This window comes from Pimephales promelas, chromosome 9 (assembly GCF_988280905.1).
Source record: "Pimephales promelas chromosome 9, fPimPro1.hap1.1, whole genome shotgun sequence".
Lineage (NCBI taxonomy): Eukaryota > Metazoa > Chordata > Actinopteri > Cypriniformes > Leuciscidae > Pimephales > Pimephales promelas.
Genome location: NC_142777.1, coordinates 15,370,648 through 15,514,826, shown reverse-complemented (window position 1 = coordinate 15,514,826; position 144,179 = coordinate 15,370,648). Strand labels below are relative to the sequence as shown.

Here is a 144,179-nt window from a genome sequence, read left to right as displayed (position 1 = left end):
AGCCGAGACTCTTCTTTATGTGTACAGATGTGACGTAATGACTCAATATAGCCTACTAGCCGAGACTCTTCTTTATGTGTACAGATGTGACGTAATGACTCAATATAGCCCACAAGCCGAGACTCCTTTTTATGTGTACAGATGTGACGTAATGACTCAAAATAGCCCACAAGCCGAGACTCTTCTTTATGTGTACAGATGTGACGTAATGACTCAATATAGCCTACTAGCCGAGACTCTTCTTTATGTGTACAGATGTGACGTAATGACTCAATATAGCCTACTAGCCGAGACTCTTCTTTATGTGTACAGATGTGACGTAATGACTCAATATAGCCTACTAGCCGAGACTCTTCTTTATGTGTACAGATGTGACGTAATGACTCAATATAGCCTACTAGCCGAGACTTTTCTTTACGTGTACAGATGTGACGTAATGACTCAATATAGCCTACTAGCCGAGACTCTTCTTTATTTGTACAGATGTGACGTAATGACTCAATATAGCCTACTAGCCGAAACTATTCTTTATGTGTACAGATGTGACGTAATTACTCAATATAGCCTCCTAGCCGAGACTCTTCTTTATGTGTACAGATGTGACGTAATGACTCAATATAGCCTACTAGCCGAAACTATTCTTTACGTGTACAGATGTGACGTAATGACTCAATATAGCCTACTAGCCGAGACTCTTCTTTATGTGTACAGATGTGACGTAATGACTCAATATAGCCTACTAGCCGAGACTCTTCTTTATGTGTACAGATGTGACGTAATGACTCAATATAGCCTACTAGCCGAGACTCTTCTTTATGTGTACAGATGTGACGTAATGACTCAATATAGCCTACTAGCCGAGACTCTTCTTTACGTGTACAGATGTGACGTAATGACTCAATATAGCCTACTAGCCGAGACTCTTCTTTATTTGTACAGATGTGACGTAATGACTCAATATAGCCTACTAGCCGAAACTATTCTTTATGTGTACAGATGTGACGTAATTACTCAATTTAGCCTCCTAGCCGAGACTCTTCTTTATGTGTACAGATGTGACGTAATGACTCAATATAGCCTACTAGCCGAAACTATTCTTTACGTGTACAGATGTGACGTAATGACTCAATATAGCCTACTAGCCGAGACTCTTCTTTATGTGTACAGATGTGACGTAATGACTCAATATAGCCTACTAGCCGAGACTCTTCTTTATGTGTACAGATGTGACGTAATGACTCAATATAGCCTACTAGCCGAGACTCTTCTTTATGTGTACAGATGTGACGTAATGACTCAATATAGCCTACTAGCCGAGACTCTTCTTTATGTGTACAGATGTGACGTAATGACTCAATATAGCCTACTAGCCGAGACTCTTCTTTATGTGTACAGATGTGACGTAATGACTCAATATAGCCCACAAGCCGAGACTCCTTTTTATGTGTACAGATGTGACGTAATGACTCAATATAGCCCACAAGCCGAGACTCTTCTTTATGTGTACAGATGTGACGTAATGACTCAATATAGCCTACTAGCCAAGACTCTTCTTTATGTGTACAGATGTGACGTAATGACTCAATATAGCCTACTAGCCGAGACTCTTCTTTATGTGTACAGATGTGACGTAATGACTCAATATAGCCTACTAGCCGAGACTCTTCTTTATGTGTACAGATGTGACGTAATGACTCAATATAGCCTACTAGCCGAGACTTTTCTTTACGTGTACAGATGTGACGTAATGACTCAATATAGCCTACTAGCCGAGACTCTTCTTTATTTGTACAGATGTGACGTAATGACTCAATATAGCCTACTAGCCGAAACTATTCTTTATGTGTACAGATGTGACGTAATTACTCAATATAGCCTCCTAGCCGAGACTCTTCTTTATGTGTACAGATGTGACGTAATGACTCAATATAGCCTACTAGCCGAAACTATTCTTTACGTGTACAGATGTGACGTAATGACTCAATATAGCCTACTAGCCGAGACTCTTCTTTATGTGTACAGATGTGACGTAATGACTCAATATAGCCTACTAGCCGAGACTCTTCTTTATGTGTACAGATGTGACGTAATGACTCAATATAGCCTACTAGCCGAGACTCTTCTTTATGTGTACAGATGTGACGTAATGACTCAATATAGCCTACTAGCCGAGACTCTTCTTTATGTGTACAGATGTGACGTAATGACTCAATATAGCCTACTAGCCGAGACTCCTCCTTTGAGTACAGATGTGACGTAATGACTCAATATAGCCTACTAGCTGAAACTATTCTTTACGTGTACAGATGTGACGTAATGACTCAATATAGTCTACTAGCCGAGACTCCTCCTTTGAGTACAGATGTGACGTAATGACTCAATATAGCCTACTAGCCGAGACTCTTCTTTACGTGTACAGATGTGACGTAATGACTCAATATAGCCTACTAGCCGAGACTCTTCTTTATGTGTACAGATGTGACGTAATGACTCAATATAGCCTACTAGCCGAGACTCTTCTTTATGTGTACAGATGTGACGTAATGACTCAATATAGCCTACTAGCCGAGACTCTTCTTTACGTGTACAGATGTGACGTAATGACTCAATATAGCCTACTAGCCGAGACTCTTCTTTATGTGTACAGATGTGACGTAATGACTCAATATAGCCTACTAGCCGAAACTATTCTTTATGTGTACAGATGTGACATAATTACTCAATATAGCCTCCTAGCCGAGACTCTTCTTTATGTGTACAGATGTGACGTAATGACTCAATATAGCCCACAAGCCGAGACTCCTTTTTATGTCTCAGATGTGACGTAATGACTCAATATAGCCTACTAGCCGAGACTCTTCTTCATGTATACAGATGTGACGTAATGACTCAATATAGCCTACTAGCCGAGACTCTTCTTTATGTGTACAGATGTGACGTAATGACTCAATATAGCCTACTAGCCGAGACTCTTCTTTACGTGTACAGATGTGACGTAATGACTCAATATAGCCTACTAGCCGAGACTCTTCTTTATGTGTACAGATGTGACGTAATGACTCAATATAGCCTACTAGCCGAAACTATTCTTTATGTGTACAGATGTGACATAATTACTCAATATAGCCTCCTAGCCGAGACTCTTCTTTATGTGTACAGATGTGACGTAATGACTCAATATAGCCTACTAGCCGAAACTATTCTTTACGTGTACAGATGTGACGTAATGACTCAATATAGCCTACTTGCCGAAACTATTCTTTACGTGTACAGATGTGACGTAATGACTCAATATAGCCTACTAGCCGAGACTCTTCTTTATGTGTACAGATGTGACGTAATGACTCAATATAGCCTACTAGCCGAGACTCTTCTTTATGTGTACAGATGTGACGTAATGACTCAATATAGCCTACTAGCCGAGACTCTTCTTTATGTGTACAGATGTGACGTAATGACTCAATATAGCCCACAAGCCGAGACTCCTTTTTATGTGTACAGATGTGACGTAATGACTCAATATAGCCTACTAGCCGAGACTCTTCTTTATGTGTACAGATGTGACGTAATGACTCAATATAGCCTACTAGCCGAGACTCTTCTTTATGTGTACAGATGTGACATAATGACTCAATATAGCCTACTAGCCGAGACTCTTCTTTATGTGTACAGATGTGACGTAATGACTCAATATAGCCTACTAGCCGAGACTCTTCTTTACGTGTACAGATGTGACGTAATGACTCAATATAGCCTACTAGCCGAGACTCTTCTTTATTTGTACAGATGTGACGTAATGACTCAATATAGCCTACTAGCCAAAACTATTCTTTATGTGTACAGATGTGACATAATTACTCAATATAGCCTCCTAGCCGAGACTCTTCTTTATGTGTACAGATGTGACGTAATGACTCAATATAGCCTACTAGCCGAAACTATTCTTTACGTGTACAGATGTGACGTAATGACTCAATATAGCCTACTAGCCGAGACTCTTCTTTATGTGTACAGATGTGACGTAATGACTCAATATAGCCTACTAGCCGAGACTCTTCTTTATGTGTACAGATGTGACGTAATGACTCAATATAGCCTACTAGCCGAGACTCTTCTTTATGTGTACAGATGTGACGTAATGACTCAATATAGCCTACTAGCCGAGACTCTTCTTTATGTGTACAGATGTGACGTAATGACTCAATATAGCCTACTAGCCGAGACTCTTCTTTATGTGTACAGATGTGACGTAATGACTCAATATAGCCTACTAGCCGAGACTCCTCCTTTGAGTACAGATGTGACGTAATGACTCAATATAGCCTACTAGCTGAAACTATTCTTTACGTGTACAGATGTGACGTAATGACTCAATATAGTCTACTAGCCGAGACTCCTCCTTTGAGTACAGATGTGACGTAATGACTCAATATAGCCTACTAGCTGAAACTATTCTTTACATGTACAGATGTGACGTAATGACTCAATATAGTCTACTAGCCGAGACTCCTCCTTTGAGTACAGATGTGACGTAATGACTCAATATAGCCTACTAGCCGAGACTCTTCTTTACGTGTACAGATGTGACGTAATGACTCAATATAGCCTACTAGCCGAGACTCTTCTTTATGTGTACAGATGTGACGTAATGACTCAATATAGCCTACTAGCCGAAACTATTCTTTATGTGTACAGATGTGACATAATTACTCAATATAGCCTCCTAGCCGAGACTCTTCTTTATGTGTACAGATGTGACGTAATGACTCAATATAGCCTACTAGCCGAAACTATTCTTTACGTGTACAGATGTGACGTAATGACTCAATATAGCCTACTTGCCGAAACTATTCTTTACGTGTACAGATGTGACGTAATGACTCAATATAGCCTACTAGCCGAGACTCTTCTTTATGTGTACAGATGTGACGTAATGACTCAATATAGCCTACTAGCCGAGACTCTTCTTTATGTGTTCAGATGTGACGTAATGACTCAATATAGCCCACAAGCCGAGACTCCTTTTTATGTGTACAGATGTGACGTAATGACTCAATATAGCCCACAAGCCGAGACTCTTCTTTATGTGTACAGATGTGACGTAATGACTCAATATAGCCTACTAGCCGAGACTCTTCTTTATGTGTACAGATGTGACGTAATGACTCAATATAGCCTACTAGCCGAAACTATTCTTTATGTGTACAGATGTGACATAATTACTCAATATAGCCTCCTAGCCGAGACTCTTCTTTATGTGTACAGATGTGACGTAATGACTCAATATAGCCTACTAGCCGAAACTATTCTTTACGTGTACAGATGTGACGTAATGACTCAATATAGCCTACTAGCCGAGACTCTTCTTTATGTGTACAGATGTGACGTAATGACTCAATATAGCCTACTAGCCGAGACTCTTCTTTATGTGTACAGATGTGACGTAATGACTCAATATAGCCTACTAGCCGAGACTCTTCTTTATGTGTACAGATGTGACGTAATGACTCAATATAGCCCACAAGCCGAGACTCCTTTTTATGTCTCAGATGTGACGTAATGACTCAATATAGCCTACTAGCCGAGACTCTTCTTCATGTATACAGATGTGACGTAATGACTCAATATAGCCTACTAGCCGAGACTCTTCTTTATGTGTACAGATGTGACGTAATGACTCAATATAGCCTACTAGCCGAGACTCTTCTTTACGTGTACAGATGTGACGTAATGACTCAATATAGTCGACTAGCCGAGACTCTTCTTCATGTACATACAATATGCTAAATGAGCGTGGCTCCTCTCAAAGTTTTTCTCTTCACTACCTAAACATTTTTATTTATTTTAAACAACACAGGGAGATAAAGAACATTTATGTAAAGCTGTTTTAAGACATTATATGTTGACAATAAAGATTGTAGAGGACACCAATGACACCCACACTCAAGAGCTTCTTATTGCATTTAACTACTCTAATTACTGCCGTAGCCTCATGTACATTTACAGAAAAGCCATTTCAAGGTGTTGATCTAATCTTTACAAACATAAGATTGTAAAAGGAAAAAAAAAAGTTTTTTCTTTTGTAAGAAAGAGTGAAAAAAAGACCAAGTAGTGTGTATTTAAATTTTGTCTGACTTAGTCACTTTAAAGTATAACATGAAGCTGGTCACCATCCACTTTATCTGATGACTTTACAGTTTTTCTTAGATGTGATTAAATGGAAAAACCACATTCTTTTGGATGGTCATCATATAACCCATAAGTGCTGATCATTATTCATGCGTGGTCACAGTTTCATGTGTGTGTGTGTCTACTTGTGTATTAAACATTTCCAAAAACTAAATCAGTTTACCCAATTAAATTTAAATCCTGCACATGAAACCAGTGTCTTGAGTGACTTATTAAACATAATAAATCTTGCATTATATGAGACATTTAATGGTAGAAATCAAGACAAAAAAGCACATGATAAAAATACTGCGCTTATATTTTTGCATAGGCTTTGATTCAGGTTACAGCTGTACTGCTACTGTGAGTGTGATGTTGGTTTCTCAACTGCTGTAGATATTATGCCCTGTGGAGGGTTTCGGGATCACATGGATTTAGGTCCACAAACAAACAAGTGAAGTGGTTCGGGTGGGTCGAGAAACCTGAGTGAAAATCACACATCTGTCATTTCATCCTCCAAATCGTCGCCCTCCGTTTCGCATTCTCCTTCCACTTCCTCCTCATCCTCTGATGTCATATCTGCATCATCCATCTGGGACATGCATTTCTGACAGGAACAGATGAATAAATAATTCTCCCTGAAAATGAGAGGGGAAAATGGTGTAAAAGGCTAAATTAAGACACTAATCACAATTCAGTCACTATTTACTCACACTCTTGTCCTTCCAAACCTGTATAGAGTGCAACCGGCCCTTTTTCATTGGCACTGGTTTCATTTCGGAAGTATTTTTTCCATTCATTTTTCCCATAGGGATTTTATAAGTCTTCGTTAAAGAGTTATTAGCCGTGAACCAAGCCAATCAGCAACAAGGTGAATCCCAACACTACAAACTTTTAATTAAAGCAAAAAAGGTGTTTAAACTTGGACAAAAGGGACAACATTAACTTAGCGGCTTTTGTGAGTGAAAGAACTACAATCCCATGGTGAACACTGAATAGTTTTATTTTTGTTCTGTTTTTAATTTGATCATGCTGTTATTTACATTTACAAATGTTGATTTTAAATATACTGTTTATAATATACTAATATAGAAAGAGTCTCGTTCCACTTCTAAGGGAACCATGATTACATTCGTAACCGGAGACTATTTTCACCAGGAATTCCATTGTTAAACAAGATTATTTGAAAAATAAACTGAAAAAAAAAAATGCGGGCAAACGGCTTAAATAGAAGCAAATACTATGGATTAACTACCTTGTAGCTCACAGTAAGGTTGTCTTTAAAGGTTTATACCATTAAAAAAATAATTTCCCTATGGAGAAATTTAAAGGGATAGTTCACTTTGAAATTAATTTTTGATATGTTTTAGCTTACCTCAAGGGCATCCAAGATGAAGGTGTCTTTGTTTCCTCAGTAGTTTCAATTTTGATATTTTTAGGTCAAACCGTTCTTGTCTGTCTGTCATATAATACACGTTTATGGTCACCTCACCACCTCAAAGAGCATGCAAAGAGAAGTCCAAATTAAACATGATTTAATGACTCGTAAATGTAAGTACACAAGAGGTAAAAAAGATATAAATACTGTTTGTTTTCTCACACAAACCACTCGTTTCATGTCTTAGGCCATCAATGTGTACTTATATTTATAATTAAATCATGTTTAATTTAGACTTCTCTGTGCATGCTCTTGGAGGTCGACCCCATAGACCTCCATTATATGACTGACAGACAAGAACAGTTTGACCTAAAAATATCAAAATTGAAAATACTGCGGAAACAAAGACACCTACATCTTGGATGCCCTTGAGGTAAGCTAAAACATACCAAAAATGAATTTCAAAAGGGTGACTGAAAATATAAGAATTGTTATTCAGATTTTATATCTGAAATCATACAACATTTTTTCGAGAGGACAAGTAGCTAAGTAGTAAAGGCCCGATATACTTCAAGCGAAATCGAGGAAAGAACTGGTGACACTTCGAACAAAATGAGGCCAAAAATAAGTTGCTTTGCAAGTGAAACAGTTTGCCAAAGGAACCTTCCGGAAAAGTTTGCTCCGGCTGGTCAATTTGGCTAAAAGCCACTATTAGCGTGGAAGGCGTTGGGATATTTACTAGATGCCACTAAAACTTTGTTGTTTTTTTTAACCCCTAAGCGAAAAATAAAAAAGAAAAGTCTAAATGATACTTTAATGGTTGTTCTTTTGCCCTTTTATGAACATGTGTAAAAATTCTTCAGAAATCTATTTTGTCTTGCAACCAATCAAACAATCCCAATATAAAGGTATGGAATGCTGGAAATGTACATTGTATTTATCTTTCAAACTCAAGTGTTTAGACCTTATATATTCCTTAATTCCAATGCACCAGAATACATTGAAGATCTGCCCCATTAGGGCTTTCATTCTACCCTTATTCCATAATAAATGAAGATCCATCAGATCCAAGGGAGATCCAAGTCTCTAATCTTGACTTCACCTTGAAAAGAACTGCTGAACAACTTTGCTGTGAGTGTGAAGTCAGGCTTTTTTCACATGTAAAAAGTGAATATAGATTAAGTGGGATGTCCAAACAAACCCTCATTGGTCATCCAGGCGGTATAGCTGCTGCAATTGACAGGTAAATGATCAATAGGAGAGCAAGGGCCCAGAAACAAGTCAACAGCCCCTGTGGTTATCCAGGCCGAGAGCTGCTGCCAGAGACCAAGGCCATTGATCCTCTCTGGAGGTAGACTCAGCTGGGCAGTTTCACAGAGAATGCTTAAACAAGGGATTGCATTCGTTTACCTCAATATCTTGTGCCGGCTATGACGACTCCTGTCTCTTTGGCAGCAGTCCAGGTAGCTGATACAGATTTCCTACAGAAAGAACGAGAGAAATTCATGAGATGATCAACAACTCAGCAAGTCTTATTTGTTTTAATTATTTGTTATGTTATGAATCAAGTTGTACAGAAGAATGGTTTTCTTTTTTATAAATTGGCCAAAGCCATGAAATTACTCTGTGGGTGTAATCACTCTCGAAAAACGTTTCATTGCATTCATTTTTTCTATTTTGTCCGTTTTGGAGGCTGGCAGAGACCATCAATATGGAAATACACTCCTGTTCAAAGGTTTAAAATAACGGTTTTCAACTTTATTAAATAATGTCAGTTTTGATCAAGTTAATGCTTCCTTGTTGAATAACTAATCACTCCTGTCAACTTCTGAACGGTAGTAAATCTTCATGCGTGTTCCCCAAAAGAAAAGAAAAAAACAATTAAATAAAATCAAAGGTTTGGAATGACATGACAACATTTTTTTCCCCCCATTTAATTCTACTTCCAAGGAAATCCACATCCTGTTAACTACCTCAAATCAAATTCGGGAACTTAAAGGAGTAGTTCACTTTTGAAAAAGCTTTTGCTGATAATTTACTCACCCCCATGACATCCTTTCTTCAGTCGAAAAGAAATTAAAGTTTTTGATGAAAACATTCCAGGATTTTTCTCCATATAATGGACTTCAATGGGAACCAAACGGTTCAATGTCCAAAAGACAGTTTCAGTGCAAACTACAAACTGTTCAAAGGGCTTTAAACTATATTTTGTTAAAATAAAGAAATAGCAAAGTTAAAGTTTTATAAGCTCAAATGGTCACCTTGCTCTGTTCTGTGATGCACGTTCATGACTCTCCTGTTCGAACTCGTTCATCAAAATGAACAAATCTTTTACCGAGTCATTTGGTTCATTCAACAAACGAAACGAACAAATTGACTCTGAAAAAGTTCTGTTCATTTTGATGAACGAGTTTGAACAGGAGAGTCATGAACGTGCATCGCAGTACAGAGCAAGGCGAGCATTTGAGCTTATAAAACTTAAACTTTTTTATTTTTTTCGCTTGATAAGACCTTTATTCATCGTCTGGAATCGTTTAAAGCCATTTGAACAGTTTGCACTGAAACTGTCTTTTGGACCTTGAACCGTTTGGTTCCCATTGAAGTCCATTATGTGGAGAAAAATGCTGGAATGTTTTCATCAAAAACCTTAATTTCTTTTCAACTGAAGAAAGAAAGACATGGACATCTTGGATGACATGGGGGTGAGTAAATTATCAGCAAACGTTTTTTTTTTTTCAAAAGTGAACTACTCCTTTAATGAACATTCTCAATTTAATTCTGATCGGTTCACAGATTTTGCTATAAGGCAAAACATGATAAGAAAAAAACGGTCACTGTGTCAGAAAACCAAGTTAAAACAAATTTGGCATTAGGTAACCTTGTAAAAATTCATAAAGCTCTACAATGTGAATTCAACAATAAAAGCTATAAAAAATGCACGACGAGCTGTCATCCACTGGCTAATATGCTTCAGATAAACAAAGCTATGAAATAAATCTGTGCGATGTTCTACCTCTCCAGCACGAGGGCAGGCAGATGTAGGCCTTTTCAATCTAACTGACAAGCTGCCAAAACTGCTCCAATCTTCAGAGTCTAGACTGTAATTCCTACCGACAATGAAACACTCAAGGCTTTAGAATATTACGACCCTCCCTCCGAGCATCAGCTTAGCATCTATTATCCAACATCCTCCTCTGACCTCTCCGGGGCTGATGTCACCGAGGGCGGCGAGGTGAAGGAGGAAGTTGTTGTCAGGGAAAGACGCCTCCGCATTGGGAACGCAGCTGTGATTACCTGTACAACAACGGAAACGGTAATAAATCTTCACTTCTTTCACCAGAGCAAGAAGACAGGCCTCATTTGTTAAGCTGACCTGATTTCTGCTACTACTGTATGTGAAATGCTCACAGCTGTACAAACTGAAAGACATGCCAGTATGAATAAAGACAATTCTCACAAGAGCTTTGCAGCAGGAAAAGTCCAGAGCCTTCGCAGTTGAGGAAATCACCGGTTTCTGTAGCAGAAGAAAAAAAAAAGATCTATGAAAGATTCATGTCACACTTTTGCTCAAAACAATAATGTGTTACACAGATCGATGGCCGTCTAAGTGGTAAAATGTGTGTCTGCCTCCGCTTGATGTCAAACGCAGAGATGGGTTCAATCTTTGCCGGTATACAGATCAATGTGTGAGGATCTAAGCACTAGAAACAGGTGTGAGACTTAAGAGAAAAATTACCTTTGTCGATGTCCTTGTACAACTGATCGATAAAAGCATCCAGTTGCTCCCTCTGCTGGCTGGGAAGCTCCAGTGCGTCGCACGCATGAACCCACTGACTCAGAGAGCTACAGACACACATCAGATCAGAATCGCTTTAGGAACATTATTCTACTGGATATATCTCTCAAGGGTAAAACATTGATTGTTTGTATTGAGTGGTTTACCTGGTGCCAATACCCTGACCGTTGGTCCCAACGAGCGAAAACAGAGAGCGAAATCCTTCTGGAGAGAACCACTGTATATACACAAAATAAGTTACTTTATAAACATCTGCCCTATCCTTAATTCAGTACATTCAGTGGGTCTGTTATACTCTTAACAGGAATGAAGTAATGACACAGATACTCGCATACGTTTGGCGACTACATAACATCTATCATTAGACATTGGCTTTTAAATGAAAAAATTGAGATTTCACTCGCTAGTGTTTGAGATGTGTAAAATTGGTATACTGTGCAACCCTAGTGGTTATTGTTAGTAGTAGTCTGTTAAAGTTCTGCCAAGTTCTGTTAAAATGACAAATATGTACTTTCATTCATATTTGGTCAAATTCTCATTTTATAAAAATTTTCGTTCATATATGGTCTTGTTCTAAATCTAATTAAGTTTGGCCAATGTTAAAAGTGTAGTTGTTTTGCTCTCGGATCATATTACATGTGAATAAAGTAAAACTTTATATATATATATACACACTACCGGTCAAAAGTTTTATATCAGTAAGATTTTTATGTTTTTAAATGTCTCTTCTGCTCACCAAGGCTGCTTTATTTGATGAAAAAAAAAAAATGACAAATAGTAATATTGTGAAATATTATGACAATTTAAAATGACTGTTTTCTATTTTAATATATTTTAAAATGTAATTTGAAAGTTGAATTTTTTTAACATCATTACTGTTGCTGATTACACATTAGTTTTCAGTGTCACATGATCCTTCAGAAATCATTCTAATATGCTGATTTTATGCTCAAAAAACAAATTATTATTTTCAATGTTGAAAACAGTCGTGGACCATTTTTCCCCCAAAATTCTATGATGAATAGAAAGTTCAAAAGAACAGCATTTATTTAAAATATAAAACTTTTCTAACATTCTAAATGTCTTTACTGTAACTTTTGATCAATTTAACTCATCCTTGATGAATAAAAGTATTTTCTAATTTCTTTCCCCAAAAAATAAAAAAATCTTACTGACCCCAAACTTTTGAATGGTAGTGATTAATGTTATAAAAGCTTTCCATTTCAGATCAATTCTGTTCTTTTGAACTTTCTATTCATCAAAGAATCCTGAAATAAAAATGTAAAAAACTGTTTTCAACATGGATAATAATCATAAATGTTTCTTGAGCATCATATTATAATAATTTCTGTAGGATCATGTGACACTGAGGAAAGGAGTAATGATGCTGTAAATTCAGCTTTGATCACAGGAATAAATTTCACTTTACTATATATTCACAAAGAAACCTGCTGTTTTAAATTGTAATAATATTTCACAATATTACTGTTTTTTTATCGAATAATTGCAGCATTGGTGAGCAGAAGAGACTTCTTTTAAAAACATAAAAAATCTTACCAATCTAAAACTTTTGACCGGTAGTATATGTCTGGTAGTGTTGTAGTGTTCAAGAACGGTCTTGGTCTCGAGATCGGTCTTAAGACTATTTTTGAAGGTCTTGGTCTCGAACGCATTTGTACTCGATCTTGTCTTGGTCTCAGACTAAAAAGACTCAGTCAAAGTCAAAGACTTGCCAATGCATTGTCCGATCCATTTGTAAAGATCATTAATGTGATTTGATGCCAAACTTACTGCTTAAAAAGCAATCAATAACTTCTTTCTAATTTGATTTCTTTTGTTACTGTACTGCCAGGTTCAAAATCAATGCAGGGTTTTGTCTAATAAATTCTATAGAATATAATTAAGCAATATCACAAGAGGAATTGAGCTTTTTTCATGAATATAACAACGATTGCAAATGTGATATTGATTTTATACAGACGTTCAATAAAAACATCAGTTAATATTGAGTGAAAGTTTTTGTTAATTTGGCAACGGGTTTCATTATTAAATTAATCAGCTGCTTTGAACAAATCAGTTGAATAAATGATTCCGTCAAATAATGTTAAAATGTTAATCTAAACATTATTTATGCAGGTGTAATTGTACAAATTCAGATGCAACCTCAAAGATGAATTTTATTGTTAGTGATTTAATTGGAAACAGCTATATAGTCTTAATATTCTTATTGTATTTATTGATTAAATATAAGATTTTTCTCAGACAGTACAATAGATATAGATCTTTTAGATGAATTTGAGGAGTGCTAGTCTTGTCTTGGTCTCGGTTGTATTGACAACAACACTAACGTCTGCCGCATAAACTAAGAAATGTACTATTTTTATTAAAAGATAGATAGATAGATAGATAGATAGATAGATAGATAGATAGATAGATAGATAGATAGATAGATAGATAGATAGATAGATAGATAGATAGATAGATAGATAGATAGATAGATAGATAGATAGATAGATAGATAGATAGATGGATGGATAGACGATGGCTGACCTGACTGAGACGATCTTCGTACAGTGCTGTGGAAAACAAATTACGCAGCAAGGCCAGCTGTCCCTAATAAAAGGAACAACACTGTATTTAGGGACATTTTTACTGGTAACACTTTATTTTAAGGTGACTCTACATGTTATTACACGCACTAACTATAGTAATAATAGTAAATGGTGCATAAGTACAAGTAGGGATGGGCAACGATTAATCGCAATTAATCGCGTACAAAATAAAAGTTTGTGTTTATGTAATACGTGTGTGTGGTGTGTATAATTATTTTGCATATATAAATACACACACATGCATGTATATATTTAAGAAATATTTGCATGTATATACTTTATATATATTTATACGTAATTAATATTATGTATAAATATAAATATTTTATATATTAAGAACACATTTTTCTTAAATATATACATGCATGTGTTAGTATTTATATATACAAAATAATTATACACACCACACACACATATATCATGTAAACACAAACTTTTATTTTGGATGCGATTAATTGCGATTAATTGTTGCCCATCCCTAATTACAAGTAACCAACCCTAAACCAAATCCTAACCCAAAACCGTAACTCTATAGTAAGTACATGTAGTTTATTAATATTATTACTCAGCGCTTATTTGAGTAAGTACAGTGTAAATACATAAAAACTCAAACTTCTTGATGATGCAGCATGAAGCATGAGAGGCTTTAATAATGTACAAAAGATTAAGGACTTTCCATTTACCTGAAACTTCTCACCCAACAATTTATGAACTATTTCCTCCTCTTCATTTGCTGTACGACTACAAAAATGATTGAACAACCTCTGCCAGCGTCCCTTATCTTGAGCCTGAAACAGCAACAAAAGCAGTTTTTGCTTGACAGAAGTTATTTCATACTTACTAACATTTCATTTAGGCAAACCAATAGAAAATGGTAACCTGCTTGATGGTGGCCACCATCCTTGCCATGATCATGATACTGGAGGTTTCAGGAGGGTAGTGCACGCTCCTGGATTAAATGGAAAAACAATTTAATGCAAGAGCAGAGTCATAAACTTCAAGGTTAGCATGCTAAAGAACGCCTATGCACCAACAGCATTCAAACCAAAAGCAATCAATTACTGACAAAGCAAGGACTCTAATGTTCTGCATAATACTTTCAGCATAGACCTCGTGGACAAAGAAACAAAGAAACAAGCGCGCAGCCATCTATTGAATCTTGTGTTTGAACTTCCATTTTGTGGTCGCTCTGTATATTTCTATGGCATCACTGATGGAGAGTAATTAGCCGGAGTAGTGGATTTACTTATTGTAGAGCCAAGTTATCATGAGCATTGCAATGTTTAAAGCAGATGTCAAAACAAATGTCAGTAGCCCGGGAAGATATATTTATAAAAAAAAAATTAATGAGTAAGATCTTCATGTTGTGGAAATTCGAACCAGAAGAGAGAACACAACGAGCGCAGCGCTGAAAAGAGACGTGGCTACATAAGGTCTATATGAGTGAGTATTTACTTCCATGCGTCCTTCAGCTTGTTGATTGGGTGATCCGGATCATCATGTGAAGGGCCAAGACACAAGACCTTGTGGTATTGCTCCCACGCAGCCTGTCGGCACTCAGTACCGCAGTACATCACCTGAAGGGAACGCATATGAAGACCATTCAAGGATAAGTCACAAACCAACCCTTCTTCAAAAAAACACATTGGTAGGATCGGTTCAAAAATACTTGTGTTTAATTGCTAAATTATTTTTTGAGGGATTTGTACTTTCCTCAAGTACTTGAAAATGAACACTCGTTCTTCCAATGGGGGGGAAAACGTACTTTTAAAGCACAAAGTACGTGTTTTGCAGGTCATCATGACTTAAAAATGTCCTTGTGCTCACTAATGTTTAATAAAAAAACAGCGAGCCAATCAAATCTTTGTCAATAATTGGTCAATTATGGTCGGCCTGACTCGAGGATCTCATCTCGAGGATCTTAAAGATACAGAATCCCTTGTTAATCATTTTAATGACCATTGCCAGTCTGTCCTGGACATAGTGGCCCCTGTAAAGCATAAATTGACTTCCCCTAAAAATACTTGTCCCTGGTTAAGTGAGGAGATTGCTTCCACCAGAAGAAGTAGAGCGCTTGTGGAAATCCACTAACATGACCTATTCATTATATGATGTCATGGTCTTACTTAAAAAGATGAGGCCATCATCATGCCCATTGGATATATATATATTAGGGGTGGCACGGTTCACAAAACCCACGGTTCGGTTTGTATCACGGTTTTAGGGTCACGGTTTTCGGTTCTGTACGGTTCTTGTTATTTTTTCTTTTAATCTTAACACTCAAGAAATGTACTTCAACATGTGATATATCGCTTAATTATCCACACTTTAGGATACAGTATTAAAAAAATATATATTATATTCATGCAATCATGCACAAACTGAATTTGACTCTTTGACTTTAAGCACATTTTGGGACTATCTCAGAGGAAAGCTAGGTGAGATTTGGATACAGCAAGAGAGAAGACATTGACATGCTTTTTGTTTATTTGGCAAAAAAAGGAGAATGTGTATCACTATCTCTACAAGAACTTGTGCATTTTTATCACATAAATCTTATTTACACAAAGAAATTAACTTTCATGTATCAACTGCTAACTTTTGTAGCTCTTACCAAAATTCTATCTTTTAAAAGAAAAAGAGAGGAACTCTTAAAACATTGTCTTTTAAATGTCAATATACATGAAACCTCATTGCCTATAGATAATTAAGCTATAGCAATAGCAAAGGCCATAAACATAAAGTGAAATTTAAGTTCAGCCTCAACACAAAAACAGTATCAACAATGCTTCTATTCCCAAAATGTGAGGGTACCTTTTTTCCACTTAAAATTAAAGTGCAGGATTTGGAAACGTATGACTGAAGCTCTTATCTATACATAAAGTGCCACTGTAGCGTTATATTAAAATATCATAACATGAAATCCAAAATGTTCCCACACACCGGACTTATACCATAGACTCATACGACGCTGGCGCATCCTCCAACTCCCTCATCTCTCCCACTTGCCATTTCTCCGCGTGCCGTGACCTGCAGCGCTCCATACTCCACTTTTACTGTTTACTAACTTGAACCGGCGCTGCACAGAGCGATCGGTAATGACATCAAATACCGCGAAAGTGATGAATGCATACGGAGCCGACTCACGCTAGTTTGATATTCACCGATCGCTCTGTGCAGCGCCGGTCCAAGTCGAACACGTTTATGTCGCGCGAAAAGAAAACACACGTCACATACGGGCACGAGGTTACATTGCGCATGCGTCGAACCGTGAGACGCACACACGCTCCGAACCGAGACAAGCGAACCGAACGGTTCGGGTGTTTTTTCATGTACCGTGCCACCCCTAATATATATATATAATGATTGATCTTGTTGCTCCTATTGTCGTCAAAATTATTAACACTTCACTTTCCACTGGGATGGTCCCAAACTTTTATAAACAGGCAGTGATAAGCGCCATTTTAAAAAAAGCCCAATTTGGACCCTGCGGAGCCTTGTAACTACAGGCCAATATCAAAGCTGTCTTTTATCTCAAAAGTCATGGAGAAGGTAGTAGCTGAGCAGTTGACAGCTAAAATCAATCTGACAGATAAAAATCAATCTGGTTTCAGAAAGATGCACTCTACTTAAACTGCTCTACTCAAAGTGTCTAATGGAGTACACATGGCTGCTGATTCTGGAAGGTACTCAGTATTGGTTCTATTGGATTTATCATCAGCGTTTGATACAGTGGACCACAAAATGCTGTTGAATAGATTAGAAAAAGAGTTTGGTATCGCTGGGTCTGTTTTAAAGTGGTTTTCCTCTTAACTTTTTCTATATATGTAAATAATATATTGTCTGAAGCCACTCCATTCATGAATGGAGTTCCACAGGGCTCTGTCCTAGGGCCGCTTTTGTTTATACTGTACATTACCCCTTTGGGAAAATTTTTGAGCCATTTTAACAATGTGTCATAACATTTTTATGCAGATGACATACAGTTGTATTGCTCGTTCAATGACTCCGAGTTCCACAAACTAACAGATTTATTGGAATGTTTTTCTTCAGTTAAATCGTGGCTTGCTAGTAACTGTCTTCAATTAAATTCGGAAAAGACTGAAACCCTAATTGTTGCCCCAGACAATAAAATACCTTCCGTTCTTCAAAACCTTGGCTCTCTGAGCTCCTCTGTCCAGTCGAGCATCAGAAACCTTTTATTTCTTCACTGTAAAGTCTTTTTACTTTTTGTAACAAATCTACTTTAAATCGCCTTCAAATGGTTCAAAATGCTGCGGCAAGGATCCTAACAAGATCTGGCATGAGGACAAACATTACACCCATTTTGTCCTCCTTGCACTGGCTACCCATCAAATTGCGTATTGATTTTAAAATATTAGTTTTAACTTTTAGAGCTTTACATGGTCAGGCCCCTCAATACATTGCTGATTTGTTATGCTCATACTCCCCAGGCCGTGCACTCCGATCCTCAGGCCAGAGTCTGTTAATGGTCCCAAAGACTCACTATAATATTTGGGGAGACCTGTCGTTTCAGGTTGTAGCCCCCAGACTGTGGAATGCCTTGCCTTTGTTCCTCCGTGTGACCGACTTGGACGATTATTTTAAAAGGCATCTTATTTAGACAGGCATTTAGTTAACTGGGTTTTATTTTGGGCTCTTTAAATGTTGTAATTTTACTGATGGTATACCGTTTTATTTTGTGGTTGCACTTAGCAAAGCACTTTGTGATTATTATCTGTGAAAAGTGCTCTATAAATAAACTTTACTTACTTACTTACTCATCAGCCATCACAGTCTTTCCTCTAAAGCTAAATATTTTAACCCTATAACGCCAACAGTATCATGTTTGATGCATGACATTCTCTAAATTATCAGTGCGTACACAATCAAAAAGACTAATAGTTTATACTTTTTATGAGCAAGTAAAAGCCCTTTATTTTCCATATTCAGGTTGTGGTACATGTGTCTTTTTACTGTGAAATCTTTACTGAATAAACCTAATTAGAACTTTTATATTGTTAGTAATATTTCAAGATGAACATTTACCGGAATGAAGAAATATGGGTTTACTTGATTATCCATACACACACTTAAAAAAAAAAGAGAGAGAGAGAGAGAATCATGTTAAGCTGTGTTATCAAATATGATTTTGAGCAGTGTTGGCTAAGATAATCTAAAACGTAATTAATTCTTAGCCAGTAATTACATCTTACAGTGTAATTAGGTTACTGTAAAAAGTATTGGATTACTTACACTAATCACTTTCTGAATACCATATCCACTTCGACCAGTTGAACAATGCCAGGGCATGAAAGTACTCTTTTAATTCTTTCAAATAAATAATATATTATATTATTCATAAACGGTTCAAAGTATTTAAAGTGAGACGGTTTCCTTTAACATTCATTTTAACATTGGATGTTACATGTTACTGTCAAATCCACTATTGTTTTATATAGAATTGTTCAATAATCAATACAATATTTAATTAAATTACATCCGGAGTAACGGTAAATTATGGTAAATGAAGAGTAATCCCTTACTTTAAGGGAAGAGTAATTCAATTACAGTAACGCATCACACCCAACACTGCTGTTGGGAACATTTATTTGTTAATCTCTCAATGATCAATGAACTCATTTATTATATGTTTTGCACCCACATTAAAACTACAGAGCTTCGATATAAAATAAAGCATTTAAATACAATTTGGTGAGGACATATTATTGGAAGTTGTAAATATTGATAGATACTGATATTTACATGATTTTAGTAGTCTACTCTAATGTTATAAAAACCTCATCTCATTGATATATCTCTTTATATATATATATATATATATATATATATATACACACACACACATGGCTTTACAAGGTAAATAATATCACATAGTCTGTTTGTTATCAAGAATAAACAATGTAATCGGTTTATTCCAGATTATTAACACCTGGGTCAAACACAACAGATGACATCAAGAATACATGGGAACACATTAACATCAAGTGTACCTGACACTGTGGGCAGGCCTGGTGTCGGTCAGGTCGCACCTTACACAGCTCAGGGTGAGGCAGACTCAGAGCGGGAAGACCACTCAACCTCCTGGCATTCTCCTCCGCTGTCTCCAGAGCACGCAGACAGTGCTCACATGCTGAATACGGGGAGAAGAAGTCATATAGTCACCAGATCTATATATTATTGAGAAACATGGGGTGTTTTGGAGAAACAAGTCAGAAAACATTTTCCTCCAGCATCACGACCACTGTTCTGGAAGAGGAACGGCTCAAAAGTCCTCTAGCCACTGTAAAGGTTTTGCATTTTGTATCTGTCATTGCCAAATAGATGCTGTATTGGCCGCAAAAAGGTCCCACACTATACTTCTAAATTAAAACTAGGCATTTCAGTGTCCAACCACTGTCTATCCTTAATAGTAATATCCCATAAAGCTGAATAAAAGCTTGATAAGATCATTCACCATCAGTATATGATCAAGAATATCTGGATAATAATTTATAGGGCACTTACCCCTGTATTTGTACAAGGCATTCCACAAGAACTGAGATGAGACTAGAGGCTTCTCAATGAAAATAGTGTCACCCTTTTTGAACGATCTTTTGGCGAACAATCCTTTGCCCTGTAGAAATATAATTGGATCATTACAATATACACATATTTAACTGCTGCTGACTGGAACATGCAATAGTTGAAACCCATTCAAAAGTGCATGTTCACATATATGTCACCGCTTTAGAGAACATGAATAGGATTGATTTATCAGAGTTTGCATGTTTTGGGGTTTGTATGAGGTTCTGGCATAATAAGCCGGGTGACGTGGGAAGGGTGCGAGAGCCATAATCAAAGCTAAACCTCTAAATAAAACATGACTGAACTCTATTATTAGATGAGGATGCATTTTTATCATGGCACTACTGTAGCATACCTTGACATTATCGATAAATCGGACCTCCACGCAATTACTAGCTTTGGCAGGATCCACGCAGCGAGAAAACATGTCATCTATGTGGGCCGCCATGTTGGATATTTACATATCAACCTCTGACCCCTCAGATTGACCAATAGTGTGTATGTGGTACATCTCCATTCACTGTCAACTCTCGACTGTAGATAGATTTATTCTGGAAGAAAATATCGCTGCTGCTTGTTATAAACATAAATGCTACGCTAAGGAGGAAGTTCTGTTTTGGTGCTTCTTGATAAAAATGTATAAATGTGCCGTCGGAAGGCGGGGCGAGTCAACTGGTAACTGGTGACGTCAAATTCGTGAATGAATTGTTCTTCTGAGTCGGATCCCGGGAATATGTTTGATTTGCAAATTGAACGATATAGTTAAACAAACATTCGAGCTGGTTTTAATGAATTGTGTTTTATCAAAACGTGCAAAATTCCTTTCAGAGTCATCTAAAATGAATAATGTAAATCTAAATTAGTCACCAAGGCTCAATCACTTGACATTTTTATGCCGGAGCTGATCATGCCTGAAACAAATTGAACTGGAACACTTAAATTACAATAAACACCCTTGTTAATTCATCCTAATGCAACCTAAACATCATTATATAAAGGGACGGATTTATGCATAGACATTAAGCACGTTGAAATAATGATACTTTATTATTATTATTATTATTATTGTTGTTGTTAAATTATTTCAGTCTAATGATAAAACTCTTATAAATTAATTACATATTTCCTGAAATCTCGTATCCATATTTCACCATTTTTATTTTTTCATAAATCATTACTATTGGTCTCCCGTGTCTGTCTGTGGTTACTCCATTGGATCCTAAAACTGTTAGTATAATGTAGTTTCCGCCTCTATCGTGAAAGCAGTTTGGACGTATCTGCTAGTTTACAATGCAAATGTAAATGAATGATTATTTGTTTGAATAAGTAGTGTTTACTCAACAAACACTATAAAGGCAAATATTTTATGAGGAGAAGAGTGAACTAGCATATGTCGTCTAGTCATAGCCAATACTGTTTTAGAAAGTGTTAAATACAGTGTTTTTTATTTCAATTTATCGGAAAGTATCTGTTTTGGTCATACTGTCCAAAAACGTTTTTTTTTTGTTTTTTTTTTGTGGGCGATTTAAAACGTTTTTAAGTGGTTCTTTAAAACGCCTTGTTCTAAAGAACCGATTCGCGTAAAAGAGTCAAACTGCGTCATTGCTGGTAACCAATCAACGGTCATCTCCCTCGCGGTAGCCAATCAGCGCCCGTCTCACTCCCTTGAATCCTCTACAGCGGGTCGTGTGTTTTGGTAGTAAGTAGGGTCAGAAAATTCCCAAAAAGTTAAGAGAGTGCGGACTAACTGACTTTTATTTAGCTTTAGCTTTTTCGTTTTAATGTGGACTTGACAGGTCTTGTTCAAAATGTTGCTGGCGGAAGTCAAAAAGCTGAAAGTGGCCGAGTTGCGGGCCATGTTATCGGAGCGAGGACTCGACCCGAAGGGCCTGAAGGCCGAGCTGGTGGTGCGGCTCATTTCTGCGATTGAAGCCGGTGTTGAACCTATCATCAAAAGTGGAGGAGATGAAGGGGGAAATGTTTGTGAAGCGACGAGTACAGAGCCTGCAGAACAGCCTCACTCTCTGGAGCGCGAGCCGTGTGTTAGGACGCAGTCTCCAGTATGCACTAGTACAAGCAAGAGCATGAATGCTTATGTTGATCAAAGTACACAGACTGACCCACATCAGCTCTGCTCATGCTCTGCCCCAAGAGCCATCGCAGAGCCGCTGTCTGTTAGGACACCAGAGGCCGTTACTTTCAGAGACGACAGACATCAGAGGGATCCACAGTCTGTACATCCTGTCGCCTTGGCAACCGCTGCTCCAGAAGAAGAGGATGCAGTGTCAGGATGCACATCATCATCAGTCTTGGCCATTTCACCACAGCCAGAAACAGCACAGGAGCACGACCAGTGTAAGTCGCCCTTAGAGCACAATTAAACAAGTGTTTTCTTTTCTTTTAGCTGATCAGATAATAGAATGATATTTTTGTGATTGTCAGGTGGAGCTGAGACAGTGGACTACAGAATAGAGAAAAACACGGAGCTGAGGAGAGGAAGAGATTATTATGAGTTTAAAGAGGACGTTCATTACAACAGGTATTGATAACAATAGCATTAACTGATACTCTGAGGTACTTCAAAGAACATGGTGCATGTCATGTGATGCATATAGCAAGTGTTCAGTATTTCCATGAATTAAATGTACATTTGAAACATCTTTGCTTTCATTAAAGGGACAGTTCACCCCAAAATAAAGTAAAAAATCAGTCATTAATTATGCATTCTCATCCTTCCAAACCCTTAAGGGTGTATTCACACTTGTATTTTGGTTTGGTTCGTTTGGTCTGGACCCCCCCAAAAAAGCGTTTACTCCTGGTCCGCTTAGCATTCTCATTGGCATTCTAACACCGAACATAAAGGTATAGGGATTCGTTCACAACCTGATTGGTTGTGTTTGAGATAGAACTTACTGCACGTTCAAAACAGTGGTATGCGCTGGGCTAAATGTCCTCGTTGTATGTGTGTAACCTACATATGATAGTGTTTTGATCAGCTGAGAACTCGATCAGCTTTTATAAGATGTGTAAAGGAGTCAAAACAGCAGCAGGAATCCCTCTATCACACACATAGGCTAAACGAAGATCTGCTGTGAGGAGACAAGGTTATGATGCCTGAACTGAATTATATGGAGGTCAACATCTCGTCACTATGACAAGAAAAAAAACTGGCATGCTTGAGTATTCTGTCCAAATTGAGTAATTCTATCTAAATGTTCAGGATTAAATTTGAAATAAAATAGTTTATCATTTTATCTTAATGGCACTTTAAAAAAAAAGATCTAAATACTATTAAGAATTCTATCAGAAATCATTAATACATTCTGTAAAATTTATCCAGTGGGTTTCTTACCCCAGTAAAGAGCCATCTTACCCCTCTTTATGTATTATTCATCAGATTTTTACAAAACTCTTCTGACTTTTTTTCCCCCTGACTTGTTTGTCTTCAGAGCTAAGACTCCAGAACTGCTGCCGGAGCCTGAGGAAGAAGCTAAATTTGATTTTGAGGATGTTCGACTGGATTCCGGTAAATTCATCAAGATCCAATCCATGCTCAGATGTAAAAAGTCATTTGATTCAAGATGAAAGCTTAATAATAAAAGTCTGTCCTCAAGAACAGTGCGTCTGTTTCACAGATAACTGTGACCTGCATTTCGAGGTGGGTTCTGATGGAAGCAGCGGTCAGCCACTCTTCTGGGAGAGATTCCCCCTTCTTTGGTCAGGGTGCAGGATGACCCATGGATTTTGTCATGGGAAGGTCGGATTCGAAGCCAAGGTGTGAACTTGTGAATCATGTAAATGTTACGTTGTCGTTTACCAACAAAAGTATTTCATATTGGTGAATAATTCGTCTTTTGCGCCTCCAGTTTGTGAAGCGACTGTCATCACCTGCAATAGACACGAGCGACGACCCTGATCCACATGTGCTCAGAGTGGGCTGGTCTGTGGACAACTCAAGCCTTCAGTTAGGTAAAAAATAACATTGTAGTAATTACAGTCCTGAAAGGCTTTGACAATTATGAAGATTATGGACATTTTGGTGGGGAAGTATACATATGTGCAGCGCTAAGAGCTATAAAAATGAATCCTAGTAAATGATTTTATATCTGACTGTCCTTGTTCTCTCAGGAGAGGTGGAGCTGTCGTATGGTTTCGATGGACGGGGGAGGATATTAACTGGAGGAAAGGAAGAGGCATTTGGTGAGCCCTTCACAGAAGGAGATGTCATCGGTTGCTATGCAGTAAGTTTCAAAGTTAATTGTTCAGAAGTAGGTTATAGTGTTGCATCCTTGGAAGTCTATGAAGGTCGAAGCGAGCGTTCTTAAATGGGACGGTCTAGTCTACGGAGGATTGTTCTTGTCATCTAGAAACGGTGACTTCTACTGTTGATGAATGACAGTAACGTTTGTAGTTCAAAGCCGGTCTAAATGTTCACCACATCTTAGTAAGATATCAGTCAACATTTGAATTGCTTTAATGTGTTTTTTTGTGTGTTTGTTTTTTACATTTGTGTAATTAGATATTTGAAGTTGAAATAATACTTGCATTTAAAATAATCTGGCATTTGAGCGCAATGAATCTTGGGGTAGGCTAGGCTGTGAAGGATCCACTCGTTCACGGCCCAGGACGCATTCGAAGTCGCTGTGACGAATGCAGCCTAGCTTAGCTTATCAACATCACATTGCTCTTGGGTTGATTAAGTTCTGTTTTATTATCGATTTGTATCTATCCCTCATCTAGTTCATCAGTGAGACTGGAGAAGCGACACTTTCATTTCACAAAAATGGGCATTCTCTTGGAGTGGCGTTTCGCCTGACGTCTTCTGCTCTTAGAGGAAAAGCTCTCTATCCCCACGTGCTTTGCAAAAACTGTTTGGTTTTGGTGAATCTTGATCCAGATACTCCCTGGCATCCTTTTCCTGCTGGTTTCTGCACACTAGTCATACTTCCTCCCGGTCAAAGGACTCGTGAGACTTTGCCGACAGCATCTAAAAGTGATTGTGAGGTAGGAAAGTTTGTAAAAGTACGTTAAACCCCTTACAAAAATAAACTAAATAAGCATGTTATTATGAGGTCAGATTCTGTCACGTTGACCCCCTTTCTCTATCTGTCAGGTGCTGATGATGGTTGGTATGCCAGGTTCTGGTAAGACCCACTGGGCTCAGGCTCATATGCTCCAGAACGCAAGGAAACGTTACAATCTTCTGAGTACAAACTCCATTTTGAACTGCATGAGGGTAAGTGACGTACAGTGTTTTGGTGCGTGTCAGAAACAAGACTTGCTCACACCAAGACTGCCATTCTTCACGGATATTGGTTCAATTTGTCTGTTCAGATCATTCTGAATGTGCCGAATAAAAAGCTAATGCCGTTGTCATTCATCAAAAGGCTGTTTGTACTTAGACGCCAAACACAGCAGCAACTTTCATCTCCAGTGCGGGATTTTTCTTCTGTGTGACCACTTTCATCTAGAACAACAGTTTTGTTCGGACACACCACAAAGTTGTAGTTTTATATAACCGCAGCGGCTCTGAGCATGTTTCCAAAAGTGCAAATCTTATTGGTTTGGACCCTTTTCATCACAGTGTGATGGAAAAGAGATTAAAACACCTTCATAAATAAATAAAAAAAACGTATGTAGCTTGCAAAATAAAATGTTTATAGCACAGAATTTTCATGAAGAATATTGATGCCATAAATGGGCCTTTATCATTAAAATGAGCTCTAGACTAGTTATTTTTGTACATTTACTATTATTATTGTATATTTTTATGTATTACTATAGTTATTAAAACATTAGTGTCACGTTGTTTAAAATGAATATACCTTTGTTTTCTTTGTTATTCAAGGTCTGAAAACATTTAGATTTTTTTTCCAGTTGTCCTTTTCTGCAAATAAATGAGAATATTCTACATGACAATATTTGTATTTGAAATTTTGAAGAAATATTGTCAGTAGAAGTTAATTGAATAAATCCAAAAAATATATATATTTCACACACACACACACAGACACGTTGGAATCATCGGCCATCAGGGCCAGGCAAAGTCTGCGTTCAACTCAACACGCATGTGTCGTGGTGCTCTAGTTAACGTGCATTAGAGATTAATATTTTGTAAAGTGGTAAAAAAAAAATAATAATTCGAGCAAACATCACTTGCATCATTTCATACTTGCATCATTTCATACAACTGTGATTCAACCAATGGAGTCACATGGTTTAGTTTGTTTTTACTAGCATTCTAGTGGTCGTATCATAGGCTGTCAATGAAGGAACAGAATTCACTCAGATTTCATTTAAAAAATATGTTAAAATATGTTCATTTGTGTTTCCGCACCAGCTACTTCAGTAAATGTGGCCTATTCAAACGATCTTGATGTAGTTCTTTTACAGTTAGGCCATGTGTCCACCAAAGCGCTTTTCCACGCACCTGGCGTTTGTTTTCAATGGGAGCGCCGCGTTTTTTTAAACGGCATGGTCGTACCGAGGCGCTGAGCTTTTTTTTCGCGCTGAAGCGCCGAGCGGCCGGCGTTTTTTACTGGTCACTGGGAGTTGAAAAATGTTCAACTTTGGATAAAACGCAACGCTCATCACTGTCACTTTTTACCCAGCCGTCCAATCACAGTGGAGGAGGGGCGGGACTGATACCACACCGACCAACTGTCACAACATTCAACTGCTGCGGATATTCTGTATCATAGCAACGAAACGTCTCAACGGAAAAAACGCTCCGCTCTCAAGCGCCCAAAGCACGGCGTCTTCAGCAGAGCGTCTAGCGTTTTCAGCTGACTAAAAAAAAACGCTTTGGTGGACACACGGCCTTACCCAGTTAAAATGCATATTGCCTGCAGTGGTGGCACGGCTGGCGCCAGGGCTCAGGCCCATCATCGCTGCTTGCAGCTATATATCTAAAGTGTTACATTTTTATAGAATATTTATGTTATTTTATTTCAGTTAAACAATTTTTTTTATAGTTTTAGTTAATAGTAATGATCGTACTGACGTAAAACGTTAAAATAACGTAATTCTTAACATAGCATTTCCTCTAGTGTTCGTCAGTATATTTCCATTCACATTCTCCTTTCCTCTAGGAGCCTCCTGGAGCCAATCACAGAGACCTGATGCTGCAACAGGCCACTCAGTGTGTCAGTCAGCTGATCAAAATAGCTGCCACCAAGCGGAGGAACTACATCCTTGATCAGGTAATCAGGAATATGTGTTGTACGATGGGCCAAAGCTTCTGCTTGTCCTCTCATTCATGCGTTCTCTCTTTTCCACTTTAATTTCCTAGGCCAACATTTATCCATCTGCCCAGCGCCACAAAATGCTCTGTTTCCGTGGTTACCAGCGAAGAGCGGTGGTGGTTTTTCCACCTGACGAGGTGTGGAGGAGACGTCTCATACAGCGCCAACAGGACGAGGGCATGGCAGTTCAGGAAATGTCTCTTCACAAAGCCAAAGGTCAGACTTTAACTTGGGTTACTTGATGACAGGCATCAAGACACATTTCCATGTTACAGCTTGGTCTTGAACTTTCGGCACACTTATGAAAATTTGTTTTCATCTCTTCCAGTGAGCTTCACATTGCCAGAGCAGGGAGAGCATCTGGATGAGGTGACGTTTGTGGAGCTCGGTCCTGACGAGGCCCTAAAGCTTTTAACACACTATAAAGAGGAAGCACGCCGCCTCTTACCCACACCTCCCAAACGCAGGAAACACAGACAAGGAAGTCAAAAACGCCTCGTACATCATTGTGGTAAGAAGAGATGCTAAGAGATGATTTCTCTTAGAGCGTGTCCTTCATGGCGATAATAGAAATATTTGAATTAAAACACCGTTATGAAGATCGTTGACAAGTAAAATGGCAATGTCCATCAAAATCTAGATTATCAATAATGCATTAAATAAAAATTGCATCAATTACATTGTTTCACCAGTAGGTGGCGACAAGTGACTTTTAAAAAAAAATCTATTTGTCATTGAATCGTTCATTCAAGAGATTTGTTCACGCGATTCATCCTGTAATGAAAAAAGTGAAGTCTATATGAGTGAATCATTAAATTGTTCAAACCTTTTTATTTTATTTTTAAATGGACTGCATCTATTAACAGTGTTATTTTGTTCAGTTCAGAATCATGGGAGAATCGTGATCTCTATTTTAAATGATTGCGCAGCTCTAAATGTGTGCGATTGTTATTTTTTTTATTTTTTTTCCCAAGGCTGGAGGGGAGGTCCGTTCGGCTGTCACTGTGCATCTCAGAAAGCACATGTAAGTATGATGCACTGTTAGATATTCAAAACAACATCTGCAAACGTTTATGATGACCGATTATTGTGGATTATTCTCTTAGAGTCGCCGTCCATCTGCCTTCGGATGTAGCAGTGACCCTCAGAGATACAGGAAGTATTACAGGCCATACACTGGGCAGGTAAGAAAACAACCAAGTTTGACTAACTGTTTTTTTTTTTTTTTTGTTTTTTAAATTACATTAAAATTGTGCATATACTTAATAATACATCTTTGTTTTTCTTGCAGTGGAGCTTTACTGAGCAAAACCAGAGTTATGGTAGCATTTATTATGGATGTTCAAGTCATTTCTGATAAATCCCTAACTTTTGTGTAGCAGGAAAAACACTCCAAATCAGCATTTTTTTTTGATTAGCAGTGCTTCACCTTTACAACAGTTAGTAAGTGGCTCTGTCTGACTGTAATTTCATTAAGAAAGGTCATTGCTTAATGAGGCGCTAGCTTATGTACAGGAATGCATTTGGGTTTTTAAAGGGTGGCTAATCAAAAAATGAAAAACCCTGTCTTCAGTCATGTCTTTGGAAACCTGCGTGACTTCTGTGGAACGTGATCGTAAAGTCCAAGCTGCTCAAATGTAGCCTACAAGGGATTTTAATCTACAACATTTATTTTCAGGGGGTCCAACTTTTATATTGTTTTTAATCTATTTTCTAATGACTGAAAAAACATCATGAGATGAATCATGTTTAATTTTTTTGTCATTGATCTTAACGGTAACTGTATTGTTAAAAGAAAATACATTTATTTCTTGACATCCATCTTTACTTATTTGCACTGAACATCCATTCAAAAACATTTTGTAAATGTGTGTAAATCTACAGAGCTTCTCCTTCCCATTGTCACAATTAGCTCATTGTGGCTTGTAAGGGAATATTCTTTGTAAAACTGTTACGGGAATATATTTATTGTGAAAACTGTTCTCGATAGGTTCATACATATAACATTTATAGTAGGACGAGATTGTAATAATTTGTTTTTGCCTTGCCAGTGTTTTAATAAATACATGCGTGCAATTTCTGTTCCCTTGAGCTTCTTTGAAAAGACTTTCACCATGAATCCCAAACGGTTATAACAAACTTGCTCCAAGTTAAAAGGTCTTAGTCATCTGTTTTTATACTCGTATTAATTTAATATGAAAAGTTGCGTATTCAATACAAAGAATACATTTCATAGGTAACTCTGCAAAATATACTTTATATGTGTTCAGTACAAGAACTTTATGTATAAATATAATGAAAATGACTACACCTTTATCATCCACCAGCATACAAAATGTATTTGTATGGTATGTTTTTTGCAATTTTCCAAACAAGTCTCTTATACAATACATTACTGTATGCAACAACTCAACGTTATCCCTGATATACCTTTTAAAGTTTAAGTGATGTATGAAGCGCCTGCTGTTTGTCCATCTGATGAGATCAGTAATCCGGCATCACCCTCTGATACAGAAGCACTGCACCTTTAGCTGAAGGACACATCTCTGACCACAGGGGGGAGCGCTCGTTTAATTGGAGCATTTTCTGTAGAATAGGGAAAATATACAATTGTAAAATTTCATATTTATACACAGAATGTCTCATGCTGTTATTAATGACTGTCTTGTAGACATTGTGCATATGTAATGAGATGTGAATATGAAAAAAAGGGTATAGCTCAAATTGTCTGCATCTGAAATCACATACTTCCCTACTATACAGTAGGTGACCCCAAATCGTATTATGTTGAAATGAGTGATACTACAAAGATACTACTATTTCCGTGCAGATCGATACGAACGGCTAATATTACCCTTATATTACATTAATATTATAACGGCTAATATTATTAATAAGTGTTACTTAAAAAAAATACATAAAAAATAAAGTACAAACATGGAGGTGCTAGAGAAGGTTTTTGATGAATACATTCCAGGATTTTTCTTCATATAATGGACTTCAATGGGAACCAAAACGGTTCAAGGTCCAAAAGACAGTTTCAGCGCAAACTGTTCAAAGGGCTTTAAACAATGGGCTTTGATGGCCGTTTGTGACTCTCCTGTTCAAACTCGTTTATCAAAATGAACGAATCTTTTCCCGAATCGACTTGTTCGTTGAATGAACAAAATGACACGAAAAAAGATTTGTTCAATTTGATAAACGAGTTCGAACAGGAGAGTCGCAAACGTGCGTCACAGAACAGAGCAAGGCGAGCATTTGAGCTTATAAAACTTGGTTAATTTTTTTTTAATGAGCGATCGTTTCACTTGATAAGACCCTTATTCATCGTCTGGACTGAATACTGAATCGTCTGAATACTTTAAAGCCCTTTGAACAGTTTGCAATTTGCACTGAAACTGTCTTTTGGATCTTGAACTGTTTGGTTCCCACTGAAGTCCATTATATGGAGAAAAATCCTGGAATGTTTTCATCCAAAAACCTTAATTTCTTTTCGACTGAAGAAAGAATGACATGGGGGTGAGTAAATAAGCTAAAGTTTTTTTTAAAAGTGAACTACTTCTTTAACGATGATGAGATAATATGCTTAACATAAGCAATGCTTGCCTACTCTTTTGCTACACACTCCTCATCACAGAAAGAGTACATACTTTTAAGGCGTAGTATAAGTAGGCAAATTGGGACGACATCAGCCACCATCTTGATGTGGATTTGTCTGCATTTATTTAAATGCTTACCGCTCGACTCAGAAACAGTATGTCAGTGGACTCATGGGCCTCAGGACCTCCACGTCTATAGAAGTCTCTCACCTCCTCCGTCGTCAGAGTGCACCTTCACAGAGTAAAAAAAAGACAGATATTTAGTTCTGTAAGATAACAGCTCATCATGTACAGATTAAAATGATCTTTACCTAACGTAAAACTCTGCACTGGGTCGGCCTGCACTGGTGTGGTTCAGCGCGATTCCCATGAACAACGGTTTGCTTAGAGAACTGACAGGAACATTCACCTGTAATGAGTAAGAACAACAACAGCAAAGAAAGATGATCAGACCAGCGTAGTGGCATCAACGGCCACGATTTCCCAATATGCGTTTAAAGAAGTGTGCATCCGATGTGAAGTCCGCAGATACACACCTCATCACTGATCTCTGCACACACAGAGGAGAAGATCTCAGAAACAACGGCTCTCTCCTTACCCTGCAGAAGCTCGACACATATGGCCTCCTCACTGACCTCCGGACACACCATCTGCACGCACACCGACAGATTTAAGATATTCTTAATAATATATATATACACCGTAGGGGCCAAAAGTGATGTCATGTTGTTTTTAATGACCCTACAAGTTTGATTAAACCATAAAAATATGAGGATACATATACATACACATATATATATATATATATATATATATACACACATATATACGTATATATATATATATACACACATATATACGTATATATATATATATATATATATATATATATATATACTAACTTTGGTTAAGGTATTTATGTGAAAATAATTTGTAGGGAAAAAGACAAACTACAGCTACAGGTAGGGCTGGGCGATATATCGAATATGTACGATGTATCGTTATATTTTTTGAAACGATATGGAATGAGGCAATACCGTTTATATCGATACAGTAATTTGATATGAGCACATCTGAAAAATAGCGGAGGTTGCAGTGTGAGCTGCTGCAGTGAAAGTAGCTAGGCTACGTAGTACAATTTGTCCTAAACATGACACAAGCTTATATTAATTGCGTCAAAATCACTTTGATATAGTTAACAAGTTTAAGGCAGCTTGCCGCCCTGTCAAATGCTCTGACAGACACTGTTGCTGACTGACAGATATACTTGCGCTGTTTAATGCGTTTGAGATGTGGTGCTTTCCTCAGTGCTCAACTTACATTTCACATATTCTCCATCTGTAAATGTTAGAAAGTAAAGCAAATATGTCCATTTCACAACAAATATGTCCATGTCAGAAGAGGACGAGCTTCTGCAAGTGAATCTCCGCTAAAATTCATGCTTCCTTGAACGAGCGCCGGCGCGCGCATGCGCGTGAATAGTACTACGTAGTACGCAATAATTCTGACTAAAATAAACATATTGCTAAAATATTTGTTGTTGGAGAAAATAAATGTGCCATATGTGGAATTTTAAACCTACAAGTATATATTTTTAATGAAAGTGAAAGTGATTATAATGGGGTAATCAAATGCAGGCTAATATAATTAGTTTGTGCTTTTGTTTTTGTTTTTATTTTCATTTTTAGTTTAGCTTTTAGTCAATATAAAAACAAAAGCTTTTTGCACATAATATATTGCATAGCCTATATTATATTTGTTTCCATATCCTTCAATATCAACATTGTTTGTAGGATATCATTGGGCCGAATGTGAATATACTGTATATATATATATATATATATATATATATTATTATTTTTTTTAATATAAAGATTTTCTTTATCTAAATAGAAAACGTAGAAAGTACCGAGATATATATCGCATATCGCCATTTGACCAAAAAATATCGAGATATGATTTTTTGGCCATATCGCCCAGCCCTAGCTACAGGTTATATTTTACTATGCAAAAAAGCAGAGAAAAACAAAAGCTCATCGGGAAAAACCTACACTGACTACAAATAATCCGCTATTAATATTTAAGTGGTTCTCTCTAGCTTTTGCGTGCGTTTATCATTTCTTTTGTGTGACAGCCAGCCAGCCAAAAAATTTATAATTTCTCACAATTTGGCATGTTTCATAGCGTTATCACAAATATAACACTGAACTCACTTGCACAACATATTCTTACAAAATATATAAACATTTTTAAAGTTGTAACTTTTCCAAGGCCTGACATCACTTTTGAGATGGTCCTCACTGCAGAACATGAAATCGATGGGGAGGAGTCGGATCCAGATCCAACTCCTCCCACCATACATGTAGCCAACCTAAACCTACCCAGCTCCACCCCTTGATCCCTAACCCCTCCCCTAAACCTGCCCAACTCCACCCCTCAGATCAGGATCTGACTCCGCCCCCTGGATCTCGTGTACTGCAATGAGGTGCTACTGTCACTTTTAGCCATTATTTATTTGAAAAAGTCTCATATGTTGAACAAGACTTTTCAACGTTTTACTGCATTTCTGATCAAATAAATGCACTCAAAGAATACACTCTTCTCTATTTTAATATACACTGCCTGGCCAAAAAACTAAAAGAAACAAAAAACATGATCATTTATTTCCAAGACAGCTGATGATATAATGTACGAAAGCCCTGATTATGTGTCTGACCTTTGGTTCAGGGTGACCTCCAGGTATGTCTAACAGTCCTGCAGCCTCTGCCACTTTCTGACTCCTCCTCAGCAGGACCACGTCTCCATCAGCGGTTGCCATGACAGCGCCCACGCCGAGCGGCTGCGCGAGGAAGGCCTGCGAATCTGCGCGTTCATTCCGTCCGTGACTCTGCAGGTTCGCCGCCTCGCGCGACCAGTTAGTCCCAAGATAGTCTTTGTAACAGGTCAGGCCAAGCTGTAGATTTAGGACACATGAGTGCTCATCTTTTGCTAAACTGTCCGAAGATGTATTGCCACTTTCTAACTGGTCTCCTTTGTTTGGGACAGCCTGTTCTCCCATTGGTCCGTTTTCCATGACGGAGAGCATCGCTGAATGCAATCTGAATTTAGCCCCGTTGAAGAGCCACGGTTCCTGGGTCACTCTGTCACTCCAAACGGCTTCAATGTGCTGCTCGATCTCAGGAAAACTCTGCCGATTAAATCTAATATGAGAGTAAAAACAGAATTTAGGATAAAATGTATAAATTGTATTTTTAAATCTCTCATTCATTGATCTTTAAACATGGCGGACATTTTATCAGTTAATTTATTGATAGTAAAACTACAATATAGAATGTTATTTTGTTTATTTTTTTTAAATGCAACAATGTTTAAATAACCTGGTAAATATGACAACCTTAAGTGTAACACTTTAAGATTTAAAATGACTTTGCTTCCTCCTCATTCAGAAAACTACTACACGGCACTACTGTGTGTGTGTGTGGATCCTGTAACATTACCTGTCTGAAATTTCTATGCGTGTTTGGTGTTCTCCGATAGCCTGTAATGGATCACAGTGCAGCATGAGGGACACCTCTGGATCCATGGCAAAACCTTTCAGACTGCTCCTAAATGGACTTTCAGCATTGGTGTCTTCTTAGTGAGTTGCCAACCTGGGCATGTTTTTTGAGCAGTGTACATCCAGATAGCCTGTATGTTTTGAGACAGAGCTGTGAATCAGCTGATGCCTCGTGTCGAAGTCTGTCTGTTCCACCGCTTTCCTGTTACGTTACTATCTCAAAGATAAAAACAGTTGGATTAGCCTCACAAGCGTTTAAAACCAGTAAACACAGTTCACAGAAATATCCAGTTTAATGCCTACGAAACGAAAAACTTACTTCCTTACCCAAAAAACTTGCTTCCTTGACTAAAAGACTCTTAACTGAACAACTTCCGGAAGCGATGTACTTCAAAATAAAAGCCTGGATCAACAATTTAACAAAACGTAAATTACCGTATGCAACCTAAACAAAGTACGTCGTATTTTTCTGTGAATAAATGATCAGAAAAATAATGCTATAGCTATATAAGTAGCCTATTTACATACTTTTCTAGGTATCTACACCACACTTATATCTCAAGTGATGAGTAAAAGCCCCTTTAACTACCTGACTTTATATTTACATGTTTTTTTTAACATATTTATATTGTCACGCTTTAATTATAGTCACGCTTTAATTATAGTCACGCTTTATATTTACATTACCATTTATTTCCCCACACTGTAACTCCAGAGCTTCAATCATCATTTAGAATTTTGAAAACACAAAAATAAATCACATTTGTTAAGAGAGACTGTTAGTTCGGTCAAATATATATATAAACTTTGCAATAAAGACTTTCCTCCAAACTACAAAATACTTTCAGTGACAATCCGAGATTTGATTTAAGGAAGAAAAAGGATTCAAGTTTGTTTGCTGAATTTTTTCATTTATTTTACATGGGATTTTTTTCCCTACTTTTTTTTTTTTTTTTTTTTTTTTTTTTTTTGTGAAACCAGAGCCAGCCTTACCGAATTACACAGACATAAATTGTATAAATACGTACGTGACACATTCTCCTCTATTACTTTCTTTAAAGCATTTAATACACGTATCAAGTTGCCCACAATTAAGGCAACTTATTTTCTGGACATCAAGAAGAGAGAGGTTGCCCATGAGACAACCTCCTGCAATTCCCAGGTTTTAAAAAAATAATGTAAAAGTGTTCTGATAAGACAATAGAACTACACTTTTCATATTCTGTCCAGAACTAGAAATATAAAAATTTTGCCATTCACGATTAAGGAATAGAAAGTGCAAGACAAGACCATGAACCTAAGGAAAAGAACTTAAAACAACATAACTGGTTATCAAAGAAAAAAAAAATCTATTAAACAAATTAAATACCCCCATATATAACTATTACAAAGAAAACGTGTTTAAGAAAACACCAAAACAACTCAATTGCATAATTCATTCAAATTATTGAATCAGATAAAAAGTAATGTTAAACTAAACAAATTGTATGATACATGTGGTCAAGTCATTTCATCATCTTCATAATTAGAATGGCCAATGCAACAAAAAAAAGACACTGTTTTACAAAGCAATGTTTCACAAAAAAAAAAAAAAAAAAAAGATTCAACAGCCAATTTAATCTTATCGACAAGTGCATTTGGTAGCAATCATCTCCTCGTACTCCTTGTAGGCAATGGAGCCGTCGTTCTCAATGGTCAAAACACTTAAAGGGTTGTACTCTGACGGGACACATGAAGGTCTGGGCACAGAGGAGTCTAGCTTTTCGTAAATGATGTTCTGAACCATGGTGTGCACTGGTGACCCATAGATATATCCCACAGCCCTTGGACAAAATCCCTTACAGTACCTCGGATTGTACTTCTGAGGCGCTATGATCCAGTGGTCCAGTTTGAGCTGACTGAAGCTCACTCTGAAATCATACAGGTCACAGTCATCTGTTGGAAAGTCATACATGGGGATGAGTTTGGGCATGGTTTCCGGCAAATTGGTGCTCTTTGGGGTTCCTCGTCGCTTTCGTGAGGCAGCCTCCCACGCTGTGGACTTTCCATCCCAGTGGTTGGATGTCAGATCGACCATCCTACCTTGCGTGGCTCTTCTCTGGTATGCGACCTCACTGGTGTCATTTAAGTACAAAAGAAGGGACGGGGACCTGTGAGTTAGCTCGACCGGACTCTTGTGAACCTGGCCTCCAGGTCTGGGGACCATATCCGCAACGCAGGTCAAGTTGATCAGGAGATGGATGTCCTTCTTATGGGCCTGAATGAGAGGATGGAGGAAGGAGGTCACGTCGACCTCCACCCAGCGGCGACGGACTCTTCTCTCGGTGTGGACGCGGAAGCTGAGTAGCGGGACCGACTGCTGGGTGCTGCTGAGATGGTGAGAGCACATCTGATCCCTCGAGGGTTTCTGCTCCTTTACATCCAGGTAACAGAGCGACGTAAACGGGGTGACGTGGTTGTGGTCGAAGGAGTACAAAAGGACTGACTTCAGCAACTGCTCCTGAGACCTCACTCGATTCAGACTGTAGGAAATATCCTGCATGAAGAATTCTGACAAGATAACACATACCGTTGAGGAACACATCCTTCTCTTGACAACAATTTTGAGTGTGAGAATTCTACTAGTAACTAGTAAACTGCATTCTGTGTGGTGTTCACTATATGCAAAGCAGTACACGGCGGGAAATTTCCTGAACATGAGCTAAGCATTGCCAATCACAACACACTGGGCCAGCTAACCAATCACATTTCGTGCTTCGAAATGAGGAGATTGATTTATTTAGAACAGGAACTAAACGACGCGTTCCGGCCAGACTGTGGAAAGAGGTGCTTTAATAATGTGCTGTAATATGAAAAAATAATGTTTGGGTTTTTTTAACAATCAAGCATGAAAGCATAGTCTGGTACACCCGAAAAACAAAAATTCGTAAAATGGCATTATAGGACCCGTTTAAAGAATGTTGGTAATAAAACAGTTGACGGCACCCATTGACTTACATTGTATTTTTTTCCTATGGAACTCAATGACTATAGTATCATATATAGCTGTATATCGTCAAATGTGTGGTTACCAACATTCTTTAGAATATCTTCTTTTTGTGTTCAACATGTGAAACTCATACAGGTTTGGAACAACTTGAGGGTGAGTAATAGATGACAATATTAGAATTTTTGGGTAACCTATCCCTTTAAGACTTACGTTCATCTTCAAAAGACCAATGGCATTTTTAATGAAACCTAAAAGATGTATGTTCCACCACCAAATAGACACTTAAAATTAACATTAAGGAGATCATAAAAAAAAATCATGGCGTCATCATTTTAATTTTTAGGTGAAATATCTCTTTTAGCAGACAGGACTTTGGGTCCACCAATCAGAGAAGGCATTGACACCATAGAAAGAAGTCGAATCAGTTTCGCCATTATATTTGTATACATTTTGCAATAAACATTAAATATCTATAGCCTAAATCAATAATCATTTCATTTTTTGTTGATCATTTGCAGTGCTTTATGGGATGCATACTATAGTTAAATGTACCAGAAAGAAGTACACAGTCATGTTTACCACAGATAATAATTTTGTAGGTTGCGGTTGTTTTGGTTTTTTATACTTAGTTTATTTTTAGCTTCTTTGAATAAATTTGGCATAAAACGTAAATTACTCATTATTTGACCAGTATAAAAGCAATAGCACAGTTGCAATCATGCTGTAGCTTAATATCATACATTAAACTTATGTGATACTGCATGCAGTAGGCTATGTAAAATATTTTATGAATTAGGTAGCCTATAGATCTGGAATACTGTACACACAGTAGGGCAGGCAATATTTCAGAAAGGATATGGCAATGTATTCCGTAAACATTAAGTTCATGATTGATAAAGCAACCGCTTTTGATGTTATTCAACTATGAGATCCACAAGTAGGCTATTACCTCGGTTTTGCTCGAGACACTCCTCTCGGGGTGTGATCAATCGCGCTGTGTTGTACAGGTGAGAGGCCTCGGGACTTTTGTCGGGTTTGGAGGATAGTTTATACAGTCTCTTCATGTAACGGACAAATCTGGAGTCAGGCTTGGCTCGTGGTGTGAATTCTCCCCAAGGGTTCTGCTCTGACAACGCCTTCAGCAAAGGGCTCAGGATATTACCATGGTGAAGGGAGACGTCGGGTTCAACAGACTCGTTTTCAAAGTTGTAGCATGATGTAAATGACAGGCCGATAACCGCGACAAGCATAAAGTATCTGGACAGGGAACAACGCGTACCATATTTCAAAAGCGGCTTCGCCATAATAAATAAAGTGCGTTTATTTAAGAACAGTCCTGGATAGACTTCGGAGTCTTCGGCCAAACCTCACTTGCCACTTCCGGCGCCCTTCCCTGGGAGACAGGTGTGCGCAATCAGGAGGTTTTGGCACAAAAGACGGTGTAGTTTGATTGTAAACGTTTCAAACAACGCCACATTGCAATTGCTTGAAGTTCAATGGTTTATTTAGGCTAATGCCGAAAAGAGCGAGTCTAACAGAAAAGTATGGCTGTTTGGCAACCTGTCGTTAGCTAAATAGCATCGCGAGGACAAAATTCTCCCCAACATAGGCAAAATTAAACATAAAACAAAACTGGAGCATCAATGCGCTGTGATTCTGCAGTCACTTTTATATGACAATGTCCTGGAAACCCCCCATAGGACATATGACAATGTCCTAACCCACACCTCCCTTGTTTTCCATAATTATTACCCTAATGGCATCATAATGCAGGAAGTGGCATCCTAGTGGGAAAACAACAGTGCCAAATATGCAAATTAATATTTCAGGCAACAGACATGCATCACCTCAAATGGCCACCAGGCCTATTGAAAATGATAAGTCTTTTCAAAATGCCGTCAAAAAAGTTTTAAAAATAATTTCACTGCTAAAGACTTGTTTACGAGTTACAAAGATGGTTGTTGTGTTTTATTGTGGCAGTGTGTTCAACCTGAGCAATGTTACAATAACATCACTTTTCTACACGATGGAAGGACAAGCAATTAAAAAATATGTGAATTTTAACATGCAAGAAATTGACAATGTGTTGTGAAAAATGAATGAATGCGTCCAGTGTAGAAACCTCAAGCTGATATGAGAAGAATAATATGAGAAATACTATGCATCCCCCACCAACACATAATGTTGTTTATTTACCTCTTTGTTTATGGGTCACACATGACTTCTTCCCGGTCTAAAGTGACCGAAGCCTTAAAATGTAACTTTTTTTTAGGAAAACAAATGTAATATATTTTTGTTCAATAATATTTTTTGATTATTATTTATAATTTTTAAAGGTTTCTGTTATTATTTAATAATTATAAAAAAAGCAATGTATATATATATATATATATATATATATATATATATATATATATATATACATATATATATATATATATATATATAGTATTTATTTTTTTTTTTCATAAATGCAACATTTAACATTCAAATAGAGTGGAGGCCATAGACAGGCTTTTAAAAAAAAATTAAGTGAGAAAAGCGCCATCCAGTGGCGTTAAACATTATAATTGTGTGTAATGTCCGGTAACCGCCTGTAGGCTCTACTAATATCAAAACTGGACCCATTCCCATAGTTTTTTAAGACATAATTTCTCCATTTTATTAATTGTTTTTATTTAAATATATATTTAGACATTCTAAGACTACTTTTTGATATTTTTAGATACTTTTTGTTAGATAATCAGGTTTTGCATTATGATTACAATCAAACAACATTTGATTAGAAAGGGAACACAATGCAAGCATTTTTGTTACTCAGTATTTGATCATTAAAAAAATCTAATAACATAAGGGATGGATAGTGATGATTAAAAACACTTTATACAGATATTTTGCAACTAATTGGTATTTTATTCAGTTTAATTCTGTAAATGGTAATACAACTTTAGAAGGGAACAGCAATTATGATCTAACAGCAAAAACAATAAAATAACAACAGCAAACTATCAAACTGTAGGTTAAAAAAAAGAGGAATACAAATGTATTAATAATAATAATAATACATATTATTTGACTATATACAGTACAATACAACAGATATCAGGAACAGGCTAAAAAAGAGCAAACAATAATTATTTTGTGTGTGAGTGTGCACATTTGAGCAAGAGAATCTCTTTGTCTTTTGTATTTTTTTTTTTTAGTAAATTGATTTTATTTAGCATTTTCTCAAAATTTGCTGTTGCAGACTTACCAGTTATTTTCTCTCTCTCTCTGTGTGTGTGTGTGTGGGGGGGGGGGGTGTCTTATTTGCACTGTTGATATTTTAGAGTGTCATTCCTTCATTGCTGTACACTTTATTTCTGCACAGTGGCTGTACCACCAAAAGTTTCTCAGAGTTTTCGTTTTTTTTTTTTTTTTTTTTTTTTTGGATTTCCCATTCATTTCCTATGCCGGTCATTTTTGACTGCGAAGGATGAAAGTGTGACTATTTTTATTTTATTTTTTTTACGAACCTTTAACATATCCGAATCATGTCCATGACTTTTTTGTGTGTTCATATGCTCATACAACAAAAGTCACCAAGTATCATCCACTTTGGATAAACCAAAAAATTTTAATCATTCAAAACGTAGAAGTTTTCGGTCATTTAAGACCGAAGAGGACCAGAGGTTTATCGAGCTGCCATTATGGCGTCTGTCACTTTGCTCAAGCTCTTTAAAGAAGAATTTGTGTTATTCATGAGTTTGAGAAAGTGATTCCAATGATATCATTCTTCTGTCGTTATCATTTCAGCTGTAAATATGGACTTATCCATGGATATTCACACAAAAATGAAAACACTGACATCATTTCACACTCCCTAATGTTCCAACCTAGTATGACTTATTCTAAAAAAAAAAAAATAAAAAAGTTAATTTTTTTGTCCATACAATGGTCAAAGCCATCCGAAACTTTTTAGTTCAACATTCTTCAATATATCTTCTTTTGTGTGTTACTGAAAAGAATGTTTTACAGGTTTGGAACGACATGAAGTTGAAAAAATGATGAAATGAATGAATTTAAATGGCCAATTCACTCTGCACCGACAGGGTGACATTTCATAAGCAGACAGCAGCCGTTGATCTCCATTGTAGAAAAAAAGTCAACTGTGCGTCCGGTGTAAGGGTGAGTAAATGATGAAACAATTTTCATTTTCAAGTAAACTAACCCTTTAACCGTTAAGTTTACATTCTAAATCCGCCTGCATTCATCTGAAACTTTAGAATATCAGAATTGAAGCATCACAAACATTACATTTTCCTCATTTATTGGAAACGGATGCTGTGGAACTGTATACTTCCTCAGCCAAATAAGTTTTGACATTTGTATTTTTAGCAACCTATAAGTTAATGTCCAGGCAGAGTGACTGTGGGATTCTGCACAATGAAAAAGAAAAACATCCTGGAGGTCGAACAATGACCCTATAAATTAGGCAGCAAAACACAAAGAACTATGTTGCTTTCACATAGAGATAACTCTGCCTACAACTGTGACAGACTGATAAAGCTGAGAAAACTAAATTAAGAATGACATTTATTCACATAAACTTGAATTAAATATTAATATCAATAATCAAAGAAAGTTTTTCCTTTTATGCTTAAGATACTGTGCAGTTTAAGTGCTGAAATTTGGCTTCGTGTTGAAGAGTGAACTGCTCTGTACTTCCTGAAACGACCTTCACCTCGCGGGAGCAGCTCTAACTGAGAGGCGAGGGCATTTGCATCATTACAGATCACTGCACACCAGTAAAAGCCTCTGAATGAAGTTATGCTAAGCTCCAGCGCCCATGAAATCATGCCTGAATCACTGCCTGACTGTGACAAAGGCCTCATTATATTTTCCAGACTGGTTCTAACATTCATAAATTCCTGGGGTAAAACTGTGCTTTTATTCTCACACATTATATCAGTAATGTGGTCATTTGCATAAAGTTTGACCTAATTTTGCCAAGGCCTATCCAACTATTAAAGAATTAGTTTATCTCTTTAGTATTACACAGACATCGCATAAAGCATAAAATGAGTTCAAGGAGAACATGCCTTCATCCCACACAGAGGCCTCTCCCCATTCATTTAATGGCACGAGTGTTTATGTGGGCACAACTATCAGATAAGAAAGATGACAGAGTTACTGTTTTATTTGAAGCAAACCACACTGTAAAAAAGTATTGTTGGTTTAACTTAAGATTTTAAGGCAACCTAGGTTACTTACTTTTTTAAGTTCATTGAACTGGAAAAAGTGAGTTAATACAATGAAGGAGATTCATTTAATCATCAGAAACTCAAAATGATATGTTATCTGAACTAAATAAATTATTTAAGTTGATTTGACAAAAGAAAAAAATGTTGTGATTACTACACTGTAAAAAACATTGTTGGTTTAGCTTAAAAAAGTTAGTAACCTGGGTTGCCTTAAAATTTTAAGTTGATTGAACTGGAAAAAGTGAGTTAATACAATGAAGGAGATTAATTTAAATCATCAGAAACTCAAAATAATAAGTTATCTCAACTAAATAAATTATTATAAAGTTGATTTGACAAAAGAAAATATGTTGTGATAACAAATCTTGAAAATATTTTTAAATGCTCTAACAAGTCACACGGTGACATTATTAGACAATTAAGCATTTTTTCTCCAAAATTTGCATCACAAAGACATTTTATGAGTTTTTTGCACTGTAAAAAGTGATCAGTTGACTTAAAATGCTTTAAAATCGGTTGACTTGTTACCCTAAAATTATTACACTGTAAAAAAAAAAAAATCTTTTCATGATTAGTAATCACAACATTTATTCTTTTGTCAAATCAACTTAAATAATTTATTTAGTTCAGATAACATATAATTTTGAGTTTCTGATGATTAAATCATTCTCCTTCATTGTATTAACTCGCTTTTTCCAGTTCAATCAACTTAAAATTTTAAGGCAACCAGGTTACTTACTTTTTTTTAAAGTGTAAGTAAATAATCTTCACATCATTGAAAAAATAAAGTTATATGAACGTGATTTTTTTTTAATTACGCATTATGTTTATTTACGTAATAATTTAAGGCAATGGGTTTTCTCACTTTTTAAAGTTTTTTCTTAAGTCAACTGATCACTTTTTACTAGAGCCAGGCCGATATTTGTAACTATCGTGTCCAGTTTTGCTGCTGTTAAATAAGTCAAGAGTGAAGCGGAATTAGCTAATAATTACGTTACGTTGTTACAGTGTAGTTGACTGACTGTCCTTTTAACTTTTGACAATGTGACTGAAGTATTTATTTAATAGCACGTGACAGTTATAGCAATGAGACGTATCATCTCTCATTGGCCTGTTATATTGAAAATGTATGTTTTACAATTTGCACTATGACGTTATCCATCTAAATCTAAATTATGGCTCATCATAGACTAGCTAACCACAAAGCTAGCTAATGCCACTGTCATCAGTCTGTTCTGTTGTGACAATAAAAGAAACAAGTTTATTTTAAAAAGGCATTATCATATTATTTTAGTTAAAACTCATAAATAACTACAAATAACTAATATCAGGGAAATCTGTTAATGTTTTGTTGCGTGTTTCTGAAAAAAAAAAAATATATATATATATATATATATATATATATATATATATATATATATCAGCCGATATATCGGAATATCGGATTTTAAAACCAACAAATATTTGTATCGTATCGGCCTTCAAAATCCTTTATCGGTCGGGCTCTACTTTTTACATTGTAATAGTCAATAATAATTCACAATAGATTTAAAAATATTGTAATAATAACAGTTTTTTCCCTTCTTTTCAGCATTAATAAAGGGAAGTACAGTTAGTACCATGACATTGGCCTACTTCACAATTTAATAATCATGTTCACACTAAAGTCATTTTGAATTAACTTTAAAGGTTTGCTTTTGTTTTTTGTCAGTAATAGTAATGATAATTTTTGAGGAATTATATATATTTTTTATCATGAAATTATATTTTGAGTTGGGCTATATATTTTTTGGTTACACTTTATTTTAATGGTCCCCTTAGACATTCTGTTGACTATAAGTAGCGTTGCTCATACATGTCTGCTATATTAGTTGAGGATTACTAGAATGGGGTTAGGGCTAAAGTAAGTTGATATGAACTTGCAAAGTTACTTATAATCAGTAGAATGTTTGTTGGAGGAGCATCACAATAAAGAGTAAGCAGATATTAACTAATAAGCGGACAGTCTACTAATACTCTAATGAGAGTTTCTTGACATGTATGTGCAACATTACTACATTAGTAACCATCAAAATAAATTGTCTTTCAAATATGGGGTAAAAAGACCTGAACATGTTCTTCACCCTTTCAGCTGTGTTAGTATCTAGTAATTTTCTTACTAACCTCATTAACAAACACAATTATCAGTAGAGTGCACAGCTGCCACTGTATAATAATTACCAATTAAATTAACAACACGTATTAAACACACTAAAGTTACACAAGTCTAATTTTTGTGAGGTGTTTCCATTGTAACAACTAAGTGCAATTAGGTTAAAAACAATTAAGTGCAATGTTCTTTCTCTCTAACGAAATGAAAGCTCGGCCGACGTCTGGATTTCTCTTTATGTCCGGCGACGTGGGGTTGAAATAGTTTACTCAGAGTGTTGAATCCTTTATGGAGGTCTGACGGGTTTTGATGTTCCTTTAAATCGCTTCGAGCATCCTGCCGCAGACAGCGAGGGTCTCCGAGCATCTTTCTGATTTCAGTAGACACATCTTGACTTAGATAATGGTAGGGTTTCTTCCCACTGTTATCCCGTATGCTAGTGCTGGCACCATATTCACACACCAGCAGTGAACACACACGTTCACGGCTGTGAATGGCGGCAATGTGGAGAGGTGTATACCCGTCATAAGACTTGGCATTAACATCGATCCCTGCACCACTCTGTCTTGAAAGATCAATGACTTTACACACCATTTCACCGTTTCCGCTTTTAGCAGCCCAATGCAGGATTGTGAATCCAGACATGAAATTCCTCTTCTCTGCCAGCTGAGGGTCTTGCAGTAGGAGGCTGTGGATCTGACGCCAGCCTCCTGTTGCTGATTTCACAAGCCACTGATGCTTCACTGACCCCAAAGGAATTCCATCTGAGTCTTTAGCCTCATTACCACCCGGTTTGGTGATTTTGCTACTCCCTCGCAGTTGTGGCAAACCCTGTGCCTCCAGCTCCTTTCGTTTGACTCTCAGAGACCTGTATGGAAAACCTTCTCCAGCCACAATACAGCTCTGATACGCATTTGCCTTGACTTTCATGGTCCTCTCAGCTGTAGAAGATGGTCGTTTGGCATCAGATGTTTGCGTTTTGAGGCATGGTTTTCCCCTTTCATCATTTTGCAACTCACATCGTGGATTTGGTGGAGATTTTATGGCCACAAGAGCGAAAACGGATCCTGTTTGGCCACTTCCAGCATCACTTGTCACACTGAGCACTCTTGCTGTCAAAGACTCGATTGAATCACAGTCAGGTATCTCAGCATCATTTCCACTTGACCGGCTATTACTCAAAGTTTGGATGGAGCAATGACAGTAATTGTTATTAATAATATCCACATTCACTATTTCACTGGAATCAAGCGCGGGTTTACTTCTACTACTACATGGCGATATTAATTCAAATAAACTGTTATTCAGTGTATTTTTTTCACCTGTGAGTCCTTGGTACTTTTTCTTCACAGCCACGTACTTTACATCATCGACTTGTTTAACCACGGCGACGTTGTTGACCAGTCGTTTGAAAAGGTCTCTGTTTTGTTTCTTTTCCGCGGGGTCGCTGGAGTTTATAAGTCCTTTAAACTTGCTCACAAGCTCCGAGTTTTTCACTTTTCCCCCGTGCTCCATTAAAAAGTTTAAGATCATATCTTGAGTCAAAGCCATTTCCCTGCCGCTGTATTTTTATTTTTTTTTTAGTATTATTATGTGAGATGTTTCTTCAACAACAACAACAACCTGCTGTTTCCGGTTATCCTTCTCTTCTCCAAGACCACACGAGCGCGCGATGAGTGAAGGATGCGGCGCGTGCACGGCGGAGGGTAGCAGTGTTCACGCGCATCTGCGTCTTGCATGCGCAGGGAGGGAGAATATCGTTGTTTGTAGGTCATCTTATGTTTAGTTAATTTTAATTACTCTGGTACTATTTTAGGTAGGTTTTAGTGCTAAATGTTATGTTTATGTTTAATGCTAAATTGGTTGGAAAATAAAATTCGAGAAATTAGGTTTTATTCTGTTTGTTTATTTATCTAGCCTATTCATTTTAAGGCCTCTACATAATCAACATTAAATTGCTTCTAATTTAAAATGTAAAAGAAAGAAAAAGCACAATTAATACCTTTGTAAAATACTGGAATCAAAAGCAGCACAAATTTCGAGGTTGATTTTCATGATGGGACACTGGTTTTACAAAAATTTTACAAAAAAAATGCTGGTAGGTTGGTTGATCTCCATAACAGCCAGGCCAACCAAAGATATGTTGAAAAGGTTAGCATAACACATTTAAAATGTAAAAATAAAACTTTTTAAAAAACAATAATTTTTTACTATTCTTTTTTAAAAAGTAGGAAAATGTTAAAGACAATGCTGCTGTGAAAAAACTTTCATATTGAGGATTGGAGAGAGGCGGACTTACCGTGTGATTTTCTCATTCAAACCACTACTGTAACACAGTGCTGCTTCTGTTTCGATTGCTTTTGGGAAAAGCTGCACATGACTGGTGGTCTGTTTCCTTTGTAAAAAAAATAAATAAATAAATAAATATATTATTCTGAAATATTTGTAAAAAAAATAAATAAATCTAAAGGTGCGGTACCATTAGCGACACTTTAAATTTAGTTTTGGTCTCCTCAAATGTGTAGATGTATGAAGCAGAGCTCACACAAGTCATTTTTTTTAAAGTGAACATGAGCAATTTAGAAATACAAAATCAAAGTCAGTCAAAATCATATCAGTCAGAAATGGCATGCAGCTTCTCTCCAGTTTCTTTAGACAAATTTCAGTCCTTGAATTCTTTGTTACATTCATCAGAATAAAGATGCTGATACGTGAACAAGTACATTTTTGTAGCTCATCCATCTTCACTAATTAAAAAAATGATGTTTGTTTTTTAATTCAACAAGTATACATTATTCAGACCTAGACCAGTTGTACAAATTTTGTCTTCATGTGTTTGTAAAGCAAAAGTTCAAAGACCAAATAGTCTAAAATAGGGTTTGAAAAAGAAAGTCAACATTTAACTTTGTAGAAAACTATTGATGAAAAAGGAGCTTCAAGTAGTTTATCATAATTTGTTTTCAAACATAAACGTTTATGCAAGTAAAATGAACACAAAATTACCATCTGGTTGACAAAAAGCTTATCTTCCGTGGGAAAGTGCACATCTGTATCTAAATCAACAATCTTCTCACGCACTGGAAAGGGGATTTGGATGAATGCTACCTAATTGAAAAGTGGCTGTTTATTTGAAGAATATGATGCAAAACTACAATAAGAACTGTCCAGGACAACAATCAACAGCATAAATTTCAGGATGTTTACACCGTCACTCCAACTTGGACACATTTTGCCAAAACAAGCAACAACTAATCATTACTTACTAATGAGTGCACTTGTTTCGTTTGAACACTGCATCACTTAAATTGACCTCAAATAAGACAGTAACAAAACTTCCACTGGATAACTTTTTCTATATTTTGGATAATTTTCCAAATATTTCAAACAGTCAGCAATCTATTTCAGTAACCTGATTCAGGTTGTGCAGAGACGTTTCATGTGTATGTATCCATCAAGGGCTACGGCTGCATACAAACGTGCTCCGCTCGTTAAATGTCAGTCTCGGTTCACACGGACCACTGGGTTTTAAAATAAAGTGAAACCAGTAAAAAAAACAATACATTTATAAGCTAAATTTGACATGAGCAAGTGCACATTTAAATATAGCAAAGGCAGCTGAAGTGATACAAACAGTTTGCTAAACATTAAAAATGAATATGCTGAACATCTTACAGAGGCTTATAATGGTTTAGCATTTTCTTGGTTACTAATTTGTGGCCCCATAGTTCCTGATTGTGTTTTCTTTGGAATGTTCTGCATCTCGAAACGCAGTCTATGATACTATGTGCAGCCAAAACGGCCTTAGAAAAGTAGAATTCGTTTGTTCGCTTTTTAAAGAAATCTTCACATTCCTTCATGTCCGACAAAAAGTACATAAAATACTATAAATAAATGATGTAATAAATATCCCATTAATCATTACCTTAAAACACAATAAATCACTCTAAAACGGTCATTTCCACAAAAATAAAATGGACTTTAAACTTTTTGAAGCCAATCAGCGGTGTAGTTGATTTTACTTATATGGATTGTCATCGTAAATTTGCCAGCGAGAACATCAAACCCGATGTAAACAGAGACCGTCAGAAAGCCTCTACAATAGTGATGCAACTGGCCGGACAATCATCACAGTGAGAGCACAATTGTGTTCATATTCTTGAGGGACCCTCGTGAGGCCATTGAATTTGGGCTTTGACACAGATCCTGCTCGTCTACAGGCACTGAGGTACAGCAAGGCCCCAGAGTGAGACGCTCAAACCATCTCCTCCTCGCAGTGAGCGTCTCCCACCAGCAGAGAGTGCTTGTCGGGCTCGCTGAGGGCCATGCTGTTCATGGAGTGTTTGTCGGAGCGGAGCGAGTTGATGGAGGCCCGGCTGTAGTTGACGATGCGGTCGAGCAGGCTGAGTTTGGGCGAGGACCGACGCAGCTCTCCCATGCCGATGTGAACGCTGACATCTGATAGGCTGCCTTGCTTTCTCACCTCTCCCAGTCGTCTTTCCAGCTTCTCAGCAGTGGGTTTAGTGTAACTGGAGAAACAGGAAATTAGTGTCTTATTATCTTAAAGAGGACTTTTGTTACACCTTTTTACAAAGTCTTGATTTTGTTTTACATGCTTGAATATTTAAAACGTTGTTTTGTCACATTGTTGCAGCACCTCTCTTGCCTGTCTGTCAGTAACGCTCTCTTTAGTTTCTGTCTCTATGAAGCCCCTCCTTCAAAATAGCATAGTGCGCTCTGATTGGTCGGCTGGATCAGTGTGTTGTGATCGGTCAGCCGCTTCAAGTGTATTTAAGAAAATGTCACTCCTCTAACCATAACTGCCAGTTTTAACACTACTAACTCAATATTCTCTTTATTTTTCATGTGTCTTGAGCTGGAATTATTTAAATGAGGAATAGAGTGACGTGTTCGTTCCTGGAAGAAAACTCAAGACCACAATCGAGGCGTTTCAGGGAGTTCAGAAACAGTGCGCACTGATAAAGAGAAAAACTTTTTTCTAACTTTGCAGACCCTTTTCATGCTCAAACAGCAAGATTACACACTAGAGGAGATTGAAAATCTAAAAAAAGCATTATAGTTCCTCTCTAAAATACCTTCCCTCCTAATACCCTACCCTCTCTAAAAAAAAAAAAAAATAGACACCCCAAGTGAAATTAGGGAAAATAAAATAAAAATACAGACATCACCATACTTAACCAGTTGACTGATTGCATTAAGAATCTCAAACATTGTTTGTATTACAAGTTTTGTGAAATGTTATGTTTTTGAATATGCAAATGAGGCATTGTCTTAATCAATATGCTCTAGTTTGCAAACATTTCCAGAACAGAAATCTGAACATGGAGTAAAGTCAGGTTAAAACTTTGTTTTATTCTTTTTACATACTAGAGTTAAAGGTTTTTACAGAGGGAATTTTGTATATCCCTTCTTATAACTCCATAAAACTGGAGCCTTCGGATTCAGAATATAGATGGGAATAAAACTGCAAGGGCTACCGAAGTTGAGTCATTGAACACTATATGCACACATAATAAAAAAAAAATAAATAAATAAATACTTAAGTGTATTTTGGAAGTTTTCTTTCTGCTAGTATAAAACAAGTAGTTATAAAAAGCCAAATAGCACAAAATCTCTAAAGTTTTTGCCTGTAGTGTCTTGCCTTAAAATCGCATCAACCCAGTTAGAAAATTAAATAAAACTAGTTTACAGTCTGATGTTAATATCTGAGAGGTTTACCATTTTAGTAGAAGTGAGGACAGCACTACGGACACTGATGAGGCAGCCATAGCAGCAGAGCCCATCCAGGGCTGCAGCACCAAACCCACAGGCATAAACACACCTGCAAACAACAGCAACTCAGTCAATCACAAACACTCAGACACCTGCCATTAAGATGCGTTTTGGTTAATCGAGTGTAACAGGTACATGTGTAAACGGGGTCTAACACGTCTTGAGCTCGTCCACTTTCAAGCACTTTCAGAGGTAGTTGAAAACGCATTGCTTTCGTAGTGTAAACGCTCATGTGGTCCAATGTGTTCAAACTCACACAAAAGACCATCTACTTTCCTCCTACTGACCTAAAGCGTAAACATTATGGGAAGTGCGCTAGACAACCGGGATTTAAACTGTGTCAGCGAAAGACCCGAGTTTGGGTTTGGGAGACGAAAAACACACAATGTTCTCTCACCATTCCTGATTTCTAACACAATTACAGTGTTCGGTGGAGTCTTGCGGCTGTCAGAGCAGAAACATAAGCTGATGCTCTATGTATATTTTTCGCTCGTCTCCGGGCGCGCTCTTATGTAAATTGTGCAAGCTTATTTTGTCCATTAGATACAAAAAGTCCATACATTTGCCCCGTCCATCGACCTCCACCTCGAAGAACATTCAAGACAATTTTATAAGGTTTTAGTATGTTTGATTAACTATTATCTAACATGATATTTACCTACAATGAAAAGTAGCTAGTTTTAAACACATCAAATGTCTACAAACTAACACTTGTACAATATTGTTTACTGCAGGAAAATTAATTGCACAAATCATGATTTTAAACTTATTAAACATGCCCCAAATTGTGCTAACTTGGGTGGTGGTGTATATCTCAGGTATGCAACCGTTCAAAAAAATTGTGGTCAGTAAGATTTTATTTTATTTTTTAAAGAAAGGAATAAATACTTTTATTCGCATGAAAATTTTATCAAAGGTGACAGTATAGGCATACGGTATAATGTTACAAAATATTTCTATTCCAAATAAATACATTCTATTCATCAAAGAATCGTTTCCACACACAAAAAGTGTTTTCCAAACTGATGATAATAATCAGAAATGTTTCTTGAGCATCAAATCATCATTTTAGAAAGATTTCTAAATTTATGAATGATGCTGAAAATTCAGCTTTGATCACAGGAATTAATTACATTTAAAAACTAACTTAAAATAGAAAACAGTCATTTTAAATGTATAATAATATTTCACCTATTACTGTTTTTACTGTATTTTTTGATCAAGTGAGCAGAAGCTATTTAAAACGCTTACAGACCCCAAACTTTTGAACAGTAGTGTAAAACAAAAATGGCTAATTACATTTTTTAATTTAAACCTAAAACCGTATTCTGGACAAATTTGGGCAAAATAGTTTTGATTTATTTTTAAAAAAATACTTCCCTTGATCTGAGCGGTACAAGACTTGGCTACTTTGCCACAAATGGCTAAAAATGGGCACCCATAGAAATCAATGGGAAAAACTAATTTAAAGCATTCTAAAATAAGCCAAAATAAGACACCAGGTGACAGTAAAGTCACTTCATCATTAATTTTTAGCTCTAAGAACTTATTGGAATGATATTTTAATGTAGTCAAAAAAAATAAAACTACATAATAATTAATTTACATAGAAATAATTTACATAGAAAATATGGTACTTTTGAAGTAAATAAATTCAAAAATACCCCAAAAATAAAAGAAAACACCATAAATGGATAGACAAAACTTTATCGAAGACAGTGATATAACATTTATAATAAATAAAAATAAGGATCACACCTGAGTCCTCTGTGCCCACATTTGTCCACAATTACAGGATTAAGGGCTATAAAGTGAATACGGTTTGAGGGCTACCACAATCAACATTTTCTGAAGATTAACATAAAATGCTAAAAACTATTTGCTGAAATGATTTAATGAGCGTTTCAGGCCCTATTTTGTAACCAATTTGAGAAAAGTGCCAACAATACCGAAATACTTGTTTTATCTAGTAGTCTTGTTTGGTTTAGTTGCTCTTACCTGCAGCAATGGGAATCCCCACAAGATTGTAGATTAGTGCAAATACAAAGTTGATTCTGATTCTTTTTACAGTCTTCTTAGAAAGGTCGATACTCGCAACAACATCAAGAAGATCATTCTGTTTAAAACAAAGTTTTGCCAAAATGAATCACAAAGCCTTCAGTTGAATGCACACAAATCCAGGGCCAACCAAGATGTTATACTCATCTGAGCAATATAGGTAACAAACAATATAAATGGTAACACTTTACAATAGGGGTGTAACGGTACACAAAAATCACGGTTCGGTACGTACCTCGGTTTTAAAGTCACGGTTCGGTACGTTTTCGATACAGCAAAAAGAAAGAAATGCCAGAGAAATTTCCTATTTGTTTAAAGAAATTTTTTTTTAAATAAGTGTCAGTTTTCCTAGATCTTGAAACTTTCAGGTTCATAAATGGGGCTCCTCTTTGAAGGATGAACAAATAATGTTTTGGTCATCACATTAAAAATAACATTTAAATATATATTTATTTATATAATATTTGAATTTTGAAGTGCTGGAAAAAGATGTGTGAAGTACTTGAAAGCATTTCACCATTCCAGCCAAACTGGTTCCAGTCAGTGTTAACTTACTATATTAAATCCATGGTGAATGTTGCTGGTCTGTGGACGTAAAGTATTACTAGTTCATTCACGGCACAATGTTTCTCCTGGTTTCCATGACAGCGCTGTTTGATCTAATAGAGATCTACGGTTAATAACGGAGAAATGTGAATGCTTCTCACTAGATCTCGCAGCGATGTTATTACCTCAGTGGCGAATTCAAATCTTTTCTTTACCGGATCTCTTAGCGCGGTGTGGTAACAGTGTTGCTTGATCGAGATCGGCTCGCGCTGCACAGATGTTGCTGGTCCGAACTGATAAACGATCTGTGAAGCACATAACGAGTAGCGCAGTTTCGTTCTGCTTTCATTACGCTTGCCATTTGATGTTGTGTTGGCCGCGTCAGCACGAATTTTGCCGGCAGGAAAAATGGTCCAAGCAATCGTTCGGTTTGTATGCGTACCGAACCGGAAGCCTCGAACCGAAACGGTTCAATACGAATACATGTACCGTTACACCCCTACTTTAATGTATTAACCAACATGAACTAACCATGAGCAATACATTTGTTCCTGTATTTGTTAATCTACGTTAACGTTAGTTAGCAAAAAAAAAAAGTTTGTTCATGTTAGTTGAAATATAATTGTTCATGTAAATGTTGAAATTAACATTAACAAAGATGAATAAATGCTGTATAAGTGCAGTTCATTATTAATGTTAACCAACTAATTAACTAATGTTAACTAATGAGCCTTATTGTAAAGTGTAACCAATTTAATGTTATGTTAACATGTTAATTTCAACATCTAATCAGGCCATTACAGTGTCCATACCCTGATAAGCACCACGTCAGCCGCCTCAATAGCAACATCTGTGCCCGTGCCAATTGCAATGCCAATGTCTGCCATGGCCAGTGCGGGGGAGTCATTCACTCCGTCGCCCACCATGGCCACGCGTTTTCCCGCCTGCTGGAGCTGCTTCACTTTCGCCACCTTGTGAGATGGCAAGACCTCTGCAAACACCTTCTTGATGCCCACCTGTAACAAAAAAAAAAACAGCACAAGCTCAGCAGCTAAAATTCACTGCTGCATGTGGACAATTATTATTCAGGGGAATATGAAAGTGTCCTTTACTTGAGCAGCGATAGCTCGAGCTGTTTTGCTGTTGTCCCCAGTCATCAGCACGACCTCCAGCCCCATTGCTGTAAGTGTGCAGACAGCCAGCTCAGCCTCAGGCTTCACGGTGTCCGCTATGGCCACCATGGCACAAAGCTCATCTGAGAATAAAACAAAACAGGATTTGACAGTTGCTTTATTATGTATTTATATTCAGTTATTAACAATTTCATGTAATGAACTTCCATTCCAATTAAAAACCGCATTAAATGGCACAAGAAACATTTGTTTCTCTTGTGTTGACATATTTACGGTTGTAAATGGAAGGCATAAAACAACTAACAGCCTTTAAATTAGGTCACAGCCTGTGAAAACTACAGCATGTGCCTGCTCCAGCGACAAAAATAACCGGTCTCCCTCACTGTCCACAGCCACCAGCACTGCAGTGCGTCCTCTCTTCTCATGCTCCATCATGGCTTCATCAACATCTGCTCGCACATGCAGCGCGTTCCTCCTCATCCACTCTCTGTTCCCGATCAGCACCGTGTACGTGGACGTCTGTACTAGAGCTGAAACAGACAAAATACCCTTACCAGACCATTCAAAGCCAAGCATGACACTCTTGCAATTAAACTTGAGAGCTTCAGTCCACATCCTGTGTCATACAACACCATACAGGTTTGGGTTAGAAACACAATGGTGAGTAAATGACAATTTTTTTTTATTTTTGGGTGAACGATTCCTTTAAAGTGCCCCTATTGTGCTTTTTAAGATATTAGCTTCCATGTATTGTGGAGTAGGCTCTCAGAAAGGAACGACCGAGTCCTTATCCAACCGTACCAGACACTGTGAGAAAAGTGGTGCTGTCTGCAATGTATATTATAAGAAAATGTTGGTGTTTTTTGGTCTTGGATGCCAAACTTTTGTAGGACACCTCCAAAACAAAATTAGGAACCTGTTAAATAGCATAATAGGGGCTCTCACAAGCTGACATATGTAGATGTTAGGGGTGGCACGGTACATGAAAAAACACCCGAACCGTTCGGTTCGCTTGTCCCGGTTCGGAGCGTGTGTGAGTCTCACGGTTCGACGCATGCGCAATGTAGCCTCGTGCCCGTATGTGACGTGTGTTTTCTTTTCGCGCGACATAAGCTTGTTCGACTTGGACCGGCGCTGCACAGAGCGACCGGTGAATAACATCACACTAGCGCGAGAGCAACGGCTCCATATGCTTTTCAATCACTTTCGCGGTATTTGATGTCATTACAGATCGCTCTGTGCAGCGCCGGTTCAAGTTGGTAAACAAGCCAGTAAAAGTGGAGTATGGACCGCTGCAGGTCACGGCACGCGGAGAAATGGCAAGTGGGAGAGATGAGGGAGTTGGAGAGGATGCGCCAGCGTCGTAAGTCTATGGTATAAGTCCAGTGTGTGGGAACATGGGATTTCATGTTATGATATTTTAATATAACGCTACAGTGGCACTTTATGTTTAGATAAGAGCTTCAATCATACGTTTCCAAATCCTGCACTTTAATTTCAAGTGAAAAAAACGTACCCTCACTCTCTGGGAATAGAAGCATTGTTGATACTGTGTTTTGTGTTGAGGTTGAACTTATGTTTCACTTTATGTTTATGGCCTTTGCTATTGCTATAGCCTAATTATAGGCAATGAGGTTTCATGTATATTGACTTATTCATAAAAGACAGTGTTTTAAGAGCTACTCTTTTTTTTCTTTTAAAAGATAGAATTTTTGTAAGAGCTACAAAAGTTGGCAGTTGATAAATGCAAGTTAATTTCTTTGTGTAAATAAGATTTGTGTGATAAAAAATGCACAAGTTCTTGTAGACATAGTGATACACATTCTCCTTTTTTTGCCAAATAAAGGAAAAGCATGTCAATGTCTTCTCTCTTGCTGTGTCAAAATCTCACCTAGCTTTCCTCTGAGATAGTCCCAAAATGTGCTTAAAGTCAAAGAGTCAAATTCAGTTTGTGCATGATTGCATGAATATCATTTTTTTTATACTGTATCCTAAAGTGTGGATAATTAAGCTATATATCACATGCTGAAGTACATTTCTGGAGTGTTAAAGATTAAAAGAAAAAAATAACAAGAACCGTACAGAACCGAAAACCGTGACCCTAAAACCGTAATACAAACCGAACCGTCGGTTTCGTGAACCGTGCCACCCCTAGTAGATGTATCATGCAGCAAATGTTTTAAAATATCTTGAAAAGTTACTTGCATTACTTTTTAAACCATTGAACTGATTCTTACGATCGGTCGATGGTTAACCAGCTAATTATGAGCATCCCTACTGTCACGTGACACTCACCGAGTGGCTGTGGGTCCATGATGAGCGGCTGTTCATCGCTGTGGGCTCTGGTATCGCTGATCTGAATCAGGACAGCATTACGCTGGTTCTCCTCACTGTCACTGTCCTCTCTCTTCAGCAAGTTCTCTGTGTTGCTGACCAGACACCTGATCCCACAACCTGGCACAGCTTGAAAATCTGTACAGGTGCCAAGAGACTCCGTTCCCAAGTCCTGAACACAGAAGAGCCATTGTGAATCCAAATGCCAAATACAGACTCGTGCAATTCAGAGAATCAATACGAGAACCGTTTACACTCAATGTAAATACCCTGAAACAAGCTGTAGGCTACTGAACAATAAGGCACTGAGAGCAGGTGTTTGGGGCTGGTAAGATTTTTAAATGTTTTTGAAGGAAGTCTCTTACGCACACCAAAATGTCATTGTGAAATATTACAATTTAAAAGAGCTGTTTTTCTTTTTTCTTTTAATATATTGTCAAATGTAATGCATAAGACGCATGCCTTTGGTGTGAGAGACCCGGGTTCGAATCCACTGTGATACACCAATGTGTCCCTGAGCAAGACACTAAACCCCTAGTTGCTTCAGAGGCGTGCGACCTCTGACATATATAGCAATTGGAAGTCGCTTTGGATAAAAGCATCAGCTAAATGAATAAATGTAAATGTAATTTACAAAGCTGAATTTTGCAGTCTTCAGTGTCACATGATCCATCAGAAATCATTCTAATATGATGATAATTATCAATAATGTGGAAAACAATGTGGATGTGCTGCTTCATATTTTTGTGAAAACTGTGAATAGAAATATTAAAAGAACAGCAATTATTTGACATAGAAATATTTCGTAACATGTCTTTACTGTCGCTTTTAAACTTTTTTTTTTTTTCAAATTTAATGCATTCTTGCTGAAAAAAGTATTCATTTCTTAAAACATTTATTTCTCTTACTGACTGACTATTTCAAGGATAGCGTAAATCGGTTTGAAAATTAGAGCCTGACCGATAAAGGATTTGGAAGGCCGATACCGATACAAATATTTTTGGGTTTTAAAATCCGATATTTCGGCCGATGTTTTATTTATTTATTTATTTTTAAACTGGACATGATAGTCACAAATTTTGTCATGCTTATTTGAGAAAAGAGAACTGATGGGGGTGATCTTTTAATTGTTATTCAAGCAATGTATGTTTTGTGACCAACTCAACAAGTGTTGCCAACAACAGGAACGGTGTAGAGTGCCTTCTGGTGGACAAACTATACAACTCCAACACTCATGACATGGTTGAAGCGTGTTTCGTCCGTTTTTATTTTATTTTTGAAATATTCATTTATCAGCCATTATAACTGCCGATACGGATAGTTTGGAAAATGCCTAATATCGGCCGATAATATCGGTCTGCCGATATATCGGTCTGGCTCTATTAAAAATATATAACTTTTTCACTTTTTTATATATATATAAACTTTTGGTATGTTTCACATGTAATGCAGACACACTTCAGTGATGACAATTATGGCTTAAAATGTCCTGTAATATTTTAATAAAAAGATCAATAAAATGTGCTGATTTAAAGCCTCACAAAAGAAATATTTTAATATTAACAGTAAGGTTCATGTTTATATGAATATGTCAACAGTTTGAAAATTAAAATGATCTTTGTCATAGTTTTAAAAACATAGCTATATGATTTTCTTAACTTACAAATTAAAAAAATGTTTTTTAAAAATATTCATGGTTTTTCTGTTTTCGTAAATAATGCTGTACGACTACTGCATATTATTATATTTTAATTTAATGTCTAACTTCATGTAACTTATAAACGCCTACCACAGGCTGTAAGTAAAGAAACAACACACCAGTAAGTCAAACAAACCTGTTTGCAATATTTGGTGATGGCAGAACCCAGCGGATGTTCACTGTTATTCTCAGCGGTGCCAATGATCGCCAACAGTCTGGAGCGTGGCATCCGATTCCCTTCTGCCAGCATCTTCACCTGGACCACTTTGGGAGCTCCATATGTAATGGTGCCGGTTTTATCAAACACCACAGACTGAATCTAAAAGCGCAGACAGATTTTTAAATAATTTCCACACAAGAACATTTAAAATCTCCAGCCTGGAGCATCTCTGACCTTGTGTGCCATCTCTAACGGCTCTCCTCCCTTGATGAGGATCCCATTCTGGGCTCCCACCCCTGTTCCCACCATTACCGCTGTGGGGGTGGCGAGACCCAGCGAGCAGGGGCAGGCGATGCACAGGACAGTGATGGAGGCCTGGAAGGCAAAGCGGATGACGGCCTCTGCCTCTGAGATGCTTTTATCATAACCCTGCAGAGAGAGACATTCGCCATTTCAATGAGTTCAAAGAGAAAGTATAAACCTGGCCTAGTTTAAAACGACCTGAACCCTCCAGTCTGAATATTTTAAAATGGACACATCACGTAAAACAGGGTTTTTCTTGCTCTACTGAAATGTTTCAATTAAGATGTCATTGTTACAGTGCAAGTATATATTTAAGTACTGAGTAAAAGTAAGCAACTACATGTTCTTACTATAGGTTTAGGATAGGACTAGGATTTGGTTGAGGGTTAGTTGAAGTTCAATGTACCATGTAAATATACTCTAATATTCACAAAACAAAGCTTATTGAAACCTAAAGAAACCTTGTCTTATATTATAAGTGGACTTCAGAGAAACAAAATGTAATTAAAAATTAATTTAATTTGAGGAACCATAGAAGAATGTACAGAGACGGGCTTCACTCACAGGGAAATACTTTTCCACGAGTGGAAAGTTCACAAAGCCGATCAGAATCCAGACTACGAGAGTCAGGAAGGAGACCCCAACGATGAACGGGACAAAGTAGCCGCTGATCTTATCTGCAAACTGCTGGATGGGAGCCTGATTGGAAAGTTCAGAAAAGTTTATATAGGTTAAAGCTGATGCTTCAGTATACTGAATTAAACACAGACACACACACTAACAGTCAAACGTCAATGAATTTGTTTCTCTTGATATTAAACGCATTCATGAGAGCACCATAACGTAGGTGTTTGTGTTGACAGCAGATGTTGTTGCATGAACGCACGTTGGAGATTAATATTTTTTTAAATAAAGTGGTAAATTAAGTTGTTGTTTTTTGTTTTTTTTTTTGCAAACAAAGCACTCGGTTTGAGGTTAAAATTTAGGTTGAACCACTGGAGTCACATGGATTACATAATAATGTATTTAATACCTTTCTGAGGTTTGAAAGTAGTACTTGCATAGCTGCCAATGGTGGGACAGAAATCTCAAATTTAATTAAAAATATCTTTATTTGTGTTCAGAAGATGAACAAACGTCTTATAGCTTTTAGAACGATATGAGGGTAAATAATTAATGACAGAATTTTCATTTTTGGGTGAACCAACCCTTTAAAACTTATGTTAAATATGTTTGAAATTAGTTTTGTACCAAAAAAAAAAAGCTTTGAATTGTGTAACATTTTGGTTACAAATAATAATAATAATATCTATACTTACATCTGTGATATTGTATTGATATTGTTACATTTTTTCCACAATAATAGTAAAGAATGTCCAAACTTTAGACTGGTTGTATATACTGGAAAACAGGGATTGGCACTAAATTAATACATACACCACAGTAAAAGTTTGGTAAGATTTTAAAATATTTTTGAAAGACTCTCACCAAGGCTGCATATATTGATAATATATATATATATATATATATATACTGTATATACTGTATATATATATATTGAAATATCATTATAATTAAACTCTTCTATTGTTCTATCTTAAATGTAATTTATTCCTGATGGCAAAACTGAATTTTCAGCATCATTGGGCCATAAAGGGCCGTTTGCATAGCGTCTAAACACACACAGGAAAAAAAAAAACAGTTGCAATGGCTTCGCTCTCTATTATGAGCACGCTTGTCATGCATCTACAACTTAAAATAACTTAATTTGAGTATGCAAAAGATGTGACATGAACAGCCCCTTACTCCAGTCTTCAGTGTCATATGATCCTTCAGAAATCATTCTAATATGCTGATTTGCCGTTCAAGAAACATTTCTTATTATTAACAATTATCAGTTGAGCTGCTTCATGTTTTTGTGGAAACTTTTAGAAATCCTGAAACTTAACTATTATTGTATACCTCAACTATTATTGTATATCACCATTAGTTTTTATTATTAGACATTTCATTTATTTTTATTGATTATTATTCAATATTTATTATTCTGATACTGTGATTTACTTGAAAGTAAAAATACAAATATTTTTTTTAAATAATGCATAATTAGAATTACTATCTCAGTCATTCACAGACAGATTCAAGTATATATTTACAGACAGACAGATATATAGACAGGCATATAGACAGATAATATAAAGGAACAAAAATAAGACGCATTGATCCGTGATAATCTGAAGAATCAGAAGCTGTTATCATCAAAAGACATGATATGACAACATAAGCTGAGCTGACAGACGCACCTTTGAAGTCTGTGCTTCCTCCACCAGTTTGACGATCTGAGAGAGGGTGGTGTCGGTGCCCACATGAGTGGCTTTGATCAGCAGAGAGCCGTTCTGATTGATAGAGCCTGCGATAACGGTGCTCCCCGGCTTCTTAGTGACAGGCATGGCTTCACCTACACAAGACACGCATCATTAGACCACCACAGTGCAGTGACTGCACAAATTGGAAAATGAAGGGAAGAAACATTACACTGAAATATCTGGATTGCTTGGCCATCGCTATGTGATAACTTACTGGCCCAAGTCAAAAGAGCAAACCATCTGATCATTAGACCTGATCAAGGCTAGACTCCCTCAAAAGCCTGTGGGAATTGAATTATCCACTGAGATGAATCCACTGAAAATCAGGGATTTAAAATGTATTGAATACCGGAAAAACAAAACGTTCAAAATATCGTTGATGTAAATTGAACATTTAGAGTTCGTTCACTCAAAAATGAAAATTCTATTATCATATACTCATAAGACTTTCATTCATCTAACAAACCTCATTGGTTATTGCTGAAGCTCAAACATTCTGTGTGAAGCAATAATAAATCTCACTGGTTACCGCAAGTCAAGCAAGCATGTGTGAACTTCCGTTTACCAAATTTGAATGAAATCTGTTCATACTATAAAGTGATTGTTTTTCTTCAGAAGGCTAGAATTAAACCATTCATTCATATTGATTTATTTTACAAACTCTTTATGCTTATTCTGAAGTACCGAGTTTTGGAAACCGAGACTTGCAAATGTTGGGACAGAAATCTCTCAGATTTCATTAAAAATATCTTCAATTATGTTATAAAGATAAACGAAAGTCTTACAGGTTTAGAACGACGTGAGGGTGAGCAATTAATGACCGAATTTTAATTTTTAGGTGAACTATCCCTTTAAGGTTCTACTATTTCTTCAAATAAGCACATTTTCGACATTACACTATTTTATAGACAAAGGCAAATGTTCTTGCCTCTATTGTTCCAAAAATATTGCACTTCCATAAAATTTACATAGGATTTTCTAATGCCAGTGTTCTAGAGATGATCTCATTAAAGTAGATAGAAAACATACACATACATTTTTACATTCAACAAATGAAGAGTTTGGTTCCAAAACGCGATAAACGCCATTTTTAAAAAAAATGAGTTACTGCAAAAATCGGACTTTTCAATACCGACCAGATATACCGACCACAATGTTTAATTTTACGTAAAATGGGATATCCGCCGTGTTATTATGTAATGTTTTCTCCCTTTCTTTCCAAACCGCGACAAACGCCAGTCTCCCTTTTCTGCAAAATGCCACATATCCGCTAAACCAATCGCAACGCACCATTCCACGCAATGTAAACAGTAACGGCAGCGCTTTAACTAACCCGGCTTCCTAGGTTTTCTCTATTTTGTCCTTTCGATCAACAAACAAACAAAAAAAATGAATAATTTTGACAGCATTGGTGAACCTGCGGAGGGTAAGGCATCCTGCATGGGTAAACGTGACATCGAAATCGAATCATTTACGTGAGGAAGAAGATGGACTCGAGAGGAGGAAATGCCGGCTGTTGCTTGTTCTCACACGACAGCATCAAACTTCTGTCACGCTGACACACTGACCCCCAGAGGATCTTTTGGAAAACTTTCAGTTGTTTTATTCAAAGTCAATGAAAACCGAGCAGGACCAAGCCAGTTTACAGCTGATCGCCGTCAAAAAAGTTCAGCGGCGACATCCCAAGGTTGACAACAGCGATATGCATAATGTTAGATCATGCTTAATAAATCATAATTCATGATGATGTGCTCGTCTTAGTTAATGTTTTAATTAAGGTTTTGTTCATCCATGAAGTCATGAATGAAAAACATTGAACTGTTAAAAAAAAACGTTGATAGTTCCTGATGATATTAATATGAATTAATGCATAATTCATTTATTCATGAATTCATGATAATTCATGACATGAACCCTTAAAGTGTTACCGAATATTGTTATATTAAAGCAATGGATTTATAGTATGCACAAGAAATTCAATGTGTATAAAATTTTATTTTGATTAATTGCATTTTGAAAAAAAATAAATTATTGGATTTATTGCATTTTTGGGGGAAAACGATCTGTTTTTATAATAAATCTTTGGAAATCAAAACCTGGATTTCATTTTTTATTGTTATTATAACCTACAAATGCTATGTGAAAATTTGAAACCGAAAATAGTGGTTTTCATCTTCCCATTTTCTTGCTAAAGAAAACACAGTTTTACTCAAATTCATCAAAATGGATTTATAGCGTTTTGGAACCAAACTCTTCAAATAATTCTCATTAAAATGATTATGCTGCTGATATAATTTAGAGTGAAAAACGTCACAAAATGCAAAAGAGATTTATTTTAACTCGAGGCCCCAGACTTTTGGACGTCACTGTATATGGAAAACACAACAATTATCCCTGCCTCCTTGGTTTGTACTTATATGCAAGGAGAAAATTGTCCTGTCGAACCTGTAATGAGGGACTCGTCTGCCATGGAGTGTCCTTCAATTACTCGGCCATCCACTGGAAACTTCCCTCCAGGCACAACCTTGATAACATCTCCTCTCTGCACCAGCTCAACATCCACCTGCTCCTCACTGAGAGAGAGAGAGAGAGATAACAAAAGGTCATATGTGGAAGAAAGTCAGCTGAGCTGTAATTTCTATTGAAAGGAAATACAAACTACACAGCAAACCTTAACACAGACATATCATCATTCAGTGTAACAACAGTGGCCTCTGTCGCCTGTAAAGACATCAGCTTGGACAGAGCCTCAGAAGTTTTACTCTGCGATTAAAGACAAAACCACATCAACATTAGCGCAAAACAATGTAGGAAATTAAAGTGCCCCATTATGCTATACCATTAAAAGGTTCCTAATTTTGTTTGGGAGGACTCCCACTAAAGGTCTACATGCATCCAAGGTCAAAAAACAATTTAATTTTCTCATAATATACATTTCAGCATTACGTCTTTTGCACGGAATTAGTATTATCTGGTGACCTCGTGTGATTTAGAAATTATCCCGCCCTATCTGAATTTCATGTGGCGCATTAGCATGGGATAATTGAAGCCTGTATTTTTCTTGAATTTACGGACTTATCTCTCCAATATGATGTCAAATACTTGTTTTCGTTATAGCTCTAGCTGTATGATATATTATGACAAACAGAATAATGTTCCTTACCACATGCTGCTATACATGTCATTCATCTCCATCTAATCATTCTTTTTGAATTTCAGCTTTTACTTTCTGCAAATTGTGTAGTTGTGTATAGCGATATTACCCAGCACCAAAAATACTGTCAAAACACTCCAAACCAGCCTCCATTCTTCACGAAAGATGGATAAAAAGGCGCACATGAAACAAAAACCTCGAAAAAATGATATACGATCCGGCCAAAACACAGATGCCGATTCGCACGGGACTAATATTATCACAGGACCTCGGTGTTCGGCGAAATGTAGTAGGTAATTTGCGGGGGAATTTTTACTTTACAAATTACAGACATGGCCGATTCGCACAGGATTAAGATCACAGACAAAGTCCACAATTATTACAAATTACTACAGGTCACCCGATAATACTAATCATTACAGCTTAAAACGCTTCGATAATGGATCTCTCTGAATCACTTTCCCGGAGCCTACTCTGCTCTTATTGGTCAGGCGGCCCAAACAGCATCTTCTCGACATGTCGACAACACAAACTAAACTCTTCCAGGCCTCGGGCTTCAACTTGAGTGTTAAAGAAGACATTGTTTGTAGGCAGCCAATGAAGACCATTATGTAAATTTGTTACAAACCAACAGTTTCAAGGAGGAAGTTAGACTGGAAATCCATGAAACTTGTTTCAGGCAATTTAGAATCAGTTCTTTCTTATGGGAGACAATAAATCCACTTATCCACTTTGAAACTTTGCAGACCTTTAACATTCACAACCTACATGAAATGTAATATCCAAAAAGCATAATAGAGGCACTTTAAGAGATAATATTACAAGCAGGTAGATGAATAACTTGTGTAGCTGGAAATGCTTGTTCACCTTTGCTATTTGCTCCAGCCACCTGCCAAGCGAAATGAAGACGAACAGCATAGGTGGAGTATCGAAGAAGGTGATGGGGTTCACCTTTGCCCTCTCTATCATGGCAACCAGAAGAATCACCAGAGAGTATGTGAATGCGATCGTTGTTGCCAGTACAATCAGCACATCCATATTGGCCGTCCGGTGCTTGACGGCTTTGTAGGCTTGACAGTAGAAATAGCGCCCACCGATAAACTGCAGAGAGAAAAAACAGATACGGAGATCTACCATTCAGTACATAAAGTATTTGCATATTTAAGGTAGACAAAGAACTTAAATATAGAAAGTGAGACATTTTCCTTTCACAGCACATAAAAGTCAAACTGGCAGGTGACCAACCTGCACAGGGACACAAAAGAGAAATGAGATCAGGTTCATGATGGAGAGGCCTGGCAGAAGCTGTTTCTCCAGGAACATGGCGGAGTGGTACTTCTCTCTGTCCTCGGCTGTGACGTTATGGTGGTGGGACGTGTCCATCATGTGATCCATGATCATCATATAGATCATCATGCCCATAACAGGCACGCAGAAAAACAAACTGATGAGGAAGGATCTTTTCCACCTAGGATAAAACAGCAAAGCCAATTTATGCATACAGGTCAAAAGAAAGACATTACTTGTGTTACTTCGAGGTAATGGACATCAATGAAACAAACAAAAAAAAAACTCAAAGCAGAAAAGAAGGTTGTGTTGAAATTCCACAATTCTTATTTAAGGTAATCCTGTTTTAAAGTGTCCCTATATGCTTTTTCAGACATTACCTTTCATGTAGTGTGTTATTATGTAGCTGTTATTGAATATAAAAGATTTGCAAAGTTTCAAAGTTAAAAAAATTGTCGTCTCACAAAAGAAAGACCGATTCTAAACTGTCTCTGACAACAAACTGTTAGTAAGTCGTTCCAGTCTTCCATCTCTTAACGCATTTGCATAACGCCAGCCGGGGAACAGCATCTACTCTGACCCTCAAACACTGTAGTTGTAGTTGAGACTGTAAGAGTGTGGTTGGTGTTGTCGACACATGTCAAGAAGACGCTGTTTTCAATGCTGCGAAAGCAAATCCACTTTGCATGCACTTCCAAAGGTTAAGGAATGGATGTAGGCTAAACCCATTGTTACAGTTTGTATCACTGTGTATGAAGTACTGAGAAAGATCTGGAGCTGAACTTAAGATATGGTAATGAGCGTTTCATTTCCGGCACACACTGTAAGTGGTCGAACTAATCACAATAGATTGGGCCATCTGACCAATCAGAGCAGAGTAGGGTCTTGGGAAGGAGGGGTTTACATCATTTATCGAACCGATTCAGACACTGTGAGAAAAGAGGTAATGCTGCAATGTATATTATGATCAAATTAAAGTGCTTTTTGACCTTGGATGCATGTAAACTTCTTGTAGGGCACCTCCAAAATTAGGAACCTTTAAAGGTGCTCTAGCGATGTCACATGTTTTTTAGGCCAAAACATTTTCTGTCACATACAGCAAACATCTCCTCACTATCCGCTGGCTGCCTGTCCCCTAAACACACTGTAAAAAAACGCAGTCTATGCAGACAACCCAGGCTCCACAAATGGCAACAAAAACAAACTGCGGCAACCACGAAACATAACAAACTGTTCCAGCCAATAACTGACAAGAAGGCCCTGGGGGTGGGGTTTGGGGGGGTCAGTGCAGATGAGGAGGACGGAGGGTCTATCTAGCCTCCGTTTTGTTTGAAAATACTTTAAACGTCAACAAGAAGTCACGTCACCCAACAGCTTAGAGCTTATTCCAGAAACATGTTCCTCTTATTCCCTTATTTACTTACTGTTGGATCTCCCGGCTGTGATCCAAGTGACTTCCAGGACGATCTTTCTTCACTAGAGAGGCAGTAAATCCCATGTTCTGTTCATCAAAAATAGGGAAGTTTGTGTAAGAACACACTACAAAACAGATTTCAGTTCCCTACAACATTATATATAGCTGTGTTCTTGAACATAATAAACGGACAATGAGCTTGTGTGACTGATTCAGGATAGCAACTCAAAACAGTGCTTCTTACGTAAAAATTATCACAGATTCCAGTTGTGTTTTTGTTAGCAAACTGCTAAACTAAAATGCTGTCCATGTAGGCAGCTCACTAGGTTTTGGAACAAAGCTTAAGTTAACATACATCGGAACATATTTAATCATATGAAAATTAATGTGAATTCACCTCGATCCATCGGATTACATCCCGAGGGCCGGTCACTTCTGGGTCATATTGGATGTGGGCTTTATTAGTTGCCAGGGCAACTGAGGCATAAAGGATGCCCTTATGCTTCATCAAGTTAGACTCAATTTTGTGAACACAGGAGGCGCACGTCATCCCTCTGACCTATTGAAAAGAGACAAACTTTTGTTAAAAGAAAAATTGTAAAAAAAAAAAAAAAGAAAAAAAATCAACAATAGGACCTGTTAACACACCACAAGCTCCAGGGTTCCATCGGAGCCGTCGTAATTCTCCATGACCGTGGCAGTGAAGCCGAGCTCTCGGATAAACTCTGCTATTCTCTGAGGATCAATGCTTGAGGAGCTGTATCGAACCTCGGCTTTACTGGCCATCAGTGCAACCAAAACGGAGTGTACACCTGTGGAAGAAAGACAATGGCAACCATACGTACACGCCTTATTCCTTAGCATATCTAGCAATCTACCAATTAATATGACGTTTTCTCTTTTGTTTTGTAACAGAGAAATTGATTCTGTTTGATGAATTTTAGACACCATCACTGTGTGTAAATATAATCTAGCATTATTTTGATTTGGATAAAATCAGGGATTACCATGCTCATTCTTGAGGTTCCTCTCAATGTTTGCCACGCAGGAGGCACAGGTCATTCCTCCAATCTGGATAAAGCATTTGGAAATAGTGTTTGTTGAAGGCTCAGCATCACTCTCTGCTTCGATCTCTTTCACATTTGACCAGACTGGAGATAAACTGCGGACAGACGGCGCTGGTGGCGATGGGCTTTTAACCACTGAAGGCACCAATGAATTTGTCTCTGTAAAAATGGCAGGACATGGTTAGAAGTGATCTGGTTTCAGTGGAAATAGCAATTTAGGACATAAAATAAAAAAAAACAATAGCTGAAAAGTTGTTAGTTGGTTAAACCAATAGTTTAGTTGGCTATATAGATGTTGATATCACCCTGCCTTCTTAAATTTAAAGAATTCCCTCAGTGATCATATACAGTTAAGGCAAAGTCAAACTATACAGTGGGCAAAGTACAGTCAAATGCTAACAGAACAAGATAAATGTTTAAATATGGTTGTTGGGTGAATCAAAAAACCTGTCTATAACGTATATGGCTTATATTTCATCCCCAAATCAAAAGAAGAAAATGTGTTTTCACCAAAAAGCCTATTAAAACTATTGTGGCATTCCTATCAAATTCGTATTAATAAAACGCTAATATATATAAATATATATATATAATATAATATAATATAAATGATTTTCTCCAGAACACATTGGAGAACACCTGACAAGAGGACAGATGAAACAAACAAACAAAAAAGAGCTTTTTGGCAGCAAACACTTAATATGGGTTTGGTGCACACGGGGATAGAAAAGTACCCCATGTGAAAAATGAAATACTCTGCTGTATCTTTAAAGGAGAACTCCGGCGCAAAATGAACCTTTGGTCTAATTACACATTGTTACCTAGTCAACCGTTATCTGAGATTTGTTTTCATGATTGCCGAATGTAAATAGTTTTATCTCTAAAAACAGTTTAGCCTATAACGCTAGTAGATAGGGCATAGAGTAATAAAATAAATAAAAATCGCTTCATAGATCGACTGGTAGAGACTATTTTTCAAAGATGGCTTCTTCCTGTATTCGCGAAGTTGACTGTGTGTATAAAATATCTTCTTATTAAACTGTATGAACACTGACAAAGTTCTCAATGCTTCGGTTTGAATGTAGGGACCCTTATTATGCTACCGTGTTGCTGTGGGGCTATTTTGAGCCTCGTTAGTGGTAATAACAAGCGATTTTTATTTCTCATTACTCTATGCCCCATATACTAGCGTTATACTAGCGTTATAGGCTAAACTGTTTTTAGAGATAAAACTATTAACATTCGGCAATCATGAAAACAAATCTCAGAGAACGGTTGACTAGGTAACAATGTGTAATTAGACCAAAGGTTCATTTTGCGCCGGAGTTCTCCTTTAATGCTGTGGGCCTAATTTTCTGCCAGAGGTCCTGGACATCTTGTTCAGGTACATTGCATCATGGAATTCGATCAAATACCAACAGATAAAAAAAATCAAAACCTGACAGCCTGTGCTAGAAATCTTATAACGGGCCATGTTTGTATCTTCCAACAGGACAGTAATCCGAAAACAAAACCAGAACCCAATAGATGATGACTGGGCTAAAACTGAAGAGAAGAAGTGCCAACATGGATCTGGGAATCTGAAGGATCTGGAGAGATTCTGTAAAGAGGAATGATCTCGGATCTCTTCTTGGGTGTTCTCCAAACTCATCAGGCATTATAGGAGAAGACTCAGAGCTGTTATCTTGGAAAAATGAGGTCGCAAAAAGTATTTAATAAAAGGGGGCAAATGATTGTAATAAAAGGGGGAAATGTTGACATTTATTTCATAATGCAATTTTACCCCCACTTTCAATTCTTTTACTTCAATAAAAGGATAATATCAAAAGGATAAACAATGCAGATTTATTTTTCCGTCATCTTTGATCGTATTTACCAAGGGGGCAAATAATTCTGACAGCACTGTATATATTAGTGTATTTACATATCATGGTAGTTTTTGCTGTACTGGCTTTAATTTATGCAGATTTGATTTTATCATGATAACTTTTCTGTAAATTCTCCCTCAAACCCTAAAAACCCAAAAATAAAATCCAGACACATGACCGTAATAGGCAGGAGGAGTTGTAATGACAAGAGTCACAATGCCAGAAAACCTTAAAATCCCTAAACTAGACTTCAATGTCATAATGCAAACTGCAAAGCATAATTTATTGCTTTTGTTCTGTGTGGTGTAATATAACCAGAACATGAAATTCGCCAGAAGTTCTGCACCTTTTTGTTTTTTCAAATATGCTCAAATATGGTATCAAATATGGTAAACATGTTGCTTGACATAAAAAAAAAACCTCATTGGTACTCATAGACCAAGCAAGCATATTTGAGCTTCAGCGTTTCCCATATTTGATTGTTTTGTACAGTATGTGCGTTGATCAATGTGTATATGTGAATATATAATCCTAAATTTCTTTATGATGTCCTTACCTTGAAGCATCAATGTTTTAGTGGAATATATTTCAATGGAGGGAAGGAAATCTGGCACATTACACTAAAACTATCTTTGTGTTGATGAAAAATCAAATGGGTTTGACAGAATTTACATTTTTGGGTGAACTAACCCTTTTTTGACCTACAATATACAATATTTCACTTAATTACCACACCATTCAGGTTTGTTATATGAAGTGCTGCATCAGGTATTCAAGACAAAAAAAGCACCACAAATATGAAAATGGGAAAACTGTTTTATAACAGCATATAACTGTCAGTAGTGAAGGCATATAGAAAGGAAAATATGCCCCAAAGGAATAGAAAAAATATTTACCAGGCAGAAAAGCGTCAAATCCCATGTCCTCTATGGAGACCCTCAGCTCTTCAGGGGAAGTCACTAAAGGGTCATACTCAAAAGTTCCCTGATGATTGGCTAGTGACACATTGGCTGATCTCACTCCTTTCTTCTGGGAGATCATGCCCTCGATGGACTGAACACAGGAGCCGCAGGTCATGCCCTCAATGTGGATCTCCGCTACTGATACCAGAGGCTGGAGGAAGCCTGGCTCTGGGGAAGTTGGGATAATAGCTTTAAAATTCCCTGGAGGAAGGGCCTCAATGGCTTTCTGCAGCTCCACTGCTGAAACTTGTTTTGGGTTGTGCTGAATTGACGCTTGTCTGCTCTCCAAGGACACAACAACGGAAGTCACTCCAGGCAGCTTGGATATATTGTCCTGAATATTTACCACACAAGACTTGCAGTGCATTCCAGCAACCTGAATCAGCGTATTGATCGTGGAGTCTGTGGACGGTTCCGAAACCTTCTCCTCAGGAGAGGAGGCAGTCTGTTTGGGAGAGCTGAGCAAACGCTCTACTTCACTAGCCGAAAGTTTTAACTGACGAGGTTTGGCCTTAACAATGGCTTTGAAACCAGCCACCTCGATCTGTTTCACAATCTCATCCACCGTGGTGACATAAGGCAGGTAAAGTACAGTGGCTTCCTGGGAATCTAGAGAGACTGAAACAAGCACGGACAAAACAAAAATCAATACTCAGGAAATGTTATTTCAAGAGTTTCAAGAATATGTTTACACTCGTCTTAAAGGTGCAGTAACCAATTTCTAAAATACACTGTTGAAAGTGGATCGGACTGAGCACCACACCAAACATGGCTACAATCAGCAGTAGGGGGGCATATACACATGATGGGGGAGGAAAGAGTGAGCAAGAGGGAGATTTGAAGAAAGACTGTAGAAAGAGAGATGGCTGAGAGACATTACAAAAGAGTCAACAGTGTTCAGCAATGATTCTCAGAAATCGCTTACTGCACCTTTAAATGATTTTTGTTTATGTATTGCTGATGGACACAATAATGGTCTTTGAATTTATACTGACACCTATTGGTGTGGAATGGATACAACATAAGCAGATAAAAACAGGTTTTCCAAAACTTATTGACTGTGAATTCTTGAAAAGGTTTAATTTTCCAGAGAATACCCCAACATCAGCTGCACCTTCTTGCTTTCTCTCTCCGAAACACTGCTGTGTGTTTTAGTTAAACAAGTTTATAGACTGTTATATTTGTTTATATTCTGCGTGCTTCAGAGAAAAGCGCAGCAAAGTGAACACAAGCACCTCATTATGATCCGGTGTTTTCCGTGTCTTAGAGCATCTCAGTCAGTTCACAGTGAATGGTGCAATCTCCATCTCTGCATGTGTTGTGATTTTCACATTTGCAAAATTTCCCAAAATAATTGTGGTAAGATGATTACAGCATGTCACTAGATTTGTAATGACAAACATTTGTGAACTCACAAAAACTTAATGATCGTCCTGCATTTTTCCGCCAAAATAAAAGTTTGAGGGTTTAACTCTTTCACGTGAAATTAACTATTGTTAAGTGAAATTAACTATAATTAACTATTAAATTAACTATAAAAATATTGTAAATAATAACTTTCAAATATTATTTTATAGTTTTACAGTGCATGCCTTAGAAATAATAATAATATTTTATTATTATATTTAATTTATTAATATTATTAGCATCTACTCTCATGTAATGGAAATCTTTATGAACATCAGCTATGCTAAATATTTCCCATTTGCCTTTCTGCTGTTATCTGTATTGTGAAAAGCGCTACAAAAAATAAATTTGAATTGAATAGGCTTTATGCACAGCTGCACTACTTCCTGAACTTCAGCCAGCTCCTTGTTTCCTGTCTGCCATTATTGGTCAAATTGATTAATTCAGGTGTGCTTGACCTCAGTAGTCATGGCAACAATAATCAGACACACCTGAATTAATCAATTTGGCCAATAATAGCAGACAGGAAACAAGGAGCTGGCTGAAGGAAGTAGTGTAGCTAGGCATAAAGCCAATTATATAACACCTTTTAAGAGCTGTCAGGTATGAGGAATCTCAAACTGCTCAAAAAGAGTTTACGTTAATTATAATATTTTGTCTATGGTCAAAAATAAATTAAATTAAAAATTGGTAAAAATGGAATGCCCTTAATGTTGCGGCAAAAAAAGCCTTTTAATATCGATATTTGTTCAAGGTATTATCAACGTTAGAGATTCCAGTATCATGACAAGATTAATGTAGTTGTAACGTAGTGTGTTGTAAGTAACTTTTCGGTTACTGGTGATCTAAAAAAAAAAGTCCAATAGCAATTATACTTGTCACTTATGGCATATTCGAGTTAAAGTATTATTAATCAAGTTCATGGCAGACACACCATAAATTGGAGAACGTAACAATGTAAAGCAAAAAAAAAAAACGGGGGCGACCCACCAGTAGTATAAACTTCTAGAGCACTGTATGCTGTCAAGCTTAATATAAACATTTGTCCAAAGTACAATCATTTATGTTTTATCATTTTACAATCATTCATGAGTCGGAAAGAAAAAAACTTGTGCACCTTTAAGCAAGATATGAGAAAGTGGAGATTATTTTCATAATGTCAACCTAAATGTATAGATTGTGTAAGATCTCATTTCTTATCTAGTTACTGACAGCACAAGGTCAATGAGTTTAAACTTCATTTTACCATGTAAACTTGAATGACATGTGAAAATGTATGACATGATTCACCAGTAACTGTTAAAGTTCAACGGAGATTGTTCAACTCAAGCGAAGGTAAATGTCAAAGGTACCTTTAATCTTCTCAACCCCTTTTAACTTCCCAATCTTGCCTTCGATGGTTGTAGTGCAGGACAGACAAACCATTCCTTCAATACGCATTTTCACCGCCTCTACCCCGCTGGAGCTGCAAGAAATCGGCCCTTCCTGTGGACTGAGCGCTGGGCCGCAAGCCGCTTCAGGAGCCAGGAAGCTCATGGCGTCCCTGAGCTGCTCCCCGCTGACCAGAGACGGGACAAACGTGACAGCCAGGCTTTGGTTATCAGCACTCTCTTGTGTCTCAAGCACCCCTTTCGTCTGGCCCAGTGTGCTCCGTGCCCGTTGGACAGAGTCTGTGCTACAGCCTGCTTTGCTGAATACTTTGGTTTCAGTTTGAACTGGTGTTGATTTAGCGTTTGCCAGCCTGGACTCAAAGCCCATATCTTCAATGGCCTCTGCTAAGGATTCTGGACTATGGAGAGTGTGATCATATGTCACAGTTGCATTGTTCAGCTCCAGAGATACCTGCGGTACAAAAAAAAAAGGGTCATAATGTGCTAATCTGTCCTCTATAACAGTACACAAGTCCTATTGCACAATAAAAGCCATACAGTTACTCGTAGAACAGTTAAGGTTCCAGTAAATATAAATGGCATACGTGCCTTTGGTTGCACAACACTTCATTTTCCAGCAGATAGTTCCTGATTGTTCAGATAGCTACTATGTGAAATGAATCCCTCAACAGCACCCATAGAGGCCGACAAGTAATATAAATAACGTTCTTGAGAAAATTTCCAGTAAGCTAGGAAGCTGAAATTTGGATATGTTCAATGTTCAACGGCCTCTCGTATAATTGCTATGAAACTTCATCACGTTCATGTCAGAGCAAATGCATTAGGTTATGCATTTTCATTAGGCTATAAATTTAGACCATAATTTGGAGCAGTTTATCTATGATATACTAAATTTACTCTCTCTTAGTGTGAATGACAACAGTAAAATGACTGATAAATGAAGCCTGGGTGTACTTAAGTGACTTCTTTCAAAAACAATAAAAAAAAAATTGCATGGAACGCCAGTTAATGTTTCTAACAAACTTTTTATGATACATTTCTGAGTATGAGCTTCTGTTATATGTAGTCTTAGCCTACATTTAGTGAAAAATAGATATTGTTTAATTGCTTTCAGCATGTGCATGACGATGAAGCCAATGTGATTCCTCAGGCAGCTCACTCACATGACCCTTAAACCCTGAAATCCTCACGAAGAGACAACAGGAAGTTTGTTTCGCACAATAAGCACAAATCTAGACCGAGTTGCTTTTTTGTGTGCTCAGTATATTGACCGCTTGCTTAGACAGAGCCATATTGTTTGCTTCTGTGCGTAACAAAGACATTTATAGTATTTGGCATTTGACAGTACTGGTCAATACTAATACCACCAGTTTGCTTTTCAAAGGTTAAAATGGCATCTTAGACAAACAAATGATTAGATCATCTGCTTGTTTGACCCATGTCTGCAGGGTAACTGTGTTTTAAGGGAAAGGGCAGGACGAATTACAACAATTAGGCCGCGTCTCTAAGTTCAACATACGAGTGGCTTTCTTCAATTACGTGACAGTTGCTGGAGGGAAGGCTCTGGTAAATATTATTACCACCATATATTGCGGTCAGATTGCTCTGTCAGCCACCCATAGAGGCCTTCTCATACAATGATTCATGGAAAAGGGACACCTGGAAATTTGATCAGTGGCTTAGCTAGGTTTACATGTGTTTGTTTAGGGATAAAAAAATGACATTTACATTGATTGTAATTATCAAAAGCCCATAAGTTGGAAAGGTACATACTGTATAAAATGTGTTAATAATGATCATCATCATTGAACTGATCATACTGTATGGTTAGGCTTGTAATCAGCTCATATATATATATATATATATATATATATATATATATATATATATATATATATATATATATATCAATGAAAGGGATATGATAATAGTGATCTATAAAAAATGTGGTGGCTGACAACTATTATATTGATATAAGACAAAACAGAGTAAATCATTATAACAAATTACTACACATTTTCATTTTAATATATTTTAAAATGCAATTTTGCAGTGATCCAAGCTGTATTTTTAGCATCATTACTCCAGTCTCCAGTGTCACATGATCCTTCAGAAATAATTCTAAAAAGCTGATTTGATACGCAAGAAATGTTTCTTATTATTATCAATGTGTTGACAACAGTCATTTTAAATTAAAAAAAAATAATGTAATAATAGTTCACAAAATTATCATTTTTACTGTATTTTTGATCATCAAACACATTACATTACAACACATATTTTACATGATGTTAATTTACTAGACTGTTGGTATATTTTGCAACTAACACAGGGAAGAGTTAACTCTTTTGTTAATCGACCAAGCAATTGCAACAATTCATAACTAATTAAAAAAGTATCTCATTATTGTGTTTATTTGACATGGTGGCATTAAAATCACTCTCACCTGTATATGAATGACGCCTGGTAGACCCCCAATCCGGCCCTCGATTGACTGAACACAAGAGCCACAGGTCATACCTTCGACCCCCAGAGTCACACGACACAGTTTAGTGCTTAACGCCATTCCTCCTCTGGAACATAAGAGAAAACAGGGTATGTTAAAAATGTGTAGGCAAAAATAACATACAAGTGTCAATAACTGGAGAGTCAATAACTGACCCACAAGAGCAAACACAAGTCATTCCCATGCTTCCAAACACTTTAGACAACAAACAGTGAAGCAAACACGACCAAACTCCGAGATTCTTGGCAGTTTTGCTGGATGTTAAAAAAAGCAAAAGCAAACTAAGAAAAACAATTGCATGAATATTAGGGCTGTCAAATCGATTAATCACGCATCTAACTACGTTTGTGCACAATGTTTGTGTTTACAGTATATATATATATATATATATATATATATATATATATATATATATATATATATATATGAAGAGTTCAGATGCAAAAGCCTCTAAATGCCATTTGAAATTTTCTTCTAAAATGACCATTTTTATCAAGCTTCTATATTTAAGTTCAGTAATTTCACTTAAATGACAATTAATAGGTAATCTTCATTGCCATTTAAGTGAAATTACTGAACTTAAATATACAAGCTTGATAAAAATGATCATTATAGAAGAAAATTTCAAATGGCACTTAGAGGCTTTTGCATCTGAACTCTTTTTTGCTTTTTTATTTTTGCTAGTCTTAAACATAACAACCTATTAACAAGACTTTAATAACAGACTCATAAAACAGACTTGGCTTTCTTCATAAAGCAGAATTAAATCATTAAACACCTTCTGAATGTTAATGACACACATTTAAATTAAATTTGAGTTAAAGCTTCACTTTCAGAAGATGTGTGAACGTGACTAAGGCAACGTCCAATAGAATACATCAATAATACACCCTTCTTATTACACAAGTATGAGTTTCAACATTTTAAAACAAGACTTCTAAATCATAAACAGAACTCCAAATACACTCAAAGTGGATATTGTATCTCACTTGATGAAATTAGATGATCTAGGAAACATAAGAATTATCCTATCATATACTGAACACACAATAAGGTTTAATTTGTTTAACCTTATTTAACTACATTAGTCAACGAGAACTATCGATACAAGCATTTCTAAAGCATCCATTTACAAAGGCATTTGAACGTTGAAGCAGATTAATGATCGATGATCAGCACTTGACCATTACTACTGCGAGTAATTAAAGTAACCAAGCCTTGACGCGTCATCAAATATTATTTACAAACATTGAGAAATATTTTCATTAGTAAGTAAATTAAGTAAAAGATGTGCTTCAGGCAAAGATTTGGGGAGAAGATGTGTCACTCGTTTAAGCTCTCTGTCCTGAAGCTAACAAACAAACAGCTGGCGTGAAGAGCACAAAACAGCTTGATTTCTTTACCTTTCATGCGAAGTGATGATGCAGAGTTACTGGAACAGCAGGTTTAATCCTCACAGGACGTTGCACTCGCTTGATAGGGAAGTTTTACTACCACTTTCACACTGACAGCAGTTGAGTTAGCTGGCTAACATATACTTTCCCTAATTTCTAGCAGCCTTTAGCACCTCACGTCCTCAGAACCAAACACAAAACACAAACCAAACATGTGTGATGGGAGACTAAACACAGCAGAAGAGTGTGTCCTGCGGGAGATTGTTAAATCCATGAGGAATATTGGGATATCATCATCACCCGGGCGTTCGGTTCGGACCACAACCACGCAAATCTTTTCCAGTGTGTGTTCGAGAACATCAACAGCCGCTGCGAACTGCGCAGACGTTAGTGACGTCGTGGCAGATTCAAGGGCTTCAGTAATGCGTACTATAGCACGCATGAGAAGTTTGTAGTGCACTTGTTGTGTTAGATTCGTCCTCACACTTAAATTATACGATTTTCGGCTGGATTTTTGCTACTGTCTATGGATTTTTGCTGTCGCAGACCGCTTTGTAGCCTACGTGACAACCGTGATGTTACGGTTTGACACTAAACTGAAGCTTGAGGTGCGACACAAACTCCACTCTCCAGTGAAGCCCCTCGGTTGTGTGTATTGTGTTCTGCCCAGTCACGTGAGCAATTCGCTTTGCGTGTTGGAAATTTCAGACACCAGGGGTCAGTGGGCTTTATGCCCAGCTGCCCTACTTCCTGAACTTCAGCCAGCTCCTTGTTTCCTGTCTGCCATTATTGGTCAAATTGATTAATTCAGGTGTGCTTGACCTCAGTAGTCATGGCAACAATAATCAGACACACCTGAATTAATCAATTTGGCCAATAATGGCAGACAGGAAACAAGGAGCTGGCTGAAGTTCAGGAAGTAGTGCAGCTGGGCATAAAGCCAGTTGCATAAACTATGTTAAGAATGTGTATTAAGAACTAGTTCGACCAACTAGATGTTAATTTAGAAGTTAAGTCTTACTTTTCTGATTCAAATTAGACCAATCTCGTTTTACGTAAGTTACTTGAAAGAGTCTTGAAGAAAAAAAAAACGTAATGACTGACTAGTCTGCAGTTTGCAACAGGCCCCTATCTTACTCTACGCATCATAATAATCATAGTAATATGAAGAATATTTCAAGCAAAATACTTGCCATTTGCAACTCTGTTAGTCATTTATGTGTTCATTGTAAAACATCCACCAGAACTTAAACAAAACTTGCAGATCAATGCGTTTATTTTATTTACGGGTTGAGCAGAAATGCTCATTTCCTTTTCCTAGCCCACCTTGTTTTCTTCGCTTTTTCCGTCGTCGAGTAGGCTATCAAGTCTGAAATGTGCACAAGTGTCTTCCTGCGTCATGTTTTGGTTGATGTGTGTGACGTCGTTGCCGTCAAGCACGTCGTGATTCTCGCGTGATTTGTCGGGGGCGCTCCCCCTCAAACTTGCATTGCTGGTTTTTTCAGTGGCATCCCTCCCAAGCTTTACTATCAGGATGATTCGCCATACTATGAGTTTGTTTACCACCGAAATGACTTTGAAGCTGTTAAATTAAGGTACAATTCTTGAATAGTGTGCCTTTAATAATAATAATTTTGAGGAGGCATGTGCCTCAGATTCACCTGATGAAGATTCAAGCTGCTGAAGATTTTACTTCAATAATATAATGACAGGCTACATTTGTTTTCTGTGAAGACAGAGTGATGGTAACACTTTACAATAAGGTTCATTAGTTAACATTAGTAAATGCATCAACTAACATGAACTAACAATGAGTAATGCATTAGTACAGTGTTTATTAATCTTTGTTAATGTTAGTTAATATAAATCCAGCTGTTCATTGTGTGTTCATGTTAGTTCACAGTGCATTAACTAATGTTAACTAATAGAACCTTTGATTTTAATAACGTATTAGTAAATGTTTGGAATTAATATTAACTAAGATTAATAAATGCTGAAGAAGTATTGTTCATTCTTACTACATGTTAACTAATGTAGTTAACTAATGTTAACTAATGAACCTTATTGTAAAGTGTTACCAAGTGATTTTTAATGCCAGATATAATTTACATGTGTTTAACATCTTTAATCTTTGTGCATATTGCGTATTGTTATACAGTCACAATGCTTTAGTACGTGCAGTGTGTTTTTGTGGGTTTTTGTATTGAAAATGATGGCTATTGGCAGGATATCCACAAGAAACCTTGACCTCTTGTCCTCTGTGATGTTGTTTCTGTTCAATAACCTCATAACTTTCTACGATGAAAGTGCAGACAGTTAAAGTGCATCAGTAACCAGACAGTTTCTGGTCTCACTGACTTCCATAGTATATTTTTTTTTTTACCTATGGATTTGACTATGGAAGTCAATGAGACCAGAAACTGTCTGGTTACTGATATTCTTCTAAATATCAGAAGATCGGCTGAATGGATTCGAAAACGGTAAAACTCAACAGTTTAACTCTGGGGGAGTGGTAAAATGAGCCTATTTCCAAAAAAAAAGTGGAGTATCCCTTTAACAGCTGCACAGATTCTGTATAGAAGCAGCCTGCATTCTCTCACAGCTGGTGAACTGCACTGGTAATACACTGGGTCTGATTTCCACAGCATGACCAAAACTTGTTCACCCTTTCCGTACGACATCTACCAGCTGAATATTACATCAAATAACTATACTAGAATGTCTCAGCTGTCAAACTTCACCATGTAATTTCACCCTCCACAAAATCCTGACAGTTTGAAACACTGCTGTATAACTACTATTGAAAGTGACAAGTTGAAGCTCGACGTTGTGGCTTGCTTAGTCACAAAAGATTTTAAAACAAAGAAAGCTGTGCTTCTTTATTTAACTGTACGGCACTCAAAAGGTACCGACTTGATGAAGGAGATTCACAGGACTAATCACAGATCAGTGTGATGGCTTCCAGATGGCTCTGTTGTTTGTGTCCTTATTTCTGTGTAATGTCGTCACACAACATCCAGAAAGATCTGGATGAGTCAGTGCCCTCACCTGGATGCCGAATTATCCTTCAAGTGTCATTTCACTCTTGTCTAGTGCTCTCAGTTGAGGTCAGGGCCATTTTCTCTATGGAGGCCAGGAGTGAGGTGCTTTTCAAAACAATGAAAATAATCTATACAAAAACAGATGTGAGTTCTGAGGTTGTAAATCAATGTTATTTGCTTCTGTTAAAGCCATCTGTTTGCATTTTTTTTTTCAACTTAGTTGTGTCTGAATTTGTGGTGAGATAACTACATTACCCATGATGCTGTACAGAACACTCCACCAGTCAGATAGTTGCGGCAAATTGTGCCAAAAGAGCTCTAAAGGAAAGGCCACTTAAGTAGTTAGTTCACCCAAAAATGAATATTCTGACATCATTTACTTAGCCTATACCATCAAGTTGTTTTAAACCTGCATGGGTTTCTTTCTTCGGTTGAAAACAAAAGAAGATATTTTGAGGATATGGCTAACCAACAGTTGATGGACCCCATTGATTTTAGTATGGGAAAAAAATACTATGGAAGTCAATGGGACTAGAAACTGTTTGGTTACCAACATTCATCAAAATAATCTTCTTTTGTGTTCAGGTTTGGAACAACTTAGACTGAGGGTGTGTAAATGATTTTTGGGTGAACTATCCCTTTAAAAGTGGTGGTGATGGCACAGTTGGTAAGACACATGCCTTTGGTGTGAGAGACCCAGGTTCGAATCCATTGTGAGACACCAATGTGTCCCTGAGCAAGTTGCCCCAGAGGCGTGCGACATATAAGTCGCTTTGGATAAAAACGTCAGCTAAATGAATAAATGTAAATGTAAAATGTAAACGCTCTAAGCTTACTGAGGATTTGATGATAGATAACTAGAAAAATAACAAAATCAACAATGCATGAAACATTATTTTCACTGTATACTGTGTTGTATTTATTATTTTTGAAGCAATGTAAAAATGTTTTCATAAACAAACGTTTTAAATTGTTTTAATAAACAGCATCGTTATGTATTATACACTCACCGGCCACTTTATTAGGTACACCTGTCCAACTGCTCGTTAACACTTAATTTCTAAGCAGCCAATCACATGGCGGCAACTCAGTGCATTTAGGCATGTAGACATGGTCAAGACAATCTCCTGCAGTTCAAACCGAGCATCAGTATGGGGAAGAAAGGTGATTTGAGTGACTTTGAACGTGGCATGATTGTTGGTGCCAGAAGGGCTGGTCTGAGTATTTCAGAAACTGCTAATCTACTGGGATTTTCACGCACAACCATCTCTAGGGTTTACAGAGAATGGTCCAAAAAAGAAAAAACATCCAGTGAGCGGCAGTTCTGTGGGCGGAAATGCCTTGTTGATGCCAGAGGTCAGAGGAGAATGGCCAGACTGGTTCGAGCTGATAGAAGGGCAACAGTGACTCAAATAACCACCCGTTACAACCAAGGTGGGCAGAAGAGCATCTCTGAACGCACAGTACGTCGAACTTTGAGGCAGATGGGCTACAGCAGCAGAAGACCACACCGGGTGCCACTCCTTTCAGCTAAGAACAGGAAACTGAGGCTACAATTTGCACAAGCTCATCGAAATTGGACAATAGAAGATTGGAAAAACGTTGCCTGGTCTGATGAGTCTCGATTTCTGCTGCGACATTCGGATGGTAGGGTCAGAATTTGGCGTCTACAACATGAAAGCATGGATCCATCCTGCCTTGTATCAACGGTTCAGGCTGGTGGTGGTGGTGTCATGGTGTGGGGAATATTTTCTTGGCACTCTTTGGGCCCCTTGGTACCAATTGAGCATCGTTGCAACGCCACAGCCTACCTGAGTATTGTTGCTGACCATGTCCATCCCTTTATGACCACAATGTACCCAACTTCTGATGGCTACTTTCAGCAGGATAATGCGCCATGTCATAAAGCTGGAATCATCTCAGACTGGTTTCTTGAACATGACAATGAGTTCGCTGTACTCAAATGGCCTCCACAGTCACCAGATCTCAATCCAATAGAGCATCTTTGGGATGTGGTGGAACGGGAGATTCGCATCATGGATGTGCAGCCGACAAATCTGCGGCAACTGTGTGATGCCATCATGTCAATATGGACCAAACTCCCTGAGGAATGCTTCCAGCACCTTGTTGAATCTATGCCACGAAGAATTGAGGCAGTTCTGAAGGCAAAAGGGGGTCCAACCCGTTACTAGCATGGGGTACCTAATAAAGTGGCCGGTGAGTGTATTTAAAGAATATAAGTTTGTAGTTTTATATTAGGCTAATAGTTTATGACATGTTTAAAAAATTAACCAGCATGCCAAAACAACTAGCGCCATAGCGGGGTGGCCTCGTGAAATAATGAAATAATGCTTCATGTAAAGGGTAGGAGAAGCCAGAGGCACTGATTTTGCCTGTCTTGTCTGGTCTGTTCTTAGTCACACTTTGTCTCTCAGCCCTGATGCTGTAACACAGTCTCATCCCAAGAAATCATATAACTGACGTCTTGGGACGTCTTTTGACCATACGTCAACATCCGCCTTTTTAGGGTACCCTTAAACGTCGGTTATACGATCCCGGGCCGTCATACAACTGACGCTTTACCTTTAACGGGTTAGGTTTGGGGTTGGGTTAGGATCCGATAACGTCATCTAACCGATGTTTAAGGGTACCCTAAAAAGGCGGATGTTGACGTATGGTCAAAAGACGTCCCAAGACATCAGGACGGTGGGGTTTTTTGAATTCCAAGTCTCTATCCACAAATGGATGACACACTGGTTGATGATGACCCTTCCCTGAAGGTACTACTGGTCACCAACAACAGTGACATGCTCAAGCTGCTGAAGATGAGTAGCTGTCCTCTTGTATCTCCTGCAGGTCAGTGCGTCACCGTCTGAGTCATGTCAAAACTAATAGGTTAGGATTTAGACTGAATATGAACTTAGTTTCAACATTAAGCAAATCCACAGCGAGGTCTCCTAACATTTTTGGTTTCCCACATGTTAGATGCATTAAAGCATTTAGATATCTCTTGTCTACCTTGCAAACAAGCAGTCTGCATTTGGCAGCCATTAGACAGAACTGGGTAATTAAAATTTAGCATGGGAAACGGAACATCTGACTACACATCTGGATCATTAGTGCTGTAGTAAAAACATGATTTGTGGTTGCAGCTCTGAGATGGGATTTGAATACAAAGTGTTTACAGTTCCAAACAAGTGCACACACACACATGAACCACTTTTTGTAAAATTCATTGGCCCTCTGGGACTTGTTAAATAGCTTGTGTTTTATGGCCTAACCTTTCTTATATTGCCTAGCCAGAATACTTTAAGCTAGTTGTAGGGGGAAAAAAGGAAGACTTTTCTTTATAGTTTAGAAAAATGACAAATTTCTAACAAGTAACTTAAGGTTTTATTTGTTAACATAGTCCACTAGATTAGTTAACATGAACAATAATCAATATTTCGACTCCATTTCCTAATCTTAGTTATCAATCGTTGTGGTAACACTTTACAATGCGGGTGCACTAATATGCATTAATTCATGCTTAACTAATGCACAGATAATTATGAGTTAATGTATAACTCAAAAAGAACTAAACCATTAATTAATGATTACTGCATCAGCAACTAAACAGTCTATATGATTAATAGATTAAGTAATACATGAATTGCTAATTCAATGTGTCATTGTGTATTAATTCCTTAATAACATATTTTATTAACTAATAGTGTTAATTACCACAATGAGTCAAAGCTATGCACTTAAACTTCCAGTTGTCTGCTTTAATTAATCGTTAGCTAATGATTTGCAAAGGTATCATTATGTTATGACTTTACTTGTTGGGGCACATCATTATTAACATTTAGTAATTGTAGTAATTTGCACATGAATTTGCACTAACAATGACGTAATTAATCATGTATTAATGCATATTAGTGTACCTGTCATATTATCTGCTGTTGTTTATTAGATTAGGCTTATAAACATTCAAAGTAAAATATGCATTTACACTGTCCTTGTGTGTTACTCTGATCATTGAAATGATACTGTGTAAAGTATCTCTTCTCATGAGACTTTGCATGTCCAGGATTTGGTGGAGACTCTGATAAGAGACTATGTCATTTACTGTAATTCACAAAACAAGCTTTAGCGTTACTGCCTTTTTAAAAACATATTTTTCATAGTATGTAGAATACTCAATATTAGTGTACATTTCAAATGAAGGTCAAGATTACAAACTATTTCATTTGTTGTTGTTTTGTTTGTATTTCTTTTGAATTTATTTGTGGTCTCTTTGTCAGATAGGGTTGATAATTAACAACTTTGGCTTTCCACAATAGATCAAACAATTAAAAAACATCCACAATTGAAATGAATAAAAAATCATTTTCATACTTTTATATTCCATTCACCCATTACAGAATCAAATAAATGTCATTTTCCTATTTTGTTCATTATTACAAATATTAATCATTATGTAATTATCGTAACAGAAAGAAAAGCTTACTTCTAAACATTGCTTCTTAAATTACATTAAAATAAACATACATAATATTGCATCACACAAACATAAGTTTACATTTGTTTTTTTATCAAATCATATTTTAAATTACCCTTTTCACACACAGAGAAAGTGACATTCGTTTGTATATTAAAAGTTTAAAAATCACATCAAAAATGTTTTATTAAGTTAAATTTTAATCAAATCACCCGTAGTTCCCGCCTTTAAGGAAATCCTTCAGTAAGTGACATGAAACACTGTCACGTGGCTTTAATAAATGGATGCTAGTATTTGCATTTCGTCAAACTGCCACCAGAGAGCAGAAGCGGCCCGTCAGAAACATGTCTGTCATCATTACATAAACCCGCCCTGGGTTCTGCAAATAGAAGCAGCGACTGACTCTTTTTTCCCCTGACTGAGGTGTATGTCACACACATGCTGGAAGGATGGGGAAAAGAGACACGCTCGCTCGGCTATGATCTGTCTGAGCGTGAGGTCATCACTGACCCCGTCATGAGTGAAGGACGTCAGCCAGACGTCAGCAGTGCAATTAAATATTCAAATGAGAGCGAAGGACTGTGTGATCTGCCTCATTACACGCATACACCCACAGGCATCATCAACAAGCCTTATGTGACAATCAATTTAGGTAGGCCTATAAAGAAGAAGAAAAAGAAGATCCAGCCTCCTTTCATCTCACTTGTGCTTGTATTTCTGTCAGCGTGCACAACAAGCTCTGATGAACCAAGATATTATGTAGCATCTGCAAACCTCAATTATTACATGAGCAGCTCAAAGCGCAAATGCATACAAATGTGGTCCACATGACAACAAGAAGTTGGTTTCGCTGAAGGGAAAAGACTCAGCTGCATCCACCGAACAGATTACTTTCACGCCGCTGAGAAATGATATGCATACATTGATCTTGTGTGGACTGAGCCGCACAGAACCAAGTGAAGATCATGCAAATGGTTTGTGAGAGCAAAGAGCACATTCAAAATTGAAAAGCACAGCTTCATTCCTTGAAGTGAATGAGCACAGCGAAACCAGCGCGGGAAGTTCCCTCAAAAAATAAATAAACTTTCCGTTTTGGCTTTTGGCACTTGTGTGTTGTATTGAAGAATTTTGCGGCATTGTCATTCTCTGTGCTTGAGGAAATGGAAGTGGAGTGTGCCGGACTGTGGAGTGTGTGTACTTTACGCACTGGGGCAGGGAGAGGAGCTGTGTTCCTGGGATCTGAGAGAAATGCACGTGTCTCGGAGACCACGCCACTCTCTGATCCGCTGCTCCCGATGGGAGGGGGGGAGCCGCTCGAGCTGCCGTGCGCGGAGGTGAGGGGAGGGTGCCAGAGTTCCCTTTAGGACATGAAAGGTGTACCTAGAAAAAAAATAAAAAATAGGGCCATGTTGAGAGAAATTGTTTTTTAAATTTTTTTAAATAGCCAATAGCTTTTAGTTTAGAGCACATCTCGGCCAGAGCTGTTGAACTCAGTAAAGCCGCAGTTTCAAACTAATCAAACTTTAAAATATACTGTGCAGAATTCAAATGGGTCCGATCCCAAAAACGTTCTCTGGTCTGCGCCGATATATGGTCCGCTCGGTGCGCTGTGGCGGTTCAGTGACGCTAACGTGAAACCAAGTCCTGAAATTGGGAGCTTTGTCCTGTAGTCTAATAAAGTGAAAATAAACATCGCTATTTATGATTTTTACCTATACTGTTATTCAGGTCATTATATTTAGTAGACTGAATAGGTCCAGCAAATTAAATTACATCATTTACATTATTAATTTAGCTGACGCTTTTATCCAAAGTGACTTACAATTGCTATATATGTCGGAGGTCGCACGCCTCTGGAGCAACTAGGGGTTAAGTGTCTTGCTCAAGGCCAATTTATACTTCTGCGTCGAGGGCATGCCGTAGTGTACGGCGTTGGCTACGCACGTAGGCTACGCCGTCGTTAGCATTTATACTTCTGCGTTCAGGTCTTGCTTGCTCTGCAGTACTGCTCCGAAACACTAGTTGGCGGCGGAGGGTTTTAATGTTCCACTGTGTTTAGATTCCTCGCGGCTAGGTTACTACAAGCAATGGTGACTGAAAGAGACCGGATCATGTTGGAGTTGGAGCTTATTGAGGTGGAAAAACAATTCATTTTAGTGAAATTACTAAAACTAAAAGGCAGAAACGAGAGAAGACGTCGAAGGAGATGGTATGTGCGGAAATGCGTAGGAGGAAATGCGATGCTACCAAGCCGACCAATCACAGATCTTGCGGTCCGCGTCTTTACGTCATGTAGTTAAATTTTTTGAGGAGGTGCGCGTCAGGCTAAGGCGAAGGGTATGGTCCACGTCTGTGCGTATGCTACGTCGTAGCTACTGCGCGCACCCTACGCAGAAGTATAAATTGGCCTTCAGGGACATATTGGTGTCTCAAATAGCTTGTTTTAATATGACGTCACGCCACTGCGTTGCCATGGCGCGAAATGCAAATGGAGGGCAGGAAGTGATTTGGTGTATTTAGAAAGAACTATAGACCTTATGTAGCCCCACCCCTTTTCAGCGTTGCGCTCGTTGTCTTTTGACTTCTGGTCTGTATTTCCACAGCGATCTTGCATATATGAATGAACTGCTCTTAAAAAAATTCCCGTTCAACATTTGTTAAGACATCTGCTTTACAATGCTTATTATAAACATTACAATGCTCATGATGACTTTTGTTAACTCTAGAATAAGTAAATCCACTTCACCAGCTAATTACTCCTCGACAGCGATGCCATAGAAATATACAGAACCGGAAGTTCAAAGACAATATTCTAAAGATGACGGCGCTCACGTTTCTATGGTGCATAAGGTCTATAACAAACTCAAAATGCCTAGGTTTTGCGTCGTTTATCGTTAATTAAATCAATCACATCACTAGGAGTTTTTATCGTGTACCAAAAGTGGTTGTTCATAAGGGGGGAAAATGCTAGAAATTGACTGAAAAACTCCGGGAAAACGGCTTGCAAACCTACGTCGAATGCCGAATAGGAAAATGCCCATGTGTGCAGTGATCACTTCGTCAAAGGTGAGTTAATACAACACTATCTCACGACCAATTCGTACGAATTCGACGCATGATTAAAAAGTGGCTAATTTGTACTAATTCATACGACCTCACTCGTACTAATTCGTACGATTTGTCTAAACCCACGTGATGGTTAGGTTTAGGGGCGGGGTAAGGGGTAGGTCATTCGTACGAATTCATACGAATTGGCCAATTCGTAAAATATGTATGATTTAGCGAGTGAGATCGTATGAATTGTTACGAATTAGCCACTTTTTAATCATTCGTCGAATTCGTACGACTTGGTTGTGAGATCGGGTTGGTTAATACAACTGAAGTGGCAATGTTTGTGTAACGTGTAATGTTTCCGAACTTTGTAAAGTCAAAGTATGTCTGCAAGATGAGGTAGTTGCTGATATCTACCGCCTCGATGGCCGGAAAATCTTTCAGTTCAGTTGAAAAATCGCTCCTCTTCATAACGTAAGGATCACGTCCAACATTTGTTTGATTTTTTGTTTATATCTTTCTCTTGCGTGTAACGTAGTACTGTGCGTACTTTCCTCCATCTCGTCCATTGCGCTCTTCACTCCCTGCCCTCCATCTGAATTTCGCGCGTCATCATAATCACGTGACTGAAACCCAGCTATTGGATTCGAACCCAGGTTTCTCACACCAAAGGCATGTGTCTTATCCACTGCGCCATCACCATCCCACATCACTCGAACCTGGGCACATTGAGTGCCAGTCACAGAGCCGGTCACAATTAACAAAGCTTATTGAGGATTTAAAACGTTATTATCCAACTTGATGGCAAATAGGCTTTCCAACTAATGTAAATCACTATTTACATAGTAGTAAATTTATCTCACACACAAAATCACATATTGTCCTGCAACTGAGCATTAACCAGATGGTCACCTTATTCATGTATAACAACAACACTAATATGATGCTATTATACACATAATGGTAATGCTAAACTTTGGTTACCTTGGCAGTAAAGCAACAACAGTTGTTAAAATGCAGACGAGGTAAAACATGGGATCGGCCATTTGTTTGTGCATGGTCCAGTAGGGGTTGGAGGGAGGGTTGCAGCTGGTACAGATGGCGCTGTAGGCCAGAGTCACGATGAAGTACACCAGCACACTGCCGATCATGATCACCCAGTGCACCACCGTCTGCAAGTCAAACAAAAAGAGGTCATTTCATTAAAAATGTTTTTTTCATGCATGTTTTTACATAAAGAATAATTAAGACATGCTTGCTATAACCTTAAAAACCTCTAAAGTGTTTAAAAAAAAAACATTAATCGAAAATAAGCTGCACAAAATATTGACTATTCAAATATTAACGCACAATCAACCAATTGTATTATTATTCTAGTCGAAAGAACATACTTTTATTCTGGTTGTATACACTATCATTTGTATGGGGTCTGACTGTAAGACTGCATTTATTTAATAAAAAAAATACAGTAAAAATACTAATATTGCGAAATATTATTACAATTCACAATTCTGTTTTCCATTTGAATATTTGTATTAAAACGTAATTTATTAGCGCCATTTTCACTACTCCAGCCTTCAGTGTCACATGATCCTTCACAAATCATTCTAAAATGATGATTTGATAACTCAAGAAACATTTCTTATTTTTATCGATGTTGAAAATAGTTGTGCTGCTTCATATTTTCATAGAAACCATGATTATCAGGATTTTTTTTTTTGATGAATAGAAAGTTCAAAAGAACAGCATTTAATTGTATAAATGTTAATACTGTCGCTTTTGATCAGTTTAATGCGTACATAATTAAAGTCTTTTTAAATAAATTTTATTGACCCCAATCTTAAATCTTTTGAATGGCCGTTTATAGCTAACAATAACTGTTTACCCTGTCTTAAAGGTACAGTAGCAAAAACAATCCCAGAGACCTTGACTAACATTATAATTTGGCACCAGGGAACAAAACAAAAGTGATCAAATAACTGAGCCTTTTAAAAACATGATTCATCCGTGAGTGTCATCATTCTTTAATTAAAATTATAATCAGTAAAGAAAATGTTGCACCAATAGACCTTAGCAAGGTTAGAAGCCATTCTTTTTTATTTTCATTTATAGAATTTGAAGATCACATCATTTTTACTACTCACAACAAACTGTTTTAAAGGGGTGATGAACTGAGAAATCAAATTTTCCTTGAGCTTTTGACATCTAAGGTGTCATCATATTATAAGAATATCCTGTAAGTTTCAGAACTGAAAATGTCCTTGTTAGTCCAATTAAAGCTTTTATTGACACCAGGCTCTGCAAACGTTTTTCAAAGTGGGGAACTATGATGTCAAAGAGGATAAAACACCACCCCCGCAGTAGAAGATCAACGCCTACTTCAACACGGCCTGTTTAGTCCCGCCCACCGATTCACGCATTACATGCATAGCTAACATAGATGCCTACCTCGTGATGACAAACCGGGTCGAGAGTGAAACTCATTATAATATGCAAAACTGTTATCCACTCACAGCAGTGGGCATTTACTTCCAAGTCTTCAGTGCGAGACGCCAAAAAAAACGAGCGTTTTTGAGCTGGGCTCATAAACTAGGGTGGAAAATAGCCTATTACTACACTAATTTTGATGTTTTTGAATGCAAAAACCAAGCGAACATCTTAAATTTACCTCAGACAACAATATAATAAAATTTAGAAAGCCAGTTCATGACCCCTTCAAATGAGTTCTCATATACCGAAAGTTTTTTTTTTTCTGAAAGACATTTCATCTGCTGATTGTTATTATAATCCACTAAACACACTGTATTCTATGATTTCTATCCCTCACAGCCTCGTTTTCATTCCTGTCAAACAGTAAATACGGCGGTACCCTGACCACACTCTCTACGAAGTGAATGTGAGATGATAGATGCCGTGTGATTGTGTTCTGCAGTGATGAAGTGGAGCGTAAACTCACCCAGCTCTTGATCTCAATGGCCAGATGCAGGATGATGGTGAACAGAGAGACCGTGTTCATGGGAGTGCCGAACGAGAATATGCCGATGTCTGAACCGTTGTACGTCTTGAGAAAGTACAAGCAGTGATCAGATAACAAGTTACTCCAAACACATGATTCAGAAACTGACAAGAGACTGAACAGATGTTCTTACCCAGTATGGAATAAAAAAGCACACTAGACTCTGATAGAAAGCATCTAGAATTGCAATCCAAAACGTTGAACGCCTGTAGCCCTGTATCAAACGTTTCAATGTGTTACAAGACATGCAATGCTTCACCGTGGTTAGGTACTCGTAACTTGCTATGGTATTTGTTATTAAAATAATAGTTGAATGCATTTAGAAAATATAACTACAACTGCCTTGGTTGATTTAGATTTATTCTCTAACAATGTATTTAAAGGATTAGTTCACTTTTTAAAAAAACTTTTTCTGATAATTTACTCACCCCTCATCCAAGATATCCACGTCATTCTTTCTTCAGTCGGAAAGAAATTAAGGTTATTGATGAAAACATTCCAGGATTTTCTCCATATAATGGACTTCAATGGGAACCAAACGGTTCAAGGTCCAAATGAGAGTTTCAGTGCAAACTGTTCAAAGGGCTTTAAACGACACCTGACGATGAATAAGGGTCTTATCTAGGACCCTTCGAGTCATGATTTGTTCATTTTGATGAACGAGTTCGAACAGGAGAGTCACGAACGCGCATCACAGAACAGAGCAAGGCGACCATTTGAGCTTATAAAACTTAAACTTTTTTATTTATTTTTTAAATGACGGATCGTTTCGCTTGATAAGACCCTTATTCATCGTCTGGAATCGTTTAAAGCCCTTTGAACAGTTTGCACTGAAACTCTCATTTGGACCTTGAACCGTTTGGTTCCCAATGAAGTCCATTATGTGGAGAAAATCCTGGAATGTTGTCATCAAAAACCTTAATTTCTTTTCGACTGAAGAAAGAAAGACGTGGACATCTTGGATGGCATGGGGGTGAGCAAATTATCAGCAAACGTTTTTTTTTTTTAAAGTGAACTACTCCTTTAATTTCTAAAATGAATTTTCAGTTACACTTTATTTCAATGGTCCACTTTAGACATTCTGATAACTACAAGTAAATGTGTAACTACATGTCAACTAACTCTCTTTAGAGTATTAGTAGACTGTAGTAGTTATTAGTAGTAAGTGACTGTAGTTATGGTCAGGCATAGGGTTCGGGTTAGCTGACATGTAGTTATAGTCAGCAGAATGTTTTTTGGGAGAGCATAGAAATAAAGTGTTACTGAGTTTTCTAATAGAAATATCTTTTTAACCCCGTTACCCCAGACATGAGTAAAGATAGTGGTATAGTAATGATGGATTGTCAGTGCGAATTCTCACCTCTGAGTGCTGTCCTCTCTTATAGAGCTCGGGCAGGCTCAGTAAAGTGGAGTCTGACACCTCTTTGTCCATTATCCCAAACATGATGGGAGGAGCCGAGGTGAAGAGCAGGTTGAAAAATATCATGAGCCAGTAGTCGATCATGGCTGTTGCAGAGAAGCCACAGTAGAACTGATACCAGAACAGCAGATTCACATACGCCTGCGTGAGATAACACTAGTTAGTTAAACAAGTGTAAATACTAATTACTTATATTTCATAAGTGTTTTTGACCCTTAAACATGCAATGTGCAACACATACTCTTTAATCAATTGCAGGAGGCATCGGAGATAATTTGTCGTCCAATTATGTTATCATTATCATAGTTGAGTCTGTTTGGAGTATGTGGATCATGTGACTTGGTTCAAACATTTTCTGTGCTGGTTTTGTGAGTTGTATGTATCTTTAGTGCTGAACACATTCTGACTTTGTAGAAAGTAGGCATATTTTAATCTTACTTTTCTTCAGCAAAACATGCAAAACAACTGCTAATATTAATTGTGAACACTGTCTTAAGATGTTAAAAAAGGAAATAAAGTCTTAAAGGAGTTGCTCACTTTTAAAAAAAAAACTTTTGCTGATAATTTACTCACCCCCATGTCATCCAAGATGTCCATGTCATTCTTTCTTCAGTCGAAAAGAAATTAAGGTTTTTGATGAAAACATTCCAGTATTTTCTGCATACAATGGACTTCAGTGGGAACCAAACGGTTCAAGGTCCAAAAGACAGTTTCAGTGCAAACTGTTCAAAGGGCTTTTAACGATTCCAGACGATGAATAAGGGTCTTATCAAGCGAAACGATCGCTCATTTAAAAAAACAACAAAGTTTAAGTTTTATAAGCTCAAATGCTCGCCTTGCTCTGTTCTGTGATTGCGCGTTCGTGACTCTCCTGTTCAAACTTGTTCATCAAAATGAACAAATCTTTTCCAGAGTCAACTCGTTCATTTCGTTTGTTGAATGATCCAAAGGACACAAAAAAAGATTTGTTCATTTTGATGAACGAGTTCGAACAGGAGAGTCACGAGCATTTGAGCTTATAAAACTTTTTTAATGATCAATTGTTTCGCTTGATAAGACCCTTATTCATCGTCTGAATTCGTTTAAAGCCCTTTGAACAGTTTGCACTGAAACTGTCTTTTGGACCTTGAACCGTTTGATTCCCAGTGAAGTCCATTACATGGAGAAAAATCCTGACTGAATCCTTTTCGACTGAAGAAAGAATGACATGGACATCTTGGATGACATGGGGGTGAGTAAATTATCAGCAAAAGTTTTTCACTCGTTTCCTATACAATTGCAACAAAATTGGTTGTCATGTTGATAATTACCACATTCTTGTAGAAGAAATAGATGACCATGTTGGCCAGTCTTGAGTAGCACCAGTGTCCGTGAACCAGCAGCAGTCTTTGCAGGTGTTTAAATCGAGTGATGGCAAAATCACTGGCCATGACGGCCTGCAAGACAAACACAGCACTTAAAGTCACCATGAATTCTAAACTGACAGTTCTTTTCTTATGGAATGTTTATTGTAAATGATTTATTTGTTCACATCATTATAGTATTATTTTTAACTCTTTCCCACTAGTGTTTTTTGAAAGAAAAAAATAAATAAAATGACAGCCACCACCAATATTTTTAATCATTTTCATAAAACTTTATGAATATCTAATATCTAAAGGCCCAAATATCTGAACATGCAATATATCAAAAGAAAGAACAACAAAACCCTGTTTTGTCATAACTAACCTGTTTTATTCTAATAGTGCATTTTTTTTTATTAACACTTCTATGTGGGTTTTATGAAATTGAAGTTGCCCGCACACTGAAAAAAATAATTAGACAGTAAAAGGTCTATCAAAAATGTATCTTTAATTTTAGAAATGATGAAGGATGGAGCAAGATTTGAGACTTTTTAAACTTTAAATTTAGTCATTCACGTTAGTGCTCGGCTAATGTATGAGCTGTTATTGATGTAGTTAATGACACAGTTCCCGCAATAAATTTGAAATATACACATCGGTTTGTTGATGGATATAAACTTGTTAATCTCATAATAGACGACAAACTGAGTAGTTCATCACTGAGAAATATCCTCAAGTCGTCCTTGCGATGGAAGTTCGGGTTGAATAACTAGTTCTTCCAATGTTTCATCATCGGACTCGTACTCGCATTGATATGGTAAAAGCTATCTCTCTGTCCAGATCCCTCTGTCCAGATGAAAACTGTTGTCAGGGGGATTCCCGATAACATAGATCTGCGTAAACTTGTAATTTGGTGATGTCACTTTGTAAAGAAAGACTGTGCACCTATGCAAATAAGCATTCAAACGCGCATACCTATTGACTAAACACGTAGTATGCGTGTGCATGGCATCACGGTTTTCACAGATTCACATTTTTGAGATGATAACGGTATCGACTTCAACTTGTTTCAAAGGTATTTTAAAAAACTTCAAAGTGTGCGTTCTCAGGCCACCAAACACCATTGTTGTGTAAATGAACGGCCGGGACGCCTTCAGTTTCAAGGCGGTGTCGTGTAAGCGGCCCCTAAGTTAATACCTAAGAATTTTTACAATGGCAATGAATCAATCAAAAACTTACTTAAAATGGACAATGACTTTCTTCTAGAGCTGCGACTTAACTTGACTTTACTTGACTTGACTGACTGTACCGTGTGTACAATCTCTGAGGACTGAGGAAGCCTCTGGAGCTGAAGTTCAGTTATGGTAATGAGCGATTTGCTTCTGAAACACGCTGTAAGCAGTAGACCAATCACAACAGACTGGGCAATCTGGCCAATCAGAACAGTGTAAGCTTATGGAAATGAGGGATTTAGAGACGAATCATCCAATGCATCATTTGAGAATCACTGGAAAATGTGGTGATGTCCAATGTATATTACGAAAAAAATGTAAGTGTTTTTTGTTTTGTTTTTTTACTTTTGATGCACGTAAACCTGTTGTAGGAGACCAAAATTAGGAACCTTTAGAATAGCATAATATGGCAGCTTTCAAAATATTAACGTGCCCCTCCCTCATTTTTTTTCTCATTCAGGAAGCTGTTTCACTCAGATATGCATCACAATATGAAAGAAACATCGTTCACAATGGAGACACACTTAAAACACACCTGATCCAGTCAAACAGAAAATCCCTCTTTAAAAATGAATGTCTTATTGATTGATACATTTCAGTGCCTTACTTCACCAACGATTTGGTTACAAAACACAAAAAACACAAACCTGCATTCCCTCTTGTCCAGAAACCCCAATGCCAACATCTGCAGCTTGAATCATGTTCACATCATTGGCGCCGTCACCTAAATCGACACAAATCATAATGTAGCACAACAGAAAACCAGTGTACTTCACAAACCTGCACAAAAGTAATCTTATAAATGATTTCATAAACCCATCCACCTCAATTCAAAGGTTTCATTACCTATAGCGAGGGTCATGACCCTCAGTTTCTGCCGTATGAGTTTGACCACACTGCTCTTCTGCAGCGGCGTCACTCGACAGCAAAGCACCGCACGGCAGTGTTTGCAAAGCTCCACAAACTGCTCCACCAGGTCGTCTGACATGGCCATGCTCAGAGTCGGCCCATCTATCACCAGCCCGATGCTGTGCTCCGTCATCGTAAACGCAGAGTTATTACCCTTGAACTGGACATCTCCTGCGGGTGACAGGGAACTCCGTCGCACCTCTCCCAGTGTGTCCTCTAACCTCATTTTACACAAAGACTGCAATATAAAACAAGAATTGTGTTAGTATTTGAACTTCAAAAACATATATCCACATTATTTATTGCAGTGGAAAATTCATACGTTTGCAATATAATGTCAATGATGAACAGGTAATTCAGTGTACAATACCGTTTTTTATGCTCACCAAGGCTCAAAAAATACTGTAAACAATAACCGTGTGATCGGTGTGAAACAGTATTGCAATTTAAAATAATTGTTTTCAATGGAAGCTTTTTGTTTCTGCCAAAGAATAATAAATAAATAAAATAAAATAAAAAGGTAACTTTTTTTGATTAAGTAAGATTTGATTTATATAAACCTGAAATTTTGAGTTGCAAGATTGCGAGTTATAATTGTAAGAGTCGGAATTGTGAGATAAGAAAAAAGTATTTTTCCGCCTTCAGAATTGAATTCAAGACTTTATGACTTGCAATTGTGTTTTTTTTTAATCAAAATTATGAGAAAAGATGTGAGAACTAAAAGTCAGAATTAACTTGCAACTGCGAGAAAAAAAGGTTTATATCTCACAATTCTGACTTTATAACTCACAATTTCAAGATTGGGTCTAAATCTCGCAATTCTGAGAAAAAAAGTCACAATTATATTTTAAATTGTTTTACTCCGTAGAGGAAACAAGCTTCCATAGTTTTCTGTTTTAATATATTTTAAGAGCCCGACCGATAAAGGATTTTGAGGCAGATACCGATAAAAATATTTGTTGGTTTTAAAATCCGATATTCCGATATATCGGCCGATATTTTTTTTTTCCAGAAACGCGCAACAAAACATTAATAGATTTCCCTAACATTAGTTATAAGTAGTTATTTATGAGTTTTAACTAAAATAATATGATAATGCATTTTAAAAAGAAACTTGTTTCTTTTATTGTCACAACAGAACAGACTGATGACAGTGGTATTAGCTAGCTTTGTGGTTAGCTAGTCTATGATGAGCCATAATTTAGCAATGGCTAACATCATACTGTAAATTTTAAAACATACATTTTCAATAAAACAGGCCAAGGAGAGATGATACATCTCTAGGAAAGTCAGTCAACTACACTGTAACAACATAACGTAACTATTACTAGCTAATTCCGCTTCACTCTCGACTTATTTAACAGCAGCAAAACTGGACATGATAGTCACAAATTTTGTCATGCTTATTTGAGTTAAGAGAACTGATGGAGATGTTCTTTTAATTGTTATTCATGCAATGTATGTCTCGTGACCAACTCAATGAGTGTTGCCAGTTGACGGTGCCCTCTGGTGGACAAACTATACAACTCCAACACTCATGACATGGTTCAAGCGTGTTTCATGCGTTTTTATTTTATTTTTGACATATTCATTTATCAGCCATTATAACTGACGATACCGATAGTTTGGAAAATGCATAATATCGGCCTGCCGATATATCGGTCTGGCTCATTTATTCCAGTGAATTTTCAGCATCATTTCTCCAGCCGATCCTTCAGAAATCATTCTGATATACTGATTTGCTTCTCAAGAAATATTTCTCGTTATTATCAATGTTGAGTTCATATGCTTCATCTTTAGTGAAAACCATTTTTTTTCTCCAAGATTCTTTATTGAATAAAAAGTTCAAAAGAACAAAATGTATTTGAAATGAAAATCTCTTGTAACATTATACATTTTTTTACTGTCCATTTTAATCAATAGTAAATAAAAATATTAAGCCAAAACACCTTAATATTAATATTAATATTAAAATCACACTGACCCCAAATGTTTGAATGGTAAGGTCTTTTAACTACTATATTGTATTCTTTTTACATCCATTTTTAGTTTAAATGAAATTCAATTTTAGACAAGCCAAAAATATGACGGATTTTCTAAGCCAATGAGTTTCAAGCTGTGATGATTCATTTTCCATCATGGCTTCAGTTTGCCGTGAAGATCAACTGCAGCATCTGGCTCCGAAAACTACAGCTGTCTTGTTATCACATGTGCATTGTGGAACATGTTGTTAGCATGATGTCACATCAAGTTGGGCAGTATTGCAAATCTAAAATGAGATTATCTTGCAATGACAGCAAGACCTAATTAATATTCATGAGTAGTGACATCACAATGTCACGAGGCACCCCATCCTTCACTGCTATATGTTATACAAAACATGACTGGTTGGAGCATATATCTAGGTTAAAGTCATGTCAAAATTAAATTTCAGTTGCTGCCCATTTCACTGTTACATAAATGGCTTATGAGTATATCATGTTTCACACAGATTTCTATTCCGGGAATGAACTAATATACAAGATGATGGCAAATAAAATGTGTTACCTTAAAAAAATACTACTTAGACAACAGAAATAGAAGGTTTTAGATGCATAAGATGGGGGATTTCATAAAATGTGTGTGAAACAATATGTGAAAGTCTTCGGTAAGGGATTTAATGTTGAAATGGAACTAGAATGGTTTCCTGCCCTCCTCAGAAGTGTGAAAATGGGATTACAGAGCACCAATATGAGCCATTCAGAATGGTGAATGCACTTTTTCTCAGCTCTCTTAAACACAGACTCAGGCAGACATGAAATGAAAAACAGCATATCTGACAAATTATTGCAAGCGCATTTATGTGTTTGAACACGCTATGTAGAACTTCACTCTTGAGGGGATGAAACTGTACAACACTGTAGACTCTGTTGTCCCAGATAAACCAATTAACCCTTTTCCTTTTGTGCGGGTTCAGTGTTTTAAAGGGATAGTTCACTTTGAAATTAATTTTTGGTATGTTTTAGCTTACCTCAAGGGCATCCAAGATGTAGGTGTCTTTGTTTCCACAGCGTTTTCAATTTTGACATTTTTTGGTCAAACCGTTGTTGTCTATCAGTCATACACTGGAGGCTAAGGGGGTCCACCAAAGAGCATGCACAGAGAAGTCCAAATTAAACATGATTTAATGACTCGTAAATGTAAGTACACATTGATGGTTTGTGTGAGAAAACGAACAGTATTTATATCGTTTTTACCTCTTGTAATCATAGCCATGACAAAATGATCTGACGGCACGGAGGCTTCGGTCTGCGCATGCGCTGGAAGTGATCGCTTGCTCGCCTATGTCACTCTTTGTTTATACAGAGATTTCGGGAGTTTTACCTTTCACTAAACATATTTAGATATACGGGAAACCGCAATGGAAGACGATTTCGGTATATCTAAATATGTTTAGTAAAAGGTAAAACTTCCGAAATCTCCGTGTAAATATTGAGTGATGTCACACGCAGGAGATCACTTCTGGCGTAACATTGAACTGATTCAGTTCGGTTCAGTTGGACATTGCACAACTGATTCAGATCACTTGGACGTCACTGTGATTACACGAGGTAAAAACGATATAAATACTGTTCGTTTTCTCACACAAACCGCTCGTTTCATGTCTTAGGCCATCAATGTTTACTTACATTTACGAGTCATTAAATCATGTTTAATTTTGACTTCTCTGTGCATGCTTTTTGGTGGACCCCCTTAGCCTCCAGTGTATGACTGATAGACAACAACGGTTTGACTGAAAAATGTCAAAATTGAAAATACTGTGGAAACAAAGACACCTACATCTTGGATGCCCTTGAGGTAAGCTAAAACATATCAAAAATTTATTTCAAAGTGAACTATCCCTTTAAGTCCCAAACCATCAACATGCTCATATAGAGATATGGTTGATCTTGTTGAAAAGATTCTATGTTAATGCGATGTTGAGCATATATATATATATTTTTTTTTTGATGAAGCTGGTTGACTAATGGAGGTCATCATTGGAAGGAGTGTCTGGTCTGCTCAGTGATAAAATCATTAGTTAGTTGGCACCGCCACCGAATGGCACAGTGTCAGATCAACTACCTTCCTGTTTGTGCTGAAGGTGAACACCAGGTCTTCTTGGTCTAGCAGCTTGCAGGAGTATGCGATGTTGATAGCCGTCTCAGGTTTGTCCCCTGTCAGCACCCACACCTGCATACCAGCCCGTCTCAGAGCCTGAATGGTTTCTGGGACATTTTCTTGGAGACGGTCCTCAATGCCGGTGGCCCCTGTGGGCATAAGAAGTAAATGGATTAAAGGGATAATTCACACAAAAATGAAAATTCTCTCATCATTTACTCACCCTCATGTCGTTCCAAACCTGTATGAGTTTCGTTCATCTTCAGAACACAAATCAAGATGTTTTTGATGAAATCTGAGAAATCTCTGTCCCTCCATTGACAGGTATGCAAGTACCACTTTGACGCTTCAAAAAGTTTATAAAGAGATAGTAAAACTAATCTATCTGATTTGAGCAGTTTAGCCCAAAAGAGAGAGATGAACAGATATGATGAACAGATTTAATTTAGGCTTTTCACATATAATTCACATATCAGCGAACATAAACTGAAGCTCAAACAAACCTGCTTGACATGCGAGAACAGAAACACAAACATGCTGCGTAACACGAGAATGAACATCATTGGTTCTTGCTGAAGCTCAAACGTGATGCGTAACATGAGAGTGAACCTAATTGTCTCTCGCCGAAGCTCAAATGTGATGCGTAACATGAGAATGAACCTAATTGGCTCTCGCTGAAGCTCAATTGTGATGCGTAACAAGAGAATGAACCTCATTGGCTCTCGCTGAAGCTCAAATGTGATGCGTAACATGAGAATGAACCTCATTGGGTCTCGCTGAAGCTCAAACGTGATGCGTAACACGAGAATGAACCTAATTGGCTCTCGCTGAAGCTCAATTGTGATGCGTAACAAGAGAATGAACCTCATTGGCTCTCGCTGAAGCTCAAATGTGATGCGTAACACGAGAATAAACCTCACCGATTCTCACATGTCAAGCAAACATGATTGAATAATTGAATAAAAGCCTAATTTCAATTTGTTTATCAGATAAAGCGATCGCAAAAATTTTGACTAACCTGATTCATATAGATTCATTTTCCGATCTCTTCATGGACTTTTTGAAGCTTCAAAGTGGTAGTTGCGTAGCTGCTAATAATGGACAGAAATCGCTCCGATTTCATCAAAAAGATCTACATTTGTGTTTCGAAGATGAATGAAAGTCTTACAGGTTTGGAACGACATGAGGGTGAGTAATTAATGACAAAATTTTCATTTTTGGGTGAACTTAGGGTTGCCAACCCTTCCGTATAATATGGAATCGTTCCGTATTTGACACATAAATGTCTTGTTCCGTATTAAACTGATATGGAACGCACTTTGTTCGAGAATTAATTCAGTGCAAATCCATGACAGACACATAGCTTCTAACATCAGTCAGACTATGAAAGAACAAAGACCTGCTATAATGGAAAATTCGGGGACTTGGCACCCCCTCGGTGGGCTCTGACGTGTAATGACCTAGAGTTGTCTCATTGGTCGAACGTCAGAGGCGCCCGCGCCATTGGATGTGCAGTTGCCGCAGCACAGCCTATGAGCGAGCCAGACGCTCAATGTGCAGCTGCAAATGCGTTTTACATAGGCTTCAGTAGATAGAGGAAAGGGAGTTTCCTAAAACATTTGTAGGCTATGATAAGAAAAGCTACTGAATTAAAAATATTATTTTTTCCACTTACACTCTCAGAAAAAAAAGGTACAAAAGCTGTCACTGGGGCTGTACCTTTTCAAAAGGTAAACTTTTGTACCCAAAGGCTGCATATTGGAACCTTAGTGGTACATATTAGCACCTAAAATGTACATATCAACACCTAAAATGTACATATTAGTACCTCAAATGTACATATTAGTACCTAAAGTGAACATATTAGCTCATGAAATGGACATATTAGCACCTAAAATGGACATATTAGCACCTAAAATGTACATATTAGTACCTAAAGTGTACATATTAGCACATAAAATGTACATATTAGTGCCTAAAATGTACATATTAGCACCTAAAATGGACAAAAGTTTACCTTTTGAAAAGGTACAGCCCCAGTGACAGCTTTTGTAACTTTTTTTTCTGAGAGTGTTGAAAGAAAGTAGAAGTCTAATTCTATTGAATAAGTTCGCACAAGGCTAACATAAAACTGTTGTTTATTTTTCTTCAAATGCAGTCTAAGTCAACGAGTTTTGAATGTTATAACGTTTTATTTGTTGAAATTAAAAATAAAACATATTATAAACTAAAAAATTCAGGGTTCATTGTTGGCAAAATGATCATGATAGCTTTTAGATATCTATTCTAGCCTATGTGCTTAGCTCATCGTCGGCAATTTATTTCACGTCACAAAACTCTCATTACTTCAACATGTTTTCAGACTGTGACATTGAATGTTATTTGGAAGTTTAGGATGACACTCATTAATAGTCTTTGACTGTACCCAGCAGAGTTAAGTTGTTCTCTATGTAGGTTGCAGTGTCCATAAGACGCTCTTCTTTCTCTTCAATGGCTGACAGTGCCTCCTGTCTGATAGCAAACCAGGCCTTGAACTCCTTTTCACTGATAACCTTCAGAGAAAAACACAGAGCTTTTCATGAGCAAGACTGTTAAACTGTTTTCAGATAGATTTAGCCGTACATTCTGCAAAACTTCTACCTTTTTGGCAAAGCACAGCGTTCGTAATCCATCCCTGGCGTACATATCAAGGTCTTTTTGAGTTTTTACAGCAATTTGCTTCGCCACATTATCCACTTGTGACGTATCTGTGGAAAACAAACGACACACTTACATTCAAATCTGCCACATTGACATTTCAATTACAACATATTTCAATGCTGGAGGATTTTCATGAATAAAATCATAATATCATCATATGATGTGTGGAGACTTGGAAGTGCACAAGCCATATGGAACATTATTATCATGTGTTTTTGGAGATTATCATTCATTTTCCATGAATAAAAAATAAATTATATATTTTAATAGTTTAAGTAAATGAAAATCTAATGATGGTGAAATTTCAGCTTTGTATCAGGAATAAATGACATTTTCAAATATAGTCAAATAGATAAGGGCTTTTTTAAATTGTAATAATATTTCACAATATTTCACTATAAATGTAGCCTTACTGACCCCAAACTTTTATAGGATGTAAACTGTTGGTTTAACTTAAAAAATGAAGTAACCTGGCTGTCTTAAAAATTTAAGTTCACTGAAATGGAAAAATTGAGTTAATACAATGAAGGAGATTGGTTTAATCGTCAGGAACTTACTTTAAATATTATGTTATCTGAACTACGGAAATTATTTAAGTTGATTTGACAAAAGAAATAATGTTGTGATAACAAATCATGAAAATATTTTTTACAGTGTATGCTGGTAATTTTTTTTTATCTAAATGATTCTGACTCAGTGATTCTGATTCATGCTCACTTGAAAAAACGTTCCCCAGTCTTTCCATGATGGCTGAATCAGCTCCTTTACTATACATGATGATTTCATTGGTGTGTGGGTGTCGTACTATTATGGACATCCTCCTCCGAGTCGAGTCAAAGGTCAGGACGTCCAACACCTCAAACTTCAGCAGGGTGTCATCAGGCAGCTTGACGGTCACGTAATAAGGAGTGCGTTCCACCATTGTGAACCCATAAGCCTTTGCTGCGTGTATCAGGGCGGCCTCATCTGGGCTGTGGGCCTCATAACACACCTCCTCTGTTCTAGACAGACTGTGTTTAACCTCACTTCCACTTGAGATGACCTTCTGCTCTGTGGTTGAGTCTGAGACATCAGAGCTGTGAAACAGGTCAGGCTCGTCTTCATCTTTGGCGAAAGGATCTGCGAGTGTCTCCCTGCCTCTCTTGAAGAACTTCATGGAGCTGAAAACGTTCCTCAGGGAACCCTTTCTGAACCACTGTCCCATAATATGAAATGAACCACTGGAGTCTGCAGAGTTACTGAGCCCTTTGACCTGGAAAAATGCATACATTTATTTGCGTGATAGATTCTTTATACTAGCATACTACTGACTGCATTATTACACTGCCCTAGTAAGACCTGGCCAAGTTGCATGTCAATTTAGTGAGTAGAGTTATCACATCTGAAATAAATATGGCTATTTTTATTTCAAGTGTGCTTAATTACGTCTTTTTCAAAGTCTGTTTAAATTATGAATCAAGGAAGAAGTTAAAAAACTAATGGCCAATGTAATGCATTGCATAGTGGTATACAGTATCCATGCAGTGTGCATTGGGATCTATTGTACACTACACTTTTAGTCAAATGCAGTAGCTATTTCTCTTTCTGTGCTTAGTATACGTGTGACAGAAATAGCATGCATAGTGTGATAGCATGCTTTTTGAACACAGCCTTATTCTTTCTCAACAATGCATGTGCAGTGTTGGATGTGCAGTGAAATATTAGATCAGTGTTCAAAAGTTTGTGATCAGTATGATTTAAAAACAAAGAAAGTATTACTTTTATTGACCAATGTTACATTAAATTGACCGAAAGTGGCATTAAGTAAATGTGTAATGTTACAAAATATTACTATTTTAATTAAATTATGATCTTTTGACTTTTTGACCTTGAAAACTGTATCAAGGTTTTCATAAATATATCAAGCAGTTTTCAACATTGATAACATCAGCGTATTCCAGCCCATTCTCACTCCCAAGGCGTCACCTAACTGACGCCTTGGGAAGCATTTGGACATGCTTCAATATCTGACGCTTTAGGCGCCCTTTAGCGTCAGTTAGATGACGCCCTAGGATCGCGTGTACCCTACCCCCACCCCACACCTAAACCTAACCGCGTCCTCTAACAGACGCTTTCCTTTAGCGTCAGTTAGATGACGCCGTAGGATCGCGTCATGTAAGTGACGTTAAAGGGCGCCTAAAACGTCAAATATTGAAGCATGGTCAAAGGTGACGCCTTGGGGTGAGAATGCGTTGCGTATTCGAATGATTTCTCAAAGGAGTGGTTCACTTTTTTAAAAAAACTTTTGCTGATAACTTACTCACCCCCTTGCCATCCAAGATGTCCATGTCATTCTTCAGTTGAAAAGAAATTAAGGTTTTTGTTAAAAACATTCCAGGATTTTCTCCATATAATGGACTTTAATGGGAACCAAACGGTTCAAGGTCCAAATGAGAGTTTCAGTGCAGCTTCAAAGGGCTTTAAATGAGACCAACCGATGAAAAAGGGTCTTATCTAGGACACTTCGAGTCATGACTTGAAAAAAGATTTGTTCATTTTGATGGACGAGTTCGAACAGAAGAGTCACGAACGCTCATCACAGAACAGAGCAAGGCGATCATTTGTGCTATAAAACTTAAACTTTTTTATATATTTTTGAAATGCCTGATCTTTTCACTAGATGAGACCCTTATTCATTGTCTGGTGTTGTTTAAAGCCCATTGAAGCTGTACTGAAACTCTCATTTGGACCTTGAAGCGTTTGGTTCCCATTGAAGTCCATTATATGGAGAAAATCCTGGAATGTTTTCATCAAAAACCTTAATTTCTTTTCGACTGAAGAAAGAAAGACATGGACATCTTGGATGACATGGAGGTGAGTAAATTATCAGCAAAAGTTTTTTTAAATGGTAAATGGTAAATGGACTGCATTTATATAGCGCCTTCATAGACCTAATGGCCACCAAAGCGCTTTACATTTTTTTGCCTCACATTCACCCATTCATACACTCATTCATACACCGACGGCGGTGTCAGCCATGCAAGGCGCCATCCAGCTCGTCGGGAGCAGCTGGGGTTAGGTGTCTTGCTCATGGACATCTCGACACTTGGTCAGGTGGAACCGAGGATTGAACCACCAACCTTTCGGTTCGTAGACAACCCACATGAACCACTGAGCCACTGCCGCCCAAAGTGAACTATCCCTTTAAAGATCATGTAACACTTAATCTGAAGTAACATGACAAAAATAAATAACATTTAATATATTAACATAGACAAGTTTTTCATTTTAAATTGAAATAAAATTTCACAATATTTTTTTTAACTGCTTCCGATCAAATAAATCCAGCCAAAAAAAAATACTAACCACGAATGGGAGTGTACATATTGATTACTTGTAAAATTACAAATCTATTTTCTGCAAATATAGCTGTAGAAGTAGTATTTATTTGCACTATATAAGTCACGGTTATTGTATAATCCATTTGGAAATGAATCAGTTAAATCGGATTTTCTGTATAACTGTGTTCTGCTAATTATGATAAAACATTGCAAATATTGAAACGCTCTAATAATCCAGTTCTTCAGGTACTGTGGATCTGCATACATTGTGACTGCCTCTTAAGCTGTGATGGACCCAGGGTGATACAATCATGCTCCATTGGTAATCAACTTAATTAACGTTGACCCAATGTCTTTGAACGTCTCAGTGCTACAGGTCTGAGGCCAAATATAATTTCTACCCTGGACAAAGTACTTTGCTCGGGGTCCTCAAGTGCAATTTGGGAAATTAGCACTGACCAGCAGTGAAGGATACTCAGCTACGCTAAACTTCTCTCACAGACTCAACTCATTACAAACGTGTGGGGTGGACTTGGGGGACGCCCGACTGATGAAAAATCTAATTGCCTCCACCGAGTGACCCATTGGCGCTTGCTTGAGAATTAAAATGTAGTAATTACAAAACATACCACCGGGGTGCGAAGCACTAGCCAAAGAAAAATAAGTCATTCAGGGGCAGCAATAAAAAAAAAAATCTCTGGGCAACGAGTATGCGGCCACAGGTACTAATTTACATAATTTACATGGTAGGCTATTATTGTTATTGTTTTGACATGAGTGCCGTTTTTTTTGTGTTGTGAGTCAGAGCCCCCAACCCTCTCGGCTCCAGCAAGGTCAGTGCCGTCGCACGCTCTCACCCTCTGTCTCTGGGCCGTCGCTGTGGAAACCACGACGGTGTTGCAGATGGCCAAAGCCAGAAAAAAGTCCAGGTAGGGCCCGCTCAGGATGCTCGCCATCTGACGGTCCACCTCCAGCATCAGCTTCCTGTCTGGAACCACCACTGTTTCCTGTTTGAGGAAATATGAATGGTTAGGCGCGTATCCGATTACATCATTCACAGCGAGACCATGTGGTATGTTTCCATAGGTGGAAAATGACACGATCATACAACAACAAAACACGCAACGTCATACGAGGAGGCAGCGGGACGCGAGACAATCTGTACAGTATCAGTAGCCCATGTTTAATGCACCCCAGCAGCCCCATATGTCAACAGATCGAAACATAGCGGATCAGAGCCAGCATTGCTGTGCTCATAACTGACACCAAACTGCTCGGCCATCTGCGGGGCAGACCGTGAGCATGCAGGGGAATGGAAGGAAGATGGGTCAGGGGCGAGACGTCAGAAATTACACACTTCAGCTCTATTCAAATAATTTAACCGTGGGGAATTGATGGTGTCATTTCCATTAATTGATCATTTTATTGACTGGGTATCTGAGAGGAAATTTGGTTTGTCAGTTTCAGAGGAAGTTCACGGGGGTGAAAACTGCATTCTACAACAGAATTAATTTCTGAAAAATTCAGGTTGTGACAAACTGCATTTAGTAAAAAAAAATGTCTAGGACTAGTAATTAATGGCTTATTTAAATGCGCATGTTTCTCTTTTTGTATGGATAAGAAAAACTAGACTAGAGTCTCATTTGTGTTGCCAGATTTTGCTAGTACAAAGAAAAGGTCCATTATATAAGCCTTGACAAATCAAAATGCTTTATATTTAAAAAAAAAATATATATATATATCTATATCCACCTAATTTAATTTACACTGCAATGTCGTCAAATGACATCCAGCTCCCCCTAACGGGTGTAGCTTAACCTAGTTTTGTTTAGGGATATGATTATGGGTAGGGTTAGGGTGTGGTTGAACCTTTAAAGGCACACTATGCAGGAATTCTGTTTTTGTCAAACAGCGACCCCTAGAGTCGAATAAATCGTATCATTTAAGATGCTATAAAGTGGTATTGGTAGCTAATAGTAATTGATTAGTATGACACTAAAATAAATTATATTGCATTGGATGTACGAATATATGAATTTGAATACCTGAATCATATCAGGGGACAGGGAGCCTTTTTAAATTCACTGACACCATTAAATTAGTTTGTGCCCAAACATAGTAAAAACGTTACATCAACCTTAATGAATTAAGTTGACCCAACATAAGTACAATAAATTGGAATAACTTAATTGCATAATGCTGAATTAAAGCAAGTTAATCATGTGGAAATACTTTCCATGATTTTTTTTTATGTTCATTCAAAGAGTTATTTTTATGAGTGTATCAATAGTCTATTTTTATTTTTATTTTTAACCGAAACTAGGACTGCAGATATACAAACCGTAAACAAAGCAGAGTTCACCATTTTCAATATCAATCACGCTGATCACTTTCTTCATTCCAGTCGGCTCATGTCATTATTATAATATTCGTGCATTCCAATGCTCAGGTAAGATGGCGTAAAATTATAACAGCTTTTGTCTGTACCATTTGCCCTCATTCATCACTTTTGGCTTTTATTCTCTTCTCATTCGCTAAGCTGAACAGCCAATCAGAGTTCTCTCTTACACCGTCGGCCCGACGCCGATTCAACTTGCCCCCCCCCCCCCAGAAAAAAAACAGCCTAGATCCAAAGGTGGAACACACCAAAAAAACTAAGCTGACTGATGCTCAAAAACTGCCTGACATTGTCAGACGACACGGCGTCAACGAACTTGACATGTCCCGCCTTTAAGCTCCTGTCCAGAGAGAATGTCAAGCTCCAACCATTAATTTACACAACAACTGCGTTTTTGGGGCTTGAAAATGTGAACTTTAGTAATCGGCATTCAAAGTGCAAGTTTTTGAAAACGATAGCGTTAACGTCTTTGTGTAAACAACAAAAACATGTGTATGCGTACCTATTACGTGTTCAGTCTATAGGGGGCTTTGTTTCGTTACAAAGTGACATTTTCGTTAATAACAACAGAATTTTCAGTCATTTTCGAGGATCAGTGTGAACGGGGATAGTTTTGTCATTCTGTACACTCAAAAACACAAAATAAAAACGTTTCAGTTTTTAGAACATCGTTGTCGTGCAAACGTGCCCTAAATTGCCATCACATCGAAATATCCAGCTAATTTTAGGAGAGCATGAAAAAGACGCTTCTTTCAAAACAAATCATCCTGAATTCCCAATTCTTTACCCTGAAACACAGATATCATCAGCATCTTCTGATCTATGATCTCACCAGAGGAGTGCTGAAGGCCATGTCACTTTGGGCTCCCGCTGCCGCTCTTGATCTGCGTCGATTGGCAGCTGTGACTTGAGTGTTGGCGTGATTTTTGTCTCCTGTGTGGCTGTCCTGTAATTCTTCCAGAGGGAAGAGAGGAGGAAGCTTTGTCTGTTGGTAGAGAGTGTCTTCCTCCTCTTCATTTGCACCACTGACAACTGCCAAGCGAGCAGCTGAGGGATGCCAAAAATAAAACCTGTCCTTATTATTCCTCAAGATAATATTAACAATAAACAGCAAACATATTGAAACACTGAACTGAAACACAAAATGGTCATAAAAAACAACAAAATGGTCATGAACAAAATCAAAATAGAAAAGATAAATACCGTAGAGCAATAAAAACGTATAAAAAAATATAAAAAAGAAAAGAAGCTCTAAACGCACCGTTCTCCTCGTGACAGTATTCAGTCCCCACAATGGTGCAGCGCCTGAATACCATCTTGTTTTCTGTAAGCGTCCCTGTCTTATCTGAGAAGACATATTGGATCTGTCCCAAGTCTTCTGTGATGTTCAGAGCACGACACTGGACCCGACTATCCAGCTCCTCGTCGTAAAGCTCCACGTCCTGAGTGATGAAGAAGATCTGCCCCATCTTCACCAGCTCAATGGACACATACAAGGACACAGGAATCATCACCTGGAGAGAAAGTCCTGGAATCATTAGTGTTAAAGGTACAATATGTAGGATTTTTTGCAATAAAATATCCTAAAATCACTAGGCCAATGTTATATATTTTGTTTAGTTGATTAAATACAACATCCCAAATGTTTCCAACTATTTGTAAATCGTGAGAAAATTGCGATTTTAACCAAGGAAACGGCGTGAGGAGTCGCCAGTCAATGGCGTCATATCCCCGCCAGGTTTGACCTTGTACGCAATAGTAACCACGGCGACAGACGTTGACAACTTGGTCGGTTATGCCCGTTATGCGTGCTCAACAGCGTGAGCATCCCTAGCAGGGTTTTGTTCAAACATTATGGACCATAGCGAGCAGACTTTGAGACAAAAAGAGGACTAAAACTAAGATCAACATCTTTTCAGATGCCGAGAGCTCCACGTCCGCGACTAACTTCGACTTAGAGACGTGAGTGTTGCATGTTACTTGAGAAATCAGGTGAGCGAATAAATGTATATAAAACTAATCAATGCTATGTAGTTCAACATGATGAAAAGTTAGAATATGATCTGTATGTTAGTCTCTAATGTTAATCTAGCTTAGTCTCGAGCAGCCAACAAACAACCTAACTAACAACATTCAACACACTCAAATGCCGGTTAGTGTAATAGTGAAACTGTTAGAGCGAGTGAAGCAGCGTTGAGTTACCTCAAGTTTAATTCCTCCAATAAACTGACCTGTGTGAGTAATTCAGCGTGTAGTTCGGTAGAATGAAATGTCCTTATTCCTTTATATCCGCGAGACTCACGTTGCGTGTAGCGCTGGTATACGTCTAGCAATCGCGCACTGCTTCAAACTACAGTCATGTTAAAAACATCAATGTATTCACTCATCCATATAAGACCCATCAGCTTGACGACAAGATCCATAATTCCGCATAATGCGAAATATACGTCATTAATATACGCCTTTGTTATTTTAAGAGGTTAGCGACCCCTGGTGGCGAAACAATCTTGCATATTGTACCTTTAAGAGCCAGATAAACACCAGCGATGCCTATCTTAAGCTTAATGGAAAATTTATTAGCAGACCGAAAATGTCAATATATTTATATTTATTTGATATGAGATTGGCAACTCTTGCAACAGCATTAACACAATGTGGGATGTCTAAATAGAGGTTAAAATCCGAGTCAATGAAGGTTCATAAAGGGAGTTTTCGCAGTGATGCATAGCAGAGCCATTTCAGCCTTTTATGGTAAATAAATTCATGTAAACCTAGTAGCAACTGGCCGTTACTTTCACTAAATGTCTTTAACATATCCCATGTGTGACAGATTGTGTACCTGCAGTAAGATGATCATTGTGAAGAACATGTAAAATCCCGCAAGTACCGAAGGAGTATAATTGCCATTTCTGTCAGGGACGATGTATGAGGGCATGGTGCTAAAAGTTTCCAACCAGATAGAATGGCCTGAGAGACATTTACATTCATTAATGACATTGCTTTTGACAGTACTGTATTACAATAAGGCAGATATTCCAATAAAGCATCATTGAACTTGAAGCAGAGAGAAAGACAGCGAGGATAATCATTGCTTTCATAAGAGACCAGTGTATGAGGGAGCTATTCTGGGTATCTGTAGTGTCCTTCTTTGACTCATGCCTTACAGACGGAAAAGGGTTGTGTGAGGTTGTAAAAGCACTTTATTCTTTATCTCTGTAGACCGTTGTGAGATCAGAAAAGAGCAGACGCGGACCGAAGTGTCTTGGAGTTCAGAATCAAAGTGTCATTTCGGAGCTTGTATGTTGAAGTAATGTGCGTGTAGTGCGTTTTGAATTATCGAGGGGGATGTTCCCCGTACTGTACCCAGGGCTCCGATGAGACACATGAAAAATAGAAGAAGCACGCAGAAGAGAACATCCGTATTCATCTTCCTCTCAATCTTGCTGCGTTTGTACCTGGGCCCGCTGTTGTTTAACATGGATTTGGTCTCCTGGCCTGTAATGAATAACTCATGATGTAAAAACAGCAACATTTGTAAAAGAGCAACACCCATTTACAAGCCATACCGTGTGTATAATTTATCAAGGGAGAAATAGTGGGCTACAGACAATGCCATTTTCAAGACACAAGTACACTGCGAGTGAACAAACTATAATACCCACATTACAATCAACTAAGCCGTCACGCGCGTTTGCGCTATAGACGGCTTCATTGATTATAATGGGAGAACGTTTTGGTTTTTTGCGTCACTGCCAGTGTAAATGGGATGTTAAAGACTTAAGAGAAAAAAAACGAGTCTGGCTTATTGCGCTATTAGATTTTAGAGTCACAGTATATTAGGTTTTATCGTTATGGATGATGATGGACGGAAATGTACAATGTGGTTTATAAAAACAAAAGAGCTTACAGATGAAATATGAATCTTATGACAGATGATAAAACTAAAGAAAAGAATGTGAAAGTGGTTAAAGTTTGGGATTGGTAATATTTTTCAATTGTTTTTTTTGGGTGTCTCTTATGCTCAGCAAAGCTGCATTTATTTGAAGGAAAAAAACAGTAATATTATTATAATTTTAGAAGGACTGTTTTGTATTCTTAAATATGAATAATGTTTTCATTTCCTACTTGAGTCTTTTGTGTCATATGATCCTTCAGAAATCATTTTGATTTGCTGCACAAGAAACATTTCTGAATATTATTAATGTTGAAAACTGTGCTGCTTCATATATTTTTTGGGATAATATTATTTTTTTCAGGATTATTTGATGAAGAGAAAGTTCTAGAAATTTTTTTTTTTTTAATGTAACATTACGAATGTCTTTAATGTCACTTTTGATCAATTTAACGCATCCTTACTGAATAAAACTGTAAAAACAATTGAATAAACAATACATTTTACATTTTAAAAAAATGTTTAACATTTTTTCTTTTGTCAAATTAACTTAGATAATTTATGTAGTTTAGATAACATAATATTTTGAGTTTCTGGTGATTAAATTAATCTCTTTCATTGTATTAACTCAATTTTTCCATTTCAATGAACTTAATTTTTTTTTTTTAAGTTAAACCAACAATATTTAATGGACATTTACTATCACAAAAAAAGAAGTATCATGGTTAACATTTAGCACCATGGCTAATATCAAAATATCCTTGTGTGGTACATCCACATTACTATGACTTTACCATGCTTTGTTACTTTATTAAAAACAATAAATGTTTAATGTGCATCTCCACAAATGTTTGTATATGTAGTGTGTTTTAGTGTATCCCATGTGAACACACAGTTCTGTGGAGGGTATGTGAAATGTGATGAAATGTACCTGCGTACACCACTATTCCAGTTGCGTCATCAGTATTTCTCACTGTGCACCCGCGCAGCAGAAGACTATCGATGCCGAAGCCTGTTCTCCTCTTATCAGGCCTCTCCCTGTGACATCAAACACAGCATCTTCCTTAGTCACCCAGACTAATTACCTCAGTGTGTGCCACGTGAGTAACGGGCCCGTCTTTGAATGGAAGAGCAGGATAAGAGCTTTATAATGCTTGGGAACATCACAATCATCTCTCAGCGTGATAAACCAGTTAATATGACTGCAACGGGACCAAAAAAGGGCCAAATCGGTTTGTCAGCCTACTTTATGTCCAGGCTGTGCGCGGAAACTTTACAACGGCAATTTAAACCTGTGATGTCTGTGTAGGTAGAGAGGTTATACATCTATGATCTTTGATTCTTATTTATTGTAGACGAATGTCCTCTTTATATTTTGTATTTATAATTATGACAAGGTGGATTCAACATGACAGATGGCATGGCAACTGCTGATGCATCAACCTCTCAGATATATTGTAGTGGACTATGGAAGCCCATTTCATGCTTTGGTAAATCATAATAATGACATGGTAAGTCATAATTATGAGATAAAAAGGCAGAATGATGAGATAAAAAGTCAAAATGATGACATACTAAGTCATATTTATGAGATTTAAAAGTCGAAATTATTAAAAAAGCTGACATTATGAGATAGTCAAAATTATGACACGCTATATCATAATTATGAGATAAGTCAAAATGATGACTTACTAAGTCATATTTATGAGATTTAAAAGTCAAAATTATTAAAAAGCTGACATTATGAGATAAAGTCAAAATTATGACACGCTATATCATAATTATGAGATAAGTCAAAATGATGACATACTAAGTCATATTTATGAGATTTAAAAGTCAAAATTATTAAAAAGTTGACATTGTGAGATAAAGTCAAAATTATGACACGCTATATCATAATTATGAGATAAGTCAAAATGATGACATACTAAGTCATATTTATGAGATTTAAAAGTCGAAATTATTAAAAAGCTGACATTGTGAGATAAAGTCAAAATTATGACACGCTATATCATAATTATGAGATAAGTCAAAATGATGACATCCTAAGTCATATTAATGAGATGAAATAATTGTGAGATAAAGTCAAAATTATGACACGCTATATCATAATTATGAGATAAGTCAAAATGATGACATACTAAGTCATATTTATGAGATGAAATAATTGTGAGATGAAGTCAAAATTAAGTCATAATTACGAGATGAAAAAATCTGAATTGCAGTAAATAATTAAGTAAAAAAGTCATAATCATGACACTCATAATTCTCACTTGTTATGTCATATTTATGATGTAAAAACTAAATTATAAGATAATTTAAAATTATGACATGCTAAGTAATACATATATGAGATTAAAATAAATAAATTAGGACATACTAAGTACATTTTCACTTTTTATGCCATATTATGTCATAATTATTATATTAAAAAGTTGAAATGATGACTTTTAAATTAAGTTCTTAATTTTTTTGTTTTGTATGTCATTATGAGATAAAGTCGAAATCACGACTTAAAATGACTTTTTATGTCATAATATTTTTTACTTTTCATCCCATAATTATGACTCAGTATGTCATGATTTGACTTTTTATGTCATAATTATGATTTTCAAAGAATTGTTTCATTTGTGACAGTTATAGGTTCCATAGTGGACCGATGTGTACCTCTCAGAAAACTGGTAATGGTTATGTTCTTGTTTTTAATTTGAAAAACGAGAGACGTTAACATGTTTTCCTTTGCGATGCATCTGAGGGTTTAAGAAGTTTCCCAGATTAGGAAATGACAGATGTGAAGGCCAAACAAATTCTGCTCATCGGTGTGGATGACAAAAGCAGTCACGATAGAGTCGTGATGTATTTAATCGAGCATGAAATTGAGCCAAATTGATTTCATATACTCACACATAACCTTTGAACACGTTGAGGTTGTTGTTGGGGTTTTCACACACGACAGTACTGGAAAATGTTTGAGGTTGAAATGGTTCGCCCTGAAACACATGAGAAAGATGCCAAGCATGATTTCCTCCTTCTATATCCTCATTGTTTTAATTATAATTTGAACTGACTATCAAGGGCTGTCTAACAAGTACTGTTTGACAGTAAAGCTACACATAGCAAACTGAGCAGTCAGGAACACATGGCCAAAAAAACATGTTCATGTTCAAAGACATAATAAGGCAGTGTAACTTGTTTTGTGTGCTACTCAGACTTGTATTTTAGGTTTGTGAGTGTTTGGGAGTTTTTAGGTATCTGTTGACATTGGCTGACTCATAATGAAGAGTTATGCTTTTATAAACTTTGTGACCTGAGGTGTATAATGAAACTTCAGAAGCTGACAAAAAAAAAAAAAAGACATATAAAAGGTTGGCGACTTAAAACAATTAAAATTATACACTTTGGGGTCAGTAATTTTTTTTCTTTCGAAAACGAAAACAATATATATATATGTCAAAAGATTTTATAATGTTACAAAAAGTTTCTATTCCAAATAAATACTGGTGTTTTTTATCTTTCTGTTCATTAAATCATTATGAAAAAAATGCATCATGGTTACTGTAAAAATATAAAAAACATTAACTGTTGTATTTTATTCTTGAAAACTTCTGGAATATACTTTTTTTGGCTTTACCAACAGTCCCGGTAATTATAATTCTGTAGTTATATAATACTATTACACTTGATTTAATACTTTAGACACTTACTGTATTTTTATGCATATTTTGTGATATCGCATGGAAATCCAGAAGCGCATCAATTCTAAAAATGTGCATGAAAAACGTATGCGCTCATTTTATCCGATAAGGAAACATGAGCAGAAACTATGATGGAAACACATTTACAGAATAAACTCATTGACACGCTTCAAAAAAATCATGTGACTTTGCAAAAGGAACAACCTGACTGGAATAACCAGCAGACCAATTATTACTTTATTTTATCATCTCCGAATATTCTGTAGCGCCGGTTTATCCAATGTATCGTTTTCTCACACAAACCGCTCATTTCGTGTCTTAGGCCATCAATGTGTACTTACATTTACGAGTCATTAAATCATGTTTCATTTGGACTTCTCTGTGCATGCTCTTTGAGGTGGTGACCATAGACCTCCATTATATGACTGACAGACAAGAACGGTTTGACCTAAAAATATCAAAATTGAAAATGCTGTGGAAACAAAGACATCTACATCTTGGATGCCCTTGAGGTAAGATAAAACATACCAAAAATTCATTTCAAAGTGAACTATCCCTTTAACCCTCCTGTTACCCTCAAATCTGATAACACTTTTTACCCTCTGGGGTCAATTTGACCCCAGTAATTTAAACCTCCACAATATTTGTATTTTTTTTACAAAGTTTTGTCTTAGTTAATTTATGTCTTTGTTGACTACTTAAGTAACGTTTTAAGTTGACATCCACCCACCACCCCCCTCCCCACCCCACCTAACACCACCTAACCCCTTACACATCCAGAATACCCATTGTACGACTATGGACAAATTTACAAATCAACATAAAATCTTACTGATTTGACCTAAAATTGGAAAAGTATACATACATCTGGTGTTTTATTTTGTTTTATAATATTTCTAAGTATAGATTTTTGAAATCTATAAAATTTGGAAAGAAAAACTATTTATTTTATCAAGGATAGTAACACGAGTTATGTTTGGGGTCAATCTCACAAAAATTATGTTTTCTCCTCCCCCATGGCACGGGAAACATCCAAGTTCTCACAAAAATGATGTTTTCCCCTCCCAAATACACAGGGAAGAATTATTAGTTATCTTGAGAATTATGTCACATGTCATGTGAACTACTAGTAGTTCTCGCAATACTACAGATATGGTTCTGTTTGGTTAGAGCCCTAAAACAGAGGGACGTTTTTTGAAAATGATATTGAATATGTAAAATTACAATGAACATTATAAATTCAAATTATAACATGTTATAATGACCTCAATATAACAACCAAAACAAATGTGTGTGAAATTTCAATATTTCTTCTGTTTTATTATACAACTAAAAGAGCCTGGGGTCAAATTGACCCCAAGGAACACCGATGCTACAAAATTTGTACAGGACTTTGAAAAAATATTAGCAGGTTAATTTTATGTTTACAGAGTTGTCCCCATTAAATTAGGACAAGTCATTAAATTTGAAGCAAAAAATAAAAATAAAATTATGTTTTTACAGACGTTAAACATTGAATGGGGTCAAATTGACCCCAAGGATAATAGGAGGGTTAAGGGAATACTATAGTTTAATATGAAAAAAACGGTGGAGTATCCCTTTAAGTCATTTCAACTTAAATTGCATTAAAACGACTTAATAAAATGAGTTGAATCTTCGCAAATGTTTTTTATGCGCTATTCCAATTTTGCATGGAAACATATACTGACGTTTAGGAATATTTAACTGTGGCGCACAATGGGCTCATTGTAGCTGTAAGCTTTAGACTTCTCCCAAAGGTATTTTGTGATCGGCAGCGCACTTACCGGAGTGGAAAAGCCTGGCACCACCCTCCTCTGTTTGAGGTTGGTCTCTCCATCCAGATTGGCTGTTTCCATGTGGCACACTCCATTAGGGTCGGACGTGTGCAGGAGCAGGATGTCAGCTGGGATGATCTGGTTAGAGAGCACTCTCACAAAATCCCCCACACGTACATCCTTCCATCTCCTCTTCACCAAACGCATCTGTTTCCTGTGAGAGGACGAGAATTAATACCTCACACGGACCTCTTCTAAAGCTGGTGTGGGGGTTCAGTGTTTGTGTAGTAGTCTACATATAAATGCACAGACACACTTGGACTAAGTATACACAGATGTAGACAGCATGATATTTGCATGAAAAATGAATGGTTATGAAAAGCAATCCAGGACACATTCATTGATAATTTGAGCATGTTACGCCAGGCATCTCAATCTAATGTGCAACCTAAAACAATAACTATGAGTTTGCATCTTCAAGTATGTTTTAATGTCAGCTGTCGACACAGAGCACACAGTTGAAAGAATACTGCAGTCACGATGTGAACGTCAGGTATGCGGCTCTACAGGCACAACTGGGTTGGGTGGGTTCTTCACAGACTGACGGCCCTCTTGAGAAAGGTCACTGTCACACCTCACACACAAAGCCGAGGAGAAGCTTAAACATCACTTGGGTACAGCTCTCATGCTCTCTTTACATTGCTGTCAAGTTACATGAATGTAGTCTGACAAAAAACATGTCCAAGTCACATTACAGTAATTAGATCCGGTATTTTTACTGTTTTACAGATAATATATATATATATAAATATATATTTTCTTTTTCCTCAAAAATACAGGAATATGAATTTTTTTGCATTATGACATTATTTTTATAACAATTAAGCTTTAATTCACATTAATGTATAGTATGTTTACTGTATAATATAATATATTTCACATCACAGTAATGAGATTATTTGCAATGCAACTATTTTTTTACAATAATTTAGCACAACTAAGGACATTATTGCCATTAATGTAATAGGCTATGGTATGTTTACTGTATGAAAAAATATATAATATGTATCTTTCAAATTACAGTAATAAGATTTTTTTTTCATTCAATGTGACATTGTTTTCATAGCAAATAAGCACAATTAAGGACATTAGATTCTTATTAATGCAATATAATATTTTTACTGTGGCTGTGTCCGAAATCTCCACTCAAACCACTACTCCCTACCCCCTATGTAGAAAACTACTTTTCAAAATGCATTCTGGGATACATTGAGTGGACTATATAGGGTATAATAATCATCACTATATATTTGGACAGCACTACAAAATGGCGAGATCACTATATAGTGAGTAGATTTCGGACACAGCCTGTATCTGTCATGGTTTGGGTGTATGTGTATATATATATATATATATATATATATATATATATATATATATATATATATAGATATATGAAATTGTTCCATATCACATTACAGTATATATGAGATTCTTTTGTATTTTAACATTATTTTTTTAAGAAATAATCCCTATTAATGATATAAGATTCATATTAATTCAATGTAGTATTTTTTACTGTATTACATAAAATCATGTTTTTCACATTACAGTAATAAGAGATTTTTTTGCATTACAATAATGAGCAGCAAAAATTATAGCCCACTTCCTTAGATTTTAAGGTACATAATGACAACTTGCTGTTGTCAAATAATGACTAAATTTACTATTTCAAACCCCACTGCTGGAAAATACTGCCCAAAAAGCAATACTTCATGCAAACCTAAATCAATTAAATGAAAGAAAATGAATGAATTATTTTACTAATAAACGAAACCGGCTGACAAACGAATATTATTTCCCCAAATCAGGCAAGACTAGTAGACTACTGTTTTGTGCCGAGCAAGCATTTCTCTGAATGAAGTGCCTGATGTCTGTTTCAGATAGTGGCGTGAGATAAATCTTGCGAGGGGCGCTCCTCCAGAAGGACTCACTGTTTGCAGTCTGATTAGCGAGACGTCTATTTCTGGCATTTAACTGTCAGTCAGAATGTGTGAGTGTGAAGAAATGATGATGTGTGAGACAAACAGCTGCTCTTGAATACTCTATTTTGAACGAGAGTCGACGCCTTATACCCTTTCACAGCATTCCACTGCACGCTGAATTTTAACTCGGTTTGTGACGTTCACACGGCGTCTTTTTAAAGTGAAAAACTACAGTGGCTGAAGATAAAATATGACCGTGCGTGGCAGGCAATTTCATCATGATCATTATCATTTCATCATAATCAATCATAATCACCGGTTCTACTCTCTAACAGAAAGTCCTCATACTATCATCATATGTTTTGAATTCAAGCGTCTCGGGTTTGATATTCATGGGACATGTTAACTATGAACGAGTAGGTGAATCCAAAAGCTTTTATGAGCATTTCAAAGCATCTTTTTTTAATCTAATCCACCAATATATCTGCATTCCTCTCAGTTAAATGGCAGGGGAGAGACCACAATTTCTTCTAGTTCTCATGACGGGCTGGGCATCAGACCAAAAAAATGCATACACATTGGGTCGTAAGTGTGATGACCCATGATACAGTATGTGGGAAAGGTGCATGTACTGTGCTGAAGCTTAACCATTTGTACAAGGTCGGCGTGACTCAACAGGAACGGAGGCATTCCTTACACTGCATCCTACTCACATTTTTGTTATACAAATGCATGCCATGTAAACTTCAAAGTTGTGAAGTCAGCCAGCCTGGCAACTATTTGTTCAAGTTTGCAGATGTAGTTCTTAAAGGAGTAGTTCACTTTAAAAAAACTTTTGCTGATAATTTACTCATCAATAAATTATTCATAAATTGAATAAATTACTCATAAATTATTCATCATCTGGTGTCGTTTAAAGCCCGTTGAAGCTGCACTGAAACTCTCATTCGGACCTTGAACCGTTTGGTTCCCACTGAAGTCCATTATATGGAGAAAAATGCTGGAATGTTTTCATCAAAAACCGTGATTTCTTTTCAACTGAAGAAAGAAAGACATGGAAATCTTGGATAACGTGGGGGTGAGTAAATTATCAGCAAAAGTTTTTTTAAAAGTGAACTACTCCTTTAATGAAAGTTTGGGGGGAGTATATGTTCTATCACAAGGAAAGGGATCTTTAAATAACTCACACTCCTGACAATTCTTACGCCAACGGCCCCTCTCCTCTCCACACATGTGTCCAGGAGCCTGATTATAGACTACAAGCCCAAACCTGCCTTTTTTTAGGTATCAGGGGTGTTTGGTAAAGCCTACATCTCTATTAATGTCCAGCCCCCTTGGGAAGCATTTGGACATGCTTCAATATCTGACGCTTTAGGAGCCCTTTAGCGTCAGTTAGATGACGCCCTGGGATCGCGTGTACCCTACCCCCACCCCACACCTAAACCTAACCGCGTCCTCTAACAGACGCTTTCCTTTAGCGTCAGTTAGATGACGCCGTAGGAGCGCGTCATGTAAGTGACGCTAAAGGGCGCCTAAAACGTCAAATATTGAAGCATGGTCAAAGGTGACGCCTTGGGGTGAGAATGCGTTGTAATGTCGGGAGGCGGGAGAAAGGAGCATTTGAGGAGAATGGATTTTGAATTGAACTTCCAAAGGTTCACAATTGTGTTCCAGTTTATAAGTACAAAATTAATGGTGCCCCAAAGTCACCTTTTTGATGAATTTCAAAGCTTTGAAGCCAAAATATTTCATTTTTAGTGATTTGTGCAGAACCAAGGAGGGTTTTTTTTACAAATATAAAGAGTTACATTTTATTTTTACGGTGTAATAATACATTTCAGCCCATTCTCACCCCCAAGGCGTCACTTAACTGATGCCTTGGGAAGCATTTGGACATGCTTCAATATCTGACGCTTTAGGCGCCCTTTAGCGTCAGTTAGATGACGCCCTAGGATCGCGTGTACCCTACCCCCACCCCACACCTAAACCTAACCGCGTCCTCTAACTGACGCTTTCCTTTAGCGTCAGTTAGATGACGCCGTAGGATCGCGTCATGTAAGTGACGCTAAAGGGCGCCTAAAACGTCAAATATTGAAGCATGGTCAAAGGTGACGCCTTGGGGTGAGAATGCGTTGTACGTTTAGAATTAATAAAATATTATGTCACCCAAAAATGAAAATTCTGTCATTAATTATTCACCTTCACGTCGTTGCAAACCCGTAAGACTTTTTTTCATCTTCAAAACACAAATGAAATTTTTTGATGAAATCTGAGAGCTTTCTGTCCCTCCATTGACAGCTGTGCAACTGAAACTTTGACGCTTCAAAAAGTTCCAAATTTCACACATCAGTTTTTGGTAAACAGAAGCTTAAGCATGTCGCTTGACGAGCAAGAACCAATGAGGTTCATCATAAGGTTGTCGTGTTACGCAGCACGTTTGAGCTTCCACAAGAAAAGCGATCGGGTCTCTTCAGAAAATTTGGACTAAACCACTCAATATGGATTAGTTCACGATCTCTTTAAAGGTGCAAAACGCAAGTCTCTGAGTTTTTGCAGAACTACGCCCCCTCTGGCGACAAGCGAAACTGCAACCAGGGGTGTGCGCGCTCATGGATCACACACACGCACGTTTGCACGAGCTCTTCATAACCAGAGGAGCATCAGCTGCACACATCTTTTGTTACAGTCATAATGAGGTTCTGCAAGTCATTTAAAATATATGAAAGGAAACGCATTTGAGTAAATTACACACTTATATGTGTGTGTGTGTGTGTGTGTGTGTGTGTGTGTGTGTGTGTGTGTGTGTGTGTGAGGGGGAAATGGGGGTGGTAGAAAACTTCGTTTTTTGTTTCCATCTATCTGCCGAATATCTTACGAAAGTCTTACTGTTTGGAACAACATCGCTTTAACTACTTGTACTTAGATGGTTAGGGTTAGGTTTGGAGTTATTTGCTTGTAATTCTGCATAATTTACAGTTGTTACTATAGTAACTATATGTAACATGTAACAAGGACAGCACTATTCAAAAATGATAATCATTTTTCAACATAACCAAAGAGATTGCGCATTTAATGAAATATGCACATGCACGTTAATAATGTGTTCTCACTTTGGCTGACTGTAAGTTTAATCATAAATGACAGTAGTAAATAAAAAGTAAATTCTGATGTGTTCCGTGAATGCTAATTGCAGGGGGATCACTGGACGTCGAGATCAGTTAGATCATACTTATTATTGGGGATTTGAAAACCAATCTAAGTAGGCCTATTACACTTCATTGAGTAACCTATCGCATATCTCGACAGCAACCACCTAGCAACCATCCAGCAACCCCCGAGAACATGTTAGCAACTGCATAGCAACACCCTGGCAACCACCCACAACACCCTATCATCATGGTGGTTAGTTTTGCGTGTATAAGCCTGACTCATGCTTTCTTCAGGAACTGTAAAAATTGTGTTTACTAAATGAATGTGATGACTAGCTGCTTATCCACAGCAGTAAAAATGCTCAGCAGAAGAGAATTAAACAGCTAAGATGGAATAAGCATCACTTTGTCTGCCCTGAGCTGTTTTAATGAAAGGGGGTTCGACTATGGGTGTGAACAATATTATAAAACACTCTCCCTTTGGGGTAGAATAGGAACTAATCAATCATAACCGCTGGAGGAAAGCACCACGGTTCATTCAGTCCGAATATGGGAGGGAAACGTGCACATTACAAGCATTAGCAACACTGTACAGTGTAAAAGCGTGTGAAGTATTAGATTAGCGTAATGATATTGTTGCTTTCAGACAGACGGTTCCCTTGTGGAGCCAGAGGAACGGGGGATTGTCTGACTGCTGGGAACCGTTGGAAATTGAATTGTTTATTTATGAGTATGAAACTCCAGCATGATAAAACAATATCATAAAGAGAAAGCAGCCTTAGCATATGAAACTGAATGAAAACATCACTACTGGTTGTCATGCATCATGGTGCATAAGCACAATAAATGTTGCCTGTACATTTATTCTCTTGAAATCACATGCAAGACTAAAACAATGCATTTTACTCACGAAATGTGGCTTACTTAAGCAATAGCAAATTATTGCGATTTTAATATTGCTTTTATGGCGTAACAATTCAATAAACGAGAACTTAATATTGAGCTACTTCCATTTTAGACACTATATTGCCAGTTGCTTTGTCTGTTTTTATCCTGCCAACAAAAACACTTAAAAGCAAAGCCTCAGCAGATTCAACTGACACTGTAAGCAACACATTGTACTGGTATTTCGTTCCTGAACGAATCAGCGAATGAACCGGTTAAGTAAATTATTCAATGACTCACTCATATGAGTTCAGTTAAAAAAATGACGATTTAATGACTCACTAATAAAGACTATTTGGCACCTATTGGCATAACATTAAAAGTGACTGAAAATCATGATTTTGCAAACTGGTATATATTTACTAATGACGAGAGAAACTGAGAATTTCCAGACGATGAATAAGGGTCTTATCAAGCGAAACAATCGCTCATTTAAAAAACAATAAAAGTTAAAGTTTTATAAGCTCAAATGCTCGCCCTTGTTCTGTATGCACGTTCGTGACTCTCCTGTTCGAACTCGTTCATCAAAATGAATGAATCTTTTTCCGAGTCAATTTGTTCGTTTCGTTCGTTGAATGAACCAAATGACTCGTTTTGATAAACGAGTTCGAACAGGAGAGTCACAAACGTGCTTCACAGAACAGAGCAAGGCGAGTATTTGAGCTTATAAAACTTAAACTTTGTTATTTATTTATTAATTGAGCGATCGTTTCATTTGATTAGACGCTCATTCATGGTCTGGAATCGTAGTTTGCAGTTTGTATTGAAAGTGTCTTTTGGACCATGAACCATTTGGTTACCAATAAAGTCCATTATATAGAGAAAAATGCTGGAATGTTTTCATCAAAAACCTTAATTTCTTTTCGACTGAAGAAAGACAGACATGGATATCTTGGATGACATGGGGGTGAGTAAATTATCAGCAAAAGTTTTTTTCAAAAGTGAACTACTTCATTAAATGTATTTACAAAATCATCAAATAACTTCAATGTCTTTATAATATTTGTTCTTTTATTTATTTTATCTGTCTTGTTTTGTGTTTTAGAGGGATTGGCTAATCAGGGCAATAAGAGACAACTACTCTTACATTTTTCTAATACAAATATGCCATAACAAAACTGACCCTAGAAACAGGTTCAAGGGTTTACCTGCAATGCTTCAAAAGATTTCGACATACTGAACTATGAAACTTCACAAAGCACCAATACCTATGGCAGCTAATGAATCTGAAGCAAATAGTTTACTTTCACATTGAAAAACAAGGTGAAAAATTTCAAATTCTAAAATATAATTTTCAACAGCTGGAAGAAACTGCGATCCCAGGCATTCTCTGCACCTCGTATATACTGTAGGCTATAGCATTTAATACAATCATGCCAAAATGCTACACTGGTTGATCTGATCACAGATAGGGTTGCAGGAATGAGGTCTCATCTCTAACTGAATGGTGCTGCAATGTGCTAACAACCTTGTGCTGAAATGAACTTACATCATCAAAAAAGCTCACCAAAGGCTCTTCTTCCTATGACAGCTCAAAAAGTTTTGAGGTATCAAAGACCGACGGAAAGCGTATTAACTTTTTCAATCACACAGTGGTATGGAAACTCCACAGATCAGCAGAGGAAGTTGGAATACGGTATTGTGCTCCCTGCTTCAAAAAAGTATTGACTACGATCTCAAAGTAAGGCCAGAAAATTCACACAATAATCTACCGCAACATCACTTACTATCAGACTGTCCAAAATCCTAATTCCATCACTTACATTGTAAAAAAGTGGCAACCTACAGTTGTTACCATAAAAAGCTACTTTTACCTGATTTAAAAAATAAAAAGCAGTTTGTTTTGGATAAATAATGGGTAAAACTTAAGTTTAGGGTCAAATTATTACAATTGCTTAGTAGCATGCAGCATATTACAATGATATTTGCTGCTTATTGGTACTTTTAAAGTTGATGTTGATGTTTGTTTTGGATGACTGTCTTGAAGGAAAATCCAACCACGGCCCATTATACGATTTCTAGTAGTTTTTTATCTGTTGGTATTTGCTAGAATCAATGATACCATGTATCTGAATAAGATGTCCAGGACCTCAAGCACTCTAAACAATGCTCGGTTGTTTAAAGCCAAATTTGGGTCAAAAATGGACAAACCCAAATGTTGGGTTGGGTTAACCCAACTTAAAACTTTCACTTTCATCTGTACATTTTTTTAGTTGCATTTTTAACCCAACATTTGGGTTTTTCCATATTTTACCCAAATTTGGCTTCAAACAACCTAGCATTTTTTAAAGAGTGAGCAAAAAAATAGGCCCACAACATTAATGGGGTTCTTATCCCTGTTTGCACCAAACTTCTTAATTATCAATTCTTTAGTTATTTTCTTACAGCTAATTTATATTTTGTGAAGTTCAACAATCTTTTGCTGCACATCAGAACTATATTCTGTGGTTTACTCATTGTGATGGATGATTGAGGGAATTTGGCATTTGTGTTTCCTCATATTTATACTCTGAAATACTGTGAAACAAGAAGTCATAGCTAAATCATTTCATGCTCCTAGTCACCCTGGTGTGCTTAAAACAAATGGGAATATGAATGGGAATATACTTCAGACATGTTTTACTCATAAAAAAATTATAGGGGTGCCAATAATTTTGGCCAATGTGTTTTGAAGAAAATACAATTATTTCATAATGTGAGTTTCCCTCCACTTTCAATTATTTTTACTTCAATGAATGGTTAGATTTTTGTGAATTATTCGATAAAAAGTCAAAAGGTTAAACAATGCAGATTTATTTTTTTGCAGCCATCTTTGTTCATATTTACCAAGGGTGCCAATAATTCTGACCACAACTGTATTTTTGAGTGCAAATTCATGTACAAATCACTACAATTACTAAATGACTAGTTAATAATGATGTGCCCCAACAAGTAAAGTCATAACATAATGATACCTTTACAAATCATTTGCTAATGATTCATTAAAGCAGACAACTGGAAGTTGAAGTGCATAGCTTTGACTAATTGTGGTAATTAACACATTAATTTACACTTTTAGTTAATAAATATGTTATTAAGGAATTAATACACAATGACACATTGAATTAATAGAAATTCATGTATTACTTAATCTATTAATCATATAGATCCTTTATTAATTGCTGATGCAGTAATCATTAATTAATCGTTTAGTTCTTCATGCGTTGTACATTAACTCATGATTATCTGTGCATTAGTTAAGGATGAATTAATGCATATTAGTGCACCCGTATCGTAAATTGTTACCAGTTCATTCCTGGTTCTTTTTTTATGTTCTGAATATATATTTAAAGAAAATGTATTTATAAATTTATATAGTCTAAACTATGAAAGAAATGTATGTACATTTTTAGAATAATAAATTTCTACATTAAACGCGACACTTCCGTTTTTCTTCCCACCGGAGCTGATTCAAAATGACGGCTGCGTGAAATCATCGTATAGGGGTAGTTTTTCTAACACACCCTCTGGGCATGACAGGCAAGTCAGGAGAGTTTGATTTTCGACCGACCCGAGCCCGTTCCTGCCCCTGTGCTGCTGGGCCACCTGGGCTCCCCCGTATGGAAACACTTCGGGAATCACAAAATGGAGCAGAGGCTTAGCTCGAAATAAAATGAAAGAGACTAAGTAACCATGGCAATAAGAGATGGATTTGGAATCTCTTTTGGAAGTAAAAATATATCTCAGGGTGTACCTGTGACTGCTGTGAAATCTCTCTCTCTCACCCTCTCTCTCTCTCTCTCTCTCTCCCTCACTCCCTCTTCAAGTGTGGAGAATTACTCTTTTTTCCCACCAGCTATTCAGTCATTTTAAAATAGATCTAAATGATGCCTCTCTGTCTACCCCTCTGATGCAACACAATGATGAGGATCTCGTCAAAATGCACACAATGTGTTGGATGCAAGACATTGTGCTGCTCTTCAAAAGAAGGAAAAAAATCTCCCACACAAATTTTATTTCTAGGTCAAAAATTCCCATGGGGTTTCGAAACACAGATGAAGTGAAACACAAATTCAAGCGAGCCTGCACCACGACACAGCTCACAGAAAGAGGGGGGGGGGGGGGGGCAAGAAAGAGTGCAGAGAGCAAGAGAGACATTTGATGTAGTCACTGTATAGTCACCAGCAACTTCATCTATGTTTATATTTTATATATGTTTCAAAACCTAACAAGGAATGCAGAAACCGTTCTGTTCAGACGCTAAATGATTTATGAGCACCCATATGCAGTACAGTATTTATTAACATAAACTGACACATTTTTAAGATGCTATGTAGGCTTATAGTGAAAATAGGAATCAATGCAATTGACCCTTCGCAAAGACTCCTCCCCCCTAGTTACTGTTGCTTAGTTCAACAAGCCATGACACTCTCTCACGTCACACGCTGTGAAAAATACATTTCGAGGCACAAAATAGACAAGACATAGTTACTTCTGGTGTGAAACAATGTTTCAACTATCAAATTTAGTCACATCAAGACATTCAAAACAATAGGGGGGAGACTGGGATGGTGGTAACATTTTTGACATTTCTGGCTGTATCTCGGAGCTCTTTTTGTTTAAAATGGGATTTAAACTAGTTACAAGTGTCAGATATTAAATTACATAGCTTTTATCGTTGCAGCACAAACAGAAAATGTGTGGTTTGGTTTCAAACACGAGTGAAATGTTACAATTCCTCCCCCAGAGTCCGGGTTAGTTGAAACATACCCTGAGGTGAGATGTACAGTTACAATGAGATATCCCCAATTTTATCCATAATGTTATATATAACATTATGAAACTATAATATAACATTTGGTTTTGCTGCTCCAAATGATTGTGTTATACAACAGTCACTGGAATTTGACTAATTTATTTCAATCTCTGCATTTAAAAATCAATTAGGGAGTGTTTTTATCACCACTTCTGTCTGTGTGTGTATTGTAATATGTTTGTATGTTTTTAGGGAGATTTTAACTCTCCTGCCAGGCTGTTATTGAAAATAAGAAATGTCTTGCCTGGTTAAATCTTAAATGACTTGCCTGGTTAAATAGATTCAAATCAAATGAAATAAGGATTATGGGGGGAAATGTGTTTGGGAACCCTTGCTTGTGTGTGTGTGTGTGTGTGTGTGTGTGTGAGAGAGAGAGAGTGAATGTTTGTTATTGTCTGTCAGTCATAATTGGCATTAATAAAATGCCATACAATTTTGCCACAGATCTCACAGACTTTCCCAGCTCTTATCATTGTGAAAAAAATATTGTTGGTTTAACTTAAAAAATGAAGTAACCTGGTTGCCTTAGAATTTTAAGTTCATTGAAGTGGAAAAATTGAGTTAATACAATGAAGGAGATTGATTTAATCACCAGAAACTCAAAATATTATGTTATCTGAACTACACAAATTATTTAAGTTGATTTGACAAAAGAAAAAAATGTTGTGATTACAAATCATGAAAATATATTTTTTTACAGTGTATAAAACTTATTTATTTATTAAATGAGCGATCGTTTCACTTGATAAGACCCTCATTCATCGTCTGGAATCGTTTAAAGCCCTTTGAACAGTTTGCACTGAAACTGTCTTTTGGACCTTGAACCGTTTGGTTCCCACTGAAGTGTATTATGGAGAAAAATCCTGGAATATTTTCATCAAAAACCTTAATTCTTTTCGACTAAAGAAAGAATGACATGGACATCTTGGATGACATGGGGGTGAGTAAATTATCAGCAAAATTGAACTACTCAAGGATGCAATGTTTTTAATGCAATTTTTCAATGTTTTGTGTAAACAAACATTTGCATCTCACTGTTCCATTCATTTTCAGCACCTTAGCAGTTTTTTAGCATTTCAGAATTCATTTGATGTTCGGAAAGTGCCTTATGGAATGTGGGGTGCATGAATAAATACGTTTATAATGTTATTTTTGCTTGTTTTAAAATAATTAATTTTAGTTAAAAAAAAGCGTGGCTAGTTTATTTATTTCTTTTTTTTTGATTCTTTAAATCTCCTTCTTTGTTTATTATAGTCAGCTTGTCAGATGCCACAATCACAATAAATGGCTAATTTCTTTCATAAATTAATTTTATTAGCTACATTAACTCAATATGTCAACAAAAGTTTGAAAATGATCAGCTTTATCATAATTGCAGAAGAAACAGGCCATCTTTTTTGAACAGGCTTTGAATATGATGTTGCACAACAGGGGGCGACAAGGTTGAGAACCGCTTTTAAAGTAACATGTTTAACTGACAACCCTATAAAATATTTTTATAGTAATGTTTTATGAATATTAATTATATACTGTATTTTCACTTCACAGTTATTACACCAATGACTTGCAAACTCTTTACCTGCTGAAAATGAAGCAAGGCATATTGTTGAGCTGCTGGTCACTCTGGTACCTCCGGAAATCCTCCCAACCATCCTTGACAGCGGTCAGTGCCAGGATGACACAAATGGGAATGAGAGCCACCTCTGGCTGGAACGCGTTCACCACCGGGATGAAATTCAAGATGGCCAGGCCCACAAAATAAATGTTGGCCATGCGGTGGAACTGCTCAAATAAGTTCATAGGGATGAAAGACCAAAGTCTGTATTTGTTGGTTTTGATCGCGTTGCCCTCATACTGGCGGTTCGGCTGGTCACGTTTCTTCAGATCTTCAAAGGGCAGGTTGGAGACCACCTTCCTGATGGGGCCGTCCCGGTCCCTGTGCCTCGCCCAGCCCTGCCAAAGAAGGGTCAGAGGGTTTGTCCAGGTCATGATGATGTCTCAGCGAAAATAAACCTGCCTTGCATGACACTTTAATACGAACTTCCTCCTGCACAGCTACCAAAATTCATGAGAAGCTGCCCTGTTTGCCTCTCAAATCACCTGTACGAGTGAGAAATGCGGAGAAAAAGAGTTAGAAAGTGAAAGAGAGAGAGAGGGAGAGAGCAAGAAAATGTGGGTTGAGACTACACCTGTTAAACTCCCCTGACCGCCCTCTATGGGAACAAACACCTGTCTGAGGTGAAGGTATGCTGTCAGAGCACCGTATGCCACAGATACAGCGCCAGAATCAAAGCTGGAAATAAAGATTCAAAGACACAACGGCACCCCAGTGACCCAATTACATTAATCAAAGCTCTGAGCAGGATATACTCAAGCTCACTGCAGTCATCCGCATAAATAATAGTGCATGTTCACTGCAGACACACTGTTCACTTTACCAGAAGCCTGGACATTTTGTTCATTAAGTTAAAAAGAAAATTATAAAATGATGTGTTCTGAAGATTTATGCTTAAATGCTTGAAATTAGCTTTCTACAGTACACTCTCAGAAAAAAAAGGTACAAAAGCTGTCACTGGGGTGGTATCTTTTTCAAAACGTGTACATTTCGTAACCCCTGAAAGGTACAAATGAATACCTTAAAGGTACAGTACCTAAAGTTCACCACCCCCGACAGGTTTGTATCTTTTGGTACAAAATGGATTTCTTTTCAAAACATTTTTTATATATATTTATATCTTTTTTTTTTAGTTGAGGACTTTAATTGAAGATAGTGAAGGAAAAGCGGCCAAAAAAAAAAAATAGTCTTTATGTGAACTCTTTCAGTGCTGATTCAAATGTACCTCATGATGCTGGTTAGAGAAAGAGTGGCTGCATCTGAAATCACATACTTGCCTACTATAGTGGGCGAAAAACAGTATGTGACAAAGGAATTACTCATAAAAGAGTAGGCAAAAAGTACTGGGATGGCCCACTACTTCCGGTGAGATTCTGAAGTGTGCATATGATGGACACTTTACTATCCCATGAAGAGGATTTATGAATGGAAGTGAAGCAACGTGACTGATGCTGACAATGCCATGGGGAATGTAGTATGTCCAGATTATATTCATACTGCATAAAACATACTCTTTTTTTTTGTCATGGAGTGATTGCTTATTTAAAATAAGTACCCACTCAAAAGCTTGTTTAACATTTTTGAGCGCTACATTATTCACCTAATTTCATTTTTGTTTCATATTTCATTGACTTTGATTATAAAATGTGGGAAATAGTCATGATAAAGAATTAAATGTCTAAACCTTTTTCTATCTGTGTATTTTAAGGATTAAGCCAGTCAGTGATGTCATCCCCATGCAATGAAGACAAACTTGTTCGCAGGCGGATGTCATCATTCCCTGCAGTATTGTTAAGACCTAGGCTTATGTGTCGCTTCACCTGAAACGAGAACACCATGCTAATGCAAAACATATATATATTACATGTGAGATAAGGTTTAACTAGAAAAACTAGATTTTTTCTGACATGCATTGTGGTTGCTAAAGTGTTCTGAGTGCTATGCAGTTACAGGTTAAAATTAAAAGACAAATTACTACAGAAAAGTGGTAACACTACACAATTAGATTTCATTTGTTTACATTAGTTAAAGGGTTAGTTCACCCAAAAATTAAGCATAACTCACCCTCATCCTTCAATCCTGTAAGACTTTCATTCATCTTCGAAACACAAATGAAAACGATGAAATGAAAATCTTTTTAATGAAATCTGAGAGATTTCTGTCCCTTAATTGACAGTTACACAACTAGCACGTTTAATGCCCAGAAAGGTAGTAAAGACATCATTAAAGTAATCCATGTGACTCCATTGGATTAAAGGAGTAGTTCACTTTTTAAAAAAAAACATTTTGCTGATAATTTACTCACCCCCATGTCATCCAAGATGTCCATGTCTTTTTTTCTTCAGTCAAAAAGAAATTAAGGTTTTTGATGAAAACATTCCAGGATTTTCTCCATATAATGGACTTCATTGGGAACCAAACGATTCAAGGTCCAAATGAGAGTTTCAGTGCAGCTTCAACTGGCTTTAAACGACACCAGACGATGAATAAGGGTCTTATCTAGGACCCTTCGAGTCATGACTCGAAAACAGATTTGTTCATTTTGATGAACGAGTTTGAAAAGGAGAGTCACTCACGAACACTCATCACTGAACAGAGCAAGGTGAACATTTGTGCTTATAAAACTTATAAACTTTTTTATCTATTTTTGAAACGACCACTCGTTTCGTTGGTGTGTCTGAATATAACTAAAGGGGACAGCTGTAACTTCATGACACCAACAACAGGCTAAAGTATCAAGGAATCATTATTTGCATGTACACCTGGTAACAGAGAGTTATACAAGTGACGAACAAAACATATTGGAGAAAAATTGCATTCAGTCACATTTTCCATGCTCCTATTCTAAAAAAAACTGTTGTACTCTTTATGGATTCTCTCTGAAATGTATCCGAGATCTTCCTGGCCATGATTTAAACTTATTGAAAGGTATTGTCTGGAGTCTGTCTGTCAGCTGTGCAGCAGGTTAGTGGAGCACTAGAGACCTTATTCCAAAGTGATAGTGTTCATAAGAGGCGAGACGTCATCCGACTCAGCAAGACATCAGGAGATGCACTAGAGCATAAATTTGTTAGCATTGATTAGGAGACTCTAGGCTTGGGTGTCGATTAGGAGATGCTTTAGTCGGGTGTGTAGGGGAATTTATACCACAGTAACAATGCCACCTTTCAAGGGGTGAGATGTCTAGGCAGCAAGTGTACAGTCAGTTCTTGAATTTCATGTGTTGGAAGCAGGTAAAATGGCCAAGATGACTCTGACAAAGACCAAATAGTGATGGATGGACGACCGAGTCAGAGCATCTCCAAAACAGTTCCCGGTCCCAATGAACACCTGGTTCTGTTCATTCAGCTACAGCAATATTATGATGCCCATAGGGATGTCCTGGAATGACGTGCATTATCTATTTCTGCGGGACATATTTGGTCGCGCGAGAGCCGCGCTTCACTGACAAGCTGCTCATAAATAATCGCAGCTTTTACCCAATCGTGTGCGGATTCATTTCCATTAATCATGCAGCCCTAGTTACAACCCATTCTCACTCCCAGAGTCTCAAAAACTGAAGCATGGTCAATGTCCTTCCACATCTTAGTACTAAGGGTGTCACGATTTCGATTTTAAATCAAAATCGATCGAAATTAATTGAAAATGGAATCGAATTAAAAAATGGAATCGTCGATGCTGCCATGCCCCCAGGTCACGTCCATTCGGCTTGCCAAGCGGCCGAAAAAACTCGTGTTGAAGTGCTACGAGTCTATGGGCAACCTCCTCTAACTCTGCTACAGCCATTCAAAAGATAGCAAGATGTAGGAGACCCATCGACAGAACTTGATCCCCCTCCTCTTTCATTGAAGTCGCAGGTTTTTTAAGTTTTAAGTGAATAATGTTGACAATGTTTGCATTCAAAAAAGCCACAGTTTGGAGACATCTCAAGTCTCGCGGAAATTCCGTGAGTCTCCCGGCTCCCTAATGCCCGCAAATTAGTTAAAAGCAAGAGCGAGCTTGCATGCCGAGACAGAAAAAACTGTGCTCCAAACCGTATACGGCAGCGAGGGTAACACATTCTCATCCCAAGACGTCAACTAACTGATGCTTTTGACCACACGTCAACATCCGCCATTTTAGGGTACCCTTTAACGTGAGTTAGATGACGATCTTGGGGCGTCATCCAACCGACGCTTTACCTTTAACCAGAGAATGTCTAATTAAAGAGAATTGCCACTGGCTGGTTACTTCCGGGTTCTGGACTGGCTGCAGTAACGCGTCCATGCGGGGGGCGCTCGCGGTCGAGTGCAGAATGAGTCAATGAGGTTTCACCCCCAGAAATCCACTTTTCTCAGGATGTAATTTTTTGTCAAGTAATTTGAAAGTTGCATTCAAAAGGGAGGGCTAAGAAAATACACTCAGCTGAAAATTGCATTTTTAAGTTCACTTATCTGTTCTAAAAATCCGTTCAAAAATGTGATGACGTCACACAACAGCAGAATGCTAGCGTGTTCCAGCCAACAACAGCCTAACCTGGAAGAAATCAAAAGGACATAAGTACTCGTTCATTCGACTTTTGGTCTATAATCTATATTGAACTTGCGGAATCAACAATAAAATCTATTTTGATTTAACGACAAGCAGGTGAAAGAGACACATTTAGCCGTTTGGCCCCATAGACTCCCTTTCATTCTGCACTCGCCCGCGATCACCTCCAGTGGAATTCTAATGGAACTGCAACCAAGGTGATGCACAATGGTGCCAAGGCTCTCCGTTAGACGGGGTCTGCTTTAACGTCAGTCTGTAGGTTTAGGTCTGGGGTAGGGTTAGGATTAGATAGCGTCATCTAACTGACGTTAAAAGGTACCCTAAAACGTCGGATGTTGACGTATGGTCAAAAGACGTCTTGGGATGAGACTGCGCTAGCGAGGGAGAGAGCGAGAGACCTTACGTGTGTGCCTCATGAAGCGCATGTAAAGGGATAGTGAACCACGTATAGAACAAGTCCACGTATCGCACACCGGACGCGCATATTCTATTGGCGCAAGCTCAATCTTGAATCAACTCCTGGTAGAAGAGCTGCACAATGTGTGAGTTTTAACTTGATTTTTTTTTTTTTTTTGATTGAGTGATAGCTGATGTTTGAACGTTAATCAAGTAAAAGTGTCTATCACGTTAAGTCTGTTATTTTGTTGTAACGTTATCCGTTGTCTAGGCAACTGTCACATAATACAACAGTATTTATTTAGCTAGCATTTAGCTAACCCGAGTGAAAACAGCACAGGGTGAAGCCATGTACATTAATGACGATTTGAGACAAATAAATGTCAATTTATCATAAAACTATGCAAATGGCGCTATGTGGCGCAGCAGGGTTTTGAACAAGGCCCTGGGCCATAGCTTTGCACCGCCGGTGTGTGTACACTCATAGAGAATAATGTGTTCAAATTTTAAAGACATGGCGGTGCGCTTCACGTCCGGTGTGCGACCCCTTAAGACAGCGAGCATCCTGATTGGCCGGTTTCGTCTTTAAAAACAAATAAATGTAAAAATCGAGAATCGAACCGTGACCTTAGAATCGAAAATGTAATGAATCGAGGATTTGGAGAATCGTGACACCCCTAGTTAGTGCCTACCAAAAGTGAAAGGAAGGACAACCGGTGAACCAGCATCAGGGTCTCATTGATGCACATGGGGAGCGAAGGCTAGCCCGTCTGGTCCTATTACACAGAAGAGCTATTGTAGCTCAAACTGTTGGCAAACGTAATGCTGCCCAATGGGAAGAAGGCAGGCTGGTGGAGGGAGTGATGCGCTAGGCAATGTCCTGTCAGGAAACATTGAGTCCTGGCATTCATGTGGATGTTACTTTGTCATGTACCACCTGCATGGGGTGCTGATGGCGCAGTGGATAAGACACATCCCTTTGGTGTGAGAGACCCGGGTTCGAATCCACTGCGAGACATCAATGTGTCCCTGAGCAAGACACTTAAGCCCTAGTTGCTCCAGAGGCGTGTGACCTCTGACATATACAGCAATTGTAAGTCGCTCTGGATAAAAGCGTCAGCTAAATGAATAAATGTAAATCAGTCCCTCCAGAAAAACGCGATTATGCGATCGCTGAATTCAATGCAAAATCAGCCAAAGTCCGCATATTTATGCGGGGGCCGCATTTTTTCAAATACGCCGCACTTTCGCCGCATAAATTGCCGATTTCCGTGCAAAATATGCGGGGTTTGCATAATTTCATAATCCTCGCATTTTCGTTGCAAAAAAAGTCACATGTATCTTAGCAGAAAGTTGAAAAATGTTGCGTTTGCTTCACACAAGAGCAGCCATTTCCCCCTGTTTCCATGGGAACGTTATGAAATGACGCAATTACGCGACGACAGACAGACTCACGGAGGCGATTGACATCTCACAAATCGAACTCATATAACTGTCTGTCACACGTTCTACCGTCACATCGTTACTTAATAAACATCATAAGATAAAAGAAGTAGCATCAAACAGAAATTACCCGCACACATGGGTTGTTCGAGGCGCACATATAAGTGCAGAGAGTTCAACAGGAAGCGCGCAGCTCTTAAAGGGACCACACCTTATTTACACTCGTTACAGTCTGAAATAAAACAAGATGAGAAATTAAATATTCCCAGCACTTTCTATGATGTAGTATGCTTGCTTATCAAAGGAAGTAATAAGAAATGACTCTTACATTAGCCTATAGTGAGAACAGGATGTTAATTGGGGGAATCACTTTTTTTCTCTTTTTCATCAAACCGCAATTTTTGCAAATTCCTGCAATTTCATCGCATAAAATTGCATAAATTTACGGTATGATGCTGGTAACCACAGCTGCCAGTTTACCGCGTAATCAATCAATTTTTGCCCGCAACAATCACAAAAAAACTCCGCGTTTTTCTGGAAGGACTGAATACTATTATGGTAAATGTTAAATATAAATCGCAAATTTTTTCACAAATTTTTGAAAATTACCACCACAAAATCAGTCATTTTGATCGCAAAAATCACAAAAAAAAATCGTGAAATCCTGGAGGGACTGGTAAATGTATGTAAATGTAAACGCCTAAAGATTGTTGCAGACCATGTAAACCCCTTCATGACAATGATGTTCCCTGATGGCAGAGGCCTCTTTCAGCTGGATAATGGTTTGAGAAACATGGCAAAGAGTTCAAGGTGTTTCCTTGGCCTCCAGATTCCCCAATCTCAATCCATTAAGCATCTATGGGATGTGTTGGACCAACAAATCTGATCCATGGAGGCCCCACCTCGCAACTTGCAGGATTTGTAGGATTTGCTGCTAATGTCTTGATGCCAAAAACCACAGGACAAGCTCAGAGGTCTTGTGGAGTCCATGCCTCAACACATTAGATCTGTTTTAACAGCACAAGGGGGATCTAGAGGATAATAGGCAGGTGGTTTTAAAGTTGTGGCTCATCAGTCAGCTCACATAAAAGTCACTTTCAAATCACAAGCAGCTTTCTATTCCACATGACTAACTATTCGCACACTGAGTACGAAATTTTCGTATGCGTTTTTTCGTGTTCGTCAGCCTAAAAATTCGTCACGCACAGAGTCCGATGTGTATTTATTAAACCTTTGCGGAAAAAACCCCGCAAAAATACAAAATGGATTTGTCAAGCAGTGAGGATGATTTTGTTGCCATCTCTCTTTTTAAATAGAGAAGAAAGAGAAAATATTGGGTCCATCCAATCCTGAAATTGCGCCGAGAGGAAGCATCAAGGAGTTGCGAATTTATCCCGAGTAATTCAAAATTTACCTCAGAATGTCAGTGGGACAGTTTGATGCTTTGGTTGCGATTCTGGAGCCACATATTAAAAACAAGACCACCAATTTCCGTGAACCAATCGATTCTGAACAGAGAGCCCAATCGAGAGAACATATAAACACTTGATCGAAAACTGAAAGCGCCGCGCATGTGGAATGATGTGCGGAACGAGCTCCGCCCAGTCCTGAATTGTCAAAAAACCTCTCAAAATGCTGGCTGTGGATGCAAAAAACGCAGAAAATCGAACCCAATCCGAATTTTTTTATGACGTAGAAAAGTTTTGGAGGCGGTGTGCAAGCGTGATTGACAGAACATGAGGTCGATTTTTTTTTTTAACATGCGAAAATTTCGGATGCGAATTTCGGACTCAGTGTGCAATGGCCTTAACTCACAATTCCTAAATCACATGGACTCCCAATAAAAATGCAAAAAAAATAGCTGAACAACGCTAAATGTGACCACACCTTTCCCAAGCGTTTAAAATCCAGCAACTTCTGCAATATAATCACTGCACCTCAAGCTACTGCATTCACATGTGAAGTGACTAATATACCATACTGTGATTAAAAGCTGTGAGCTCATATATCTGTCTCGGTGCAAGTATAGGAGCGCGCGCACACACACACACACACACAGAGAGAGCGAGAGAGAGCCCATTCTGCAGCTGTCACTAGCTGACATGGCCCTGCAGCGCACCATGTGTTGTGTAAGTCTGATGAAAGCAGAGGTTCAGTAGTGGAGCGTACGGCTGCCTCGTCCCAGGATGCCTGGCCCTCTTGTTTCGTGCAGCGCGGTGGAGCAGCTGTTATAGTAGAGCATCACCCCTCTCCCTCCATCCCTCTCTCTTTCTCTGTTTCCTTACCCTCTCTTCCATCTCTCCACTTCCTGACAAATAGGACAAAGATCTGTGAATCCTTAATTCCTCCAGTGGCACAGAAGCATTGAAGAGAGGAAAGCATCTGGTTATTCGGCTTTTCTCTTTTTTCTCTCGCATCTCGACAACATTTCAGAGAGGACAAGAAAAGAACGAAAAGGGGAGGGAACGAGATCTTGCTTTAAATGCTATATATAAGCGAGTACGATGTTGTGTGTTGAAGGGTCTCTTGTTTTCCCATGTTTGCTTATAGGTCTCATGTGCATTTCTGTCTTCCCTGATGAAAATATTATCGCTCTGAGGTTGCTCTTGCTTAGCCCAGGAGACAGCTCAGTTATGTGCCATTTAAATTTGATGTGTGTTATTATTTTGAACACTTTCCAGTTTAAAACACAGAGATGACAATCAATAAACCATTATTGAATATTGAGGCTGCCGTATTGGCAAATGACTAAAGAAACGTTATCAGCAAGATGGTCTAAAACTGTACGTTTCTTGTCTATTACCACCCACTGCTACTTCTGCCAACAACAGAAATAAGCACAGTTATAATCGCCAAATATGTGGGAGAGCGTTGCTATAGTGACAATATTGTTTTGCAATAGGTAACACAGTAAAGAAATAGTTCACTTTTAAACAAAACTTTTGCTGATTATTTACTCACCCCCATGTCATCCAAGATGTCCATGTCTTTCTTTCTTCAGTCGAAAAGAAATTAAGGTTTTTGATGAAAAAATTCCAGGATTTTTCTCCATATAATACACTTTACTGGGAACCAGTTCAAGGTCTAAAAGACAGTTTAAAATTTACAACAAAATATTGGAGTTACTTTTTCAGTTTCCCATTAATTGACTGACAGCTGTCCTGCCTGAACATGATAGTTATTGTAGTTCTACACATTGATTTGTTGTTGTTCTATTGCTGAAGTGTTTAACGTACTTCTTCTGTGATCCAGAACTGCAGCACAGCTGAAAGCTTTATTTGAGTTGCGCCCTCATCTGTACAGACATGAATTTGCATTTCCTTCAGCCTGAGCCCCCTGTCCACACTACTGCGTTTTAGTTTAAAAACGGAGACCTTTTGCTACGTTTGCACCTCCTGTCCAGTCTAAAACAGAAAAAACGAAAACCTAAAACGGAGAAGTTTAGAAACGCTGCAGCTCCGTTTTTCGTTTTGAATCTCCGGAGGGCGTTTTAGTGTAGACGGGACAAAACGGAGGACTTCAGAAACGCTGACGTCATGACGTGTCCTTCCCTGATTCGCCAACCACTGTTTACACCGGCACTGGGCATTTTTTCCGCATGCCCAGTGTTGGTGAATGGTCACGTGATCCGCGTTTTCAGTCGTTTTAATGTGGACGGAGATAATTTCTAATACTCGCAGATAAAACGCTGGTGTAGACGGAGATCGTATTCGTTTTAATTCTCCGTTTTTAAACGAAAACGCAGTAGTGTGGACGGGGCCTGAGGCTTATTTATTTTACTTTTGGTGTGAAAGCGCCTTTACATTTGTCAAAAATAGATTTTTTTGTTATTAAAAGTCAAACAAGCAAGCTTAGCTTAGATGAGGAAAAGTAATCCAAAAGTAACATAACGCATTACTTTCCAAATAAAGTAACTAAGTAACGCTATTAGTTACTTTTTAGAGAGTATCATCAATGCATTACTTTTAATAGTAACTTCCCACAACACTGCACTTAAAATAGTTACAAAATAGATGTGAGATGATAAAAACATATCATTAACTTATACCATTAATCGTACCCAGCATATATGTAGAATGATACCTAAGAGGCATAGCGAGAAAGAGAAAATGTTGAAAGAAAGATACAAAGAAAAGAGGAGGCAAAGGAAGGGTGCCCTAAGAAAGGGACCCAGAGGGAAAGAAGAGCCAGCGAAAAGAAGAGACTTCTTTTATCCCTTCCTTGCCCATGTGACTGAAAACCAAATGTGAGACATTCAAACTGACCAATCAGAAGGTTTTAACTTCCCCCAATGTACTAAAGGTGTGACAAGCAGACCCTCCTTGAACATACGTCTTGCCCTACAAGCCTTGATCACTATCAACACCTCTTTAGGAACTCCTCCAAATAGTCCTGGTTAGAAATAGAGGGGATTGAAACATTAAAGCAAATATATTTGTACATTTTCAAACCCTAAATGAATACTGTGACTCTGACATGGTTTGAATGAGCATCAAACAGCCTGACACAGCAATGGGGTTAGATCTTGACTTGGGGAAAACCATAATTATTTGATGTTTGATGACACTACATGTGTATACTTATTATTATGTATGCTTATGCTTAGATCTAGCTTTCTGTCCACTTTGAATCAGACACAAAAAATAAAGTAGTGTGGTGAGACTGCATTTATTTGAACGAATGATTTATGGCATTTATTTTGATTAAAGGTTCTCTAAGCGATGTGGGGCCAAAACGTTTTTTGTCACATACATCAAACGTCTCCTCACTATCGGCTAGCTGCCTGTCCCCTAAACACACTGTAAAAAAAACGCAGTCTCTGTAGACACCACAGGCTCCACAAACGGCAACAAAAACAATCATGTCTCACCCGGACCACGAAACCTAACAAACAGTGTTCCAGCCAATCACTGGCAAGAAGTATTTGAGGGTGGGTCTGGGGGGTTAGTGCGCGTGCACATGAAGTGTGAAGGAGAGAGAAGCATAAGAGGGAAGTTTGAAAAATGGCCGAAACACGACCAAATAGACGTCGTTCTGAAGAACAAATTAAAAAGAAGGAGGAGGCGGATAAAGAATGTGCGAAGTTCCGAATTTACATCGGTAGCAAAGCTTTTGAACGATGGCGAGAACTCCGGCGGCAGAAGGGCTTCCAGTCCGACATTCATGTTGCTCTGTTTTTGCTGGACAGGTGGGTAACGTTAAATTGTTTTTTTTTTTCTTCTAAATTGACGCTTATGTTCGCCAAACCCACACAAAGATATAATTAGCTAGAAATGCACGTTCACAATTATTTCAGGAAGGACGGAAGGGAGGGGGAGGAGATGAGATGAGATGCGGAGGAGGGAGGGTCTAGCTAGCCTCCGATTTGTTTGAAAATATTCCGAACGTCAACACCCAGGATCGCTCAGAGAACCTTTAACTACCAAGAGAGAGAGAGAGAGAGAGAGAGAGAGAGAGAGAGCAAGTTCTGTGTGATACATTTTTCAGGATTCTTTGATGAATAGAAAGTTCAAAACAGCATTTATTTAAAATAGAAATCTTTTGTAACGTTATCAAAATGTCTTTACTGTCACTTTTGATCAGTTTAATGCATCAAAATAACGGTAGTGTGTATATGAAACATAAACATGGTAAACATTAGCTAGTGTTAAATCTGCCATTTTAAATAATAATCCTGGCAGCAAAGTTCAGCTGATATTTTGCTTGGTTTATTACAAATAATATATATCTGCTCAGGGCTTAAACCTGGGTCTCTGTATGAAATATAAGTCACAAGACTAGTGGGAGATTAATGGGATCTTTTTTCTGGTGAAAAAAATATGAGAAGCAGGAGAATCATTACTTTCTAAGAGACACAATTGAGATATTAAAGAGAATGTCACAGGAGTCACATCAGCGCCTTTGACTAAAATGCTGTGTTTTGAGAAGACCAAGTCATCTGAGCGCAGTCTGTGATGATGATGGTCCCGCTGTGGCAGCGGTTCAGACGTGACTTCCTCTAACCGGCCCGTGTGCAGACTTTTACTATTTAATTACCGCAGCTCCCGTCACACTGACTGCCAACTTTAGGGGTGAACGTGCAACCCTGTCTTTAAGACAGCCAGCTTGTTCTCTCACTTCCTGGCAGAGAGATCTCCATGGCAACTGCACTTGACATTGAGTATGGCTGTGTGTCTGCTTTGTGCAGGTGGAGTTCTTTAACATAGTTAGCTTCAGGGCTATTAAGACAGACAAAATTAATCCCCAGGAGTAAAACCATGGATGACTGAATATGGAAATACACTGTAAACAAAACAAAGATCATTGGAATACTTTTTCAGTCTTTCTACTTCCAAATGTCATTCCTTTGTAATCGTTTTTGAAATTTTGGAGTGAAGTTTCAAAGTAAATCCTTCACCAAAATATGTCAGTGTATTTTCTCAACTCTGATGCAAGTTATGTTTCACATCTTTGCACATAATATAAATAAAATAACATTGTACAATCTACTTATCTTTTTACACTTTTTACATTTTTTTAAAAGTGAGCATATTTATAGTCTCAAAACAAAAAAGTTCTGTCATGAAACCCTTAATGGCGCAGGCTGATTGGTCCTTAACTCAATCCGCTTGTAATCCGCTTCGATAGGGCACAGCTGATTGGTTCCTGCTGTAACAGCAGCCAATGAGCTCACTGCCCAACCTTATGGTCTGCATTTACTGTAGCAGTTGCATGATAGCACAAA

At 37.5% G+C, this 144,179-nt stretch overlaps 7 protein-coding genes across 10 annotated transcripts; 1 reads left to right on the top strand and 6 right to left on the bottom strand.

Annotated features, from left to right (window-relative positions):
- Positions 1–6,464: 6,464 nt before the first annotated feature.
- Positions 6,465–21,104, bottom strand: smyd5 (SMYD family member 5). Of its 2 annotated transcripts, XM_039648445.2 has the most exons (13): positions 20,898–21,098; positions 20,483–20,591; positions 19,969–20,108; positions 15,410–15,531; positions 14,834–14,903; positions 14,638–14,742; positions 13,893–13,955; positions 11,489–11,559; positions 11,283–11,389; positions 11,004–11,060; positions 10,746–10,840; positions 8,957–9,027; positions 6,465–6,806 (listed from the first exon to the last, which is right to left on the bottom strand). In XM_039648445.2, exons 1-13 carry the CDS (start codon positions 20,988–20,990, stop codon positions 6,662–6,664), a joined length of 1,248 nt encoding a protein of 415 aa, XP_039504379.2. In that variant the 5' UTR covers positions 20,991–21,098; the 3' UTR covers positions 6,465–6,661. The 2 variants fall into 2 exon arrangements, with proteins under 2 accessions (XP_039504379.2, XP_088990907.1); XM_089134781.1 differs by lacking the exon at positions 6,465–6,806 and having other exon boundaries at positions 10,658–10,840; positions 20,898–21,104.
- A 1,082-nt stretch (positions 21,105–22,186) lies between these two features.
- On the top strand, positions 22,187–29,862 carry LOC120460923 (heterogeneous nuclear ribonucleoprotein U-like protein 1). The gene is made up of 14 exons (XM_039648953.2): positions 22,187–22,897; positions 22,985–23,081; positions 23,992–24,068; positions 24,178–24,317; positions 24,409–24,511; positions 24,671–24,783; positions 25,283–25,546; positions 25,656–25,778; positions 27,634–27,744; positions 27,834–28,002; positions 28,115–28,297; positions 28,761–28,810; positions 28,893–28,970; positions 29,078–29,862. The coding sequence occupies exons 1-14, from the start codon at positions 22,351–22,353 to the stop codon at positions 29,141–29,143; spliced, it is 2,121 nt and encodes a 706-aa protein (XP_039504887.2). The 5' UTR covers positions 22,187–22,350; the 3' UTR covers positions 29,144–29,862.
- Positions 29,863–29,944: 82 nt separating this feature from the next.
- nudt22 (nudix (nucleoside diphosphate linked moiety X)-type motif 22) lies at positions 29,945–35,328 on the bottom strand. 2 transcript variants are annotated; one of them, XM_039648955.2, is made up of 7 exons: positions 35,269–35,328; positions 34,883–35,154; positions 34,102–34,585; positions 31,922–32,035; positions 31,697–31,794; positions 31,524–31,617; positions 29,945–30,372 (listed from the first exon to the last, which is right to left on the bottom strand). In XM_039648955.2, exons 2-7 carry the CDS (start codon positions 34,966–34,968, stop codon positions 30,271–30,273), a joined length of 978 nt encoding a protein of 325 aa, XP_039504889.2. In that variant the 5' UTR covers positions 34,969–35,154; positions 35,269–35,328; the 3' UTR covers positions 29,945–30,270. The 2 variants fall into 2 exon arrangements, with proteins under 2 accessions (XP_039504889.2, XP_039504888.2); XM_039648954.2 differs by lacking the exon at positions 35,269–35,328 and having other exon boundaries at positions 34,883–35,262.
- A 1,035-nt stretch (positions 35,329–36,363) lies between these two features.
- On the bottom strand, positions 36,364–39,360 carry gdf9 (growth differentiation factor 9). Its single transcript, XM_039649162.2, has 2 exons — positions 38,880–39,360; positions 36,364–37,491 (listed from the first exon to the last, which is right to left on the bottom strand). Exons 1-2 carry the CDS (start codon positions 39,232–39,234, stop codon positions 36,563–36,565), a joined length of 1,284 nt encoding a protein of 427 aa, XP_039505096.2. The 5' UTR covers positions 39,235–39,360; the 3' UTR covers positions 36,364–36,562.
- Positions 39,361–45,360: 6,000 nt separating this feature from the next.
- sowahab (sosondowah ankyrin repeat domain family member Ab) lies at positions 45,361–47,004 on the bottom strand. The gene has a single exon (XM_039649182.2). It carries the CDS (start codon positions 46,871–46,873, stop codon positions 45,497–45,499), a length of 1,377 nt encoding a protein of 458 aa, XP_039505116.2. The 5' UTR covers positions 46,874–47,004; the 3' UTR covers positions 45,361–45,496.
- Positions 47,005–48,431: 1,427 nt separating this feature from the next.
- Positions 48,432–78,521, bottom strand: atp7a (ATPase copper transporting alpha). The gene is made up of 23 exons (XM_039648815.2): positions 78,171–78,521; positions 76,708–76,834; positions 74,223–74,712; positions 71,398–72,081; positions 68,574–68,792; positions 68,215–68,378; positions 67,964–68,125; positions 67,577–67,653; positions 66,111–66,333; positions 65,733–65,966; positions 64,383–64,474; positions 64,157–64,284; positions 61,649–61,803; positions 59,910–60,044; positions 59,277–59,471; positions 59,019–59,201; positions 57,145–57,355; positions 55,233–55,379; positions 54,829–54,971; positions 54,529–54,732; positions 53,111–53,228; positions 51,059–51,161; positions 48,432–49,848 (listed from the first exon to the last, which is right to left on the bottom strand). The coding sequence occupies exons 2-23, from the start codon at positions 76,825–76,827 to the stop codon at positions 49,575–49,577; spliced, it is 4,461 nt and encodes a 1,486-aa protein (XP_039504749.2). The 5' UTR covers positions 76,828–76,834; positions 78,171–78,521; the 3' UTR covers positions 48,432–49,574.
- Positions 78,522–85,570: 7,049 nt separating this feature from the next.
- Positions 85,571–131,983, bottom strand: atp10b (ATPase phospholipid transporting 10B). 2 transcript variants are annotated; one of them, XM_039648478.2, is made up of 21 exons: positions 131,051–131,982; positions 118,607–118,811; positions 116,011–116,096; positions 114,038–114,144; positions 112,578–112,709; positions 112,054–112,181; positions 110,476–110,728; positions 110,047–110,261; positions 107,674–107,823; positions 104,214–104,748; positions 103,437–103,543; positions 103,222–103,348; positions 100,761–100,945; positions 96,594–96,894; positions 96,395–96,471; positions 94,483–94,608; positions 93,113–93,313; positions 91,886–91,966; positions 91,693–91,797; positions 89,721–89,908; positions 85,571–87,065 (listed from the first exon to the last, which is right to left on the bottom strand). In XM_039648478.2, the coding sequence occupies exons 1-21, from the start codon at positions 131,458–131,460 to the stop codon at positions 86,885–86,887; spliced, it is 3,900 nt and encodes a 1,299-aa protein (XP_039504412.2). In that variant the 5' UTR covers positions 131,461–131,982; the 3' UTR covers positions 85,571–86,884. The 2 variants fall into 2 exon arrangements, with proteins under 2 accessions (XP_039504412.2, XP_039504413.2); XM_039648479.2 differs by lacking the exon at positions 91,886–91,966 and having other exon boundaries at positions 131,051–131,983.
- Between the last annotated feature and the right edge of the window lie 12,196 nt (positions 131,984–144,179).

What these genes read in the sequence shown, in the direction of transcription:
- smyd5 (XM_039648445.2), bottom strand. Translation starts at nt 20,990, where the DNA reads ATGGCGGCCCACATAGATGACATGTTTTCTCGCTGCGTGGATCCTGCC. An exon ending in TGCCTTGTACAAATACAGGG is followed by an intron (nt 20,109 to 20,482) that starts GTAAGTGCCCTA and finishes CCCCGTATTCAG; the next exon opens with CATGTGAGCACTGTCTGCGT. An exon ending in GGTCAGGGTATTGGCACCAG is followed by an intron (nt 11,390 to 11,488) that starts GTAAACCACTCA and finishes GTGTGTCTGTAG; the next exon opens with CTCTCTGAGTCAGTGGGTTC.
- LOC120460923 (XM_039648953.2), top strand. Translation starts at nt 22,351, where the DNA reads ATGTTGCTGGCGGAAGTCAAAAAGCTGAAAGTGGCCGAGTTGCGGGCC. An exon ending in GGAACTACATCCTTGATCAG is followed by an intron (nt 27,745 to 27,833) that starts GTAATCAGGAAT and finishes TTAATTTCCTAG; the next exon opens with GCCAACATTTATCCATCTGC. An exon ending in GTGCATCTCAGAAAGCACAT is followed by an intron (nt 28,811 to 28,892) that starts GTAAGTATGATG and finishes TTATTCTCTTAG; the next exon opens with AGTCGCCGTCCATCTGCCTT.
- nudt22 (XM_039648955.2), bottom strand. Translation starts at nt 34,968, where the DNA reads ATGGATCCAGAGGTGTCCCTCATGCTGCACTGTGATCCATTACAGGCT. An exon ending in CGCATAGAAATTTCAGACAG is followed by an intron (nt 34,586 to 34,882) that starts GTAATGTTACAG and finishes CTCTCATATTAG; the next exon opens with ATTTAATCGGCAGAGTTTTC. An exon ending in TACTGTTTCTGAGTCGAGCG is followed by an intron (nt 30,373 to 31,523) that starts GTAAGCATTTAA and finishes CCTATTCTACAG; the next exon opens with AAAATGCTCCAATTAAACGA.
- gdf9 (XM_039649162.2), bottom strand. Translation starts at nt 39,234, where the DNA reads ATGGCGAAGCCGCTTTTGAAATATGGTACGCGTTGTTCCCTGTCCAGA. An exon ending in GTGTCTCGAGCAAAACCGAG is followed by an intron (nt 37,492 to 38,879) that starts GTAATAGCCTAC and finishes TTATCTTGTCAG; the next exon opens with AATTCTTCATGCAGGATATT.
- sowahab (XM_039649182.2), bottom strand. Translation starts at nt 46,873, where the DNA reads ATGGCTTTGACTCAAGATATGATCTTAAACTTTTTAATGGAGCACGGG.
- atp7a (XM_039648815.2), bottom strand. Translation starts at nt 76,827, where the DNA reads ATGGCGTTAAGCACTAAACTGTGTCGTGTGACTCTGGGGGTCGAAGGT. An exon ending in AGGGGTTGAGAAGATTAAAG is followed by an intron (nt 72,082 to 74,222) that starts GTACCTTTGACA and finishes TGCTTGTTTCAG; the next exon opens with TCTCTCTAGATTCCCAGGAA. An exon ending in ATGTAATCCGATGGATCGAG is followed by an intron (nt 67,654 to 67,963) that starts GTGAATTCACAT and finishes TTTGATGAACAG; the next exon opens with AACATGGGATTTACTGCCTC.
- atp10b (XM_039648478.2), bottom strand. Translation starts at nt 131,460, where the DNA reads ATGACCTGGACAAACCCTCTGACCCTTCTTTGGCAGGGCTGGGCGAGG. An exon ending in ATTTCTTCTACAAGAATGTG is followed by an intron (nt 93,314 to 94,482) that starts GTAATTATCAAC and finishes TATCTCACGCAG; the next exon opens with GCGTATGTGAATCTGCTGTT. An exon ending in GCTTTTTTATTCCATACTGG is followed by an intron (nt 91,798 to 91,885) that starts GTAAGAACATCT and finishes TACTTTCTCAAG; the next exon opens with ACGTACAACGGTTCAGACAT.